Source organism: Mus caroli, unplaced genomic scaffold (assembly GCF_978045245.1).
Source record: "Mus caroli unplaced genomic scaffold, Mus_caroli_1 scaffold_6, whole genome shotgun sequence".
NCBI lineage: Eukaryota > Metazoa > Chordata > Mammalia > Rodentia > Muridae > Mus > Mus caroli.
This window is the reverse complement of record NW_028227261.1, coordinates 19089083-19232793: the sequence shown is the minus strand read 5'-3', so window position 1 is coordinate 19232793 and position 143711 is coordinate 19089083. Positions and strand designations below refer to the sequence as shown.

General features: G+C 49.1%; 1 protein-coding gene and 1 non-coding gene across 3 annotated transcripts; both read right to left on the bottom strand.

Annotated features, from left to right (window-relative positions):
* Positions 1 to 60698: 60698 nt before the first annotated feature.
* Positions 60699 to 122770, bottom strand: Vwa5b1 (von Willebrand factor A domain containing 5B1). Of its 2 annotated transcripts, none has more exons than XM_021161535.3 (22): positions 122680 to 122770; positions 111675 to 111836; positions 109629 to 109772; positions 107771 to 108026; positions 105428 to 105573; positions 104993 to 105124; positions 104281 to 104405; positions 99583 to 99759; positions 92925 to 93035; positions 90597 to 90799; positions 90032 to 90146; positions 89520 to 89705; positions 87206 to 87377; positions 85214 to 85404; positions 73968 to 74169; positions 73302 to 73622; positions 70973 to 71110; positions 67137 to 67262; positions 64417 to 64491; positions 63728 to 63797; positions 62833 to 62950; positions 60699 to 61425 (listed from the first exon to the last, which is right to left on the bottom strand). In XM_021161535.3, exons 2-22 carry the CDS (start codon positions 111811 to 111813, stop codon positions 60925 to 60927), a joined length of 3648 nt encoding a protein of 1215 aa, XP_021017194.1. In that variant the 5' UTR covers positions 111814 to 111836; positions 122680 to 122770; the 3' UTR covers positions 60699 to 60924. The 2 variants fall into 2 exon arrangements, with proteins under 2 accessions (XP_021017194.1, XP_029331709.1); XM_029475849.2 differs by lacking the exon at positions 122680 to 122770 and adding an exon at positions 114610 to 114663.
* Positions 86267 to 86372, bottom strand: LOC147004187 (U6 spliceosomal RNA). The gene has a single exon (XR_015047470.1). It is a non-coding gene; the product is annotated as a U6 spliceosomal RNA (small nuclear RNA).
* Positions 122771 to 143711: the final 20941 nt, after the last annotated feature.

Below are 143711 nucleotides of genomic sequence, written 5' to 3'. Positions count from 1 at the left end.
GAACCTTCACATAGGTAAAACATGGTGTCCTGGATGTCATCCTGAGACCTGGACCCTGGTCTCAGCTCTGCCACCAGTCTTAGACCTTGAGTAACCCTAGGATGCACTGGACCACAGTTCTTCTGCAAAGTGCCAGTAATAGGCTAGGCAAGTGGATTCTCTCTCTCTCTCTCTCTCTTTCTCTTTCTCTCTCTCTCTCTCTCTCTCTCTCATGTATCTATTATCTGTCTTCTACCTATTATTTATCTATAATCTATGTATAATCTATAATCTGTCTATAGTCTATCTATAATCTATCACCTATTTATCATCTATCTATCTATCTATCTATCTATCTATCTATCTATCTATCTATCATCTATCTGTCTATCATCTATTTATCTATCTATCTATCATCTATCTGTCTATCATCTATCTATCATCTATCTATTTATCTATCTATCTTCATTATCAATCATCATCTATCTCACATCTGTAAGGAGCCGCCCTCACATTGGCCATTACAAGATGGCGCTGATGGCACTGGCACCTGTGTAAACAAACCATCTGCACATGCGCTGGGGTAGTTTCCCACCCCATGTGCTCTGCCTTCCCCGTGACGACAACTCCGGCCGATGGGCTGCAGCCAATCAGGGAGCGACACGTCCGAGGCGGAGGACAGTCCTCCATAAAAGGGACGGGTTTTCGCCATTCAGGGGATCTCTCTATCTCTCTCTCTCTGGCGCTCTCTTCTCCACTGGCTCCTGAAGGGGTAAGCAATAAAGCTTGTGCCGCAGAAGATTCCGGTTGCCCTGAGTGTGTTCTTACCAGGGGACACAAAAGCTCGCAATACACATCCACCATCTGTCTAGCCCCACCCACCTGTTTAGCATAAAGACCAGCTTTCCCAATCAAGGTTGGCTGTAGAAGTCTCACCTATGTAGCTTCCCTCTTTTAAAAATTTATCAATTAATTCATTAATTAACAGAGATAGGCCCGACCATATAATCCAGGCTAGTCTTGAAATCTTAGGCTTGAGTGATTCTCCTGCCTCAGTCTCTCCAGGAGCTTGGATTACAGATGCATACCCCCCCCCCCCCGCCCCCATGCTTGGCCCTTCTCTATGGTTTAAGATAGCAGGTCTGCTTCTGCCTCAGGGCCCTTGCATGGCCCCTTCTTTTGCCTGAATATCCTTTCCCTAGAATGCCCTGTGCTCTCATCCTTTAGTAGTGGTTTGGTCCTTCAATACAGTTCCTCATGTTGTGGTGACCCCCAACCATAAAATTATATTTGTTGCTACTTCATAACTGTAATTTTGCTACTATTATGAATTGTAATGTTTAATCATGGTCTTGGGTGACTACTGTGAAAGAGTTAAATCCCCAAAGGGGTTGCAGCCCACAGGCTGCTTCAGGGACTGATTAAGAAAACCTCCCTGGCCCTGGCTTCTCTCTCTTTTTTTTTCTCTTTCTCTCTTTCTCTTTTTCTCTTCTTTCTTCTTTCCTTCCTTCCTTCCTTCCTTCCTTCCTTCCTTCCTTCCTTCCTTCCTTCCTTCCTTTCTTTCTTTCTTTCTTTCTTTCTTTCTTTCTTTCTTTCTTTCTTTCTTTCTTTCTTTCTTTCCATTTTTCAAAACAGGGTTTCTCTGTATAGCTCTGGCTGTCCTGGAACTCACTCTGTAGACCAGGCTGGCCTCAAACTCAGGGATCCACCTGCCTCTGCCTCCCAAGTGCTGGGATTAAAGGCATGCACCACCACTGCCCGGAAGCCCTATTTTCTAATAGGACCTGCACCCTGAGCCCAGGTTCTCAACCCCATCCCATGCTCTGTCCCCCTGCTCCCACCCCTCCACTCTGGGTCGTCTTCTGTGTGCTCACTGGCAGTGTCTGTCTTTATTCACTAAAGTGTTTCTTGCCTTACAAATTTTGAGAGAGGGTTTCCCCCAGCGGATTCTGGGAAGGGGCTCCTGCACAACTGCATATCTGATGGGTCTTCGAACAAATGGATGACTCTGCAAAACAGACTCCTGTGTGGCTTCTTGGGTTGGTGCTTTTGAAAGGGGAAGGATTGTGATCTAGGGCTGGGCCACCACTCCGGGTTGTGCGTCTGCATCCTCAAGCCCCTCCCCCGGCCCCGCCTCCACCCTTGCCAACCATGAGAATGTCCCAAAACCCACTCTGAAAGCTACTTGAACTTGAACACCCACAGGGTTCCCTGCAATTCTGATGGTCCATAGATGATATCTCAAAAAGTCCATGGCTTTGTTCATCTTCAAGGAATTGGTACTTACACTGGTGTGGAGATTTAGAGATGATGTTCAGAGCCCTTGGGGAGAAAGAAGAGCAGAAAAAGAAGAGGGGAGGAATTTGGGGTCTTTTCCAGATAGCTGGGAACTAACGGAGCCTCCATGCTGGTAGTGGCCGGAGGAGGTAACATGGAAAAAGACAAGGATGGATATTCAGGGGCCTTGGATGCTCAAGGGCAGTGACTGGTTTTGATTTGGGGGAGGCCACTGATGCTTTCTGCAGGTCAGTGATGCCATTGGGGCCTGGCATCCAGGCAGTGAAGTGGAGAGGGTAGGTCTGAGCAGGACAGGCTGGGAAGGTGTGGACGAGGCAGCGCAGGCTAATATGGTAAGGATGGAGTGTGGAAGGGGACCCAGGAGAGGCAGAAAGTAAGGAGCTGACGTAGGAGAGATGGATTATAAGCTGGTGCTAACACAGCATGGGGATGATGCCAGTGTCGGGGATTGTTCGAGATCACGCTGGATGGGATGGTCTGGGAGAGTGGAGGGATGGGACTTGAGACAGGAAGAACCCACTTCCCCAGCTGTACATGTCAGCTGCCTCCTCCACCTCACCCCCTACCTGCAAGCAGCCTGGGCTGGTGAGATCTTTGGTGGCCACATTCCATAGACCTCAGAATTAATGTGTTACTAGTCCCCAGGGACCTTGGCAGAGAGTAGGGCTGACTCCTTGTCAATACAATCCCCCATGCAGAGGTGTGGCCCAGTGCAATGACCTGGGAATGTCAGGGCCTGCATCTAACCATGAGTGGTAGGATCACATGGCTGGGCACACCTAAGCTGTTCTGTATTTCCTACAGTATTGAGACATGGTTGTACCTGGGGTTCCCTGCAGGTGATCCCTTCTGACTTTTATTTTTTTTAAAGCACAGGTCAGAGTTCTCCATTATCCTTGGAGGTCTAAAATATTGTCTCTAGGAAGAATCCACTTAAGAAGAGGGCCTGGATTTAAGGGCTAGATGGTGCTAGCAAGGGGCATGGTTTAGAGACTGAGGTGGGCACCTACCTAGAATTATGAGGAGTCTGCAGGAAGTGGAGGGTACTCTTTATACTTGGGGTTAAGTGTTCTAGAGCCTGGATCTCAAGGATGGATTCTAAAATCCCCATTTTGTCCCAGGACTCTGGGTTGTTCCAGAATTTTCAAGGATGCTTGGGGGTGGGGGGAGCCTAGGCTATATTCTGGCATTCTTGGGGCACTGCTCAAAACTCAGGAAGCCTGCTGGAATCCTGGGATGATTCCCCATCATTTACCTCATGGGCTTATTGGCTGTGATCTGCTGGTATGCATGGTGATAGGGAGGCAGTTGCTATGGCAACAGTAACTAGGAGGTGTATCAACTACCAGAATTGACTCTGGAGTCAGTGACATTTTAGCCGGCAGAGAGTCACAGTTTGCCCCTGCAAGGCTGAAGAACAGGGAATCCTGCCAACTCTGTTTTGGAGCCTCCCTCCCCTCTAACCTTAAATAACTCCCCCCCTCCAGGCCCATAGATCTAGCTGTCCAATTCTCTTCCCTGGGCACATGAATATTCAAAGGCAGCCCAAAAGCATATTCCAATCTCATAAACTCCCTCTCACTGAACTCCATTTAAATGCAGCTGCTTTGCCCCATTTGTCTGCCAGGAAAGTGGATTCCAGGAGTGAGAGTGAGTGCTTTGCCCAAGTCGCTTCTTTAAGTGGGGTTAGAGAGAGGCGAGGGGGAGCTGCTGTTCTTTTCTTTCAAGTCAGGCCTTCAGACAAACCTCGCAGAATCCTAAAGTGCTGGGAATTTGTGTCCAGGGACAGGGAGGGACTTGGGTCTCAGCCCAGGTCCTGCAGACTCATACTTGCCTTTCTCCTATGTGGGCACTTTTTAAAACCAGCCAGGCATAGCCCCTCTTCTGCCCATAAATCCCACAGGTTAGAAAGGCCTGAAGAGTCTCCTGGTAGGGCAGTGGGGCCAGGTGATCTTCAGCTCCGTCCTCCGACTACAATCCCTGCTGCCCCTCCCACTGACCTCTCCTATCCTGTTCTGTCCATGTATACACACATCCATTTTCCGTCTGTCCTTGCATCTATCCATGAGTCCATCCATACTCATGCAAGCTTGCTTCCTTGGTGGGTTCCTAGTTTTGAATCCCCGCTCTAGCCCCCCCCCCCCCCCCCCGCCTCCAACACACATTTCAAAAGATAGACCAAGGAGAGAAAAACCTGGGCGATGTCCAGGGAGCTATCATTTTTGAAGTCCAGGCTATGTTGTGTTTTCCACAAAGAGCAGACTATTTTTAGGGGACTGACAGGCAACAGAGAAGGACTTGAGTCTCTAGGGGCGGTGGTCTGGGGAAGATGAAGGATAGCTAGTTATGTCTGCATGTACAGGTAGGTAGGTGTCTCTGACTTGTCTCTAGGTCAGAAGGGTCCAAAGTTGTCATCAGGAATAGGAGGGGAATAGGGCATCTTCCTGTTTGGAAATTTAGAACCTACTTATATTTTCTTTTACTCTAAAATGTAATATTTGTTTAGAGTCATTGATGAAACCCAGGGCTTCACACACACTAGGCAAGTGCACTGCCACTGAGCCTTGTGCCCAACCCCATGAGCAAATAGGAAGGCAGAGAGTGTTTTGGCCCTGGATGAGAGGCTATGGACAGCCCCTCCTTTTCTCCTTTCTTCCTGCTTCTCTTCTGCCTCTACCTCCCTCCTCTTTCTCCTCCCTCTCCTCCCATGCATCTGTGTGTGGCATGCGTGCATGTGTGCCCATGGAGGCCTGAGACTGATATCACGAATATTTCTCCATCACTCTCTCCTGATACATCAGTTGAACCCAGAGCTAGTCTTGTTCCATCAGGGATTCCCCTGTCCCCACCTTTTGAGGTACCACATTTGCAGGAAGGCCTCTGTGCCCAGCTGACATGCACATTCTGCAGATCTGAGTCTGGCGTCTCAAGTATAAGCAGCGAGCGCTTTCTCCAGGGAGTCATCTCTGCAGCCTCTTGACCAGCTTCTTAACTGCTCTCCGCTCAGTGGCTCTTAATATTTTGAGGTAGCATATTCTGGTATGTTTGGGTGTGGCTATGATATGAAGCCAATAACTGTGTTGAGGGAGAACTGGGAGGGGTGGGATGTGGGGGTGGGGAAATGTCAGGCTTTAGGGGTGAAGCAGGGACCTCACCTGGCTGGACCGCAGAGCTATATGTACGTAAGGCCAGGCTATGCCTTTGGAAGCTCAGAGAGCTTCCTAGGTGAGCAGGAGGGGCTTGCCAAACCAGGGAAGTCCTTACATCTCTGCGGCTCTGACTTTATCTTGGTGTGTGTCTCTTTCCTAAAGGTGGCATTGTCTCCCCAGGGGCCCATCATGGTAGAGCTTTAAGCTTTAAGCTCGATTTTCCCTGCCAATCGACCTTTGTTTCCCAGAGCTGAGATTTCGTTACATCACAAGGAGAAAAACTGGATTTTCTTCACAGCAGTCAGTGTGTGAAAATGCATGTGCCGTGTGTCATCCTCAAACCCTAAGATCACGTATGCGTGATGAGCACACGGAGCGTGGTTCCCTGGGCTTTGGTGCTCCGTAGCATCTCCCTGTGACTTCCCATAGCTATGGCATTGATTGGAGCCTCTTGGAGGAGGCTGGTATATGGCAGCTCACTATATGCACAGTACCGCACATCTGTGTGGACATGTGTATCTGGGTGTGTCCATGCTGTGAACCTTGGGCAATACACCTAGCCCTCAAGACACTGTGCTATACACAGCAGTGTATCAATATCCTCTTTTAAGAATGTGGAATTTGCCGGGCCACTGTGGCGCATACCTTTAGTCCCAGCACTTGGGAGGCAGAGGCAGGAGGATTTCTGAGTTCGAGGCCAGCCTGGTCTACAGAGTGAGTTCCAGAATAGCCAGGGCTACACAGAGAAACCCTGTCTTGAAAAACAAAACAAAACAGACAACTTGAGAGCTGGGGAAATCACTCAGTTGGTAAAGTGCTTGCTTTGCAAGCATGAGGGCCCACATTCCATTCCCCAGAATCCATGGCAACTATAATCTCAGTGAGAGGAGGGTGGACAAGGCTGGATCTGGGGGCTCAACCTGGACTACTTGGGGAGTTACAGGCTAAGAAGACTGTTTTAATAAACAAGATGGGTGGTGTCTGGGGAATAACAGCCTAGGTTGGCCCCTGTGTGCTAGGTGCACATGTATGTACACACAAGTACACACATACCAACATGAACATGCACATGTGCACATATGTACACACACACACACACACACATGGAGAGAGAGAGAGAGAGAGAGAGAGAGAGAGAGAGAGAGAGAGAGAGAGAGAGAGAGAGAGAGAGAGAGAGAGAGAACGCTCAGGGATATTACATAATTCTATAATTTGGATCTTGAATGTCTCCCAAAGGCTCCTGGGTTGAAGACTTGGTCACATGCCTGTGGGGCTATTTGGAGGTTGTGAGATTTTAAGAGGCAGTGGAAAGAAATCAGGTCTCTGGGGGACATGCCCTTGACGGAGTTTCCTCTCTCCTTAATTTTTATCCAGCTATCACAAGGGAAGAATTGTGTCCCCTAACTCACCCCTGCCATGACATATAGCCGTCACAGGTCTAAAGTGGCAGATATAAATGTCATGAGCTGAAACTCCTCAGGCTGTGCCTAAGAAACCTTCCCTCTGGTTGACGGTCTCGGAAATTTTGTCACGGTGATGAAAGCCGATAAGCTCCCATAGCTTGTCCAGGGTTTCACCATGAGGAAGTTGGAGTACTGGGATTTGAACTCGGGCAGTGGCTCTGTAATTCACATCCCCAAGCCCTAGGAAAGCTGGGAAATGAAAGCATTTCCATGCAAGCCCAGCAAGGGTTAAGCTAGAGCCTGGCCTGGGTCTTTTCCTCCATCCAAGTGGGTGACAATTGGGACAGGCTGGTGGCTCAGTGTGTATGCACCTGCCCCAAGCTGTCCCCTGCGGGGGGGGGGGGCTGCCTGGAGCGCTTTGGCTTTCCCAGGGGGTGACACCCTGTGGTCACTGCACCTGCCTGTCCAGCACTGACCACCATGATCGTAGGTCCTAGCTGAGTCCCTGTTCGACTTGCCCCCTCCCTTGATTACTCTGGTCCAACAGAAACCTGTCACCTCTGGGACAAATATGTCCCCCAGGGACTCATTTGAATCAGCCAGTAGTGGCTAAAGCTCTCACTGTGTGCCTTAGAGTTCCTTGTATCCAGCTTCTGGCTTGCTGATTCTTGGTTGGGTGACATTAAGCAAGTTTCCCCCTCCCCCACCTCTTCCCCTCCCTCCCAATCCCCTTCTCTCTCCTCCCTTTCCCTCCTCCTCTTCTTCCCTCTCCTCCTCTTCTTCCTTCTCCTCCTCTTCTTCTCTCTTCTCTTCTCTTCTCTTCTCTTCTCTTCTCTTCTCTTCTCTTCTCTTCTCTTCTCTTCTCTTCTCTTCTCTTCTCTTCTCTTCTCTTCTCTTCTCTTCTCGCCTTGCCTTCCCTTGCCTTCCCTTGCCTTCCCTTGCCTTCCCTTCCCTTCCCCTCTTCGTTATTATTTATTTATTTATTTACTTATTTATTTATTTATTTATTTATTTATTTATTTATTTTTGAGACATTAGCTCAGACCTCACCAGCTAGGCTAGGCTGATTGGCCAGCCTTTCCCCCTCTGCTCACTGCTGGAATTCTGAGAGTATGCAACCAACCACACCCCTCGTTTTCTTGGGAGTTCAGGGGCTTGAACTCATGTCCTCACGCTTGCAAGGTAACTCTTTACTGACCACCTCCCCAGCCCATGGGCAAGTTTCTTAATGTCTCTGAGCCTCTGTGTCCTCATCTCTAAAATGGGGATGATCCAGGGACCTCCATAAGATGAATGGAAGGCTTCTAGGACTCCGTACATGGAAAGGACTGAGAGAGGTACCTGCTACTTGGTCCCTCTCCTCACTGTTCATGCACAGAGAGTCCTGGCAGGCAAGTTTAGTTATTTGTCTGCTCCCCTTACAAGGGCATGGACCAGCTAGTTCTCCTTTGCTAGGGCCTGACTCGGCCCGGGAGTGTTGCTGAGGTTGGTCAAGGTTGACCAGCATTCGAATGAGGGAGTTTTAATTTTCCCCGGGTCAGAGAGAGCTGTGCTTCCAGGGAGTGGACTCTAGTTCCTTGGTCTCAGGGGTGGGCTCAGGCTGACTGCCCTAAGCCAGGGATGCAAAGTAGGGCAGCGGTCCCCAGGGGGGTTGCCGTGGCAACAAGGAAGTTCTAATCAGCTGAGACTCCCAGGGTTGACTGGATGCTTGCTTCGGGTGGGGGACACAGCCTGGTGTGTCTAAGGCGTTGGGGACCTCAGTGATCTCTCTGTAAAGCCAGGGCTGGGCTCTCAGTTCCCTGACCTAGGTAAAAGGGCTTTTGGGTGGGACAGCTGATTGCAGCTGCAGAGGGGTCACGTGATGAGGCTGTATTGTGGCTATCTTCCCACAAACATTGCGGTGACATAGGACAAGGGCTGTAGGGGGTAAAATGTACACAGGTTTCTAAGCCCCTCCCAGGCTCTGTCTACCATATCAACCCCTCCCAGGGGTGTGGCCAGGCATCTGAGGTTTTAGGAAGAACACCAGGGTTCTGGTGATTGGCCAAGCTTGGGGACTTATGGGTCCATCACTTAGTGTAACCCCTGGGGTCTGTCACGAAAGCCCCCTGGGAGTTGAGTCTGAAGAAGGATGCACTCTGATTTCTTTTCTTTTTTTTTTTTTAAGATTTATTTATTTATTATATGTAAGTACACTGTAGCTGTCTTCAGACACTCCAGAAGAGGGCGCCAGATCTCGTTACAGATGGTTGTGAGCCACCATGTGGTTGCTGGGAATTGAACTCTGGACCTTCGGAAGAGCAGTCGGGTGCTCTTACCCACTGAGCCATCTCACCAGCCCGCACTCTGATTTCTTGAGCCACTTCTCTGTCATCAGCTTCTCCATGTTAGCTCATGGTGTCACTGGCTGGCTTCTCCTGGGGGCTGAAGGTCTCAGCCCTCACTTCTGGGTCCTAGCCGAGATCTGGGTAGCAGGTGATGAGCAAGGGCTACCCTGGGTTTGCAGTTTGGCCCAGGTCTTAGGACCTCTCAGAGAAGTACCTTCACTTCAAAAACAGTCAGCTGGGTGTGGGGACCTTTAATCCCAGCACTCAGGAGGCAGAGGTAGGCAGATCTCTGAGTTCCAGGACAGCCTGGTCTACAGAGTGAGTTTCAGGCCAGCCTGGTCTACAGAGGGTTCTCTGGTTCATTTTCCTCCCCACTCTCTCCTTCCCTCCCTCCCTTCTTCCACCCTCTCTCTCTCTTCCTTTCTCCCTCCCCCCTTTTCTTCCCTCCCTCTCCCCCATCCCTCCCTCCCCACTTTTCTTTCTTAGTGTGTGTACATGTGCCATGACATTCACGAGGAGATCAGAAGGCAGCCGTGGGAGCTGCTTTTCTCCTTTCACCAAGTGTATGGGGCGTCTCAGGATTAAACTCATGTCCTCAGGCTTCGTGGCAGAAACCTTCACCGGCCGAGTCATCTTTCTGAGCACCAACTGTCTCCATAGAAAGGTCCCAAGGCCCCATTTCATGGAGGCACGGGTTTGTAAGACCATAGAGCAGTAGAGCCAACTTGAATTCCAGCTCTGCTTGGTAGAGCTGTGTAGCGCTAGGCTCGTGACATAACCTCTCTGTACTTTGGCTTCCTCATATGCAATACCAGGGAGATGGATCCTAGTTGCCTGGGGTAGCCATGAAGTCTGAGTATGAGGACGGTCACAAACCACAGAGTGGGCTCTGTGCTGTGCTGAAGGCAGGCAGGGGGCCTGAGAGGCGGGCATCCCGAGCCTCAGCACTGTGGAGAAGATGACAGACAGTTCAGCCTTCATATCCTGAAGCAGCCTCACACTGCAGGAGGAGCTGAGAGGCCTCTGGTGTTTGGTTGCCTGGTTTCTGCTGAGTCGGAGGGAGCTGGGAGCTGGGAAGTGACGGTCTGCAGCAGCCAGGGGCCGTGTGGGACACATTCTTTGCTGAAAGCCAGTTTCCATCTTGTTATCTTAATGCCTCCTTACAACAGCTCTGGTAATTGTCAGCTCGCCGTTCAGATAGATGGGAGCCCCGAGACTGAGTTAACTGCTCAAGGTCACTCAGCATAGCAGCTTCGACAGGGAGGCCTGGCCAGACACCAGGCCAGGTGTCTGTGTCTCTAACAGACGGTGACAAGCCTTCCCAGAATCTGCCCACCTTTGTCTACCTTAACTTCTGCCTGCTGCAGTCTCAGTCTCTTGGTCCTGAAGAGCTCCGACTCTGAGCCAGATGTCTAGGTTCAAATCCTTCCCAAGTCTGTGAGCTTAACGTGCCTGGGTTCTCCGTTGGTCAAATGGGGGAGGCGATCCTTGCGTCTACTCTGAAGTAATTTTTGGGAGATTCATGCAGCCCTGACCGTGTATGCCCCGACCTGGGCCTCAGTTGTTCCATACGATAAATCGGTGTTGTTGACTGAGCCCATATTTGGAGTGGCTTAGAGTTTGGTTTACTATCCATAGCAGCCAATGAGCTTGGGGTTTTTAGTCCCATTCTCCAGATGAAGAAACTGAGACCAGAGAAGTGAATTGACATACCAAAAGCATCCTGGCTATACCGGGCAGGATGGTGCAGTCCATACTCAGCTCTGACTTTCCCTTGCAACCCATGACTTCCATCTCCTCCCCTCCCACCTTTGAGTGACATTCCAGGGACTCCACTGGGGACATTCCATTAGCCTGGGACATTGGAGTCCCTGCCCTATACAGACGAAGTAGACCCCGTGCCTACTTGTAGGCTCCAGTCCTATCTGGGGTTCTTTTTGTTCTCAGACTGTGGCAGGCCCTAACTGGTCCCAGACTCTGAGAGCTGAAGGAGAAGTGTGTTTCCTCTGCGAGGCCTCTCTCCAGCCTCACTCTGTTCCTGGGCTGCCGCTTTAGCCAGCAGCAGCAGTGGGTTACGTAATGAGCAGCAGGTTACATAAGGGTGAACTAGGCCCTGGTGGGGACTGGGAACAAAGTGGTCCTCACCATCCAGCAGAAACCCAGCAGAACGCCAGGCTCCCACACCCACGGTGCTCAACTGTCCACCCGGGCCCAGAACTGGGGCTGGGCCTGGTGTGATTACAGAACATAAACGCTGCTTGCCTGGTGTGGCATAGCCCGGTCAGGGCCAAGAGCCCCACTGTGGTCCTTGTTCTTCATTTCTTAATGAATCCCGTTCATTTCTGGACCTATTTCCCTTTCTAGAAATCAAAGGCTAGTCTGGAGCTGTCCAGCACCCCTCCCAGCTCCAGGGACATAGGGCTTTTGTTTTGGAGAGGAGACTCACATCTCTAGGTTCTGGCTCACTCTCTGGACATTGTCCTCTGTGGGTCCACTTACCCAGGACGGAATCCAGTGTCAACCCCACTGGTACAGGAGGAGGTTAGGGGGTTCTGGAGGTTGGCAGGAAAGAGGATTGGGACTTCTCATTTCCTCAACTCCAGTGGCACCTGGATATGCTTAGCGGACATTCATCATCTTAATATTCATGACACTGAGGCTGCCACCGGCTGAGCACTTCCTCCAGCCGGGTGCTGCAGGCTCCGTTCCAACTCCCAAGAAAACCCTATGAAACCCGTACTGTCCCTGTCCCCATTTTACAAATAGGCACTAATGCTCAGAGAGGGCAAGTGGCCTACCCAAACTCACATAGCCAATTCCTAGCCGGGCACTAGATTTCAGGCTTGTCATGCTCTGGGGACAGGAGAAATGGGGATAGCCAGATGGTCTCAACACTGTGTTGTGGTCTGAGCTCTGAGGAGTGTCCGTCCCCCTCACTAGCCGCCCCCGGGCCCACTCTGGACTCACCCCCCCCCAGTGTGTTCCCTTTGTGCCACCCACAGTGGCCATGGAAGCATCTGCAGGGTGGGCAGCACAGCCTGTGGGTTGAGTGGGCAGCTGGCACAGAGGGTCCTCAGGCACTCGTATTGTATTTTTAAACCCCAGCTCTGGCCAGCCCCTGCAGTTGGCTCAGGCAAGCTGAGGCTTCTCCTTTGGGCCTCTGAGGAGGAAGCTGGGCCACTGCTGCTGATGCTGGAGTCTCCCATCATGTCAGCATTTGTATGTGGGGTTTTGGGGGGTGGTGCTCAGCCCTGGACTGAAGTGATGTCTGGAGGTATCTGGGGCCCTAGCAGTCCAAGCCACTCATGGAAGAAGCCTCGGGCAGGTCTTGGGCTACAACTCAGGCAGAGAAAAGCAGGATGTGATTAGCATTGGGTGGGAGAGGAGAGGGAAGGAGGGCTGGGCAGAAGCAGAGGTGTCCTGGGAGAGGTGGGAGGCCCTGAGGGAGCATAAAAGCCATTCTTAGATGGGAGAGAGGAGGTGAGTTAGCAGCAGAATGAGGACTCAAACTCAGAGCTCCTGGTGCCCAAGAGCTATTGTGGACCAACTTCGTTTCCATCCTGGCCCCAGGGCAGTGTTATTCTTGGGGGTTCTATCCTTGGGTAGGGGCTTTACCTGCACTGTTGGAAGGTTGAGAATGAGGAAGAGGAGGAGGAGGAAGAAGGAGGATTCAGTAGAGGAGGAGCAGTGAGGGGAGGAGGGAGTGGAAGAGGTAAGGGAAACCACAGGAGGTGGAGGAGGGGGAGGTAGGGCCCTGTGTCCTTTGCCACCACAGGAGTCTTCAAGAAGGAACTGGATCAGGTTTCATTGCAAAGGCCACCTAATAGTGGAGGAGAAACTGGAGTCTTGGGGTAAGAGTGGTAGTGTTCCCTTCTAAACTGGGAGTGCTCCCTTCTAAACTGGGAGTGCTCCCTTCTAGACTGGGAGTGCTCCCTTCTAAACTGGGAGTGCTCCCTTCTAGACTGGGAGTGTTCCCTTCTAGACTGTGAGTGCTCCCTTCTAAACTGTGAGTGCTCCCTTCTAGACTGTGAGTGCTCCCTTCTAGACTGTGAGTGCTCCCTTCTAGACTGTGAGTGCTCCCTTCTAGACTGGGAGTGCTCCCTTCTAGACTGGGAGTGCTCCCTTCTAGACTGGGAGTGCTCCCTTCTAGACTGGGAGTGCTCCCTTCTAAACTGGGAGTGCTCCCTTCTAAACTGGGAGTGCTCCCTTCTAGACTGGGAGTGCTCCCTTCTAAACTGGGAGTGCTCCCTTCTAGACTGGGAGTGCTCCCCTCTAAACCAGGAACATCTGCCAATCCCCCTGCTCAGTCCAGAGTGGTGATGGTGCTGAAAATTAAAGGGCTGGGAAATGTGTGCAGGAGAAACACCATGAAATGAAAGTCGGGTACAGTGTGTGGGATCCCTGGCCTTCACCCCAAGATGGATGCTGTCAGGGGGTGTGACTGTCTTTACTTACCACACTGTGGAAATCATTAGCACTTAGTACTCATTTTAAGCCTCGAGCAGGGAGCGGCACACCCTTTCTGCTAACTTTACAATGACCTGTTTTGTTTTGTTTTTGTTTTTAAAGAAGTTCTTTTATTTCTAATCATATAAACCTAATTTAGAATTATTTTTAACAACCTTGCCTATGCGTGTATCTGTGTATGGGTATGTTGTGTGAGTGCAGATGCCTATGGATTCCAGTACTGGTCATCTGATGCCCTGGATCTAGAATTACAGGTGGCGTGAGCAACCTGATCTGGCGGCTGGCAATGCAGCTCTTCTGCTAGAGTCTTCACCTGACCGCTGAGCTATTTCTCCAGCCCCACAAGGACCCATTTTTCTGGTGAGGCTGTGGAGACTCAGAGAGATTAAATGTGATACAGATAAGTGGCTGAACCTGGGTGTCTTCAGAGCTCAGCACTTAGGCTTCTCCTGGCGGCTCCACCCACGGTGACAGGAGCTTGATGGACACTGAGTAGGAAGACAGTCGAGTGGGAGCTGTGCACAGCCAGGCTGTCAGTCTCCTTCTCTGGTCTCTCCCAGGACTTGCCTGAGGGAGCTCCAGAACCTTCCAGGCCCCTCATTTCCACTTGTCCTAGCCTTCAGCATGAGAGACATAATAATCTCGTTCTCGACTTTGAGATTCTTCCACTGCATCTACTGCCTTTGGGCCAAGTCCAAGCGTCACAGCTTATCCTGAGGGTCTTTCCCCAATGCATCCCTTCCTCTATGCCTCCATCCCTCCATCTCCTCATCTCTCCATCTCTCTGTCCCTCCACATCTCCATCCCTCCATCCCTCCATCCCTCCATCTCTCCTTCCCTCCCCATAGCACAGCACTCCCAAAAAAGGGGGAGAGGGGAGGAGCGGGGAGGAGAGAGAGAGTCAAAGGAGGTCCAAAGATGACTTGAGAGCAGAAAAAAGGAGATTTAAAAACAGATGGATGGACCTAACAGTATGGCAGTGTGGAGCTTTTGCTTGGATAAATATTTGGTTCTACTTTATTGTTGAGTAGTATTCCATTGGGTAGATGCACAATTTATTAAACCACCTGCCTATTAGAAAATACTTGGATGATTTTCAGTTTGGATTACCTCACCCTCCTATACTCCTTTAACATTGGCACCCCACTTCCTTTTGATAAGTATAGTTATATATTTTCTTCAATGTTTTCTCTCATTATGCCTCCTCTGTCACTCATCACCATATTGATTTGTTTTGCTTTGCAGAACTGAGGATTAAACTCAAGACCGAGCACATGCTAGGTCAGGCCACACACCCTTGCTTACTGGGTAGCTATGGTGACCTGCACAAGACCCTTACAAAATCAAGCCAACATGAACAACCAACATTCCATCAGGCTGCATGGACTGCACTCAGTCTGTTAACAACAAAACCAAAACCAAAACAAAACAAAAAAATAAAAAGAAAGAAGAAGAGGCTGTGGGTGTGGGGGAGGAACACGGTGTGTGTGTGTGTGTGTGTGTGTGTGTGTGCGCGCGCGCCTGTATGTGAGTGTGAGGGGAGTGGAGGAGGGAGCTGGGATGCATATGATCAAGATACAGCATGTACATCTATAAAAGTGTCGAAGACTGAATAAAAGATATTCTAAGTATTTTCCTATGTCTTTTTTGAGACTCTGATTTCTCCCCCCCAGTCTGTCTCAGGTGTGTGACATGTGACATAGTCTGTGAAAGGATTTCTACGATGGCCACTTTTAGAATTTTTCAGCTGATCCCAGCTTCTCCGTTGGCTCTGCTTTGTTGGGTTCGGCTGAGTGCCCTTCTCACGGATGCCGAGCCTCCGATTCGCAGGAAGCTCAGTGACTTTCATCTGTATCCTGGACACGTGAGTATCATACAGTTTTGGATCTTGCTTCAGCTTTCTGACACTGTGCCAATGGGAGAAGGTGAGAGACAACCACATTTGGGGAGGTGGTGTATGTGAGAGCCCATTTCCCCACCCACCCCCCCCTTAGACACTCCAGGGAAGGGACATGGCTACTCTTACCTGGGGCTCTCCATTGGGTGTCCAGTGACACCACTGTAGCTGGATGGGGACAGTGGAGTTAGAGGCTTCAGGACCATGATGCTTGTGACAAGCTTGGTCTTTAGTCCTTTATCTCCACTAAAGCTGGGAGGGGAGGGACACCTCATCTTCATTGGGGGTGGGTAGAAGTCTGTGATCCCCATGTAGCTTCCGTAGCTGACTCTGTGATGGGCTGGGGAGGCAAGAAGGGGTATCCCTGTCTTAGCCTTACATTGCGTGATAAAACCACAGACAACCAAAGGGTGTGGGGGAGACTGACTTAAGTTCATGGCTTTGGGCATTTCAGTCAACATGGTAGGGAGCTCACATCATGAGAGAGAAAGAGGGTGAGGGGGAGAGGGAGGGGGAGGGGAGAGAGGAGAGGGGTGAGGGGAGAGAGGAGAGGGAGAGGGGGAGGGAGAGGGGAGAGGGGGAGGGGGAGGGGGAGGGAGAGGGAGAGAGTCTTGGAACAAGATATAGGCTCCTTTGAATTATTTCTGAACTTCAGTTAGGCCCAGTATCCTAAAGTTTCTAGAAAGACACCATTTAGGGGAATAAGCCTTTCCTGGGTCAATAATCGAACTGTAACAGGGTGTGAAGTCTGGGATGTCTATTGTTTCCTTTGATACTGTGAAAAGGGGTAAGTGGAACTCCCTCCTCGGAGCCTGGCAAGGGTGGGGTGCCAGGCACCCTGCTTGGCCTCTCCTTGGTGTTAGGCTGATATGGGTAATTAGAATCCAGAAGTTTCCCATGTCTGAGGTTCCTGTCCTTTCTTGGTCCAGACACAGCAAGATTCTCTTGGAGATATCTTAAAAATTCTTGTCTTGTTGCTACTACCAGTGTGCAAGGTGTCCCCAGCTCCTAGCCCAAGACATTCAAGACAAAGAAAAACAACTGGCCACAGGCCACCACTTAGTCGCTGAGGTCCCTGCAAGCTTGCCTAGAGGAGAGGTCTTTTAGACTACGCTTCTTCTAGACATCTAGACATCACATCATGTCCAAGCTCCCTAAGTGTACTCAGTAGTAAGAAGAGGGGAAAGTCTGTCTACTCTGCCTTGGTTCAGAATTGGATGGGTCTGAAATGTGTCTTGATTTAGAACCAAAGCCTCTAGGTTCTGGGAGTATTTTTAAAAGGCAGCTCTAAGCCAGGGGAAAGAAGCTGCAGAAGGCGAATGGAGACGGATCAGTTGCCTTTAATTTGGCTTCTGCAGGATGAAACAGAAAGCAATGTCTGCTAGTTTGTAGGGTTTGGGTAGAGCCACACAGTACAGTTGGCACAGCAATGGGATTAGGTTGTCACTGAGAGTGCAAAGCCACCCGCACAGCCCCACGGCACTCCGACGGGCATGCTGTGGAAAGGAGAGTGAAGATGCCTAATTTAGACATGGAAGAAAACTGCCTTGGGGTTTTGCCCAGGAGGTTCACAGTCAGCCTCAGGAAGATACCCTCACCGGAGTCCAGCTGAGTGGGGGAACAGGACTGGGGGAGCAGTGTTTTCTAGGAATATGTCAATCAAATATTGGTATGAGGATGCTTAGAGATGCAGGCTTTGTGTTACTCCAGCTGGTCCAGTTCCAACTTTACTCCACTAGCTGTTGTCGGCAGGTAGTCTGCATGGATGGTGAGTCTGGGGTTGGTCCGTCCTCCTGAGGCTTTTAGTGAGCAGCCCACGGGGAACCTCCCAGGCACTGTGCCAGGAGTTTTTATATTCAGATGGGTGAGTCCACCAAGACAGGAGAAGACAGCCAAGTGCCGATCATTTATCTATTCACCCATTGACTCAAACAGACATATACTACTGATTCATGGGTTTACCCACCTGCCACCCATCTGTGAACCCACCCAAGGCTGATTTTTTCAGGTCTCCAGAAGAAGGAATAATAATAATAATAATAATAAATACATGAGAAAGGGATAGATAGATAAATAGAGGGATTGGGAAATGTAGAGAAAGTCAACAGCTCATTCAACAATCTGGCCATCTACCCACCTGTTGTGTCCGGCCAGCAGATCACAGCCTGGGTTCTAGCCTGGAAAGGCATTTTGGAAACCTGGAAGAGAAGAGGGGCTAGGCGGCGAGAGAAAAGAATGAAGCCAGGACAAACAGATTCTGATCGAGGCTCAATTTAATATTTCCAGACACCCAGTTTATAAAGGAAGGGGGAGGGAACCCAATTTCCCGCCAAGTAACTCAGGGTCCAGTAGCAGGACGAACACTTGTGTGCCTCCAGACGGCAAAGGCAGGTTCCAGCAGTAGGTAGGCGTGGCAGGACGAATGAGCCGGTAGCTCCACCCTAGAGCAGGCAGGTTCCAGGCTGGGGGGAAGGGAGACCACATTTCCCCCCATTAGATAACAAAACAAAAATAAAAAGGGGGTGGCCTGTGGCAGAAAAATTATCTATGTTCAATAGTTTTGTCTGAGTTTTTAGGGTTAAAGAAAAAACTTGTATCCGTGGGATTTCCTAACTTTTCTAATGGTAAACTGTATCTGGCTGAGACTGTCTTAAAAGCACTGACTGACTAGCAGCCTACTGGGCTGTAGGCTCTGACTTTATAATGTTAATTAGTGCTGAATAGGTAGCTACCTGTTTACATTTTAAGTAGGGCGTTGGAACCCTGGCTGGGTTTAACTAAACGATTTTGGGAATAACACTGAGCTGATAATTATTCACAATTTTGGGTGAAAGGCAGGGGAACAGTGAGAAGGGGTTAAGACCAGCTCTTTAGTATAAGGCCAATTGGCTTTTTTATTATTTGGGTGGGAGGCAGTGAAGGGCCTGCTCTTACAACAGCAAGGTCTCCAATCTCTCTCCCCCCTATTAATTAAGTTTAAATAGGCAATGCTTAACAGAGGTGATCAAATGATTTTTTTATCCGTAGATGAGTGGGCCTTTAACCTTGACTTGGGTGGACATTGACCTGATTTTTCCCTGAGTATTGTAACAACTCACATTTGTGGCTCTTGGTATCTTTTGGGGAGGGGAGGCAGAGCCGTAAGTATTTTTGGTTTTTAGCTGGAGTCAGATACCAACCTCTTTTAAATCAGGTGTGTCGCACAGGGAACTCAGAAACGGTCAAACTGGACCTTCCCTCCGCAGTAATCTCCTGCGCCAAGCGGTACCCATACCGTATTTATATGATTATGAATCAGTATCGCAATTCTGAGTTATTGCGAGGCCTCTGAGACTTGTCAACCTCAGATTTAGCAAGGCCTAGACAAGAATTACGTTAGTATTAACACCGTTAATTTTGGTTAAAATAGGAGCTGAAAGTCTTTTTTCTTCATCTCTGTTATTCTCAGTAGCCTGAGGAACTAAGGACACCTTGCAGTAACAGCAAGGGTGAAAAGCCAGAGGCCAGTTAAGGGACTAAGCCTATCTCTATCAAAATAAGAACTAATCTTTGTAAATATATATGAAATTTTTACTTTTCTAGCTCTCTTGTTAAATCCAAATCTTATCTTAGACTGAAAAGCCACATGCTGGGATGTCCCTGGAAGGGAGATTAGCAGAACCACCTGTTTGCTCGTAGGGGCGGAGAACCGGAGAATGTAGATTGACCTGCTTGAGAGAAGGAAGAATTTTAAGCAATGAGAGTGTAGTAATGTAAATTTTTTGTTCGGAGAAGTCAAGGTACTTTATTTAGATGCAAATTGTAAAGCTAAAATTTATCTCTGGCCTCCTGTAGGGGAATTGGCTCAGAGGAAACAGTGTTTTTTGAGAGCTTCCACTCCCAGCTCAAGAGGAATTTTAGTCTTTAGAATGATACTTACGAGGAGAGACAGAATCTGTGTTTACCTGACGAATTAATCTCTCTGGTAGCCACCGTGCTTCATCTTCATCTCGTGAAAAAAAACACAAACCGAGCCTCTTCTCCAGATTAGAACTGGATCTGGACCCTTTCATTTATTAGTCAGGGCGTTCTTCCATTTTACCAATGCATAAGAATTAGAAGTAACTGGGTGTCAGTGGCGTTTCGCTGCAGACTGACCTTTAATGTCAGTTTGCAAAAAGTTTAGGACAAATAAGGTAAAGGCAAGATGAGCCTTTGGTGACTTTGGGGGAAACGCTCTGAATTAACTTTGCTAGGTAATTTAGAATATAGGAATCTCTAATAATTGAACTGAATATTAGACCAGTTTAAGATTGAGTTAGAATGGCTGGTCACACTGAAGAAGAGTGAAAAATCATTATGACTCTATTAAATGACTAATTTTACTAAGTTTGAATATACAGTCTCTGATGTACTATTGCCATAAAGTTAAAAGGCTAGAAGCTAGTCTAAACTGGAAAAATGACAAGCAAGGATGGATCTAAAACATGAATTTAATCTTTTAGTCCTTTTAATTAGGACACTGAGTTAACTTACCTGTCAGCTCAGCACACGAATTACCAATATGCTTTTGTAGAGTTCTGTGGAGAGAACTTGTTTTTTCCTTTCCTAATAAGGTAGCTGTTTTAGGATCAATTTATAAGCCAATAAGTAGATCCTTTTAAGATACTAAAAAGCATTTATTAAATTTGACATTTTAATCTCAAATTTTGAAAATAAAGGTATGTTTTAAATAGTGTGCATGGAAATGCACTAAATAGTATATATAGGGATACAATTTCTTTCTTTTGTCTTTTAAGAGGTTAAAGTTTAAAATTTTACAATATTTAACCTTTTGAATTAATAACTTTTTGGACAAAACATTTTAAATATTTGGCTGTAAAGGGGCAGTGACTAATTGCACTTTTAATTATTTTTCTTAAGGAACGGTTGTAACTAGAAAGCTAGAAAAGTTATTAAGAGTCACACGTGCATAATTTATTTATTTATTAACTAGAAATATGTATAAGCAATTGTAAATTTGAGAATTAATAGTATCTGAGGGACGAACAATTTTAAGTAATTATGAGCTCAGAGATATAGCATTGACTATTAATATATAAATTAAGGTTTGATTGTTCAGCATTTTAAAACACCATCTACAGCACACAACCAGATTATTTGTGCTGGAATAGGGGCAACTGTGTGTCTTAAGACTCTGCTCCACAGCAGCTAGTTGGGCCCACGTGGCCAACGATCGGCTGGGAGGATGAGAAAAATGACTTTACAATAATGTTTTTTTTGGCCAAAGAATTGTCTCGGGCACAACTAATTTTTAATTACCAATTAACAATAATTATAAAAGCTTTTTTTATTTTTTGTAAAACCTTTTGTAGTAAACTAAAACACTAAATAATAAAAGGATACTGTCTCTGAATCTTTTGGGTGAGAGCAAGGATTTAAGGTAAACTTCTCTTGAGAAGCATTAGTTAATAAAATACTTTTCACTTAGGAAACAATATATACTGAAAGATTAAAACTTTTGGCTTCTTGTAAAGAAGCAGAAACAATAAACATTTTTTTTACATAATGTAAAGCTATATTAGCCATACGTAGAGGCAAAATTTTCTAGTGATTACCAGTTTACTAGAAGCAAAAATCTTTGAATTTAAGCATTATTTTAAACATCTGAATAGATCTGTAACACTGTAAAAAGGAAACTTTTTTGAACACAGGGAAAAACTTTTTTAGGCATTGTTTGCAAAACAAAAGAAAAGGCCACAAGCCGCTCTGGGACTGCCCAGAGCCCTGTATTGACTCAAAGGTAAAATACTTTGTAATCTGAGCATTAATCTTAAATTTGCAATCAAACTGCAAGCTGCAGTCAATGGAACAATGGCAGTTTTAACCATAATTTTTAAGTTTTTGTGTAAGGTTAGGATAATACCTACAACTTTGGGAAAGCAAAACCTATGTTTAAAACAATTTATCACTGTTAAAATCAATATTAGAAGCATTACTATCATATTACGAAGTTTGGATATCAATTAATACCTATGAATATCTATTAAGGCAAGCTTTAACGCTTTAATAAAGAGGCATTGCTTTATATCTTATCTTAAATTTTACTTTTTAGGATAGGAACTACATTAATCATTATCTAAACTAGAAATATCTTTAGAGACCCAGCCTCTAGGGCTGCCTTAGGCCACGTGTCGGAAGGACTCTAAACTTGAGTTATCAAATTTAACATTAACCATCTGTAGCAATGTAACAATTATTAATCTTAACCAACAACTTATGAGCTGAATGCGAAAACATGCAGAACACATTTTCAATAAAAAAGAAACCAAATGAGTTAATTTTAGACCAATCAGAGAATATTAATTTTTTGTAGCTACAATTATAGAATAAAAAAGCACTTTACCATTGTCAAACACATTAATTATGAACCATTTATCAGATTTGAAACTAAGAGGCTGTGCACTCGCTGCTTTTTCTTAAAACAAATAGTTTTTTTATCAGGGGCCCTCCTGCCACGTGTCTGGTTTTTGGCTGAAACACGTGGCAGCTCTCGGCCTTGCAGATAAAGTTTTTTATACCATTTTTATTATCCAACATAAAACATAGAACATTCATTCATACAGACTGGACACGAACATACATGAATTGAACATGAGAACAGATTGGTGCACCAGACATAAACAAGACACAAAATGGGGCAGAGTACTCCTGCTATTTGGGACAATTTCCTCTCTCATGATGCAGTTTTTATAACTGCGGCAATCCGCCTGTATTAATTTCCTTTTAATAAACCCTTTCCTTTCTCACACCTAACAATGTAGCTTTTTTCCAGCCACGGCCTACCGCCTGTGCCTAGCTCCTCTTAAGCTTCACTGCTGAACCTAAGTGAACCAGCGCTCGGGCTTAACGCTGTCTCAGCTTAGCCCATACCTTCTCCGGTATGAATTTCCTTTATCCTTTAACTATTCCATGGAGCTCCAAACCAGCAGTGTCTCTTCCAAAAATCCTTTGCCGTTTCTCAGCCCCATGTTGGGCGCCAAATGTTGTGTCCGGCCAGCAGATCACAGCCTGGGTTCTAGCCTGGAAAGGCATTTTGGAAACCTGGAAGAGAAGAGGGGCTAGGCGGCGAGAGAAAAGAATGAAGCCAGGACAAACAGATTCTGATCGAGGCTCAATTTAATATTTCCAGACACCCAGTTTATAAAGGAAGGGGGAGGGAACCCAATTTCCCGCCAAGTAACTCAGGGTCCAGTAGCAAGACGAACACTTGTGTGCCTCCAGACGGCAAAGGCAGGTTCCAGCAGTAGGTAGGCGTGGCAGGACGAATGAGCCGGTAGCTCCACCCTAGAGCAGGCAGGTTCCAGGCTGGGGGGAAGGGAGACCACACCCACCCAGACACTTAATCCCACATCCTGCCCACTCACATACCCACTTGTTCAGTTCTTCTACCTACCATTATTGCTTCATTTCCTATCCCCTGCCATCCATGCATCCATGCATCCATGCATCCATGCATCCATCCATCCATGCATCCATCCATCCATTCATACATCCATGCATGCATGCATCCATCCATTCAGTTCGTCCTTCCATCCATCCATGCATCCATCCATCCCTCCATGCATCCAGTCCATCTACCTATCCATCCATCCATCCATCCATCCATCCATCCATCCATCCATCCATCCATCTGTCCACGCAGATCAGATTGATACAAGACTGATTGTTGTCTTTTGAGATAGCTGCCTATGCAGAAAGCCTCATGCACATGGACGGTTTGAGTATATGCGGAAACTGCTGAAGTATAGGAAGGTATGGTCTGCACATCCCAGAGGAAGGGGAACTTAGGCACTCTAAGAATGGGAGTCTATATTTTCATGCCAGCTTTAAAGAGCTGGGTAGCAGATGGTACTGTCGCGGACAGTGGATTGTGAACTTAGTTACCCAAGTTGTACTAACTCCGGAGTACAGGTGTTGTGTGAATTCTTTGGGAGACATAGAAATACACGTATTCATTCCAGATAGAGAGGGCACAATGGACCAGGGAAAGGATCCCATTCAAGTCTAGCTTTGCAAGACAATGAGTTGACTGGGGTTACTTATGGAATCATAGGTCACTTCTGGACAAATGTGTCACCAAACAGTGTCACCCCTAGTCTGTGTAACCCCAGAACAGTAGCTGTGCTAGAGTCATCTGGGGCAGCTACCCCACCATTAAGTCCCATCCACTTGGTTATTTGCTTCTTATATAAAGGCAACAGGAATCTCAGGAAGGGGAGGGGCTAAGGAAAGGGAAGTGACCTCAGAGAGGGAGGGGCCTCACGAGGATCTCCTGAAGGCCTTGTGAATCTCCTGACCCTTCCTCCTCAAGAAAATATTTAAGAGCCCATCTCAAAATGGTCCCAGGAAGGTGATTACAGCTGCTTTGCTTCAGGATGGTGGTTGTTATGTCCAACCTGGGACAACAGCCTCAGCAAGCAGCACATAAAATGGTCTGGATCACCAATTCTCAAGAACTACTGGGGGGTGGGGGAAGGAGGGAAGGTAGCGTCTATTCTAGCTCTCTGAATCTCTATAGGGTTCAGGGCTAAACGGGAAGTCCTTCCTGAAGGAACAATTTCTGTGGGAGAAGTGGCTTTCAAGTGCTTGTGTGTATGTACGTGTTTGTGTGTGCTTGTGCTCACCCCTGTGCACACATGTATGTGTTGGGGTATGTGCACATGTGTGCCAGAGGTCGACATCAGCTGACGTTCTGGATCCCTATGCATTTTGCCTTTCCAGACACCGTCTTTCATTGAACCTGGAGCCCCCCCCGCTTCAGCTAACAAGCAGGTGTCAGGGACCCTCCGTCTTCACCTCCTCAGCAATGAGATTATAGACACACGTCTGGATTTTTTTTACGTGGGCGCTGGGGATCCGATCTCAGACCCTCATACTTGCAAGGCAAATGCATTTCTGACTGAGCCCCTTCCCAGACCCTGCTCTCTTGTCTTTGAGTGGAGCCTTCTCATTGATCTTCAAGACTACAGTCATGCCTGGGACCGTGGTGTTGTCAGACTTTCTGGGAGAGCCACCCTAATCCCGCCTCTCCCTGGCTCCGTGACTCCACATTCCTTAGGAGAGATTCCTCTTTGTGATCGGTGGTACCTATCCAGTGAACGAGTGGGTGGATTCCATTGGTCAGTACGTACTTACTGAGGGCCTGCTGTTTGTTAGGGACCATTCTGGCAGCTTCACGCACTACTGTAGATGAGATCAGTCCTCCATCAATAGAGCTTGATTTAGTATTTAGTGTGTTTAGAAACACACCAGCGAGTCAGGATTCCCACCGCACGCACACTGTTGGTTTTGAGGGCGCTGGTGTCTTTGGAATAAGGGTGAAGAGAAAACCTTACTTAATAGCGGTGCTGACCGCCGCGAAGAGTTCTCACTTCCGATTATTAAGCCCTTGTCACCAGCCAGTGTATTATGATCAGACCTCCTTCTCTACAGACCTTATGTCTGAGGATTCAACCAAAATCATGTGAAAGGTATTTGGAAAAATACGTGCCAGTGTTTAGCAAGTGTGTGTAGTAGTAAATTATTAAAATTTCATCCTGGGGCTTCTACCCCGCCTTAGGTTACTGAGTTCCTGGATGATAGATGCACTCAGCCTTTATATTTACAATCAGCCTTGGGCAGCCGCCTACCTCTCCATGCTGATAGCCTCTGCTTTCATCGATAACCCTGAGTTATTACTTACTATTTACTGTGCTACATCTGGGCTGCTCTTAGCTCCAGTTGGGCGACCCTCAAGGCCACCCTTTATAAACCCTTAACTCATGGCGGCTTCATTTTTTCCTCTCTTGCCCCTTCTTCTCCTCCTGTCCCTCTCAAAGCCCACAAAACCCTAAACCCCACCTTTGTCTCGTCTGCCCAGCTGTTAGCTGTTGGCATCTTTAATTTGCCAATCACAATGAACTGGGGGCAGGGTCACTAGTGCCTTCGTGCAGACTCATCTCTGGGGTAACCAGTCTTGGGGGGGGGCAAATTAGCATTGGAATACAGGCAACTTTAGGCCAATCCACTACAAACGTGGACTTCTGTCTTCTCACGATTCACTAAGCAAGACAGTATAGCAACTGTTTGCATAGCTTTCACCTTGTACCAGGTATTATACGTAGCCGAGGCAACCAAAGTACACAGCGGGATGCACTCAGGTTGTAAGCAAATGCTGCACCATTTTGTATGTAAACTCAGACCCTGCAAATTTGGGGGTCTTTACTGACCCTGGAACCATCACCAGATATCCAGGCATAAATGTGCGCCCCAAGCACCCTACGATGTAGTTTTATTTTAAAAAGATTCTGTTTTGAGTTTGTGTATATGTGTATCTATGTTTGAGTGTATGCACGTGAGTGCAGTACCCAAAGGAGGCCAGAAGAGGGAGTCAGATTCCCTGAGTCTGGAAAGTTAAAGACTTCCTTCCCAGCCACCTACAGAGATACTGGGCAATGGAACTTGGGTTCTCTGCGAGAGCAGTAGACACTCTTAATTGCTGATCCATCTCTCCAGCCCCTGACATGGGCTTTGCATTGGTTAAGTTCCACAGAAGATATACAGAGGCTCCAGGAGCTGGACTCAAGACTCATGAACCGTCGTACAGGGAGAAGATAATGGAGATAGGATTTGACTATGGAACACTTGGTCCCATGGCTGGTAGAGGAGAGAGAAAGTAGCATGAGGGGTCTGCAGGAGCTGCCCCTATGGCCGTCTTGTCTCTAATACCCCTTGTCCCTGAGTGTGGGTCTGTCATGGTTGACTTTAGAGAGAAGTGCCAAGCCAGGCCCCTTCTGCCCTTTTCCCCAGAAGGAGACCGAGCAGTGTGAATTACAGCTGCCCATACCCAGTATGGATCCTATGAGTTTATACAACCCCCTAAATGAAAATTACATATCACTACAATTTATAATCAGCAGCCCACCATTTGTAGCTGCAGGGGGAGGCGCTGAGTGTTCTCCGATGCTGTCAACAGTGCTGGGCCTGCTGGGCTCTGGAACAGAGGCAGTCAGTCAGACTTGACACTGCCACAGCCACAGTGGCGGGAGGGAGACCTGGGTCTGTGGTGGATTAAACATTGATTCAGCCCTGAATATGTGACAAACACGCACATCTATCTGGAGTCCCCTCCAGAAGCAGAATCCTGTGACGATGGCCGGCAGGAAGCCCTCGTCACAGCTGTCTCCCACACAGCCCTTCCTGCCGTCAGAAGCGAGGCTGCAGGCTTCAAAACCTTCCTTCTCATAGCTACTCTGAGATGTAGGTACCGTGTTCCCCTCATTTTCTGAAGGTGGAAACAGGCTCAGAGAGGTTAAGTGACTCACTTAAGGCCACCTCACAAAGGAATTAGTGGAGATTGTCCCCTAAGAAATTGGATCGCTTTAAATGTCAGGCTGGAGCCACAGTGCTGCCCTGCCTGGACCTGCCTCCTCCCTCCCAGACTCTTGAAGGGAAAGACCATTCGTAGACTCCTGCAGAATCACCAAGAACACACTCAGGAAACCAAAGGTGGGAAAAACCCTTTAGAACACAGAGCCAATGTTGCTTTTGTTGGATGTCTGTACATGCATGTACCATGTGTTCTGCATGCTTACACACTCACCGGTATGTGTGCAATGGGCTTTTGCATTCTTGCTATTAACAATAAGCACACATAATACTTAATGTGTGCTCACATTAAGTGTGTGTCAGATTTTTTTTTGTTGGGTTCTTCCTATGTTCTGGATGCAATCGCCAGAAGGGTTGTTTGTGTGGCTTTATGCCCTCCTTTCACCTCTATCCCTTACCTATGGTGTACCTTACACTTAACGGGAGCACACACATGCTTATGGTTAATAGCAAGAATACAAAAGCCCACTGCACACACATAGAGGATGCAAGCATGCAGAACACATGGTACATGCATCTTCACTTATGCCCTCTCCGTGTCTCTTTTTTTGGTCCATGTGGTTCAGGGATCATCAGTTCTATGGCTCTGTCACACCAGGGTTAGCCGTGGGACATAGGCTCGGCAGATCAGCGTCGCCATGGTTGGTCCCAGCAGTTGACGATAATTCAGTGTCATTCAAAGCATGGTGGAGTCCCGGCACTGGCTCCACTCCAGATCTCAGAAGCAGAGTCTGGTGCTGAGAGCCCAGAATCTGTGCCTCCATGGGCCGCTGCAGACCTTTGTGCATATAAGAACCTGAATCCTGACGCTATGCTACCTGGGAGAGGGCCGGAAATCTGGCACCTCCGTTCACCAGCTGTGGGTGACTTCCATCTGCCATGCCCCTCCATTTCCAGGCTTCTGAAGTGCAATAATGGCAGTCCTGGGTTAATTCCCATTAAATGCCTAGAGCAGCCCCTGAGACTGCCACTGTCCTTATGCAGGGATAGACATGTGACCCACTCCTATCCAGTGACTATAAGCCCTGGGACTTCTACTGGTACCAGTTGGAAATAAGGGTGCCTCTCTTCCATGGGCAGGATGTGTGTCCCCAGTGGCTGATGACCTATGCCACTTCAGGGAGTGACTTTGCCTGAGCTTAAAGCTATAAGAAAGAAGCCAAGAGGGACATGTTTGGTTTGGTTTGGTTTGAACCAGGGTTATGCATGTCCCAAGCTGGCTTTGAACTTGCTAGAGAGCTAAGGGTAACCTTGACCTTCTGGTTCTCCTATATCTACTTTCTGAATGCTAGGGTTACAGGTGTACTCCACCATACCTGTATTTACTCAGTGCAGGAGGATTGGACGCAGAGCTTTGTGCATGACAGACAAGCACTCAACCATCCGAACTATAGCCCCAGCTCCTATGTAGACATTTTTTGGAGCAGTTGGATCCAAGCCTGAGGCCAGCAGACTTGTTCAAACATGAGTAAGCACATCTCATGTGGGTGGGCTCATTTCACTGACAGAGAAGCGTTAAGCTGAAGGTTCAGTCTGACCCTGTCTATTATAAGGGTTACCATCTGGGAGTCCAAGACTAGCCAATGACTTGGGACAGTGCTCCAACTCCTCAATGCTAGACTGTCACCCTTTCTTGCCGCCATGTGCTGACGAGGTGCCTTGGGATCTCAGAGCCTTGTGAATGGCCCTGTTCCATTCTCATTGCTGCAAAGTGGCAGTGGTCGGCACCACGTAACCTCAACATGGATGGAGATCCTTGGCCATGTGAGAACTCTCTGAAGAAGCCCCTGGATCGCTCAAACATCAAATGAATCTGCCCTCACAAGGTTCCTGTAGCTGTAGTGGGTTCCACCACCGACCAGTCCAAGGCCTCAGCTGTCAGCAAGGGATGATGGGAGATCAGAAGTTGAGACCCTCGGGGGAAGTGGTATGTCTTCTTTCTTATTAAATTAAGGTGTGTGCTAGCGTGAAGTAGAATTACTTTCTTCCTCAGTTTCCCTAGACTATACTCTCTGGCTTCCTGGTTCTTTACCCCCAGGGCTTGCCCCATTTCTCCTCTGACTCCTCGCCACTCTCCACACCCTCCCTCCTTGCCTGGCCTCCCCATTTCCAAGTCTCACCCCCTTCAATCCCCATCCTTACCCCATCTGCCTTTCTCTCTGGCTCACAGCTTACCTCACACCCCTGTGCCTTTCTTTCCCCAGGTCTTTAGGTTTAGCCCCAACAGTCCTGCCCCAGGCAGCCACCTCGCACCTGTCTCTGTTTCTCCCTCCCTCTCCTGCAGGTGGCCCACTGCCAGTCGGGTACCAGCCGGGTTGCCATGGGAACCGCTGAGCAGCTTAGGAAGCTGCCATAGATCTAATCACAGGCTGTGAAGCTTCAAGGAACAGCTCCCTTTCTGTATGAAACACCACTGACAGCCAATTAGGTGGGGTTGTGGAGGAGGAGGCTGGGAGAGGGACAGGAGCCATAGAAGATGTCTAAGGCAGGGCCTGGCCTCCTGGTCACCCAGGGCAGAAGGTCATATCTACCCAGCCCACACTATGTTTCAAATCCTTTGAGAAGATATTCTCAATGTCTTCAGGACTTTTACTCTTGTTTCTCTTGTCATGCCTTCAATCCACTGATTTTCTCATTCAGCCATTTATATACCAGACATCCCTAAGGGTCCTGAGACTGGCCAGACAGTGGGGAAGACAGATCCTTATGTGGAAGGCTGCCCCTAGTGGACCAAGGATCACTGGTTGGAGGCCTATATAGGCATGGGGAAGATCTGAAGTGGGCAGTAGACCATTGCTGGCTGGGCAGTGTGGAGAGAATAAGAGATCTGGGAGTGGCTTCACGGGGGGGCGGGAGGGGGTTGGATGAGTCGTGTCTCTAGGGGAGAAACAGGGTGGCATAAGCCAAACCACAGGAAGCCTAGACTTTGTTCTGTAGATGGGTGTGGCATGCCTTTGAGAGTGCATCCCAGGAGATTTAGGCAAAGCAGGGTGAGGCCAAAAGAAGCCACTGTGGGTAGAGACTCTTTATAGCACCCAGGTTCCCTGGAGTCAGGAGGGCAAGAGTGGGGAATGGGGCGGGGGTCCCCACCTGTGATCACTCTCCACACTGTACACCCATGGTGGTGGTTAGCTTCAGAAGGGGCTTCAGTTCTGTCGCCTCTCAGAGGGCTCTCCCAGACACCAGGCTTTTGGTTTCTCTTATCCCAACCAGAGAATGTGTTTGCATATCATTTGCATACATTTGCATGTTCTGTGACATGGCTCAGCATTCTGTGTGGAAGCCACATTTTTCTCACCAGGGTGCTTTTGTCCTGAATCAGAGCTCAGGTGCAAAGAGAGCAAGGTTCTCCACTCTTTCCTGGCCTAGCCAACTGCTCCCAAATTCCTCCTCTCACCTCAGAGCCTTGACCTTATCTTCTGATCAGCAGTTAACAAGATAGAAACCAAGTAGCCAGGCTCCCTATGGCCTGGAAACTTGGTATCTCAGTGTGATTTGAGCATGTTGTTTTTCTTCCCCCCATGCCTGCACCTGTCCTTGAGTGAGTGTGGCGCTTATCACTGGTTGGAGGGTGGGCATCATCTGAGTCTGTTCACCCTATGGGTACAGCATCCCAGGCCCTAGCATTTCAAGGAGACCTGGCCCTTATCAAATGGCCACCCAAGTTGAAGCACAGTTGCAACCAGATCATTTCTACAGAGAGGCCTTCGTGACACGGGGGAGCTCAAGTGAGCCTAGGAGGTCAAGGAAGACTTCCTGGAGAAAGTGCCTTTTGGCTAGATATCATCTAAGTACAGAGGGCCTGGAAAAGCCGTCCAAGTAGCAGAGTAATGTGCAAAGGCCCTGGGGCAGGAAGAGCAGGCAGCCACAGAAGAGAGTGTGGCTGAATAGAGAGGGGTGTAGGAGAGAGCAGATCGGAGAGCTGCCATCCTCGGGACCTTTCTGGACCAGTGTACGTCTTCTTTCCTTCCCCTGACCTTTCCTCTCCCCTTTCATTCCATTTCAGAGACAGGGTCTTTCTCTGTAGCCCCGCCTGGCTATGAACCTCCTGCTCCAGCCTCCTGAGTGCTGGGACTGTAGACGCGCGGCCACTGTACCTGGTCCTTGGAAGGTGTTTTAAACCCAGAGGAGCCTTTGTTCTGGGAGCAATGGGAGCTATTAAGTGAGGGAGTGATTAAAAGCGTGTGAAAAATGGGTGGTGAACACCAGAGGGGCTGTCAGGAGGGAGGAGGCAAGGGCTTGCTTGACAGGCCTCGTGGAGCTAGAGAGACAGGAGGAAGTGAAATTTAGGGGTGACCTACTTAGACAGTGTGTGGCAGGGTATGGTGTGTGTATGTGTGTGAGTGCGTGTTCACGTGTGTTCATTTGTGTGGGTGTGGGTGTGCATATGTGTGCATACATGTATTGTGTGTTTGTGTGTGCATGAAATAGAGGTGTGTGTGCACGCATGTGCTTGTGTGTGTGTGTCTGTGTCTATGTCTGTGTGTGTGTCTATGTGTGTGTGTGAGCGAGCGTGTGTATGGGCATGAAATGGCAGTGTGCTTGCATGTGTGGTGTGTGTGTTTCTGTGTGTATGTGTGTGCGCATGTGTGTGTGTGTGTGCATATGTGTGCATACAGACTCGGGGAAGAAGAGCTGAGACTGAATTATGACTCTGCTGGGTTTGCACAGCCTCAGAGACAGCCTGGTGGCTTGGGGAGCAGGAGTCTGGAAGACAAGAAAGGGCAGATACAGTGTTGGGTTCTACTGACCACCACCATCACCCCTACCACCACTGCTATTGCTGTCACTGCCATTGCCACCGCAACCATCACTATCAACAAAGTACCACTATCATCATCACCACTGCCACCACCACCATCACCACCATCACCACCATCGTCACCACCACGATCACTGTCATTATCACCATCAGCATCACCATCATCATCATCGTCATCATCACCACCACCGCCCCCAGGAATAGCATTTCCGTATCACTACCATTGCCATTATTACAGTGACTGCCCCCACCACTGCTGCTGCCAATCACTCCCCACTTAAAACTGTCAGCACCAGCAACCTCGGAAAACATTCTCAACTTTTACTTTCTAGAAATAACCTGGCCTTGCATGCAAGTAGTTAGGCTCTGAGGCTTATTTCTAACTCCAGGGGAGGCAGGACCTTGGTAAATGCCACCATTCCTCAGGGAGTTTAAACACCTCTCTCTGCACCAGGCTGCAAGGCCCCACATGACTGAGTCTCAGTGTCCTCAATGCTGACCGCAAGCCGAATAAACACTAGCTTAGGACGGGGTTTGTTGAGCGGGCGGCTAAGTGCCAGCATTTTGTGTTAAGCATTTTGCTTTCTCACCCCCATGCTACATTTGGCTTGGGTTTCCGGCCCACCTGTGGCCTTCGCAGAGCCTGGCTTGCATACATGGTGACTAATGTATGTCTGCAGTTGGTTCCTGTACACAGCCCCGTCTCAAACAGCAAGAATCCAGGCTTGGATGTCTGCGTGTGACTGCTGGCCTCTCTTGGTGTAATGGATACATAATTCTTGCTGCCCACGTGTCTTCCCTTCCCTGCTGAGCACCGTGTTAAATGGCTGTTCGGCAGCTTGAGTGCACACAGATTCCTTTCAAAATTAGCACATTCACCTTTTGTTGGCAGAACATGCCACATAAAACATTCCAACCCCTTATTGAGTGTGGGTGTCTGCTTCCCTCTGCTGCCTCCATCACTGTGCTAAGGCCCAGAAGCCCTGTCAGGGTTCCAAGTGGCTGTTAGGGAATGGACCCAGAAGCCAGTGAGGGAATTGACGGAATAACCGGAGCTAACCCAGGCAGATAAGTCATCACTGTTACAACATCGTTGTCTCCACCATTGCCACCAACACCAGTATCACCACCATAGCCACTACGGTCATACCATGATTATCACACCACCACCATGACTACTGCCATCCACACCAGCAACATCAGCACCCCATCACTTGTTGGGTTTTCTCTCTAGATGAGAACCTTCCATCTTAGAGGGAAGCTCCTTCAGACACAGGGTATTCAGGAGAGGTGGAACACTCCATCCTTTGAGGAAGTTCCCTAAGCTCAGGAAGGAAACACCTCAATGACTTCAGGAAGTCCCTGAAACCAATCAGATATACTAGGCAGTAAAGACTGAGGAGAGATGCTCTCAGACAAGCTGAACTGTCAGAAAGCAACTCAGACAAACGCAGCTACCTGGGAAGGACATTCTCCAGCTTGTTGAGCTGCCCGCAGGCTGTGCACACAGTGTGCTCCAGGTTTTTAGCTTCATGGGCTGTCACCCATGTGGGGGTGGGCTTTGGTGATGCAGCTGTCCTTGAGTCATTTCTGCTCCTGTAGGTGACCTCTCACTCATATTCCTGTAAGTGACCCCAATAAAACTCTGGCCCACCAAGTGGGACCTGGGTGGTATCCTTGCTTTGGTCTATTGTCAATTCCCTGTATGACATAAGTAGACATTTTTTCATGTCTCTCCAGGAAGAGAGTCATACTCCTACTGTCATCAATATCACCCCCTCCAACTCATCACTACCACCAACTTGGCCATCCAGATCGTCACTGTTATCTCTATGCCATTATTGCCACCATTCTTATTGTCATCATGACCTCCTCCTCCTCCTCCTTCCTCCTCCTCCTCCTCCTCCTCCTCCTCCTCCTCCTCCTCCTCCTCCTCCTCCTCCTCCTCCTCCTCCTCCTCCTCTCTTCTTCTTCTTCTTCTTCTTCTTCTTCTTCTTCTTCTTCTTCTTCTTCTTCTTCTTCTTCTTCTTCTTCTTCTTCTTCTTCTTCTTCAGCATGCTGTGCCGTAGATTCCTGAATACTGGAGTTACATGAAAACTGCGGTCACAGGCATGCACCACACACCCAGACATTCTTGTTCTTATTTTACCTGTGAGAACGATACTTCCAAGTATGGGTTAAGGTTAGTCTGAAAACAAAGCAAAGCAAAACAAAACCCAAAACACTCAAAGCTACCACTACCAACCATAAGAAAACTTCATGCCAGCAGACACTGTTTAATCTCTTAAGCTATAGTGCCTCCCATTCCTAGGAGCACAGAAATGAGTATGTCTCCTGGCTATAAGAATCCTGACTGCTCTCTGAGGGAGATCAGACACACCCACCATCAACTGAACAGCCTAAAGAGGTAAAACTTCACGCCTGTGACCGCAGTTTTCATGTAACCCCAGTATTCAGAAATCTAAGGCACAGCATGCTGAAGAAGAAGAAGAAGAAGAAGAAGAAGAAGAAGAAGAAGAAGAAGAAGAAGAAGAAGAAGAAGAAGAAGAAGAAAGAAGAAGAAGAAGATATATGGCCCATGTTTTATAAGAGATATAAAGTGAGGTACCTCAAGGGCCAGGAGAAAGGCATCATTTGTGATGGAGGCTCTGTACACATAATTTTGAAAAAAAAAAAAAACAAAAACCAAAAACCATCCCCCAACTTATGGGACCTAAAAGTCTTCTTGTCTTTGATTGTCCAGAGTCCACTTAGCGTAAGGGAAGCCACGGTAGCTTCACACTCCCGGAACCAGGTGGTCTTGGGGCATGTACTTCCTGGGCTGACCCATATTGGTTTCTTTTGGGAAAGGGAAACAAGGTGGCTGGATTCTGTGAGGGGAAGATCAGTTGCAGGCAGAGCTGAGTTTTCTTTAGGGTCCTGACAGGCTTGCTGCATTTGCCAAGAGTGGTGGAGGAGGCCCTTGTACTCAAGACCCTCTTTCCTCATTGGCTGGATTATGTAATAAACTGTGCAGTGCCGGAAGCCTGTTGTCACCCTTCCCTGCTGCTTCTCAAGGGAGTCTCAGGGCATCTGTGTGGGCTATGGAAGAGGCAAGATTGTCACCAGTCCATCAGGAGTGCACACAATTCCTGGCTGGCCGGATGATCCTTCCCTTCGCCGCGTGAGGGTTCCAAGCACACATCTGGGCCTCCAGGTCAGAAAAAAAAAAAAAAAAAAAAAAAACGGGCCAGCAGTTTCAGCCTGGCCTCTTGCCGAGAGCAGCAGCTGGCCTCCTTCCCCCGAGCCTGCGGCAGGCAAGAGGGGGAGCCGAAGGATTGGAAGCTGTTTGGTCTGAGTGTAACTCCCACCTTCTGGCAGGCTCTCAAGAGACTGCAGCACAGCAGCAAGTGTGCCTTTTGAAGGTTTCTGTGATAGGAGACTTAGGTTCTTTGGCTGGGTGACTCACGGCTCAGGTTGTCTTCCAGGAGGCGGCTACATGGCCTAGCTCCAAGAGCTTACACTTGACTGGCGGCTTCTTTGCTCATTTTGACAAATACTTTTTTTGACCTCCTCTGGAAGGATCAGGGCCCTGTGCTGGGAAGGGACCCCTTGGGAGAGGACCACACAGGTGTGGATTCTGCCGTCATGGCAGCGAAGGGCAGATCGACTGCACTCCCATGACCACTGGAGGAAATGTAATTATAGAAAAATTGGGGCCCTCCTCCAAAGAAGCAAGAGCTACAGGAAGACTGAAGTGACTTGGGGTGTCTCAATGGTAGTGTTTTTGGACAGTTACCTGGTGTCGGAGGGGCTAAGCTCTATCCTGAGAACGGCTTGCAAGCTTGGTCATTGGTACCCATGTTTTCTCAGTCATTCCTATTGGATGGCTTCCAGGGCCACGCCCCTTCTGTTTACCGACACCCATTTCACCCTTACCCTGGCAAGGAGTGGCTGGGGAAATCATTATTTTATGGGTTGGGAAACTGAGGCACAGAAAGGCTGGGCGAGCATTCTGATGATATATCGTTAGTAAAGGGCTTGAAGTGAGGTGAGGGCTTGAACCCAGATGCGTTGCGAAGGGATGAGAGTTCCCAGTGGATGAAACAGAGGTCACGGAAAATGCGTAGGGACTGGAAGTGGGCAGAGGGTTCACAGAGCCAGACTACGTATGCGGCTGGGCATGGAGCTCTAGGAGCGCAGGATTGCAGTAGGCCATAAGCAGGCGATGTAGAATGTGCATTGAGATTTTCCTTGGGTTAGGATCTTGCCTAAAGGAGCGCTGTAGGGCCAGATCCTGGTTCCATTCTTCCACCTGTGTATACCCAGCTTAGTGTACATGACCTGGCACAGATAGCATAGGGGCTGTCTAGCTGTCATCTGGTAAATGACTGACTAGGGAAGGCCAGCATTGGCCTGCTGACTTCCTCCATTCCCACTGCCACTCAGTTCCCAGGGCAGGTGTTGACTCTGTCCCTGGAAGTCCAGCCTGGCCACTCTTGGTGGAGCTGGAACCCTACCTTTCTATTATGCTTCCTGGATGAGTCTGGTTTTGGTCAGCTGCCTCTGGGCACCCTGGGAAGCCAGTGGCAGTGGCAGCAGTGGGTTAGGGTTCTGTCCTTCAGGCACTTCTGGGGGCACAGCTGGAGCTCATTGCCTCTGGTAGTCTCGTTAATATCTCTTGGAAGAAAACAAGGCTGGGCTGGTTCACTGGTTCCGCTCCTGACTTAGGGCTGTAGGCATCAGCTCCTGGGCAGAGTCTTGGCTGTTCTAAACACAGACTGGATCATAGTCAACTTTGAGTTTTGCGTGTTCTCCTGGAAATCTGTTGAGAATCAATAATCAATAATCCATCCATCAATCAGTCATTACTTAACCAACCAATTAGCTAACCCAGAGAAGAGCTGGAGAAGCAGTGTGGGGAATGATGGGAGGAGATGAATCAGGAGAATCCATGGAGGGAGACTGACAGTTCAGCTGTGGTTTAGTGTGTGTGTGTGTGTGTGTGTGTGTGTGTGTGTGTGTGTGTGTGTGTGTGTGTGTGTGTGTGAGAGAGAGAGAGAGAGAGAGAGAGAGAGAGAGAGAGAATGGTACTAGGTAGAGGCTGAGGGAGAAAATGAGGCCCACAGAAGGGATGAGAGAGTCCTCCTCCGGTCAGCTCTGAGAAGCAACAGCACTGAGAGTCTGACTGTGGCTCGCACAAAAAATTCAGAATTTGAGTATAGTCTGGTGAGACTGTCTCAAAAAAGAGAGAAGGAAGGAAAGAAAGAAGGAAGGAAGGAAGGACAGGGAGTCAGGCGGGCAGGCCCTATACTGGCTATTCTTGACAAGTTACAAGAACAATGCAGCCTGTAGCTGCTGAGGGAGGGGGCAGCAAGCTTCCCACTTCTCCCCCATGGTTCAGGGGTTCAGTTGCTCTGAGAACCCCTGAGCTGTTTCTCACCATCAAGGGGCACAATCGATCATGGCTACGAGAGCCACTTGTGTCTAGTTTTGACTCCTGTTATTGCCGTGTACGGGTGGGGTGGTGCTAGGCAGGTGACACATCTCCTCGAGCCTTTGGTCCGCCATTGGTAAAGGTGAAGCACGAGGCTTCCGACATGATAGGACTGCGCGTTCCACTTGAGAGGCTCCAGGCTAACACCTGCTCAACACTTGGTTTCTGCCTGGATGCCTGGTGCCCTCATCTGTCAGAAGGAGGCTGGGCTTGATTCTGCTGGCCTCTGTGAGGTTAGAGAGATGGGATGAGTTTTGTCGTGGTGGGAATACAGACCAGTGTCCTGGTACTCATCACGGGGCTCAGCAAGGAACAAGAGCAAAAGGAAAACCACTTGAGAGAGTAGGTTGAAAAAAAAAAGGATAACAGGAATGAATTAGTGAGGAGAGATAAAGGGAGAAGGGAGGGAGCAGGGAGGAGAAAGGAAAAGTGGAAGAAAAGAGAAAGGAAAGACAGAGAGGCAACAGGTGAGGTAAGAAGATGAGGGAGGGAACCTCAGCTTATGCCTTCACAGTGCCCCCTACTTTACAGTACTGACACTCCTCAAGTCTGCCTCCTCTCCCCTTCCTGCTCTCGCTCTCTCTCCAGGCACCATGGGGACTGACTCATCGCAGGATGCTCTTTTCCCCCATGCTGGGATGCAGGAGCTGGCTTCACTGGCTGGGCTGAGTGTGCCCACATGCTCCTGGCTTTTGGCAGAGGGTGGTGGTAGTCCAACCCAGAGGCTCTGACTGCAGCAGAGGCTACATTGGTTTGGAATATGTAGTGACAGCAGGGGATCAGAGAAGCCTTGGCTGAGGTGGAGGGGACAGAGCTTCTGGATGCTGAGGGAGGTGAGAGGTGGGGCAGCTGGCAGAGCTCTGGCTCCATTGGGAATTCTGGAACCACCTATGGGCGGGTCCTCAGGCAAGGTCCAGGGGGTCTGGGGTGGGGAGGATCAATACAGCTGTTGGGGAGGGAGAGGCAGACATTCCAGGGGAGTCAAGGCTGGCCAGGAAAGATACACAGAGACAGAGACATAGACATAGAGACAGAGGCATAGAGACAGAGACATAGAGACAGAGGCATGACAGAAACATACAGACAGATGCACAGAGACAGAGACATAGAGACAAACGCATAGACAGATACACCCATAGACAGACATAGACACATAGGGAGACACAGAGACATACAGAGTGAGACAGACAGACAGACACCCCCCCCCACAGAAGCACACATACGAGGGGGGGGGGTTGGGAACTTTTGTAGACTGAAAGGTAGATGCCAATCTCCAAGGAATCAACCAACTGCTTTTTACTGCACACCTACTGTGTGCCAGGTCCCTAGGGACCTCAGCGTATTCTGTTCTCACACTAGCCTTCTGCTGGAGACAGTACCATCTCCATATGAGCAGAGTGCAGGGTGGAGAGGCCGAGGGAATCCTAAAGTCTGTGGCTGGAGAATCAAAGTCAAGAGCCTGCCTCTCTGTAGCCTCTGGGGGCCTTCTGTGCTGGCCTTACTGACTAATGTGAAATATAATGCCTGCTGCCTTAAACTGTTAAACGGGAGCTTAACGGAAAGAGGCCTCAGTCTCTAAGAGTCCCAGCTGCTCTTCCAGAGGACCTGGGTTTAGTTCCCAGGACCCACACAGTGGCTTATAAACAGCTGTAATTACAGTGATGAGAAGATGCAGCGCCCCCTTCTGGCCTCCATAGGTACTAGCTACACATGTGGCGCACATGTAGCAAAACATCCAAGCTCATACAAATAAATAAAAATCTTAAACGTTCGTTAGAAAGCAGAGTTCAGGGAGGAAAAGTAGTGTTTAAGTCATATATTTTTTTTCCCCAGACAAACATTTATGTTCAGATTTAATTTTCTATAGTTTTGGGATTCCTGGGCATAGATACAGGCTAGGTCAGAGCAGAGCTGCATTGAGGAGGTGGTGGGTGCACAGAGGACTTGGGGTCCTGCCAGTGCATTCCACGGAGGATGGCAGCCCTCACAAAAGGCTGGCTGATGTTCCTGGCTTCTGGCAAAGGGTCATGATCTAAACCGGAATTTCTGAGATGCCCTGTTGACCCCTTACCCCATGCTCAGAAGGGAGGTAGTTTTGTTGACTCCGCCCCCGCCCCATGCTTAGAAGGGAAGTAGTTCTGTTGACCCCGCCCCATGCTGAGAAGGATGGTAGTTTCCAGAGAGGTTCTCACTGCTTGCACCCGGAGGCATCACTGACTCTAAGAACCTGCCTGGCAGTCAGGTCATCTAGTTCCCCCAAATCTCAGCAGGTGTGCCATTTATCAGGTAGGGCCTGCTGAGGCCCAGCAAAGGCGCTGGACCTGCTTTCTGAGTTCCTCTGTTTTGAAGGCCACTCCGCTCTTTGCATGATGTCAGTCGCTTTGCACATTTTTTTTTTTTTTTTTTTTGGTTCCAGGTCATATAATTCTATCCCCTGAGCATAAATAATGAACAGCGATTGCTGGTACCGCGGTCTCCATGGCAACATCATCCCAAATTTCATCCTAGAGGGGCTAAGAGAGGCCTGTGGTGAGGGTGGGGGCTGGCCTGGATGGGAGTCCACTAGGCTTAGGACATTAGGATTATATTATCCGGATGCCCTTAAGGAAGCCCCGGGGCTCAGCTCAGAGCTGAACTGTCACCAGTGACTCTCGGCTCTGTTGCTGGGCTGGTGCTCCCATATGAAGAGAGGCAGGATCCAGGCTGCTGCTGCTCCTATTTTAACCTGAAGATATGAGGCAGAGCTGAGTCCTGTGCAGACTGAGCCACCTGACAGGGGGAGAGCGGCTGCAGAGAAATTGTGTCAGGCTCGTTTGAAGTTCCAGGCAGGGAGCAGAAGAGTGGAGGCTGCAAGCAGTAATGGACGGGCTTGTTCCCAGCCAATGGCACAGAAAAGTATCTGGCAAGGAGCTGGACTAGAATGGGGGCCAGAGGTGGGAGGGGCTAAGACTCCTGTGCTCCTAGGCAGGACCAATCTCTGACCCTGCCCCAGGCATCTCGGAAGAGCCCTGTGCTAACAGGGTCTCACCTGTTGCTAGGAAGGACACCCGTTAGCTGCTGTGTCCTGTATGCAGGATGCTGGGGGTGGGTGGGAGGGGGCAGAGGCCCTTTCTATTTTTTTCTCTCCGTTTTTTAGAGAGGACTCTGTGAATCAGCATGTCTTCTCTTTTGCGTTTTTGTCTCTTCTTTCTCTCCTCATGCTCCATCTTGATTCTTCCTACCCATGAATGTCTCCCTTCTTCTCCCTCCACTCTTCCTGTGGCCTCCCTCTCTCCTCTCCTTTCTCTTGCCCCCATCAGCTGACCAGATAGATGCACAGCAGTTCTCCCTGTCACATGCCACAAAGCCAATCTTAATTAAAATTAATTAATTAGTTAAAAAAACCCACAGGGCTCCTTCTACCTCCCAGCCACCATCTGGGCCTACCCTGATTTGTCCATAATCTAAACATCAACCCAAGGGAAAATTACAGGAAAAAAAACCCCATTTGCTCAAAATACCCAGAGCTAAGCAGACACGCATTTAGGCCAACGCTTCCCACACTAGCTACTGTTCTCCAAGGCCTGAGTTGGGAGAGGCCACTGAGCTGAGCTGCCGGAGGCACAGACACCGGAACCTGCCTGAGAAGGTTCATATCTCTGTTTTGTAGCACACTGGACATGTGACTCTGGTCAAGTCTTTTGTTATCCTGTGCCTCAGTTTTCCTTTCTGCAAAATGGGAACGGTGATAGTACCTACTTTTTAGGAGAGTGACGGTGCCTAGCCCTTAAGGAAGGTTCACTACATGTTATATATTCCTACAAATGGTCCATGGGAGGAAGATTAGGAACAGTGAATACTTCCTACCCTTATTTATTTATTTATTCGTTTGTTTGTTTATTTGTTTGTTTGTTTGTTTGTTTTTGTCGAGACAGGGTTTCTCTGTATAGCCCTGGCTGTCCTGGAACTCACTTTGTAGACCAGGCTGGCCTCGAACTCAGAAATTCGCTTGCCTCTGCATCCCAAGTGCTGGGATTAAAGGCATGTGCCACCACCACCCAGCCGCTTCCTACCCATTTCTTAGAAATGATAAACACACACAGCAGCACATCAGAGGGCTCAGAGGTCCTATGGGCAAAGATCCATTTGACTAAGTTTACCTCGATAATCCTAAGACTTACTTTGGCTGCAGATACCCCTGTTTCTTCTTTGTTCACACCTGTCGCAGGGCATTCCTGTTGTGGAGGTCATGGTTTGAGATATAGTTCATTTGTTTGAGAACCTGGTGCATGAGACCAATGGAGAAAGCAGCTTTGACTCACTAGACTTACTTGGGACCAAATAGACTCTGTGCCAGATTTCCCCTTTCTGACCACAGAGCGCTCACGGAGGTCATGGCTAGGCTCAGAGAAAGGAAACAGGTGTTCTAAAGGTCACACTGTCACCTAGAGGGAGACTCAGGAGTGTTCTGTAGGATTTCCAGGCCAAAGCTAACCCACCTTATCCCTCTTCTCTCCTTTGTTATTAAATAAACACAGTTCTACCTCCCTTCCTTCAAGACTTGGGCCCAGAAAGAGATATGAGAAACCCCTGCCTTTCCTTGCCTGTTGGTTTACTTTCTAAATAATTGAATTAATTAATTTTTTTCTGAGATAAGGTCCCATGTCTGCCAGATGGCCTCCAATGCACTGTATAGCTGAAGATGATTTTGAATTCCTGTCTCTTCCTCTTCAGTACTAGAGTGACAGTGTGTGCCACCATGCCCAGTTTACGTGGTTCCGGGGATCAAGTCTGACACCTCTTGTGCATACTAGGCAACCACTGTACCAACAGATCTATGTGCCCCGTCCTATTTTTATTTTTTTAAGGGCCCCCCCCTAAGTTGCCAGTGATGGATCGCCCCCTACAGCCAAGGCCTTCCCTCTGTCCGTGGTGCTGAAACACCACAGTTCCCTAGGTAGGGGCCTCCAACCCAAGATCTCACTGAAACCATTGTGATAGAATATTCAGGAAAGGCTGGGTCTTTGGAGGAGGGGCATTCCACTTAATAATATGTCTCCAAGACTTCTAATCTCACACTATGATCAGAATCCTTGGGGTTCAGTGCTTGTCTCTGTATGTTGAAAGATCTTTTAGGGGTTGTGGTTTAAAACTCCACTACCTTGATGGGTGTCTGTGCTGCCCATCTCCACCGCCATGGATCACGGTTTGCCAGTGACATTTATTTCATATGAGTGGCTAAAAGCACAGATCTGTGGGCTGTTCCCTTAGTTTTACAATCGCAGCGCCTTATTCACATCCTGGGAACGCTTGGTACCATGAGTGTGGTTCTCTGAGGCCCGCAGGAGCTAAGGGAGGCAGCCTTGCTCCATTGCTCTCCTTGGCCTCCAGGCCTAGCGATTGGCAGCTGGAATGTCCTAATTTTTCTCATGCGTTCCTGGTCCCCATTGTGCACCGTGTGTGTACTAGAAGGTGCTAGGTTGGTATTGATCGTATGCTCTTCTTCCCCCTGGGACAAGAGGGAAATACGCTTCCATGGAGAAATCTATAGTGAGTAGTCTACTACTAAGGATACCATAAGATGGGGCCAACCGGATTCAAGGCCTGGGAGGAATCTCTCCATCTCTAATGCTGCAGAGAGCAGTGGATTTCTTTCACCCATCGGTCCTGTCTCAGCCTATGATTTGATATCCCAGCACAGATACCTTTGAGACCATGAGGAAGTATAGAGAAATGGTTACAGATCCAAGCGTTGGAACCAGGCTGGGTTCAAACTGTGTCTCCTGCCTTTTGCTAGCCCTGTGCGGTGGATGGAATAGGAATGGCCCCTACAGTTTCAAGTTTTGAATGCTTTATCCATAACTGGTGGAGCTGTTTGGGGAAGGATTAGGAGGTGTTTTGGGAGTAGGTGTGCCACTAAGGTTCTAAAAAATCCACATCAGGCTCAGGCTTTCTTTTTCTGACTCAGACTTTTGGATGATGTATAAGCTCCCAGCTGCTGCCCCGGCACCGTGCCTGCCCGTGTGCTGCCATGCCCCCACGTTGTGAAACTATAAGATGAAATAAATGAAATGCTTTCTTTTTCAAGTTGTCTCTGACATGGTGTCTCTTGGCAGCAATAGAAAAGTCACCAAGATTCTCTGTGAGCTTGGAGAAAGAACCGTGTCCACTTTCTGTGCCCCAGTTGTCTGATGCATTCAACGAAGACAGCACTTTTTATGACCCAAAAGGTTGATGTATAAGAAAAGTTATGGGGAGAAGCGGTGTCTAAGGGGCTCAGGGCGCAGAAGCTTAGGGTTGGTCGTAGTTTTTGATGGGAGTTTGACTCTGTTCCCTAACACAGCTAGGAGCTTTGCTCCCCTATAGCCTCAGAAACCAAGTAAGAAAGGTGACAGACAATGTTAAGCCACCAACCATCATAGCTGATAGGATCATCTAAGTAAACTTGTTCATGAAACTCCTGGAGTCCTGCAAACTTTCACTGCATTTGGTGAGAACGAAAACTGGGTTCTAAGAATGAGCTGAAAACGGGCGACTGATAGAGGGAGGGCAGGGCTGGACCAGAAAAGGGCATTGCTCACTGCCCTATTTATGGCACCTCCCCTGGAGACCTCTATAGTGTAGCTCAGTAAAGAAGGCCAGGAAGCTATCCTAGGGCCAGAGAAGGTGTCCACATCTGAGTCTCTCTGGTCTCTGATATAGGGACATGGTCCAACATGGATCTTGGAGTTGGCCTGAAAGAGTTGAAATGCCTTAGATAGGAAGACGGAGGCCCAGAGTGGTCAAAGACTTTCCTCAAGGCCACAGGGTGCATTGGCTGCACAACTAGGGTGTGCTTTTCATTGCATCGTAGAGCTTGCTAGGTGCTTGCTACCAGTCCTTCACTGGTATTAAAAAAAAAAAAAGACAAGGGGAGAGCAGGGTGACTGGGAAATGGATTGGATGGATTCTGAGGGGCTCAGGGTGCAGATGCTCCGGGGTGACCATAAATAACAATGGAATTTTAACCCTGCCCCCTTTCACTGTTATGCCCCCTAGAGCCTCAGTTTCCCCATCATGCAGTGAGGCGAATAAGAAACCCCATTTCTGTCAGACAGTCATGGCGATATCTACAGTGACAAGACTCCAGTGCTGGGTCCCTTCCCAGGCCTAAGCTGCTGAGTGAGAAAGTGCAGGGGTCACAGGGAGGCGGGCAGATGAGATGCAGAACTGGAATGTAGGCTTCCAGTGGTGGTGGTGGGTGCTCCTGTAGGGCAGTGAGTTCCCCGTCACTGGAGGTAAACAAGTCCCTCATGAGGGTATTGCTCAGAGGATGTGAGGATCTGCAGGAGAAACAGGCCAGCACCTGGATGTCCAACAATGGCCACCCTTCCTGTTTCAATACCCTGGCACCAGCTCACTGGGGGCCTCTGTTTTCCAAAGAAGTAGGCAGCCTGCCTAGTAATTACTTTTGGACTTATTAAGCATAATTATCCCCTAATCACACACAACCAGTAATTACTGTGGCTGTTACCAGGGGCCTACCCATGCAATGCTGCCTGTAGCATCGGGGTCCAAGTCCCAGCTGGGGCCTGAGGTAGAGTTGGGGCTCCATGCCTTGAGGTTGAGGGGTATCAACAGAGATGCTTCGTTTCAGATCTCCAATCTAGCCCTCTGCAGCCAAGGCACCAGGCTGGTGAAGGAATGGCTCACACGCAGCCTCAGAATTATCTCTAGCTCCAACCAGTCCGAATCTGTGCCTGCCCTGCTCACACTGGGCACTTGCCCATGCCACCTGGCCCTTGCCCAGTATGATTCCCCCCACCCCCGCCGGGGAGTCTTTCTCTCTCATTACCCCCTCTCTCCAACCTCATTCTTCCTCTCTCTCTTTCCTTCAAATTTGCAAAATGGGGCTATACTGTGATGCCATCTGGGGAATGTTCCAGAGAGAGGGAACACCCAGTTCTGGAGTGCTCGTGTGGGAACCAGTTTGGCATGTTTGAGGAACAGGGAGGATGCTAGGGGGGACTGGAGCTGGAGAGGGAGGTCAGGGTTAGAGGGAGGAGGGGCTGGATTTCCGGGGCCTGGCAGGCCATTCTAAGGACAGTGGCTCTCCCACTGCACTGACCCTCTGAGAGGAGGTGTGGGCTCCAGGCCTCTTGTTTTTATAGCTTCACAGAGTGCTTAGGAAGGGTCAAGGTGGGAGCAGGGAGTCCAGGAAGAGCTGTTGTGACCAAAAGCGCTTGGCTAACACCAGGTGACAGAGAAGGAGAGGGGTAGATTCTGGAAGCTTCTCCAAGGCAGAGACGGCCAGGTGATCTGATGGGCTATGGACATGGCGGAAGTTATCAGGAATGATTCTAAGTTGGACATCAGGGGTAGGAAGTGAAAGCTGCCCATTCACTGAACCCAGAAGTCCCGGGAGGAGGGAAGGGTGTGTGTGTGTGGGAGGGGGCAGGAGCTGTTCATAGCTTGCAAGGGAGGTGCTCCTCCTCATGTCAGAGGAGGTAGATCTGGCTGGAGGGGTCTATGGGAGTCTCTCAAGCCATGGCATTTAAAGCAAGGAAACCTTTGATAGCAATCTGTCGAGCAAGAGATGTGAGCAGCCAAAAGCCCTGAAGGCTGAGCCCTAAGCCTCGTTGTGTGGACACTGCCTGGGCAGATGTCAGTCTATAGAGAGGAGGAAGGGGAGGAAGGGGAGGAGGGGGAGGGGGAGGGGGAGGGGGAAGGGAGATGGGGATGCACAGGCTAGTCAAGAAGGGAGATTCATCCTTGTCTCCTCCACATCTTCCTTCCACACTCCCTTGCATCAGTTCATTCTATCTCCCCACCCCCACCCCCTCCCACAATCCCCGAGACAAGGTCTCACTATGTAGCTCTGGCTGTCATGAAACTTACTATGTAGACCAGGCCTGCCTTTGCCTCCTGAATAGCGAGATTAAAGGCATGAACCACTACGCCCGATACGCCCGACCCATTCCATACATATTTTCTTCTTTAGCTCTGTTTTTCTCTCTTGGCGTCAGTGTCCATCTCTGCTTAACCCCCAGCTTTAGGTCTCAGGCTTCCAGGGTTTGGGGATCCCCACGGGTCTGTGCCATTCTCTGGGAAGTGGAGGCGTCACCACTGGCCTGCGGGTCCTCGTGCCTCCTGCCTGCATAATGCGCTCTAATATTTATTTACATGCCTTTCTGACTATTATTTATTAAGGTGTCGCTGCCAACTGTGCAGCAGGCTAATTGCTCTTAATGTGCCCCCTTCTGGTTCCCACAGCGACGAAGTCTTCCTGGCTGCAGAGCCAGCGCTGTTCCGAGCTGGGAAGCCAAGGCAAAGAATCAGAATGATGTCCTGTAGGGTTGGGGGGAAGGGACTTAGGGAGTCAGGAAGAAATGTGGGGGAACCAGGGCTGGGGACCTCAGCACCTTGGGGGTGACACTAGGGGGATATCGTGGGGATGTGGAGGGTTCCCCCCTTGTTAGCTCAAAGCTGGAGGGAATAAGGTTCAGACAGCAGTGCTTGGGTCTGTGGGCGGACAGAGGGACAGCAACGCATCGCATCGCATCCCCATCCTTCATCCCAGGGGCAGGCGGCTGTGCCTCCCTGCTCCACCCCCTCCACCCACGTAGGTGGATGCCTCTGCGTTAGTTCATTTCTCCTCTGCTTTTCTTTCTCCCAGCGTCAGCAGTGGCGCTGGAGCCGGAAGGAACTATTTAATTGGCAGGATTCTGAGTTAAAGACAGCTGTGGGTTCTCTGGGTTTCGAGAGCGCACCGGGGTGGGGACAGGAGGAGGGGGAAAGAGATTGAGAAAGAAACCCCTGGCTTGCAGAGTCTTTAGAAGAATGGTTCCCAACTTTCCTGACACTGCGACCCTTTACTGCAGCTCCTCGTGTTGGGGTGACCCCCAGTCATCAAATCGTTTTTCGTTACCACTTCAAAACTATCGTTTTGCTGCTGTTAGGAATCGTAATGTGCATATTTGTGTTTTCCGATGGTTTTAGGCGACTCCTGTGAAGGGGTTGTTCAACCCCCGAAAGGGTCACCATCTATATGTTGAGAACCACTGCTCTAGAGAGAGGAGAAAGAATAGGGATGGGTGACCAACTGGGAGAGAGGAGCAGATGAAGAGGGCAGCATGGATTGATGGAGGCAGCCGGAGACTCTGGAGTGACAGGCTTGGCCAGGCTGGCCCCTGCCCAGATCTTGTCCCTCTGGGTGGAGGCCTTCATGTGTCTTCTTTGCTACGGCCACCTGTCTCCCTACAGGTCCCTACCTTGGTTAGAAGAGGACATAGCCTGGGAGTATCTATCCATTTAGTTAAATTACCAGGCCTTATCTGTTTTACGATGAAGTCTCTGCCTGAGCTGGGACCTACATATTTATAACACCCAGCGAACTGTGTCCCCATTCCACTCAATAAAGACTGGCTGAAAGGTTTCTGTGCAGGGCCTCTGGGACCTTCTCCTCACCATCCCAGGTCAAGTCCTGGCCAGGGAGGTTTGGTTTTTTAGGATGGACCGACAAACGCCCTGTGAAGGATCTGTCTGGTTAGAGTCAGATGCTGGCTGACCTAGAAGCCTTTATATTCTTCCCTCCAGGGCAAACCTCTGGAGAATGGTGGTTGAATTCCATTCAGCTTCTTGCCTAAGGTGAGGATGCCAAGAACCCAGCTCCTAGCTGCACTCCAAGCTTTCTGGAATGAAAGCTGCTTGGTTAGCAGTTGCCAGAACACATGAACGCCATTTGCTTTCCACGACCTGGTTCCTTGGAGCACAGTTCTTCATCCCTAGCCCAGATGCATTCAGGTTGGACTCCGGATCCTTAAAGCTGGGGACGTTGGTCCAAGGAGGGAAGGCCTGTCCTCAGGAGAGGTGACACAACCTTGGGAAGGGGTGAGGTGAGGTTGGGACAGTATTCATTACCCGCTCAATGAGAGCTCAAGGGTCTGGGATCAGGACGTTGAACTCAAGTCAGAGGGCAGGCTTGAGTCCGTCTTCTTCTTTTAAAACATGGGGAAACTGAGGCTCAGAGAGAGGAAGGGACCTGACTTGGGGCATGAAGTCTGTGTCCCTGAAATGCTTCATACAATGACCCCAATGACCGTTGACAGGTTAGAACTGCACTTCATATCTTACTGTGGCATTGTAAGGATTTCAGGGTCAAATTCCTGGTTCCAGCAGCTCCAACAGACAGGGCTCAGCCACGATACACCAGCCAACAAGGAGAGGTGAGAAACAGAGATTTAGTCAATGCCTATTGAGAAGAGGGGCCGGTAAAGGAAGAGATAAAGGAACCCAGGGATCCCAAGTTCACCGTAAAGGCACCGATGAGAACTCTGAGTTCAAATAGAGGAAGACTTGGGGCAAGGTTAAGAGGTATGCATAATTAAACACACAATTAAGTGGCCATGGCCAAGGTGTGGTCTTACCCATGATTCTTTGAGTCCTGTAAGGAGGTCTGAGGAGATGTTGTCACACCTTGGTCGTAGAAGAGAGGCCTAGGGTTTAGGTTTTTAAGCTGATCTGCTCCGGGGTGTAGTCTCTCCATTACAGAGGCTTGGTCTTAACTTGGGGTGGTGGGCTGTATCCTGCTTGAAAGACATTGCTGTTTCTTACAGGCTCGAGCAAGGAGTCAATGCTTTTGGACCAAACCAGTTTTGAAGTGTCTGTTATCATATTGGGGGTGGGGTTGGGGCTTTCCACAATTTCGGGACTGACAAGATGTCTCTGTGTACCCCAGCCTTTCTTCCACCAACTACCAGTTCTTGATTCCCCCCTGGATCTTTCCACCCCGAGCATCTAGCTTCTGCTGTGGCTCCTCTGAAACACCACACTTGTCTGCGTGCGTGCACACCCTCCCTGACCCTCCAACAGTGTCACCAGAGGGTATCCTTGGTTTTTGGACTCCATGGGGATAGTTGTTTGAGAGGACTTGAGTACCTTTGGTCCAGCCTCATCCTTCCTTGGGGCCTGTCTTAGTCAGGGTTTCTATTCCTGCACAAACATCATGACACAAAGCAAGTTGGGGAGGAAAGTGTCTATTAAGCTTACACTTCCACATTGTTGTTCATCACCAAAGGACGTCAGGACTGGAACTCAAGCAGGTCAGGAAGCAGGAGCTGATGCAGAGGCCACGGAGGGATGTTCTTTACTGGCCTGCTTTCCCTAGCTTGCTCAGTTTCCTCTCTTATAGAACCCAAGACTATCAGCCCAGGGATGGCACCACCCACCATGGGTCCTCCCACCTTGATTGAGAAAATGCCCCACAGCCAGATCTCATGGAGGCATTTCCCCAACTGAAGCTCCTTTCTCTGTGATAAACTCCAGCTGTGTCAAGTTGACACAAAACCAGTCAGTACAGGGCCTCAGTGTCTCCAGCTCTAAAGTGCAGTGGCGTGGGCACCTGCACATCTCCTCCAATGCTGGCAGCTTAAGGCTGCCCCGGTGGGAGCAGCTAGGTGCCAAGTTCCCCGGGCCAGGGCCTGCCTGCTGCTTCCTTTGCTTGGGAGTTTCAATGGGAGCAAGTACTGAGCCCCAGGAAGCAGTCTGGCTAAAGCCAAGAGGAAGATCTGCTCCGGATTCTTCTGTGTCCTGAGCTTCCTGGTCCCAGATGCCTCTATCTTAGGGGCTAGGAAATTGTTGGGCTCGGTTTGCCTTCCAGGGACAGTGTAGGGAACAGGCTACTTGTGACTGTGCCTGCCGTCCCAGTAGCTGATCAGGAGCAGATTTCCTCTAATTAAACTTGGGAGGAAACAAAAAGCTCAAGCTGAGTACAAAAGATGCCTTTTCTAAAAATCCCCGCAACCTCGGCTCATGTTGCTGAGCGGAGGAGTGGATGCTGTGGGGCCTTGGAGGATGAGCAAGCTCGGGTCATTTAACTGAGCCACCAACACACAGGAGCCAAGGAACGAACATATTGAAGGACACGAGGACCCAGGGTTGGGCAGACTGGGGTTTGAATCCTTCCCACACAGATTTCTAGCTGGGTGACCCCTGGACATCTTTAAACTTCAGAGTCCTTATGCGTAATGCCAAAATGATACTTCCCAGGGTCCCAGAGGAGCAAAGGGGATGAGAGTGGGGCCGTGCCTGCCCTTCTGACATTTACAGTCCTCCAAAGCTTGATTATTGTTCTTTTTATTTATTTATTTTATTTTATTTTTACTGAAGAAAAAGATGATTTGGTTGACCTTGCACTTGGTCATTAAACAGCTCTGCCTTAGCATCCTGCCCCCTGGTTCTTCCTTCTCAGCACCTCACTGAGATGCCCCATCGCCTTTGTGCTGCGCTCTGGTTTGCTGTGAGAAACACTAGGACCAAAAACACCTTGAGGAGGGAGGGTTTATCTGGCTCACAGGTTGCAGTCTATAGTCAGGGGAAGACAGGGCAGGAGCTCAAGGCAAAAATCTCTCTGAAGCCAGGAGCTGAAGCAGAGATCAGGGCGGAGCTCTGCCCACTGACATTCCCACATGGCTTGCTCAGTTTGCTTTCTTAATCAAGAAAATGCTCTACAGGCTGGGCTGATGGGGCATTTTCTTAACTGAGGGTCCCTTTCTCAGATGACACTTGCTTTTGTCACGTTGACACACAAAACGAGACACATACTTAACTAGGATACATCGGTGTATATTGACTTGATTTTGTGTTGTTTGTTCATCTCTCTTTCCTAGAATATCTGCCCCACCGGAGACAGTGGACAGGTTCAAGACTGCTCTCCTCAGTTCCTACGCTAACACCATCTCTTTTTTTCTTTTTTTTTGGGGGGGGGAGGGAGGGGTTCATGTATGTAGTATATATGCACACACACATTCACACACACACTCACATGCACACACATTCACACATACACTCACACTCACATACTCTCACATGCACAGAATTCACATACACATGCACACACACTCACATGCACACACACTCACATACAATGCAGACACTCACACTCACACACACATGCTCACATACTCACACATGCACACACACTCACATGCACACACACTCACATACAATGCAGACACTCACACTCACACACACATGCTCACATACTCACACATGCACACACACTCACATACAATGCACACACTCACACTCACATACACATGCACACACACTCACATGCACACACACTCACATACAATGCAGACACTCACACTCACACACACATGCTCACATACTCACACATGCACACACACTCACATACAATGCACACACTCACACTCACATACACATGCACACACACTCACATGCACACACACTCACATACAATGCAGACACTCACACTCACACACACATGCTCACATACACTCACATGCACACACACTCACATACAATGCAGACACTCACACTCACATACACGTGCTCACACACTCACACTCACTCACACTCATGCACACACATGCACCCACTCACACACACGCTTATAAAATAATAATATTAACACATTTAAAAGGGGGCAACTTAGCTAAAGTGAAGTCATCTGGCTGGGCCCTGAGTCAGAGTCTTTGTAAAAAAAGCGTGCTGGAGATAGGAACCTCTGGGGAGGCTGCACAGCAGCTGCCTGTACTGAACACTCATGCGTGGTGCTTTGCCGTGACAGCCTAGCATGGCAGTGCAGGCAGGGACTTTGTTTTGCTTCTAGGTTTAGTAGGTGACATGGCTTGTCAATAGAGGGAAAGGTCTTGGGTATGACAGGTAAGAAGTGACCAGAAAGCGGGACCCCTAGTCCAGGTGAGAGATCTTGCCTGTCAGGTTGAGTTCACTTTCCCTCTAGAGGTGGAGGGAGCCTAGAGGATGCTTGAGCCTTCCCTGGTTGCAGTGTGGAGGCTGGATATGAAGTCATCATCTGCAGGCAGGGAGAACAGCTGGCATAGCACAGCAGGGTTCTGAGCAGAGTCTGGGGTGACGGTGTGGATATGTCAGGGAAGAGTGAAGGGTGGTACGCACGAGAAGCCAAGGTCTCTATTCTCCTTCATTCACTCATTCATTTACTCATTCTCTCATTCGCTTTATATCCCGATTGCAGCCTCTCCTCCGATCCCACACTCTCACCTCCATCCTCACTTGCCTGGCACATCAAGGTGCATCAGGACTCAACTCATCTTCCTGCACTAAGTCCAGCTAGAGGAAAGGGATCCAAAGACAGGCAACAGAGTCCGCGTCAGGCTTCATCCAACAGCGGATGGAAACAGATGCAAAGATGCACAGCACAGCCAGACAATTAGGCCGAGTTCAGAGAGTCCCGTGGAAGAGTCGGGAGAAGGATTGAGAGCCTGCGGGCTTAAGGACAACACAAGACCTACAGGGACAACTAACCTGGCCCACGGGGGCTCACAGAGACTGAGACACCAAGCAAAGGTCTCCACCCTTAAGATTCCATCTGTCCCTTCCGTTTCTCGCCCTGAATTTGGTGATGTTTGGTATATCTAACTTTTTATACTCAGTGTGCAAAGATCATGGGGCTTGAGTCACTTCAGGTCCCTTCTGGAGTGAATGACAGAAAGGATGTTCCTAACCTGATCACTGACTGAAGCCAGTGCTTACACAGGTGCTATGGGAGTGGCAGAAGCTTTGCCTTGAAGGATGTCCTAGCCAATGAAGGGGACAGAGAGCTCCATTTGAGAACCCCTGTCTGATGGAGGACATAAATCCCTGCCCTTGGAAGGTCTCCAATCTGATGGGGGCAGGGTGGTATGCAGCAGTGGGCAGGTACACTTGTTCTGAAGCAGCTCTCTGAACACACACACACACACACACACACACACGTGCGGGGGGGGGGGAGAGAGTTGGGAGCTCCTAGTCTAATGGAAGAGATAGACCATTCCCCCTCACCACCAATAAAATAGGAATTTACTATTGAGAGGACATCTGGGCAGTTTGTCTGAAAGAAATAGGCATTGCCTGAGGTTGTGGGGAGTGGTGCAAATATTTTGGAGGAGAGGAGGAGGAGTGGGCCAAGCAGGCAAGGACCACATGGTTACTTTCTCCCGCAAAGGTCAGCCAGCCTGGGGTCTGAACACACAGCTCTGTACATGGTGCCTGTCATGGTTCTGGGCTGCTACAAAGTGCTTGTTTTTAGCAGAGAAGAGAGAGGCGGTTGGCAGGAACAGCCTGGGTCGTAGGGCTCCATCCTTATGCTTGCTCCTCAGTTCCTATACCCAGGCTGTGTACAGCCCTGGTCTGGGAAGGCAGTGCACACCCACAGCGCCCTCTGCTGGATGTCAGGATGACACTGCCAACTTGAGTGCAGAAGAGATCTGGAAACAGCAACTCCTGCTTTCCAGAAGGGAGTCCCAGCTTCAGAAGTCACCCAGGCAGGGGACACAGGGAAGGTGTCACGCCTGGCAGAACGCGTATCTGCTCTCTGGATCTGAGGTCTGAGGCTTTCCTGGGACCAGTTTGTCTTAGGATGGCTGAGAAAGCTATAGCAAACAGCTTCCCTTTGCATCACATATCACTAAGATGATCCAAGGCTCATTGTGCACTAGAGCATGTGTGTCCCCTTCTTCTTCCAAGACCCTAGACCTGGGCTGGACGTTGGGTGTGCTTGGGCTGGATGCTCCCAGGGTCACAGTGAGTGAGTGCAGCTGGGGCTTCCAGCAGAATGATGGAGCTTGACAGGGTGGGGCTGGAGTCCTCTTGGTAGACCAGGATGAGGGGGACCTGAGAGCTCACGGGGTGCTCAGGCTATGGTGTGATAGGCAACAGTGCCCCTCAGGGTACAGGCTGTTATCAGGCCCAGAATCCTGGGTGTGGTCACTTCCTGTCTTACAGAGATGCTGGAGTTAGCCCAGGAGTCCCTGTTAATCTTTAGTGCATCCTTACCAGTGTGAGGGACAGCGAGGTCCTCATCGCCATCCTGTCCTGGCCTTTACAGGAGGGTCAGTAGGACATGAGGGTGAAGTGCCATCAGGGTGTCACTGTCTACTTTAGCTCAGCCTGCTGGCATTCCTGTGGGAACTGATAGTGTTTCATTGCGATGTTTGGGGGCTGGTGGGAAATTCCTATTTTAGTCAACCGCTTCCCCTGCAGTCTGCAAAGGGCTTGTATTGATCACGTTTCCTGTTGCTGTGACCAAAATCCCTGACAAGAAGCAGCTTAAGGGGGTGGGGTTCTTTCTGTCTTACAGTTCAAGGGAGTGCAATTGAACATGGCAGGGGAGTTGTCAGCGGGTCACATGACATTACATCTGTAACCAGGAAGCAGAGGCTCATGGAAGGTGGTACTTAACTTACTCACTGTCTTTCATGCAGCCTGGGACATCAGTCCGTGGGGTGTCCTACCTGAAGTGAAGGCGAGTCTCATACTTAAGCTAAGCCAATCTAGAGAACCCCTCATAGACATGCTCAGAGATGCATTTCCTAGGTGGTTCCAGTTCAGGTCACATTTGACAATCAATACTGACCACTGTGGGGGTGACCACTGTGGGGTGACCAGTGTGGGGGAAAAGGTGAGTTGCTTTGTCATGTCCAAACGAGCCTCATACTTGTTTCAGGGGGACAAGTTTGGAAGCTGTGGCCTGTTGAATAAACACATTTTATGGATGCTGTTTAATTAAACAAAGTTCAGCATCCTAATTTTAAACGATGTCCCATAGGACGAGAAGGTCTTCTATCCTTTGTAAGTTAGAAAGTCTCAGTTGTGAACATCCTTCCTGGTCACTCTCTGTTACAGAAGGCTTGGGATAGCATGCAACACAGATGGACTCTGCTAGGAAACCATGCGCACATCTGGCTCTGGTCCTCCACTGCATAGTGCCAACATCTGTGTTGGTTTGACTGGCGGCTTTCTCAGGCTGTCGGGCCTGCTCCACTGGTGCACTTGTGATGGCCTGGATGGAATCGGTACCCCGGGGTGGGCCCTAGCTAATGCCTGAGTGGCGCTGGTACTCATGTGACCTGTTTCTGTTAAACTTGAGGTTTTCATCACTCTGGCTCCCAGAATTCCTGGTAGGACAAGGTACGTGTCCACAGTAGTAACCTGAGCAGCAACATCCTTAACATCCAGTGGTTCTGCTGTGTGGCTGTGTCCTTTGGGCTGGATGTTGCTGGAGTCTTGAAACCATAGCAAAAGTGACCATCCTGGGGGTGGGTTAACGCTCTCTCACGAGGGAGGTATAGAAGGCTTGGGAGCTTTATGCTAAGGTCCTTCCTTCCCTGGGGTTATATAAAAGGCAAATAGTTGCCTAGGGACCGTTTAGAAGGTCAGACTTTTTATGAGCTTTCTGGGTGCAGGTTGCGCTCCTAGGTGGATTAGCCCCCCTCCCATAAATCAGCCATTTCTCTGTCTTCGAGTCACCCACACTCCCGTAAGTACCTCCAATACATTCATTGGTGCACTAAGCTAGAGTTATGAAATTTTTTTTCTCCCCTATCTGGGGTGAATAGATGTTTCTGTACATCTATCTAGGAAATAGAGCACAATACCCCATTTCACTTTAGACTTCTTCCAGTGTTTCCTGGGCTTTCCCAACTAAACCTTCTATGTCCATATCTTTATCTCAGACTCTGCTTCTGGGGACGCAACTGTGACCAACTTCTCAGGTTTAAAACATCCCCACGACCTCTCGGTCCCCAGCAAACCAAGACCGTCGGTCACCTTAGGAGAAAGCCTTGCCAAGTCAGGGGCAGCTTACTAAGGAAGGTGAATTGGTCCCTGTCCTGCTAGTTTGGCCTCTGAGAACAAAAGGACCGGACACAAGTCAAATCTTGTCACACCAACAGTTTTATGAGCCGAAAGCCTGGAGAAGAACAGAGCTACCATGACAAAGCAGCTACCCTTTGAAAATATATCCACACACAATTCCGTGGTAGGCAGAGCTAGGTGATGGAATCAGACAGCCGGGCCCCAGGACTTCTGCAACATCAACGTCACTGACTACACCAGGCAAGGCGCTAATGTATTTTCCAAGAAGCAGGAAGTGTCTAGGCACTGTGAGGTCATGGGGGCGAGCAGAGAAAGACACAGGGCATCACGTGATAGGTAGGCACTTGAGGCTCTGTCTGACAAGGACAAGCACCGGCCATGCCACTTGAGTCAAAGCCATCTGGGCAAATAGTTGGGACTACACCGGGTGTTACCGCATGGACGCATGGAGACAGCAACTTTGCCTTAGAAGCGGCTGTAAGCCCAGGAGAGCTGGCCCAGGGTCTGAGAGGATTGCAGTGCCCACAGGGGACATCACACACAGGCGTTGCTGCATGGGGAGGCAGTGCTGGTGTGAGGAGAGAGTTACTAGGCCAGGGCAGAGGTGGACACAGGGGTCAGGACACTCCCCAGTCATGAACTGGATTGGTTGGGCACCAAGTCCCTGGCCTGGGGACAGATCTCTGTGAATCAGCTTGCCCAGCTGCAGGATGCTGGACATGTCCTGTCCCAAGTGTATTCAGCCCCAAGTATCTTCAGTGGCACTGTAGAGAGAGCGGTGTTAGAATGCAGGCCTCTTCCTTGCTGTTGCTGTTCCCAGTTCCTGCTGGGTGGAGGGTTGAGGAGTGGAATAAAATCTTCTCCCTAGGGCAGTAGCAATGAACCAATGCCCCCCTCTCCCACCTCAGGGCACCGAAGATTTAGAATGCACTGTTGCCTGGATTACTGTGAGATGTTACAGTATGTTAGAGCTGAAACAGGACTTAGAACCCCACATGACAAGTGTGGGGGTGTTGTCAGGCAGATTCCAGCCAGGCAGGAGAAGGGGGTAGGCAATCTCTAGGGAGAGGGCCACTGCGGTCAGATGAATCAGGCCCTTTCCCATACTCTCTCCTAGTATAAGGGGTCCTGCCAAGGGCAGTGACCAGCAGAGAAATTTTGTCTTTCAAAGATATCAGTGGGGTGCAAGCAAGATTTAGAGGAAACTTCTAGAAACCTTTATTGGTGGGTGAACCAGCAAACGGGATGGTGGTGGGGTGGTGGCTTGTCTTCTCACTCATCTGAGTGAGCAGACGAAAATCACCAGGAGTTGGTTGGTATTGGGTGTGGCTGATCCACTCCTCAGCCATAACCAGGCAGCTCGGGTCACGGAGGACACTCATTTGGCTTCAGACTTGGGATTGACTGGAAGCCAAGGCCGCATATCTACAAGTGCAGTGTGAGCCAAGGCTGGGCCTTACAGACGGGGTTCACCTATGGCAGGAGGCAGAGCCAGAGAGCATCCTGTTGTAGGCATTCCCTTGCTCCACAGGAAACAGAACCCATGGTCGGCAGGCATTCCACTTTGGCTGATACTGTAGCCAGCTCTCCTTACACCATCAAGAATGTGTCAGAAATCTGCAGATCAGTGCCTACAAAACTCAGAGGATGTTAGCCTGAGGCAATGCCCATGGAAGGCCAGACCATGGGGCTGGAGAATGGTCAGTCAAGATAAACCCAGCCCTGGATGAAGGAGTGTCAGAGGGAGTCACGGAAACTCTTCCATGACTGCTCACTAAACTCCAAAGGGACGGGGACAGTCACCGGTGTGCTCACAGGGACTACTTCACAGGCTTTACATACAAGCACCCCATAAAGGCTATCTAGATGTTAGTGCTAACTCAGGGAAATGCCCAAAGACAAGCAGTTTTTAACTGGATACCTTTAAGAGAGCTGCATACTGGTGACCTCCTTGGAAACTGGTGATACCATTAACTGGTTAGCATTCTGATCGGCATACATCTGTTTTCTGGGAGGTGTGGGGTGGGGGGGGGGGCGATGTTCCCAGTATGTTTATCACACTGAAGTTTCTGTGGGTGAGCAACAGGCTTGAAGTACACACCTAAAAGAATCCTACCATTCTACAAAGGTAAGAGGGCCTTGGAGGAAGACAGCAATTTTCTGGAAGTCACAGAGTACAAGGGTGGCTGGGTTGGAACCACCCCATAGGCTCCTTAATCTTGATTCATGTTTTTACTATTGAAGGCAGTGAAGATGCTGGCCAGACAGTCTCAGTGGTCATTTCTTCACACAATGGGGACATTGCTGTCCCTTTGACATGGCCTTGAAAGTAAAGCTAGCTTATTGAACTAAATGGGATGGATTCAAGTTTGCCTAGATCACAGGGTTAACAGTACACCCTCGAAGACCTTTGTACCGGTTTCGTTTCTATACATGTGCTCACTACCTATGGCTCCTGTGTTTTCCTTAAGGCCCAACCTTTTGGTTGTCTGCTTGGTGAGCCAGGCAGTAAGTTACCGAAGCTGCAAGTCATCCCAACACCACTGGAACAGTTCTACAAATGTTTCTTGTCCGGACACTCCCACTCCCAGTCCTACGGTTACTGAAAACCAAGGGATGTATTTCTTGATACTATGTTGCTTGGGCAGGGGGGTGAGTCCAGGGCTACAGGGATCAACAATCACTTATGCATCAAACACACTGCTGAGCTCTGGCAGCTGATGCGTGGGCAGATCTTTCTAGGGTTTGCATAGTGCTAACTCTGCAGTGGGCGAGAGATAGACTGCCCTGAGCCATGACCATTGTCCTGTCCAGGATCAAGTTCATGGGCAGGTGCTGTTTAGACAGTCCAACTTGCTCAGTAACAGAGGAAGAGAGGGGGCTGGGATACAAACACAACATGCTCAAAACCACACAGCACAGAAGTACAGTGAATCCATGCTTACCAAGAGACATGTTAAGCAGAAGGATTCTCACTAACTCTAGAACGCTGGGAGAAGGGAACCCCTCACTGCTCGAGGGAACATCAAGACAGCGGCCCAAATCCTTATGTTCTGATTCCTGGCCTGGCCATTTTTCCACTCCTAATGACCAGGCATAGACACTACCCTTGCCACCCCGAGGAAGCTTGGGCTGTTGGCTGGGTAGCGAAAGTAGTGGGGGATTTGATGGAGCAGAGGAGTTAGCAAGTCTTTCCCTTTATCTCCTTGGGACCTTGGGCAAGACAATCTAAATCCCTGTCTCATCTTGGTGACACTGATATTAAGCCAATACCCACGAATTCTATCCCATTTGATGTCAGGGTCTGCAGGGTGTTTTCTTCCCAGAGGGTGAATGGAAGCAGAGGCATTAAGTGAAGTAGGGAAGGGACTTTGCCTCTTTAAAAGGGACCCTCTGGGGAGTTGCTGCGGTGTAGTTGGAGGGCCCAGGGCAGAACACCAGGGCTGGGAGTAGAGCATCCCTATCCTGTTAGGTCTGCTTCTTGTCTCTTCCCTTAGCTGGTGTTTTGGGGGAAGCACCCACCTCCCACCATCCTACTCCAGCTCCTAGGACAGACTGCCTATCCCTTAGAATCTCTGTAGAGAGGTGCACTGACGCAGAGCCCGGAAGACTCCCATGGGTTGCTTTAACCAAGATTTGTCTCACCAGAAAGGAAATGCTGTAGGGTTTCATATCAGGGTCTCAGGGACTACTTTTGGGAATAAAATATGAGAAGCTAAGATCTTAGGTGTTAGGGGTTTATGGGGTCCATAGCTTCTGTCTAAGGATCCGGGCTAGTGTCCTTGGTGAGTTCCAGACACACTTTGGGGGGAAGTGTGAGGGGAGAGGGGCAATGCCTAGGCAGTTTGACACTAGTCTGGGGGTATCATAAAGAGGAGCTTTTAGATTGGGGGGCGCCTCCCCCACCCTCAGCTCCTACTTTGAAATTTCAAGATTCTTTTATTCCCTTCCATGTCTGGACACACTGCAGCCAAACCTGTTTTTCTGCTGTAGAGAAGTTTTCTGTCTGCCAGACAATGTGGTGTGGTCACCTGGTGCTAGAGACTCCACTATCCCAGAATGCAATGCACACAGATGTGCCCCTCTAGCCCCTCAGTACAAATGGAGGGAGTCACTTTATCCAACAACAGAAGGTGTGTAAGTTATTTACGTCTGGCATTGACTCCTGTGAGCTTGTCCATTCTGGACTAATTCTGCAGACTATAGCTACCATCTTCTGTTTTGGCTGGAAGGGAATCTCTCCCCTGTGGTCCTGCTTACATCTTAGACAGGAAGCCAGACTTCATATCATGCATGTGTTCTCAACTACTGGGAGGGATCTCTTGCAAAGTCTTGGGAACGATGGTTCTCTGATTGGCTTGCTAGTGGGATTTGGAGCCTCTAGGCTGTTACCATGGAGATGCAAGTCTATCCCACAATGCATAGACAGAGGAGGTCTCTTGGTGCCTGGAGCAAGCTTGTGGTTCTTGTCTTTTATGGGTTTTCTTGTCTACCTTTTTTCCCCCCTGGACTGGGACATTGCTGTCCCTAGTACATGCTGACATGGTCTTTCTCCAGGGAAACACTCCTCTCTCTCTCTCTCTCCTTCTCTCTCTCTCTCTCTCTCTCCTTCTCTCTCTCTCTCTCTCTCTCTCTCTCTCTCTCTCTCTCTCTCTCTCTCTCCTCTCTCTCTCTCCTCTCTCTCTCTCCTTCTCTCTCTCTCTCCTCTCTCTCTCTCTCTCTCCTCTCTCTCTCTCCTTCTCTCTCTCCTCTCTCTCCTTCTCTCTCTCTCCTCTCTCTCTCCTCTCTCTCTCTCTCCTCTCTCTCTCTCTCTCTCTCTCTCTCTCTCTCTCTCTCTCTCTCTCTCTCTCTCTCTCTCTCTCTGTTTCTCTGACTCATGCCCCAGGAGCAGCAAGACCTGGAGCTTCTTGAAGACCTGGCTGGGAAGAATATTAGGTCTATTAAAAAAAATCTACCTCATCCTCTTGTTTTGAAGAAGGGGAAATTGAGGCCCTGATGGGGCAGTGATTGATCTAAAGTTAGTAGGTGGTAGCAAGGCTGGGATTAAATTTAGGCCCACCCACTGCCAGTCCAAGGCGCTTTCTAGCAATACCCTATTGGCTACGGCTTTCAAAAAGTTCCCCTAGCAACTCAAGCAGCCCATCATCCCCTCCCCATCCCTTACACATAATTGGGGTTGTAACAGAGCATATTGAACTCTAATTTCTCATCCCAGTGTCGCAGAAGCACAAAGAGCTGGCGAGCGGTGTTCTTGAGAGTGCTCAAGGTGCGGCCCTCAGGAACCTTCTGCTTCTCCACCCAGGAGCTGGCCTTGGCAGCCACCAGCTCCCACTCGATGATGTAGTTAGCTGAGCTGTGTTCCAGCCACGCCAGCGCCACCACCGTGGCCCACAGCTTTCCCATGTGCTCCAGCATTGCATTGGACTCCTGGTCTGAGCTCTCTTCAGACTTTAGGGAGATGCCGTCACAGGATGGGGGTGAAGAGGAGAGACTGGTGCAGTCCTGTGGACTCTGGGTCTTCAGATCCTGTCGGCGGGTGACGAGGGACATTCGGAGGCAGGAGAAGGGTGAGGTCCACTTGAGTTTCTCCATGGGGATTTGGATGGTCTGGCAGAAGGCTTCATTGAGCAAAAAGGCTCCCGAGGCCAGCTGCAGAGACACCTGAGGGCAGGGAAACATCTTAGTGAACCTCAAACTTCTCCGCCCGTGGAGTGTGGGGCCACACGAGATTCAGGTCCACATAGTGTGCTCATTCATCTCATCCTGCCCGCTCTGCCCATCTGGGGCATTTCAGGATACCCCAAGTCAATGGGGCATGCCCTCACTTTATCCTCCAGTGTCGAGAGGGATAATCACTCTCTAAGTCAAATGCACTCACTACCCTGCCTCTAACCTGCCTCTTCCCCTGTGCAGGCCCTGCTTGGCCACTGGGATTTTTCAGGCCTGTCTATCAGACTCTGGTCTGCTCACCCCTGTCTCTGCCTGACCTCCTCACACACCCCCTGTCCCCTCTCTCTTTCCTCTTCTGCACCTTTTCCTCTACCTCGCACGCACTCAGAGGAAACTCCCTCCACAAAGCCCAGATTCCACGTGCTCTGAAGGACCAGGTCAGTTTCCCAGTCCAGCGTGTGATTCATAAAGCCTTTCACCACCTGGCCCCAATTTCCTGTGCTCTCACCCCCTGACCCCTTTTCTCCAGACACCAAGCTGCGTCCTCTCTAGGCCTTTGGCCATGACGCCTGAAGATTCAGGTCTTGGCTCAGCCTCTGCCTTCTTCCGGAAGTCATATACCATTCTGTCAACACTCAGGCCTCAGGGTCACGCCACCAAAGCAAGCCTCTCCTCTCACTGTTCCCAAGGGGTAGAATTGCCGGGTGCCTTGTCTGGCTTCTATTGGATGCTTTATCCGAAGAAAGACGTTTATCTAATTCAAGGTCATCTCCTCTGCACTGAGCCTGACTCATTCAACCCTGGTGGAGAGACTCTAAGTCTAAGTGCTTGGCTGCCCTGGATAGCTGGGGATTCCAAATGACGTCACTCACCTACCGGGGTCTGAGTGGATAGAGATAATGAGGGGATGTACCCAGACAGCGCCTCTCTTTCATGGTCCTATGAAACCCAATCTCAGGAACCCCCTAGGTTTGGCAGGACCTGCCTGCCTTGGTCCTTGGCTCCAAGCAGTGGGCTTCTGTTCCCACCATAGCATACTGGGTCACCTACAGAGCTGCTTATGAAACCAGGGCATGTCCTTGGGATATTACTCTAACTTACCTGTGAAGCACATCACGGCTTGCTTTTATGTACTGAAAACAAACGCATGGGTATTGTAAGACAGTTCCAAGGCAAGGATAGCGAGTGTAGAGGAGTTTCTTGTGGCTAATACCCACACTGCAAGTGGGGACACCTGGTAGCTCTCTCTGCCTTGGTGGCCACTTGGGTGGGGTAGGGGAGTTCTAGAAAGCTCAGGAGTGTTTTGGGTGCTGAGACAAGAGATCCTTCCCTGGGAAGAGGAGGGGGCATGGGCAGGGGCTGAGCTGGGTGGGAGCGGGGCTGAGTTCTGGCGCTCACCAGTGGTATGTAGTCAGAGCTCTGGCTGCCTGGGGTTGCCTCTGAAGCCTTGGGCAACGATTTGCTGAGAAAGCCTTTGGTAGCTCGGGTCAGCAGCCTGGATTTGTTGAGATTCAACCTGTGCATATAGAAACAGGTTCTCTGGTTATCCCAGCCCTCTTGGGCCTTCTCAGAAGTCACTGAAAGGTGGGCCCAGCAGATGGTGTTCTTCAATCTCCTCCCTTGACAGACAGGGAAATGGAGGCCTGGAGACAGCTTGAGGTAGCCATCCCTAACTCGTCTCTTAGCAACAATGGGGCAATGAATGGGTCAGCGTTTTCCTGAGCTGTCTATGGATACCATGTCCTTCTGAGTCCAGTGATGGAAAGACTCCTGAGATAGTTGTGACCGTTAGTACTGTCGGCTTGTCAGGATCTAGCATCAACGAAGAGACAACTCTCTGGGCTGACCAAGGAGAGATCTACCCTGAACGTGGGTGGTACCATCCCATGGACTGGAGCCCTGGACCAAATGGAAGAAGAAAGATGAGCACCAGCATCCATCTCTCTCTGCTTCCTGGCTGCAGGTGCCGTGTGACTAGCTGCCTCATGTGTCTGCCTTCAGGCCTTCCTGCTGTGACAGACTACACCCTCAAACCAAATAAACCCTCTGTAAGTTGCTTTTTAACAGAAAAGAAAAAAGGGAAAAGTAACTATTTATTGGCTTTCCCAGGGGTGTTTATGTTTAAAGAGACCTTGGAAAATGTGGGGGCATAGTTAGGCTGCTTGAGACCCGTCACACTATGGTATCTCTAGGCCACAGGGCTTTTTAGCATCCTCGAGGTGAGACTGGCCCTGTCTCTGACATCAGGAAAAGGAAAGAAACTATCTTGTTCTCAGAGGGAAGCTCTACTTACTTAGATCCAAAGAGAGTCTCAGTGGGCTTCATGGAGGATGGAGCGCTGGTGGACAGGTTTTGAGGGGGACCTGGAGAGTCACAGAATGACAGAGTGAGAGACTGGATAGGGGCTCTGTCCACTGAGTCACCTCCCAGCTGGGAAAGCTGGATCTGAGTGGGGCGGGAGCTTCACTATGTACAGAAGGCACCGGGATGTGAACTGGTTGCTAAGCAGCTACATCCCAGGTACAGTGGGTCAGGTGACACAGGTAAGGGGCAGGCGAGCCTCTAAGGTTCTTTCAGGGGGCCCTGGCATCTTCTGGGAGGTGACTGAAGGGGCTGTGACAGTTTCACATCAACCACCCCATTTCCAGATTCGACACTGAGTTAACAACCCTGCTAGAGGATTCCATGCTAAGAATGATGGGGCGGTGCCCCTCCCCCCACTAGAAATAGGGGGCCAGCTCTATAAAAACCCGCTAAGTGGACCTTGGAAAAAAGCTCCCTCTTTTAGGCCTCAACTTCTTCATCTATAAACTGGGGACAGTCCTTGCCATCTCTTGCTAGCTGTTCTGAGACATTAGTGAAGGTCTGGGCACTGATGTCTCTGTTGGTACTGAGACACCTACACCCCCCATGCCCTCCCTCCCCCCCCCCGGTATCACATTCTACTATCATAATAAGAGTCAGCCCCAGCAGGCTGCTTACCTTCTGCCGTGGTTTGCTTCTCATGGCCGGGGGATGGGGTTTTATTGAAGGTTGAAGTAGGGCTGTCTTGTAGGGCTGTAACAGAGGATGCCAGTGGGGCCTGGGCACCCCTTACCCTTCCCGGCATGCTACCATGCTGGGTTCAAAGTCCTAACACCTCTACTCACTAAGCCATGGGTCCTTGGTAATGTTACCTACCAGTCTCTAGTGTAAATTGGAGTTAAAGACACATGCCTTACAGAGTCAGCGGAAGGAGTCAGTGAGACACTACTCAGATAATGCTTAGTGCTTCACCAAGTACTCACCAAGTACTTAAAGCAAGTGCTAAGTGAGACTTCCAACTGCAGACCCCACAGGGAATATGAGGCAAATGAGGGACAGCTTTGGGATGGGAGTCAGGGTCTGGGTACGGTGGGCACCTCCTCCTCTGGTCTGTGCTCCCTGGGATGTTCATTCTAGGCTTTCAGGAGGCTCCAGTACATGGCCCCAACTCGTTAGAAAGCTTTGAGTCTCAGTATTCCAGTCTGTAAAATAGACTTAATAAGCATGGTTCCCAACCATGATCGTAGTTTGAATGAGATGGGTCCCCAGAGACTCGTGGGGCTGAACACTGGGTCCCAGACTGTGGGACAGTTTAGGGGAGATTTTGGAACCTTTAGGCATCAAGTCTATTGGAGAAGCTATGTCACTGGGGGGCGGGGCTTGAGGCTTTGTATTCTCACCCTACTTCCTGTTCTCTTTCTTTCTGCATCCTGTGTGTGGATGAAAGTGTGACCACCCAGCTTCCTGTGCCCACCATGAGAATACCTGGAAAACCCTGCTCTTGTCTCCATGATGGATGCCATCCATCTGGAACCACCAACCACAACGAATCCTGTCCTCCCTAAGTGGCTATCCTCAGGCTATTTTATCACAGGAACAGACATGTAACCAAGGCAAGGCTGCATCAAGATGGTGACCATTGGGATTGTCAGTCTGGCGGCAGGACGGTGTGACATAAGGGAGGGTCTAAGTTACAGTAAGGAGGCTCAAATACAAACACATTCAGCAAAGCCTTTTTCTCGCCAAGCGAGGGGACTGGGCTCATTGCCACAGTCCTCAGCATGAGGACGAACTAGAGACAGCGAGACTGAACGAGGTAACCAGGGCATAAACACAGGCTAAGTTAACCTCACAGTTCACGGCCAGACTCCGAGTTCATCGTATGCTGGCTGCATGATCTTGTGTGAGTCACTTGACTTCTCTAGGACTGGCTCCTCTTTTTTATTTTATTTTATTTTTGGCCAATGTACTGGCTGGTTTTGTGTGTCAGCTTGACACAAGCTGGCGGTCATCACAGAGAAAGGAGCCTCCACTGAGGAAACACCTCCATGAGATCCAGCTGTAAGTCATTTCCTCAATTAGTGATCAGTGGGGGGAGGCCCCAGCCCATGGTGGGTGGTGCCATCCCTAGGCTGGTAGTCCTGAGTTCTATGAGAAAGCAGGCTGAGCAAGCCAAGGGAAGCAAGCTAGTAAGCAGCACCCGTCCATGGCCTCTGCATCAGTCCCTGCCTCCAAGTTCCTGCCCTGTGTGAGTTCCTGTCCTGACTTCCTTTGGTGATGAACAGCAACGTGGAAGAGTAAGCTGAATAAACCCTTTCCTCCCCAACTTGCTTCTTGGTCACGATGTTTTGTGCAGGAATAGAAACCCTGTCTAAGACAGTTAAAGAAAAGTCTCCTAAGATGCAAGTGACGGATTCTGAGTAGTGAGGAAAGAGCTGAGCACAGGGACACCTCTCAGCACGGGCCACTGGCAGCCTTTGCTAGGGAACAGAGAGGAGTACAGTAAGAGCTGAGGAGCCAAAGGTGTGGGGCATGAAGAGAGCATGATAGGAAGTCGGGGGCTCGTGATTGCAGTGGAAGCGACAGCCTGCCAAGGGCTGAGTCCCAGAGAAGGAACAGTTAGGCTGGAAAGTTCCTGTAAACTCAGTGGCTGGGCTCAGCAGGTCCCCCCTGTGGCATGGGGCACAGAGAGACCAAGACATTGTCCTTAATTATGAAGAGCGGCTCTGGGCATCCAGTATTCTCATCTATTTTTTTTTTTTTTACTAACTCTCCCCTCTGAGGAAGCGTTCTGACAGTGTGGGTGGCTGACTAGGATCAGGGCATGGCCTCTGGTGTCCTCCCCATGTTCAGTAGAGGGCAGGAGGGTTGTAAGGAAGGGGTTGGGATGACTACAGGCGATCTATGGAGAGCCAGAACAACTGGCATGGATGAAAGATGCAGAACGGCCAGCACTGCATGTCAATCAGCTCAAGGTCACACAAAGGTCATGCCACAGTTCTCTGAGCACCAGGCAGTCAGGTGCAGGCTGGAAGGGCGGGACTGGGAAACACAGAAAGCAGCAGATGGCGGGACCCCGGGCAGCTGGAATGGCTTCCTTGGTCATCACTTTCTCCTGCTCACTAGGTTTCTCAGAACTTGGTGTCTGGGAGAAGCCAGAGGCTGGAGGGCAGGCAGCTGAGTGTGACGTGTGTGTGTGTGTGTGTGTGTGTGTGTGTGCTGCAAAGCCAGGCAGAGAGGCTCTGCACAAAGCCATGTGCTGGAGTTATGCCAGTCCCAGACGCCTGCCCTTGCCCTCCCCTTGCTTAGGGGTCTAAGACTGCAGACTCAGAGAGCAGCCCCGAGGCCTCAGATGCAGGGGTGCCCGGGCTCCTGAGCCACCATGAGATGGCATTTACCTAGAGTCTGGAATTTGCTGTCTCCTGCGGCTGAGGAGTGTTCTCTGAGCATAGACTGGGGCCTTCCCAAGCCAGCCGAAGAGCCCCCCCACTGTCGAGTCAGGTTCCGGAAGCTGAGCATGGCACCTTCGTGGAGGACAAGGAAGGACAGGGGATCAGGTGGGTGTGAACCTGTTGGCTCCTGCCCTTTTCCCAATGCCATCAGCCATGAAGGAATGGCTATTCTGTCTTTCAATTAACCCAAGGCAGCCAAGCAGGGCATAACATAAAGACTATGAAGTTTCGGGCCAGGAGGAGCTGAGTTTGAGCTCTGGCCCCATTCTTCACTAGGTGGATGGGATGTGAAATCACTCCCCCCCCCCCGCCTCAGTTTCCCAATCTGGAGAATGAGGATACTAGTAAAAATAACTGCTGACATACGGTGAAGTGTCCCATGTTCCAGCCCCCTCCTCCTACACAGGTCTGTGAAGCCCCAGACATTGCCAATGGAAGGCAGAGAAATGAAGCTAACTCCCCAAAGAGGGTTGAGGAGGCTTCATTCTCAGAGGACACTAGTCTCTGAGTTGTTCCTGAAATATAAGAGCAGTGTTGTTGGGAAGATGGTGCAGTCAGTGAAGTGTGTAAGGATTTGAGTTTGACTCCTAGAGTCCACATGAAAAGGCTTGGTGTGGTGACACACTTTTTTTTTTTTAAAAGATTTATTTATTTCAGGTATATGAGTGCACTATTGCTGCATTCAGGCGCACCAGAAGAGGGCATCAGACCCCATTACAGATGGTTGTGAGCCACCATGTGGTTGCTGGGAATTGAACTCAGGACCTCTGGAAGAGCAGTCAGTGCTCTTAACCACTGAGCTATCTCTCCAGTCCGGTGACATACTTATAATCCTAGTGCAGGGAGGCAGAGGCAGGAGGATGCCTGGGACTCACCATCCATCCATCCAGTCAGCCTACCCACTGAGCTTCCAGCCAACAAGCCTGCCTCAAACAGACTGCACTTGAGAAACGGCACCTGAGGTTGATCTCTGGCCTCTATACGTGGCCACATACACATGTATGTTACACACACACACACACACACACACACACACACACACACACACCTACAAATCCACAAATAAAATCAAAATAATTGCCTCACTGGGGAATACATCTGGAAAAGCCACAGTCCAGAGTCCCTTCTCCCAGCCTCTTGATGTGAATTAACACTTTAAGGGCTCTGAGACCTTCTGCATTGGGGAAAACATCTAGCTTTATTTAACTGAGGGTCCTTGAATGCACTTCCTGACTTGATAGTTTCTATTTTTTGCACTAGACAGCTATTTACAGGCTAAAAAATGAGTGGTTTGTTCCCCAGCACACACACCAGGAGTGCTGGAGCTTTAGAATTTGGAGTAAGAAGTGGTCCGGGGTCCTCGGTCTCTCATTCTGCACTATACATGCCAGCCAGATGGTTAGAGATGGGTGAAGGGAGATGGAAATGGAGAGGGAGATAGAAAGGGAGAGGGGGAGGGGGAGGGAGAAGGAAAGGGGGAAGGGGAGCGGGAGGGGGAGAGGGAGAGAACAGCTTCCATGAAACAGGAGTGAGGTCACAGCAGGGCCATGGCCTCTGGTCCAGTGCTACTGGTCTGAACTGGAAATGGATGTGGGAATGAGGGATTATTTTGGTAACATGGACAAGGAGACTGGAAGGGTGAGGACAGGCATGCCTGGCTTGTAAACATTTTCCTGGAGGTTTGGTGAGAAAGAAGGAGAAGGAGGAGGAGGAGGAGGAGGAGGAGGAGGAGGAGGAGGAGGAAGAGGGGGAGGGGGAGGGGGAGATTTGAGGATGTAGCTTAGCGGTAGAATGCCCAGCAAGCCAAGGCCCTGGGCACTAGCAAACAAACAAAACAAAACAAACCACCAGCCAACCAAGGACAACGTCTTGTAAGTGGCAAGAAAGTATAATTCAGAAAAGAAAAACCTGGGCTGGTGAGATGGCTCAGTGGGTAAGAGCACCCGACTGCTCTTCCAAAGGTCCAGAGTTCAAATCCCAGCAACCACATGGTGGCTCACAACCATCCGTAACGAGATCTGGCGCCCTCTTCTGGAGTGTCTGAAGACAGCTACATGTACTTACATATAATAAATAAATAAATCTTAAAAAAAGAAAAGAAAAGAAAAGAAAAACCTTAGACTTAAAGACAAAACCAAAAACCATGAAAAGTGTGCCCTAGATCTGTGGTTCTCAACCTGTGGGTTGTGACCCCTTGGGGTTGAATGACCTTTTCCCAGGGGCTGACTAGCAGATATCTTGCTATCCGATATTTACATTACAGTCCATAACAGTAGCAAAATCACAATTGTGAAGTAAAAATATATATATATAATTTTGTGATTAGGGTCGCCACACCATGAGGAACTGTATTAAAGAGCCACAGCATTAGGAAGGTTGCTGTCCTACACGGATACACACAGGCACCACAGAGAGACACATGGACATCACAGATGACACACATGGACATAGACACTATACACACACAGCTTGCCCCTGGGCCGATGTGGAAGTCAGAGAACACAAGAGTCGCTTCTCTCCTAAACCAAGTGGGCTCCAGGGATCAAACTGAGCCCCTCAGGCTTGCCAGCAGGCGCCTTTACCTGCTGTGCCATCTTGCCAGTCCCAGGTTGCAATAGATATAAATACAAATACAAATATAAATAGTATGGAAGAGTGAGTGAGAACGCAGGGTTTGGACCAGGCTCCTGGGATTAAAAGCTTAGCTCCTCCAGTCCTGCTGTGTGACCTCAAGCCTCATCACGAAACATCCTCTGCCTTTGTTTCCCATCTGTAAAATGGGGCAGTAACGAAGTTACGTGGCAGAACTGTTTCGAGGGTTGGATGATCTAAAAAAAAGCTTTAGATGTGAACAGAGCATAAAACACAAGAGGCAAAGCCAGTTCTTCTTCTTTTTTCCCCCCCCCCCCTTTTTTTTTTTTTGGTTTTTCGAGACAGGGTTTCTCTGTATAGCCCTGGCTGTCCTGGAGCTCACTTTGTAGACCAGGCTGGCCTCGAACTCAGAAATCCGCCTGCCTCTGCCTCCCCAGTGCTGGGATTAAAGGCGTGCGCCACCACGCCCGGCTCAAGCCAGTTCTAGGGACTGGTCCTGGGCTTCCCACACACCAGGCGAGTACTCCACTGTTATATCCCTGACTCTCCTATTAACTTTTATTTTTGAGACAAGGCCTTGCTAAGTTGCCCAGGCTAGTCTTGAAAAATGGAGGATGTAGCTTAGGTAGCCCTGGACTGGCAACCCATGTACCTCCATCGTCTGAGTAGCCAGGGTGACAGGCCTGTGCCACCAGGCTGGGCCTGGTGGATGATGGGATATTCCTGCCCCTGCAGTGGAATACAGTATGTTATCAAAAGGGGCGTTTTAGTATTTCTTCAGGAATAGACTATTTTTCACAGCTTTAATTTGAAAACCATAGTATGTATCGGTATGTTCCAGCTGAGGTAACTGCCCGTGTCACATGATTTCCCTCCTTGTAGACAACCCATCCAAGAGAAGTCAGGATGGGTACAGCAGGGAGGGACAAGCTCTCCTCCCGCATGACTGTCACTCTGCCGCATCTGTCCTAGGTTGCATCATTCTAGACATTTTGGGGCTCTTTACAAGGAACTGGATCGTTTATCGTCCCTCGGGAGGAGAACAAAATACAGTGAAGGCATCTTGCTCCCCTCTTCCTCTGTGGCTGAGCCACCCGCCCGTTGGGAGCCTGCGCTTTCCTGTATCTCACCTCCTCCCCAAGCCCACGGGCTGGACTGCGCAGCTCCCTACACCCACGCATGCGCCTTACCAGAGTTGGGGTACTTGACGACGGTGGGCAGGTACTGCCTCTTATTTATGTCCACAGGCACAAAGGCCGTGTATTTGCTGATCACACTGCAGGCCTTGCTGGTGTGCACGGCATTCACCTGGTATCGGCGATTGGACCCTGTGGGAGGAAGAGCAAAGGTCACGGTCTGGGATCAGAAAGTCTTGCTTGGCGTGGAGACCCCGGAAGCTGAAAGGAGAGCTGGATTAGCAGTCCATCTTTAGGGTCAAGTAGGTCTTGAAATTGATGGCCTGCCAATGGTCTAATTAAAGACAAAACAAAACAAAACACCACCACCAACAACAACAAAACAAAAAACACCATTTCACAGGATAAAAGTTATGCTAACATAAAAACTTAACTCATTATCTTAGAGTAAAAGATAGCTAATTCCTTTAAATAGCATGTTTATTTAAACGGCATTCTATGTTGTCCATATTGTGTATTTGAATCTTGCAGGTGACTGACGGGAACCTTGTGACAGGGTTTCCTGAGTTCCCTGACTCATGGGACCTTCCACACGGCTGAGAAGATTGGAAAGCCGTGGTCTGGGAGATGGCTTCGTGGGCAAGAGCACTTGCTAAGAAAGCACTGAGTTGTGTCCCCAGCATACAGAGAAGGAGCTGAGCATGGCTGTGGCCACCTGGAATCCAGGGCTGGAGATGCAGGGAACTGGGAGACAGGAGGACCCAGGGTGCTTGCCGGCCAGCCAGCCTCGTCAAAAAGCCCCAGGCTTCAGGCTCAGTGAGAGACTCTTTCCCCAAGGGAACAAGTTAGAGAATGAGAGGGACACACCCTGAATCTTCCTCCGGCTTCTCTGTACACCTATCTACTCCCACCTCCACAACTGGCACAACCCACCCAAAACACACACACACACAATGTACGCACACAGATACACACAGAGACATACACACACAGACACATTCACACACAGACACAGACACATAGACAGTCAGACAGACAAGCATAGACAGATTCTCTCTCTCTCTCTCTCTCTCTCTCTCTCTCTCTCTCTCTCTCTCTCTCTCTCTCTCTCTCTCTCTCTCCTCCCTTTCAGATTGAACACTAGGGAAAGGACTCGGTCACACAGCAAGTTAGTCAGAACCTGAGATTAGGACTCAGGATGACCTGACCTGTAAGTTCACGCCCTTTCTACCAAATAGTGAGCCCTCATGATGGCTTGCTGCCTTCTGAGGGCTGTTCAGGGAATCAGGGCAATGAAAGGGGGAGGAGTATTCATGGAAGAAAAGAGGATCATGCGTTAGCCCCCCCCCCCAATACAAATAAAATATGGACCACATAGTATGCAAATTAAGCATAAACTTAGAACAAAGGAATCCCGTACTTATTGCCACTTATCTCTGTTCTCCAAGTGTGTCCTATTGAGATTTCACTAGTCCCGTTCTGGGAAAGGCTGCCCCAGTTCCTGAACTAAATTAGCTCACGACCCATCCCTGCTATACAGGGCTTGCAATTCAAGTGTTTCTGAACAGGGCTTATTTAATTAGCTGTGTAATTGTTTGATTAATGCTGGCCTCTCTTAGCCAGTGTCAGGTGCCCCTGGGAAAGGATGCGCTCACTTTATTCTATGCTAACCAACCCTCTGAGGCGTCTGTGGGGCCAAACACCTAGCCTGCCCCCCCCCTGCTGACTGTGGGGGAGTCATTGGGGCTGATGAGAATGGGCAGGATCTAGGCTAGGTCTAGGGGCCCTCTGGGAAGGTTCAACCTCAGAGGATCTCCTACCATTGTTGACCCTCCAGAACCAGACATGGGTCACCCAGAGAAATGCTGGGTATGAGGGAGCATGGGGGTGGGCAAGTGTGGTAGGAGAGGAGGAGGTAAGAAGAGAGGAGGATGGGTCATCTGAAGAGTGGGAGAGATGGACAAATCCAGGGCCGAGGAAGGGAGGGCACCTCAGGTTGAGGATTCAGGCCCAAGCTCCATTTAATATGGGGTGAGACACAGTGGAGTGTAGGCTCAGGAAACAGCTAGTGGTACAGAGATAGAGACTTGACTTCAGCAGAGGTGTAGTAAGGAGGCGAGCTGTGCATAGTGTGGAGCTAGTTGGTGAGGCTAACCTAGGGCTAACCTTAGGTTACTGAGACAGAGCAAGGACTTTGAGGGCTTTGGGTGTGGGTGGGAGTCTGAAAATTAGGGAAGGGATCTTGGGCAGTAGGTGTGGCACTAGGTCTCTGGAGGGCGGGTCTTAGGGTGTGGGTGGGGCTTTGGAATGGGCTGGCCTTGGTCAGTGAGAAGGGAACTGTGCTGCCAAAGGGAATCCTGCCACCCCGATCCTGGTGGCTCACCCAGCTCGATCTCGTCCTCGCGCTCTGCCAGATGCTCGAATTCTCGGATGATGGCGCGGGCAGCCAGGTGGTGGAAAGTCTCACTCCACATGTCAGCGTTCTGTGTGTCCCCCCTCTTCAGGGCTGGAGGCTCCAGCTCAAAGCTCACTTCCCACTGCATGCGTTGGTTGGCGCACAAGCCTTTGACCAAAGCCTTGCCCAGCACAGGGCTTGGAGTGGCAGTCCTGCAGGGATTGGCTTGCTCCTCGGACTCAGCCATGGGCTCCAAGTCTAAGGATGTCTCCCGTTCGAAGGTTGAGGGACAATGGGCTGGCTCTATGGCTGGAAGGACAAGAGAGCTGAACCTGAGCCCAAACAGGCAGCCATTTGTAGAGAATGTCATCCCTCCCCTGGGGGCAGTCATTTCTAGAAAACACAAAGGCCATCCAGCTTTAAGGACCGATCCTTCCTAATGCACAGGTGGCTTGGGCTTGTCCCAGAGAGGGACAGATCTACCTTTCTGGAAGCCTGTCCCTGAGGGGATGAACAGATGGGGTGGGCCCAGGAAGGTTCTCAGAGCAAGAGTTTCACAAAGACACAGAGACAGGCACTGGTACTCTGTCTCTGTCATCTGAAATTGGACCACAGCCTTCCTGTCCCCTTGGATCGTGGGCCTTGGTCACTTACCCAGGTCTTCAGAGCTTTGGCTGTTAGGGGCAGATGTCCGGCTGGAACCATAATCCAGCTCTCTCACAGGGCCCCAGGCCTGGGGCTTCTGGTCAAAGAAGCGCATGAGCTGGCAGCCTTGAGGCAGTAGGGAAGGCCTGCGGGCTCCTGGGCCATGAAGTTTGGGGCCCTGGATCAGGTTATGGCCATCGTTGAGTAGGGTCTATGGAGGAAAGCAAAGGGCAGGGGAAGGGAGGGAGGAGGGAGAATGTAAGAGGAGGAGGGATGCATGAGGGGTAGAGAGAGGAGGAAGAGGAGGAGGGGGAGGATGGCAAGGAAGGGATAGGGGGATGAGGATGGAGATGAAGAGGAAGAAGGGAGAATGGGGGAGGGGATAAGTAGGATGGGAATGAAGAGGAAGGGAAGAGGAGAGGAGGCAGGGAGGAGAAGAGGAGGGGAAGGGAGGAGGGAGGAGGAAAAAGAGAAGGAGGGAAGAAGAAGAGAATTAGGAGGATGGAATAAGGGGGAGGGGGAAACAAAGGGGGAGGTGAAGCTCATGATGGCAAGAGCCTCCTTCTGCTCCCCCCACAGCTCCCCCCTCTCTCGCCTCTTTCTTTGTCTCTCTCTGTCTCTGTCTCTCTGTCTCTCTCTCTCTGTCTCTCTTTCTCTGTCTCTGTCTCTCTGTCTCTCTCTCTCTGTCTCTCTGTCTCTCTCTCTCTCTCTCTCTGTCTCTCTCTGTCTCTCTGTCTTTCTCTCCTTCACAGCACTTTCCAAGTCAGGCCTCTCAGGGACCCAGGGACCCATGACTTAGTCCCCACCACCCTTGAGAAACAGAAACCAGAAAAATTCCAGGCCACGGGTCAACTGCAAGGCACAGAGAACCATGTACCTTGGATAATTCCAGACCTACTTTCTTTTCTGGCAGAAAGCTTAAACCCTTTTTTGTGTGCAGTTAAAATTACCAGCCCTTCCCCTTATGTCTCCCCATATGGTGTGCTTAAAAGGTCTTTCCCACCCCCAAGAAAATCTTCTAGAAGTTTTGTTATTTTTGTTTGTGTGTTTTAAGGCTTTGATTCATATGCAATCTATTTTCCTGTGAGGAGATAGGAACCAGCTTTAACTTTGATTTCCCAAATGCCACAGACCTCAGTGCTGTTTATGGAATGCAGCGGGGCTCCCTGTAGCTTATCGGTTCGATACACGATCCTTACAGAGCTAGCATGTGTGTTTGGCTTTGTTTGTGGACTTTACAGTCTGTTTTGATAATTTCATCTATCTGTTCTTGGGCTTGTTATAAACAAACATCCGAAAGCCAAGGGGTAGATGGGAAATATCCTTACAACATGTATGATGGAGTTTTTTTTTTTTTTTTTAAAGAAAATGCTCTTGGAATTCAGGATCCTCTGAGTCCTACTCAACTACTGATTTCTGCAAAAACACATGCTTTAGATGTTTTTAAATTTTTTTTACCATGTGTGTTTGTGGGCAATGCAGTGCACAGAGGACTCACACGGAAGGAGTTCTTCCACATCGTGTGATTCGGCGATTGTGATGGAGCACCAGGCCAGGCTCCTTAGATGCCACACAACTGCATCCCAGGGCTGGGTAACAGACCATGACTGCCCTGATTTGCATGGCAGAAGCCCCAAGACTGGGTGGTACTACCATGCAGACTCACACAAAGATCTAGCATTGTTTACCTGCCTACCCAGACTGCCTTCCTCCTCATGACACAAACTACATCCCCAGAGCTACACACAGGGGATATTTCTTCCGAGCACAGAAAGACATCCCATTCCCCTGTCTTATGTGACTCACTGCCCTAAGCTGCAGGTGGTACCCTAGGTACTGCCCAGCTCACTAGCACTCTCCAGGTGTAGCCAATAAACAATTGTTCTTCTTCTGGCCTTGAAAAGAATTCTCTCGCATGTAATTGGAGGGAAAAGACAAAATTAGAATAGTGGGGGCCTTCATCCACAAGCAGTTTGTATTGAACATATCAATTAGCCAAGTGGAAATGTTCAGAGCCATGGTAGTTAAGACAAGTCACATTTTTTTTTTCCGTATTAGAGACAGGTAAATATCTAAATGCGTGACGAGGCTCAGTGTGTCCGGGTCTCTTATGTCGGCACAGACTGGGGCAGTGGGCTGTGTATCACAGATTGAAGTCCATGAACTGAGATAATGATCGTACTCTTACAAATTTAACCCTGGGGGAACCACAGGGTTACAGGGTCTGTGTTGTGTCTGTTACAGAGTGTAGTGGCTATTCCTGGTTGTCAACTTGACTATATTTGGAATGAACTACAATCCAGAATTAGAAGGCTCACCAGTGACCCTTATCTGGATCTTGGTATGGAGATCTTGAGCCATAGTGGCTATGGATTCCAGAAGATTAAATCTCCGAGTTTAAGGAGATTTAATCTGGGCTACACCTTTCATCTGGGATTAAAGGTGTGGTGGAACACACCTTTAATCTGGGCTACACCTTCTGCTGGAGACAATATAAGGACATTGGAAGAAGGGAGTCTAGCTCTTGCTCCTTCGCCTGCTTGCCGTGTGAGACTGAGTAACTGCTAGATCCTTGGACTTCCATTCACAGCTGTGACTGAACCATTGTTGGGAATTGGGCTGCCGACTGTAAGCCATCAATAAATTCTTTTACTATATAGAGACTATCCATAAGTTCTGTGACTCTAGAGAACCCTGACTAATACAGAATTTGGTACCAGGAGTGGTTCTAGAGTAACAGAAGTACAAGGATGAATCTTTTAAAATACTGGAATTGGCTTGTTGAGCCACCAGCACTTTCAACTACTGAAACCTCTCTAGATTCTCTCCCTCCTGGGAGCTCAGAGAATTTTGAAGACCCATGGTTGAAACTATATTTCAAACTTAAAGAAGCTAATGCCCTTGATTTTCTTAATGAATTAGGTGATTCAGTGCACAAAGCTTTCTACAAGATGGGGAAAAAATCAGAAAATGATTTTACTGGCTGGCTGCTCTTAGTATCTGGGGAAAAAATGATGAATGAAAGGAAGGAGTTGTGTGATAAAATCGAAAGGCTCCAGACACAAGTAAACGATCTAAAAGTTGCTAAGTGTGTCCTTGAAGAGAATCTTCTCTCTTGCAGCAATAGAGCTCAAGTTGCAGAAAATCAAACTGAAACCCTCATTGTAAGGTTGGCTGAACTACAGCGAAAATTTAAGTCTCAGCCTCAGAATGTGTCGACAGTTAAAGTAAGGGCACTAATTGGCAAAGAATGGGATCCTATAACTTGGGACGGGGATGTGTGGGAAGACCATGTTGAAGCTGAGAATTTTGAATCTTCAGATTCTCAAGGGTTTGCCCCACCTGAGGAAGTAGTACCCTCAGCCCCACCCCTTGAAATAATGCCTTCCCCACATGAGGAAATTAATTTTGCAGAGTCTGATAAACCAGCAATGACTTTCACTACTGATGTTTCTCAAGGCCCACCAATAGTTTCTTCTAGACCTGTAACCAGACTCAAAGCAAAACAGGCTCCTAGAGGGGAGGTAGAAAGTGTAGTCCATGAGGAAATTCGCTACACTACTAAGGAGCTTAATGAGTTTGCTAATTCATTCAAACAGCAACCTGGTGAATATGTGTGGGAATGGATTTTAAGGGTGTGGGATAAGGGTGGAAGGAACATAAAACTAGAGCAGGCTGAGTTTATTGACATGGGCCCTCTGAGTAGAGATTCTAGGTTTAATATGGAAGCTCGCATGGTTAAAAAAGGTGTCAAAAGTTTGTTTGAATGGTTGGCTGAGGTGTTTATCCAAAGATGGCCTACTGGAAATGACTTGGAGATGCCTGATATTCCATGGCTTAGTGTTGATGAAGGGATTTTAAGACTTAGGGAAATTGCAATGCTAGAGTGGATATATTGTGTAAAGCCTAATTGTCCACAATGGGAAGGTCCAGAAGATATGCCCTTCACCAGCTCTATAAGACGCAAATTGGTGAGAGGGGCACCAGCACATTTGAAGGGTTTTGTTCTTTCCCTTTTCCTTGTGCCAGATCTTAGCATTGGAGATGCTTCTGCTCAATTAGATGAATTAAATTCACTGGGTTTAGTTGGATTCCGAGGTAACAAGGGCCAGGTGGCAGCATTGAATCGCCGGAGACAAGGTGATCCTAGTTATTATAATGGACAGCGTAGGCAAAAGAATGTTTATAATGACAGACCCAGTAACGGTCAGCACAGGAAAGGTGAAATTTATAATGGCATGACTCGCTTGGACCTTTGGTACTGGCTAGTCAATCATGGTGTTTCCAGGAATGAAATACATAAGAAGCCTACTGCATATTTGTTTGATTTGTATAAGCAAAAAAATTCTCAAACAAATGAAAGAAAGGCTACATTAGATCGTGGTAAACAGCAATCTCGGCCAGTGAATCAATTTCCAGACTTGAGCCAGTTTGCAGATCCGGAACCCCTTGAATGAAGGGGTGGCCAGGTTCCCCTGAGGAAGGATCCTGATAAGACACCCAAAGGTTTTGCTGTTACCCTTTCTCCAGTTCTTCCCCAGAGGGACCTACGGCCTTTTACAAGGGTAACTGTACACTGGGGAAAAGGAAATAATCAGACTTTTCGGGGTCTGCTGGATACTGGTTCTGAGTTGACACTGATCCCAGGAGATCCCAAGAAACATTGTGGCCCTCCAGTTAAAGTAGGGGCCTATGGAGGGCAGGTGATTAATGGAGTTTTGACTGATGTCCGACTTACAGTAGGTCCAGTAGGTCCCCGGACACATCCTGTGGTGATTTCCCCAGTTCCAGAATGTATAATTGGGATAGATATACTCAGAAACTGGCAGAATTCTCATATTGGTTCCCTGAACTGTAGAGTGAGGGCTATTATGGTTGGAAAGGCAAAATGGAAGCCTTTAGAGTTGCCTCTGCCAAAGAAAATAGTGAATCAAAAACAGTATCGTATTCCTGGAGGCATTGCAGAAATTACTGCCACTATCAAGGACTTGAAAGATGCAGGGGTGGTGGTTCCCACCACATCTCCATTTAACTCTCCTATCTGGCCAGTGCAGAAAACAGATGGATCATGGAGAATGACAGTTGATTATCGAAAACTAAATCAGGTAGTAACTCCAATTGCAGCTGCTGTACCAGATGTAGTTTCGTTACTTGAGCAAATTAACACATCTCCTGGCACCTGGTATGCGGCTATTGATCTGGCAAATGCCTTCTTCTCAGTACCTGTCCATAAGGACCACCGGAAGCAATTTGCTTTCAGTTGGCAAGGCCAACAGTATACCTTCACAGTTTTGCCTCAAGGATATATTAACTCTCCTGCCCTGTGTCATAATTTAGTTAGAAGGGATCTTGATCGTTTGGATATTCCACAAAATATCACATTGGTGCACTATATTGATGACATTATGCTGATTGGACCAAGTGAGCGGGAAGTAGCAACCACTTTGAACTCATTGGTAACACATATGCGTATCAGAGGATGGGAAATAAATCCAACCAAAATTCAAGGACCATCTACCTCAGTGAAATTCTTAGGAGTCCAGTGGTGTGGGGCATGCAGAGATATTCCTTCTAAGGTGAAAGATAAGTTATTGCACCTGGCCCCTCCTACAACCAAGAAAGAAGCACAACGTTTAGTGGGTCTATTTGGATTCTGGAGACAACACATCCCTCACTTGGGTGTGTTACTTAGGCCTATTTACCAAGTGACTCGGAAAGCTGCTAGCTTTGTGTGGGGCTTGGAACAGGAGAAGGCCCTTCAACAGGTCCAGGCTGCTGTGCAGGCTGCTCTACCACTTGGACCATATGACCCAGCAGACCCGATGGTACTTGAGGTGTCTGTGGCTGATAGAGATGCTGTTTGGAGCCTCTGGCAGGCCCCTGTAGGTGAATCACAGAAAAGACCTTTGGGATTTTGGAGCAAAGCTCTACCATCATCTGCAGACAACTATTCTCCCTTTGAAAAACAGCTCTTGGCCTGCTATTGGGCCTTAGTGGAAACTGAACGTTTGACAATAGGACACCAAGTTACTATGCGACCTGAATTACCCATTATGAGCTGGGTACTATCAGACCCTGCAAGTCATAAAGTGGGACGCGCACAGCAGCAGTCTATTATCAAATGGAAGTGGTATATACGTGATCGGGCCAGAGCAGGTCCTGAAGGCACAAGCAAGTTACATGAAGAAGTTGCTCAAATGCCTATGGTTTCTACTCCTGTTACAATGCCATCTGCTGCCAAGCATGCGCCTATAGCCTCATGGGGTGTTCCCTATGATCAACTGACCGAAGAGGAAAAGACTAGGGCCTGGTTTACTGATGGCTCTGCACGTTATGCAGGCACCACCCAGAAGTGGACAGCTGCAGCATTACAACCCCTTTCTGGGACAACTCTGAAAGACACAGGTGAAGGGAAATCTTCACAGTGGGCAGAACTTCGGGCAGTACACATGGTATTACAGTTTGTTTGCAAGAAGAAATGGCCAGATGTACGATTATTCACTGACTCATGGGCTGTAGCCAATGGATTGGCTGGATGGTCAGGGACTTGGAAAGATCACAATTGGAAAATTGGTGAAAAAGACATCTGGGGAAGAAGTATGTGGATAGATCTCTCCAAATGGGCAAAGGATGTGAAGATATTTGTGTCCCATGTAAATGCTCACCAAAAGGTGACTTCAGCCGAGGAGGAGTTCAATAATCAAGTGGATAAGATGACCCGTTCTGTGGACAGTCAGCCTCTCTCCCCAGCCATCCCTGTCATTGCTCAATGGGCACATGAACAAAGTGGCCATGGTGGTCGAGATGGAGGTTATGCTTGGGCTCAGCAACACGGGCTTCCACTCACCAAGGCTGACCTGGCTACAGCTGCTGCTGATTGCCAGATCTGCCAACAGCAGAAACCAACACTGAGCCCCAGATATGGCACCATTCCTCGAGGTGACCAGCCAGCAACCTGGTGGCAGGTTGACTACATTGGACCACTTCCTTCGTGGAAAGGACAGCGTTTTGTTCTTACTGGAGTAGATACTTATTCTGGTTATGGATTTGCCTTTCCTGCACGTAAGGCCTCTGCTAAAACCACCATTCACGGACTGACAGAATGCCTTATCTATCGTCATGGTATTCCACACAGTATTGCTTCTGACCAAGGAACTCATTTCACAGCCAGAGAAGTACGACAGTGGGCCCACGATCATGGAATTCACTGGTCTTACCACATTCCCCATCATCCTGAAGCAGCTGGCCTGATAGAAAGATGGAATGGCCTTTTGAAGACGCAGTTACAGCGCCAATTAGGTGGTAACAGCTTGGAAGGCTGGGGTAGAGTTCTTCAGAAGGCAGTATATGCTTTGAATCAGCGCTCGATATATGGTACAGTTTCACCCATAGCCAGGATTCATGGGTCCAGGAATCAAGGGGTGGAAAAGGGAATAGTTCCACTTACTATCACTCCTAGTGACCCTCTAGGAAAATTTTTGCTTCCTGTCCCCATAACTCTAGGTTCTGCTGGCCTAGAAGTTTTGGCTCCAGAGAGGGGAGTGCTCCTACCAGGAGCTACAACAAACATTCCATTGAATTGGAAGCTCAGACTTCCCCCTGTTCATTTTGGGCTTCTAATGCCCTTAAACCAACAGGCTAAAAAAGGAATAACCGTGTTAGGAGGAGTGATAGATCCAGATTACCATGGGGAAATTGGATTACCTCTTCACAATGGAGGTAAGCAAGATTATGTCTGGAGTGTAGGAGATCCCTTAGGGCGTCTCCTAGTACTACCATGTCCTGTGATTAAAGTCAATGGGAAACTACAACAGCCTAATCCAAGCAGGATGACAAAGGACGCAGACCCATCAGGAATGAAGGTATGGGTCAATCCTCCAGGAAAAGAGCCAAGACCTGCTGAGGTGCTGGCCGAAGGTGAAGGAAATACAGAATGGGTAGTAGAGGAAGGTAGTTATAAATACCAATTAAGGCCACGTAACCAGTTGCAGAAACGAGGATTATAAAGTAATATGAATGCCCCATTGTAAATTTACAAATGCGTTTGCGATTGTACGAGGGATAGTTATATCATGTTAGGCGTATTCACAACATTGTTATTGTTTCATGTGAACATGAGATATTATTTGTGTCAAGTTGACAAGGGGTGGATTGTAGTGGCTATTCCTGGTTGTCAACTTGACTATATTTGGAATGAACTACAATCCAGAATTAGAAGGCTCACCAGTGACCCTTATCTGGATCTTGGTATGGAGATCTTGAGCCATAGTGGCTATGGATTCCAGAAGATTAAATCTCCGAGTTTAAGGAGATTTAATCTGGGCTACACCTTTCATCTGGGATTAAAGGTGTGGTGGAACACACCTTTAATCTGGGCTACACCTTCTGCTGGAGACAATATAAGGACATTGGAAGAAGGGAGTCTAGCTCTTGCTCCTTCGCCTGCTTGCCGTGTGAGACTGAGTAACTGCTAGATCCTTGGACTTCCATTCACAGCTGTGACTGAACCATTGTTGGGAATTGGGCTGCCGACTGTAAGCCATCAATAAATTCTTTTACTATATAGAGACTATCCATAAGTTCTGTGACTCTAGAGAACCCTGACTAATACACAGAGTAACACATGCAAGCTGTGCGTATTTGTCACGATATGGATAATCAGAGTAGAAATCTGGAAACAGTGTGGTGACGTGGCACATGCCTTTAGTCCCGGCACTTAGGATCAAGGGAAGCAGATCTCTGTGAGTTGGAAGCCAGTTTGGTCTATGCATCAGGTTCCAGGCCAGCCAGGGATGCACAGAGAGAGCCTGATGTTAAATAAAAGATCTGGAACCTACATCTCCATCAATAGGAGAGAGTGAAGAGGTTGCGGTCTATCCATGTAATGGAGTATTACACAACACCGAAAAGAAGGATCTCCTCATACCACTGTGGGAAGATACTTGAGAAAAAAAAATCACCTTAAATGTATGACAGATCTCAATGTCAGCCACAGACAACTGTTCATCAGGAACAGACTGTGATTTCACTGTATATAAAACTGAATTCAAAAGGCATTAAGAGGGCCAGTGAGATGTCCCAGTTAGTAAAGGGGCTTGGCGCCAACCCTGACATTGCGAGTTTGGTTCCTTGGACCCACATGGTGGAAAGAGAGAACTGACTCCCAGGGATTGTCCTTGAACCTCCGCTTGCACGCCTACTTGCTCACCCAGTCATATACACAGAGGAAACAAACGAGATAAAAATGTATTTTAAAAAAACATTAAGATGGTATGCTGGAGGATAATTTGCATAAGCAGCTATTAAAATATGCGAGTGTTCTGTGTATACGTGCATACGCATGGTATTTCTAGAAAGATGTCCTCAGAATTAGGTGGGCGTTGGTGTAGCGGAGGGAGACTTCATTTGTACTTTATACCCAACTGAACTTTTTGAAGGATTTAATTCCAAATGCCAAGTATGTATTACTTTTGTGATGGACCATTAAGCTAAAATGAATTTCCTGTTTCTTAGACCGCACACATGTCCTGGTAGGGAATGATGTAACCGCTTACCAGGTGGAATGAAATTTGGGGATATCAGTAAACCTTGGGGGCCTTTTTATGCTATTAGGTATGTATTAGTATGTATTGGGGGTATGCCTCTTCATAAAAGGGATAGTATCTTCCTGTCTCTAGGTCAAGGACTCAGGGCATGGAAGAAGGGAGACTGGCCACTTTTAAAGGTGCCTTTGAGGGGGCAGGTGCCCAGCTCCAACTCCCTGACCCCTCCACCCACAAGAGACTGAGATATTCTCTACTGACATCACCATCACCCACACGGGGTCAGAGAGAAATAGACTCTGCTACAGTTTCCATGGCAACAGAGGCATCTACACACTAGCCTTTCACCCAACCATTCTCTGGGGAATCTACACACACACACACACACACACACACACACACACACACACACACACACACACACACACAGAGAGAGAGAGAGAGAGAGAGAGAGAGAACTGATGGGGGCAGGAGAGGAGGAAGAGCTAAGGAGGGAGCTTGAAAGAAAAGCAGCTAGCCTGCCTGTGGCACTCAGCGGGCTCAGCTGCCATTGAGGAGCCTTTGCTACAGCCAGACATTGGGCCGGGACTGCATCCCACACCCACTGATGCCTCCTCCCACCTGAAGTCAGTTATCTGCTGGTGGATGGTGGCTCACCCATCTACATACAATTCTCCTCATTTTGTAGATGAGGCAGTTGAGGTTTAAAGAGGTTCTGAAATGAGGAAGAGTAGACTTGATGCCAAGGCTAACATGTCTTAAGTACACCAGGGGTCCCTGGAAAAGCCCAGTGGAGAGCCCCCAGGGGCCAGGTGGTATGTGGGCTCATTTATACGTGGAGAATGGGAGGCATAACGAGGTGGTGGGAAGTGGGCAGGCACACTGGAGAACATGGAAAAGCTGTTTTGACCCACATACTCAGGACAAATCTACATGGTTTCTGTCATTTAGCACAGTGATGTGGTTTAACATAGTGGTCTCAACTGGGTGGTGTTTATTTCCCGACCCTGGAGACATTCTATCATGCCTGAGACCAACCCCCATGGCAGTGCCTTGATAGCATCAATCCTGAGGTTATGGAGGGCTGACCTAACAGGACACTGCTGACCTTTCCTATGGTGGCTCTGACTCCTGTTTCCTTGGCCTTGAGTGACTGTCCAGCCATGGAAGGAGCATCCGTGTGGTGGAGAAAAAGTAAGGTCCCAGAGGGTAAGGGCTTCTGGGTCAAATCCACAGGCTAGCTGTGTGATTCTGGGTAAGTTCTTTGACCTTCAGTTGGTATATCTGTAACAAGTGAGGGTGGCTGGTCTCCAATCATCCTCCTCTCCCAGGGACCACGAAGCCTAATGACAAGGGACTATACAGGTACCCTGTCCCAAGGGGGAAGTGCTGTGTGCAGGGACCGGGCAAGCTCGGTGCCCAGCGAGCATCATGACTGGGAAAGCATCATTAGGAGTTGGCAGAAGAAGGTGCAGCTAAGGATAGAGGGGTGTGTTACTAAGCCAGCGATGATGCAGCCTGAGGGGTCATCAATAAACATGCTTCAAATGAAAACTAACACCACCCGGAGGCTTGACATCAGACGAAGCTGTACGCTGCGTTCTACCTGATTCTCAGTGCTCTCATGTGACAAACACCTGCCCTTGTCATTGTGTGTGGTCATAGTCAAGCGGAGCTCCTCCCAGCTCCCCTGACCCTACCCTTCCTAGGTACCTGCAGATCAGTCTGCCACTGCTGGCTCTCCCAGCCACTCTCACTGGCAAGGTCTTGCACCTTGGCTTTTCGCAGTGGGTATCTCCTGGCAGTCCCAGTGGGGTCGCTGGCTGTGGTAGCCCTTGGGCAAGTCTTGTGGCTGGAGATCTGGTTAGTGCTGTATGCTCTCCGCCGCTGGGAGACATCCAGACCTGGGCAAGGGTAGTGAGGAGGGAGTTGTTAGGGTCGAGGGTAGTGGGGAATGAAAGGGACTTAAATGCCCTCTTCCTGCTTTGAGGTGTCTTTTTTTCTCTCTCCTTTATTTTTTTAAAACTAGATATTTTCTTCATTTACATGCTATCCTGAAAGTCCCCTATACCCTCCCCCTACACTGCTCCACAACCCACCCACTCCTGCTTCCTGGCCCTGGCATTCCCCTGTACTGGGGCATATGTTCTTCGCAAAACCAAGGGCCTCTCCTCCCATTGATGGCCAGCTAGGCCATCCTCTGCTACATATGCAACTAGATACACAGTTCTGGGGGGGGGGTACTGGTTAGTTCATATTGTTGTTCCTCCTATAGGGTTGCAGACCCTTTTAGCTCCTTGGGTACTTTCTCTAGCTTCTTCATTAGGGGCCCTGTGTTCCATCCAATAGATGACTGTGAGCATCCACTTCTGTATTTGCCAGGCTGCTTTGAGATGTCTTACATTCCTGTTTTCTTAAAGAAATGTGTGCAGATGCCTCCCTTAGCATCCAAAGCCTTGCCAGGTCTGGCCATAGTTTATCTTCTCAGGAACTGTTCTTCCTATCCTCACCAGTGTGTGTGTCTGTGTGTGTGTGTCTCTGTGTGTGTGTGTGTGTGTGTAGATAGGACCTAAAGTTGACATCAGGGATCTTCCTCAATTGTTTTCCACTCAACTACTTTTAAATGGGTTCTGGGGATTGGAACTCTGATCAGTCCTCTTGCCTGTGTGGTGAGCAATTGATTTGTGGTGAGCAATTGATTCATGGAGCCACTCCCTAAGGCCCAATTGTTGTTGTTGTTGTTGTTATTTCATGTTGAATCTATTCAACATGACAGAATGCTTCATGGATTCGCCTGTCACCTCTATGCAGGGGCTGTGCTAATCTCTTTCGAATCATTCCAACTTTATATGTGTGCTGCTGAATCGAGGCAGGATCTCTCACTGACGGAAGCTCACTCATAAGCTAGATCAGCTTGACGGGCAAGCACTTGGCATCTCCCTGTCTCTGTCTCTCAGCACTGGGCGGTGTGTGTGTGTGTGTGTGTGTGTGTGTGTGTGTGTGTGTGCTAAGGAGCCAAACTCAGATTCTCGTGCTTTCTCAACAAGCACTTTACCCACTGACCAGCCCCTCCCACCCCCTTTTAGAGTCACAGTGTGATCGGAGGACACTGGAATTAGGTAAGTAGCAGATAACCAGTGCCTTCTATGTGCCACACCTTCACGACTTTGCCTGAGTGCTTCTGTTACCAGGAACACCTTCTCCCTTCCCACAACCTCAGACCATCCTCAGTTGCCTATGGATCTTGAGCAGATATATTTTTTTCGACTGAAGGGGTCCCTGCTGTGGTCTCTGTTGCTCTGCTCTATCAGAGTTAAGACCAGTTGTGCCTCTGTGACTAAAGCAAGCTTTTTTTTTGGGGGGGGGGAGGAGCTGTCCTAACTCCCCCCGCCACACACACACATACTATGATCCTTGTCAAACAGCCAGTACATGTTCTCTGAGAATAGCACCGCACTCCACAAAAGGCAGCTAGGTCTAGGCTGATCAAGTCATTAGCATCCAGGATCTTAGTCAGTTGCTGAGATCCCAGTCTCTGTCTCCTTGTCTGTACAGTGGGCACCATCACATCCACACCCACAGCTGTTAACTGGTCCCAGAGATTGTTTTCATCAAGTGCTTAGTGCACAGTCAGTGCGCAGTATAAAGCAGCAATCATTATGGCCTCCGTGGCAAAGGGGACAGAACAGGAAGCAGAGGACCAACCGTGATGGGTGGGGGAGTCTCCATTGCATGGATGGGCATCTTTGGTCTGCCCCTGGTTGACTTTCTTGGCACAGTTTCCACTGCCTGGACTGAGTCCCTCGTCCTGTGAGGGGTAGAAGACAGAGCTGCTGGACTCCTGAGTTTGCAGCATGCCATACTTTCGCCTTTTGTCCTGGCAAGGGGAGAAGGAAGAGAGAGAAGTTAGACTCAGCAAGGACTTCTATGGACAGCAAAGGGCGTGCAGTGAGGCTGGGGTATGAGGCCACCTCTGGGAGTCCATCAGAGTAAAGACAGAGTGCCTCCTTGTTTATTTAGAGAATTGAGGCTGACTTCTGAGCAAGAGATGGTGAACATGGAGCTGGACATTGTGGTTCACATCTGTGATCCCAGAACTATGCAACTGTGGTACAAGGCTAGCCTGGGCTACACAGCAAGTTCTGGGACAGCCTGGGCTACAAAGTACAGTTCTGTCTCAACAACACAACTCGAAAGCAAAAGTGGGGGGGGGGAGAGGGGGAGAGGGAGAGAGAATCCCTTCTTATATATTACAGTGCTATTTAAAAACACTGACTTCATTCACTGCAAATTTCTAGAAATGTATCTCTAAATGACATTCTTGTCTCCTAATAGATAACCTATGTGTCCTTTGATTCTATTCTTCATCACACACACACACACACACACACACACACACACACACACGGCACACCTTTGGAGGGCATGATTTATTTTATAAAGAAATCAGATCATGCACACTTGTTAGCATCTTGAATTTTGTACTTAAAACATTCTGCCCGCTGACCTCTTCCACATCTGGCTTTCTAACATTCCACTTTTGTGCCATGGCTTTTTGTCTTTATTGCCATAAAATCTGTGGTCGTAAATCCATTACACTGCTATTACATCTCCGGGGCAGCATCCCAGGAGGGACATTTCTGGATCGAAAGATCTGAGTATTTCTAATTTCACAAGATATTTCTAGATGGCCTCCCAGGCAGGTGATGGCAAGTCCCTCTGCCACTAACGGCACAGGAAGGTGCTGCTTACCCAACACCTGCCAGTAGCAGGAGAAAACATGGCCAGTCTCACGGGTGAAGAAAATGGAACTTTGAAGAAAATGGTGCATGCATGTGTGCACATGTTTGTATGTCTGTTCACATACACGAGGATGCACACGTGTCGGGGTGAGTGTGTGGAAGCGGGGGCCGACCTTGGGGCCATCCTCAGCAACACTCGACACTGTCTGTCCCTTTGAGACAAGGTCTCTCAGTGTCCTAGTCTGTCAGTAGGCTCAAGTGCCTGATCAGCAAGCCTCAGTGTCAGATCCTTCACCTCCCCAGTGCTGGGATTAAAAGTAGGTGCCACCATGCTTCCTCAATATGTGGGTTCTGGGGCAGAAAGTTTCCACATACTTGTGAGGCAGGCACTTCTCCTGCCTGAACTATTTCACCAGCCCGAGAGAACGAACTGATGACCTCCTTGGGTCCTTCCTATGGGAATGTGTGTTTTCCGGGGAATCCAAGTACATTTAAAAATTAAATAAAACATGAACATTAAAAAGGTGGCCAGTATTTTGTTCAGAAATTTCTCTGCATAGTTGAATAGCCCACTTTCCACAAAACATTTGTATTAACAGTTAAAAATCCTGGACACCTGGTATAGCATTCCAATTATTCTTAGAAACCTGTTCAATGCATGGGCCTGGCCTGTGTTCCAGTACAGAAATGTTTCAGTGTGATGAAGGGAAGCTGTCCGGTCCAGTCAAGAAACCCCAGGCCGCTGGATATACTCCCCTGTGCTCCTTTTGACTTAACTAGGAGTTCAGTCATGGTTGCTCTCATTCATGGCTTCCCTTTTTCATTTCATTTTAATTTTTTAATGCCTGTTTGTTATTACAAGCAAGAGGGTATGTATGTTCCTGTGTGTGGGGGTGCACATAGCAGGTGACGCATGCACATGTGCACACATGCATGAGAAGGCTCAGAAGACAAGTGCATGCCATTGTACCTGGCATTTCTACCCTGGGATAGAACTCAGGTCCTCATGCTAGCTTCATAAGCACTCTACTAACTGGGCCACGCCCCTGACTCCTAGGCCACGCCCCCGGCTCCTGGGCCACGCCCCCAGCTCCTGTCTTTTGATGTACTAAATTCATTTTAACTTAGTCACTTTAGGCATTGAGTTTGTAACTCCTTAAAAACCGGACCATAAAGAGTGAGCGCTTCCTAAAGAGGGACTGAAAGGATGTGCTGAGGGTGTAAGTGGGGTGAGGAGACAGCTCTCCAGACAATTCTCATGTATCCAGGGTACTCACAGATCTGGAATTGGAAATGTACAAGGAGGCATCACACACAATGCCATATCCCATCAGCCGTTCCCCAGGGAAAAGGGAGCTGGTGCTGACGGGAGAGATCAGGGCCTCCGTGGTCTCGGGAAAGACCCACTCCACAGTCACGTCGCTCAGCACTGGCGCCATGGCCTTTTTCAAGGATTTGACCATCTGTTGGAGAGGGTCAAACAGAACACAGAGTAGATAGATATGTGAGGAAAATGTGGACAGATGAGGAGATAAAGGATAAGCTTGAGAGGAGGAAGGCACAGCAGGCTTGGGGTAGCTGATCCAGCAGTAGATACCCCTCCTTAGACTCTTGGACTGGATCTTCTCCATTGTCTCTGAGCTTTTATAAAGGAGAAAAGCATTTTATAAAGGCTCAATGGCCCAGCACAGAGCTCAGATCCAGGGTGAGTGACACTTCAATCACCTTCTGGCCTATATGAGCTGCTGCTTCTGCAGTACTGGGGGACACTGGAGGCCCTTCTATGTACCTTCGGTTGCAGCCGTTCCCCCTCCATCAGGAACTCTGCGCTGCCCTTGGATACAGACGCCAGCCCTTTGACCAGTCGGTAGCAGACCGTGGATCCAATTCCAAAGCTATAGCACCTGAGGGACAGGGACAGAGGTGACTCTGTATTATTGTCCCCAGTGGGATAAGAGACAGAGCATGGTCCAGCAGAGGCAGCTTGAAGATGGCCCTGCTTTCAGGCAAAAGGCTAGGGAGGAGGAACTATCATGGGGACAGGGACACACACACACACACACACACACACACACACAAGTACACACACTACAATCAACTCCCAGGGAGCACTATCAGCAGGTTTCCCAAAGCTGCATTTGGACACGCATGCAGAGCTGTGGACAGCTCCTCCTCATCCTGTGAGAGGTAAAAAATACAAACTTGGGGAGCATCCTGGAAACAGGGCATTCTGGGAACTGTAGGTGTTATCCTCTCCCTCTGGGACAGTGCACAGTTTGTTCTGGTTGGGATTCCCTTAACCTCAGGTAGCCTAGGAGAACTGGACCCGAGACAGACCTGCAGGCTGGGCTGACCTGGTAGAAGAGGCGTGATTCCGTACCAGCTCCAGAACCTTCCCCGTGTTGTTCACGGACCCATCCGTGATCAGGAAGAGGAGCCGTGGGTGACCCCGGCGCAGTGGCTGCCGCAGGACCCACTTGAGGGGGGAGAGCATGTTGGTGCCTCCCATGTCAGCCTGCATTCTCTGGATGCAGTCACATGCCATGGTCAAGTTCTCCTGTAGGAAAGAACCACAGTAGGGCAGACAGGTCCTAGGTGGGCATGGTGTCTCTAAGTGCCTCCACTCCACCCCACCCCAAGGTGAACTCTGATCTCTGGCTTGTAGTTCAGCCACACCCCTGTCCACCCAAGGGGAGAAGATTCAGTCACTTGCTGTAACTTATCCCCTACCAATGTCTAAAATGTCACCATTTGCAGAATAATGATAATAATATCCTTTCTGGATTCTTCTTCAGAAACATAAGCACCTCCAAAAAAGGTGGGATTTTGAGCTCTTAACTCCCCAGCACAAATAAGCAGGCGACAGGGAGGGGAAAACACAGTTCTGGGCACCCTCAGACATGAACAGTGAGTCTGACTGTGGAACGGACGCCCGTGGCACTTTGAGAAGCAGCTTGCTTTCCCAGCTTGTGCTGTAGACCCTCTCCCTCCTAGGCTGGCCTGTGGTGCCTGGCTCCCCGAGGATTCCTGGCACCAGGTAGATGACATTGCAGTAGGAATTGATTTCCTCTGGACACAATCTCCTGTCCCTGGCTCAGGAGGACTTTCTTTCTATATCAGTGCTTGGAGGGGACTTGGAAGGGATGGTCAGTCCTGAGGGTGGGGGCGTGGCTTAGTGTGGTGGAGTAACTCACCTAGCAGAAAGGAGAGCCCTAGGCTCCATTCCCACACAAACCGGGTGTGGTGGAGTACACCTGCCATCCACTCTGGAGGAGGAGGCTAAAGGATTAGTACTTCAAGCTCATTAGTACTTCACTCAAGAGAGTGTGAGTCAGTCTAGGCTACACAAGACCATATCTTAAAAAAAAAATAGCAATCAATGATAACATTGATAGCAGTTGATAATAATCAATGTTGTCAACATCCAGTCTTATGATGAATAAGTCGCTTTGAATGCATGCCCAGGAGACAGGCAAAGATGCATGGGAAATCTATAAGCAAAAAATGACCAATTAGAAAAACATGGGGAAGGGGCTGGAGAGATGGCTCAGAAGTTAAGAGCACTAACTGCTCTTCCGAAGGTCCTGAGTTCAGTTCTCAGCAACCACATGGTGGCTCACAACCATCTGTAATGGGATCTGATGCCCTCTTCTGGTGTGTCTGAAGACAGCTACAGTGTACTTACATATAATAATAAATAAATCTTTAAAAAGAAAGACATGGGGACCATGGAAAGGCCAGTCTCCAGGCTTCTTAAATAAATCCCACTCTGTCGTGGGCGAGGCAGTCATTAAAATGATGTCACAGATGGACATTTTCCATCATGAAAACATCTTCAAGAAAGACTAGCAAAGTAAGTCACGTACAGTATGGAAGACCTAATCTCAACCTGAAATGTGTGTAAATGCACAGAAGATGAGCAGAAAAAGATTTAAGGTTTTTTTTCCTTTTGATTATCTAGATCTAAAAATTAACAATCAACGGTCAACAATCTTATTCTTACTTGTTTGAGACAGGGCGTCATATAGCCCAGGCTGGCCTTGAACTCCTGCTTCTCCTGCTTGCACCTTCCCAGTGCGGGGATTGCAGACATGTGCTGCCACCCCTGGCTTAATGTGGATTTCTCTTTTGTTTTAAAAACCCATCCAATTGCTTTTAGTAGTAAGTAGCCAATTATGTCCCTCCTTCCCTCCCACTCTCCTGCCCTCTCTTCTGTTTCTCCTTTCCTCTCTTCTCAGCTCTGGGTAGAATGGCCCAGGTTGGTTGCTTTTGTTCTTAATAGCAGCTAAGCCTTAGCCTTGTAAGTACCCCACAGTCATTCGCAGCCACTTGGTCACTTAAGTGTTCTGTCTGTCACCATCCACTTCTGTAACTTGGCCTTGCATGAACCCACAGTCTTCAAGAGATAGAGGCTGTGGTGTGGGTGGCAGGTCATGGGCATGTGTCCTCTATCCTCCGTCCCTGCTCTCCATCCCCCACGTCCTTACAGACTCTACTGTAAGGGGCAGAGGATTTCCGAGGGCCTCAGTAACCTCAGTCTTGCTTTAGTTTGCTGCCCCAGCTGTGATTCCGGTTCTCCCTGGGTAGGCGGCATCTGAGGATCCCCAGGATAACCTCAGATGCTGTGCCTGCCTCCTTCCTCTGTCCGACACTGCCCGTCACCCACCCAGGCCCAGACTTACCTCATTGTAGATCCGACTGGAAGCAAAGACTGCCTTAAATGTGGATCCAAAACCAATGATGTTGAAGAAGCACGCTGGCATGAGGCTCTTGAGGGCCACCAGCATGGCCTCCTGCCAGGCAAGAGAGGGATGGATTCTCAGGACTCAGACAGGGGCTCTGTCACTCTGTCACCACGCACCAGTGCCAGCATGGAGCCACCTATCTGCCACCCTATGTGCCCCTAGCATTCCTTCCTCATGTATCATAAAGTCTGCCATCCCAGAGGCTGACCCATCAAAGCGATGAGCACAGGCCTCTTTATTCAGCTACTCTGCAATGGCCTCAGAGTTCCGTCACCTCTTGCACTTCTTTCAGAGGTGAGGAGCACAGAGTCTGCCCATTCCTCTCTGCCAAAGCAAACTTGACATTGAAGGGAGATCACATGGTTGACCCAGTGGTATCTGGCTCTCACCCAAGGCCCCTGCATTAGCATCACCCTGCCTTTAACCAGTGATGGATCCCATGGAGATCTTTTTGGCTCATTTTTATTTGATGCAAATGATGTACTTCAAGTGTGTTGCCTTCCTAATTGCCCCCCAGCAAGCAGGTCCATTGGTATGCCCATTCTACAGATGGGAAGATGGACACACAGAGTAGGCAAATGATTGGTGGAAGAGCATCCAGTTAGTAAACGTGGTATCCAGGGTTCAATCATGCCTCTTGGCCTCCTGAGTCTGTGAGATCTTTGTCATCTGTAGCTATGCACTATCAGAAGAACTTGATACAAGTGCTAAGAGACAGTTGTGGGGCTGGAAAGGGTGTTTTATCTGCATGCGAGGGCCAGAGTTCAAATCCAAACAACAATCCGAGCATGGCTGTGGGTACCTGCCACCCTAGCATTGGTGGGTGGAGAGAGGTGGATCATGAGAAATGGCTGGCTGGAGAGCCTAGCTGAAAAGGTGAGCTTCCAGTTCAGGGAGAGATGCTGTATTAAAGGCGTCAGTCGAGAATGGATAGAGGGAGGCACCCAGGATCCTGCTCTGGTGTCTCCATGCATGAGAATAGGTGCATGAGCTTGCATTTCACATAAATGCAATACACACACACATACACACACACACACACAGACACACACACACAGATGCACACACACATACACACACACAGACACACACACATACACACACACAGACACACAGACACACACACAGACATACACACACAAACACAGACACACACACACAAACAAGACACACACAGACACACACACACAAACACAGACACACACAGACACATACACACAGACACACACACAGACACGCACACACACAGACACACACACACACAGACACACACAGACACATACACACAGACACGCACACACACAGACACACACACAGACACACACACAGACACACACACATAAACACAGACACACACACAGACACATGCACACACACATGCACACACACAGACACACACACAGACACACACACACAAACACAGACACACACACAAACAAGACACACACACACAGACACACACACACAAACACAGACACACACAGACACATACACACAGACACACACACAGACACACACACACACAGACACACACACACACAGACACACACAGACACATACACACAGACACGCACACACACAGACACACACACAGACACACACACAGACACACACACATAAACACAGACACACACACAGACACATGCACACACACATGCACACACACAGACACACACACAGACACACACACACAAACACAGACACACACACAAACAAGACACACACACACAGACACACACACACAAACACAGACACACACAGACACATACACACAGACACACACACAGACACACACACACACAGACACACACACACACAGACACACACACACACAGACACACACAGACACATACACACAGACACACACACAGACACGCACACACACAGACACACACACACAGACACACACACATAAACACAGACACACACACAGACACATGCACACACACATGCACACACACAGACACACACACAGATACACACACAGACACACACACACAGACACAGACATGCACACACACAGACACACACACACACAGACACTCACACATAGACACACAGACACAGACACACAGACACAGACACACACACATGAAAAAAGAAAGAGGAAGAGAAAGAGAGAGAGAGAGAAAGAGAGAGAGAGCTCAGCACTGGGGAGTTGAAGGCAGGGTAATTTCTAGCTCATGCCCAGGTTGGGCTATACAGAGACTCTCATGCCAGCCTGGGCTGTGTATCTCAACTCTATACCAAAATACAAAGGAAGCAAGCGAGCAAGGGAAGCTGTGGAGGTGGTGGGCAGGAAAGCGACAGTGACGATGACCACTATGGTGATCAGTGCCCAGAAGCTTGGATGTGCTCACCATAGTGTTAAGTCCCTCCAATTAATAGTCACATTCGACCTAGAGCATGCCGTCTAGCACAGTGATACCCAGTGATAAGTCTGTCTGAGTAGAAACCCACCTTCCCATTCTTCACTTGACATTGGGTCTGCCTGAGCCTCAGCCTGGCACAGAGGAAACAGTGGATCGTTGCTATTATCAGCCCAGTGACTCTGGAGTAGCACTAATGTGCCTGTCTTGAAGAGAAGGGGATGGAGGCCCAGGGAAGCTGAGGTATTATTCAGGGTCATCAAACCTGGATGTCTCAGTTTGGCTTTCACGAAGACAGCTTTGGGTCTGGCTGGTTGGCACCTGAGACCAATCCCCTAGGTCCTACATGGTGGAAGGAGAGAACTGACCCCCATAAGCTGTCCTCTAACATCCATACACACCCCAGGGTGACCACAAAAAATATAAATAAAATATAATAAAAAGAAAAAAAAAACCCCTAATACATCTCTTTGTTTGCTTTGGCTATGCCTTGGTGCAGAGGCAGAGATGAAAGGTCGCCCCTTAACCCCCATATGGTATATCCATCTTCCCCATCTTCTGGCATCTCAGCATGGCTCCATGGAAACAGGCCATAATACTCTAGGATATAGATGCGAACAGTTGTCAGTTGGTTTTAGCAGTTGCTACACCACACAGATACCATAGCCCTGCAGCACTGTTCCTCTTCTGTCTCCCTCTGCAAACACCCACATTAAATGCTTCCACTAATGTCCCATGGCCTCTCTGCACTGCCTGTGTCAATGCATTTTGTGTCTCTACAGTGGCAGTCAATATCTGCTTTTTTTATTAGCCACTAATGTATATTCCTGCTGGCAGGAGACTCTGCTGATCTGGACAGATTGTCTCGACTCTCACCTATTAGAATCTGAAAGCCCTGCTTTTGGCAGCAAGCGGTGGCTGAAGAATGGGACCAGCTGCCGGAAATTAAATTGCCTGACCTTTCCCCTTTGGCGTGGGCTGTTTGCATTTCCCTCCCCCCTAAGACTTGCTTTCCCCAAAACTTCTACCCACTGGACCATAATGAATGACTCAAACATCCCGTGCCCAACCACCCTTGGCAAGGCTTTCCCGGAGTAATTTCTGTGCCTTCCTCTGAAAGGGTCATGCTTAGCCGAATGGATTGCGCCAGCCTTGAGACGTTTGTGAAGGGATGACCTTGAGCCCAGTGAGTAGAGCTAGGAAAAAGCAAGGGGAGATGCCACAGGGAAAGGGGTCTGAAGGATGGGACAGACAGACGCACGGTCAGAGAATTCTGAAGCTCTGACGGTGGGGGAGGGCTGCCGTCCACAAAGGAGATTTTTTATTTATTTATTTATTTATTTGCTCCTAAACAATTTCATTTTAATGATGATAACTTCCTGGAGTGCTTGCATGAGGAGGATACAGAGACATAGTCCAGGCTTAGCTGGAGTGGGGTGGGGGTGTTGGGAAATAGACAGGATCAGTTATTGATGTCCACCTGGGCTAAGGAGAAGGGAGCAGAGGGCCATGTAACATACAACACGTGACACACATCACATGACATACATTTAGCCTCCCCGAATCAATCCTTTCTTCTCTCTTCATAGAAAAGATGAATGAAGTCCAGCATTGAGAATCGGTTCGTCCAAAGCCACATAGCAATTGTGACAGAATCGATTCCCGACCCTCGGATTGCTCCTTCAACAATGGCATGTAGTAGAAATGACATACTCCAACAAGAGAGCTTTTTAAAACCAGAGGGCATGTCCCGCTTCTCAGAAGCCGTGCATGCGAACTGAGCAGAGATCTGGAAGGCTCAGGGGCCCCTCAGCCAGCCCTGTGAACCTGGGACAAGCATTTCACCTCTTAAGGACTCAATTTCTTTAGCCCAGAAAGGAGGGGCAGGGTATGAAATCTCTCCCAAAGTGTTTTAGGTTTATAATGCTGGGCCACTCTTAGGTGACCATGAGGGTATCTCAGTGTGGCTGCAGAACAGAATACAGAGAGCCAGAGGATCAGGAAGGATACTGCGCCAGCACTCCAGCACCATGGACAGCTCCCCACCCGCCTCCGCCTCTGGCAGCCCACAGGGTAGGAGAAGGTAACCACCCTTATGTCTCACATCCATATGTGTCAAATGCTTTCAGAAGGATACTGAGGGACTAAAAGACTGGCCTCCTTGATTCCACTCAAGTCCCGCCCCCTTGCTGAGTCTGTTGCCCTGGAAACAAGAGCCTGCTTCATGGGTACAATAAAGGGGAAGGAAAGCCTCAGGTGACAGGAGAGCCCACTCTTTTCTTGTCCCCCTCCCCCATCTCCCTCAGCTACAGTCTATTACTCAGTCCAATAAATAGAATGAGGAGTTTTATGCAGAAGTACAGAGATAGGCCACATGAGGACAGATGACAACAAGACAGTCCTCTCTCTTAATGAGTTCATAACTCCAGATGGGGAGACAGACACCCGCAGAATCAACAATAAAAGGGAACACTGCATAATTCCATAACAAGATTAGTGATTTCCTGATAGGGAAGAGGGGTTTCATGGGCTTTGGGGTGGGTGAGGAGGGCTCTACCATTCTTCTGCAGTTTTATTTAATTTAATTAATTTATTTATACAGACATGCACAGACACACACAGACACAGACAGACAGACACAGACACAGACAGACAGACACAGACACAGACAGACAGACAGACAGACAGACACACACACACACACACACACACACACACACACACACTTTTTTTGGTGGAGCTTCCAACACAGTGAGAACAAACCAAACTCTCTGACTGGTTATCACGTTGGTATGCCACACTAGACTGTGAAGTTTGTGAGTCTAGTGTCACTGGACTGTGAATATGTTAGTATCTTGGTTTGTTTTTTGTTTTTATTTTTATTTTTTCTTTTTCTAAGAAGACTGCATTCAGGGCTCTGCTCCACCATTAGTCATTTGGGAAAAAGAATAACTAAATTAAAAAAAATGTAATGTGTGTGTGTGCGCGTGTGCGCACACGTGCTCATGTGTGCATATGTGTGATATGTGTGTATGTGTGTGAATCTGTCTGTGTGTGTATGTATATATGTATGTATGTGAATCTCTGTGTGTATTTATGTGTGTGAGTATGTATGTATGTATATATGGATGTATTACGTGTGGTCTGTGTGTATGTGTGTGTGTGAATCTGTTTGTGTATGTATGTATGTATGTATTTATGTATGTATATGTGTGAATCTGTGTGTATTTATGTGTGTACATATGTATGTATGTATGGATGGATGGATGAATGTATTATGTGTGGTCTGTGTGTATGTATGTGTGTGTGATGTGTGTGTGAATGTGTGTATATGTGTACATGCACATGTGTGCAAACGCTTGTGAAAGGCAGATGTTCTTGGGCCCTGCTCTCTGGCACTCCCAATCTTAGTTTTTGAGACAAGGTTTATCATTGAACTGAAGTTGGCTTACCAGACTGACTGGCCAGTGGGTCACACAGGTCCACCAGCCTCTGCCTCCCAATGCAGAGATGACAAGTGGGCACCACCACACCTGGAAATTACTTTTTAAACATGAATTCTGGGAATCTAATTTATGTCCTTGCAAGCACTGACTTAGCTACCTCCCCAGAGCAAGCTTAATCATTTCTATTGGGTTCTATTAACATGTGGCAGAGGCTACATCTAGTGACTCTATGATGTCAGATGAGAGAATGGGTCAGGCAACCACCGGTTTGATTGCAGATTATGTGTGACCTTGGGTAGGTTACTACAAGTCTGGAGAACCATTTCCTCACGTGGAAACAGTGACAACAGGAATGATTGTTTAGAATAACTGGATTAAACACCAAGCCACACTTTGAGGGTCTAGCCCAGTAGCCTGCGTGTTCTAGGCTCACAGAACATGGATGACCCCTCCCCCCTGCCCCTGTCCTCCTCCCCACTCAGCCTTAGGAGAGGGCTTCTTCTAGAACAGGTTTGCAGTACAAGTTTGCAGAGAATGAAGGACCTCATGCCTTGTAAACATGCAGCATCTCTGCCTCTGCTCTCATCACTTCAAGGGGTTTATTTTTGGGAGCAAATTGAGTTTAGGTGTCTCTGCTTAAACTGATTTTGAACAAGTGGCCTTTTGGAACAGAAAGTTCTCTGGAAGCCAGGCAGAGGAAAGCACAGCTGAGGTACTTAAGCCCTGACTCCGGGGGGCGAGGGGGGGCAGGGAGCAGGGGTAGAGTCCCACACACAGTACCTTAATGCACTGGATGTTGGTCTTGCTCATGCTGCTGCTCCTATCAATGAGGAAGATAAACTCCCCGTGGGCTTTCCTCGGGTTGGGCTGCACAGACTGGAGGTCAGGACAGAAGTTGAGCATGATGACTGAGTGGTGGGGAATGTCTTTGTGGAGACGCTTCCGGATGACTTCTGTCTGGAGGAGAAGGGAACACTCTTGGATTTGGTGTAGTATAACTTTCCTCCTAACTAAAACATTTCTTTCTATGGGAGGAGGGAGGCTCCTCAAGACTCAGGATGCAAATTAAGCTTACAAGGTTCGGGAAGTCAACACAAGTTACAAGTCTCAGGGAACTCCTGAAACCTACAGGATTCACAAGGCCTCTGCCTGGGGGTTTTAGAAGAAGTATTAACTGCTGGGGAGAGGAGACTCTTCAACATGCCCAAGTTGTATAGGGATCTCCCAGGACGCAGCTTGTGTGAGTCATTGTGCACGCTCAGTTGGGCTGTTCAGGGAGGCAGCTTGCCTTTGAGTCAACCATGCTCCTGTAACTCAGTAGTTTATTAGTTGACACTTGAGGTTGAATTACTTCTTTAGTTCATTGTTGGTGGCCTATCTAGGGTGCACAGACACGAATTCACTTCACCCTGGCAAAGGTCATACAACACTTGGCCAATTAAAGGTTCCTTGGATTCATGCTAGCCCTTGACCCCCCCCCCCACCACCACTCACCAAGCACCACGCACTCACAAAGCTAGATCCAACTTACAGTCTATGCCAAAACCTTCCAGGCTGGCTGTCCCTGGCTCCCGTCACAGGTTGCAACAGTAAGCATAGCTTTTGCACATTTCTGAGTTTGAACCCCATTTCTGATGCCATCCAACTGTGTGATATCAGGTAAGTGTTTCCTCTGGGTATCCCCAAACATGCACAGTGGGGTGAAAACATTCACCTCTTACCGTGGTTGTGAGGATGAGCTATATATTAGCGCATAAGAGGGGGGAACCCGCTAACAGAATAATGATCTTTCAAGCTCACACTGGGATGTAAGCCCCGTCTCTGGTTCACCTTGGTTGAGAGCTCGGCTGTCCCTGCTTTCTGGATCTCTCCCATGGATAAATTCCTTCTTCTCCTTCATATTTTTTATGTTTGGAAAGCTTTCCCCATCCAGGATATACTTGCTTGATTTCCTTATCCATGAAATGAGGACATGACACCTTGTGGAATCGCCATGAAGATGGACCACCACCGCTGTGACTCTGGCTGCCTGGCAGACAGAATGCCATTGCTGTTGCCATGACTGCCGTGGCTGCCGTGGCTGCCATGGGGGATTCAGGCACCTCGCATGCTGAATACAGCATATGCTGTGATTTTATCCAGCACACTAGCTACTGCACTGCACCCCATCTTCTTGCATATCCAAGGATCTCTGTGGTGCTCAGTTAGGACATGGATCAGTAAAGGAGGCACAGGAGCTTCAGTCTATCTGTTTGGATTTATCTTTGTGTGTGTCTCCTTGTGTGTGTGAATGAGGAGGCCAGAGGTCAGCTTTGGGTGTCTTCTGCAACTCACCTCCACCTTAGATTTTGAGACAGAGTCTCTCAACTTGGATATCACCAGCCTGATAGGTGATATCCTATCACACACACACACACACACACACACACACACACACACACACACACACATATATATATATATCCCATACCTATCAGATACATACATACACACATTACACACATGCATATATCATATATCAATATATATAATATATGTGCCCATACCTATCAGACACACACACATGTGTGTGTCCATACCTATCAGATATGGGCATATCTAGGATCACAAGCCTGTGACCTCTGTGTGCCTGGTTTTTATGTCAGTGCTGGTGATGGGACGTACACATCAGACACTTCACTGGACCCTTCGTTAGCCCAGTCTCTACTCTTATTAACCTTTAAATTGATGCGTCATTATTATCGTTGTGTGTGCATATGCACACAAGGTTGTGCTTGTGGAGGTTGGAGGCTAGCTTGTAGAAATCAGCTTTCACCTTCCATCATGTTGGCTTGGGAGATTACTCTCAGCTTGTCCAGCAAAAGCCCTTACCCTTTGGCCTTCTTTATTTTTATGCTTGGGGTTGGTGGTCTGCCCTGAGGCCCTGAGACCACAGGCCGCTACAGGCTCCTCTCTCTGACTCTCCACTCAGCCCACGCTGAATTGGATCAATTTCCTTCATCCCCACTCCCTCCACCCAAGGCTGTATCCACACAGATGTGTCTGTTTCTCAATCTCACATCCCCCTTCTCCATCCCGACAGTGGGCATCAGCTTTCACCACCCGCCATAGTCCCAGCAGTTGTCTACAATGTTTCTCTCTTCCAGACCCCTCCCAGCCCATTCTTCAGCACAGACTCCCCTTACCTGACAGACGTTTGCTGTCTCTGTGGAACTACCCAAGTTGGGGGCAGGGTCTTCTCTTACCACACCTCCACAGTCACCTCTGGCTGGCCTCACTTTTCTTTCCTGTGGCCCATGTATACACAGCAGCCGGCAACAGCTGCCCTGGGCCCCACGCTCTAAGCTGTACTTTATGAAGCCCTGGGAGTCTGTGCACCACTGGGCTCTGCTCACACTTCCTCTGGCACCTGTGTTCTCTCTGCCCACTCTTCTCCCTGGGGGACTTCTGCCACCTGGGTCTTGTTCTCAGATGAGCATTTGCCTGGCACCTGTCTAAAGAGCACCCTGCCGACATGTTACTGGGTCCTGTTTCTCCTATGGTACCAACCCCTCTCCCAGCCAATGTGTTCACTTGTTGGTCTTCCTGTTCTGAGGGATAAAAGTCCAGGGCTGTTCCTCTAGTACTGGGAAAGAGCCTGATATCTGTTGGGCAATTAGTGTTTGTTAAATGAATAAAGGAAACACTGGATCGCTCCTTCTCCCTCTCTCTGTGTCTCTGTCTCCATCTCCAGCCCCCCTCCCCTCCCCCCTCTCCAACCCCTGCCCCGCACTGTGTGTGTGCCTTGTCTGCTTCTGATCTCTGAGCCAATCAGTTTGGTTAGTTTGTTTCAGTCTCTGTCTCTCTTTAGACTTCCACTTCCTCCACACCTTTCTTTGCTAAATAAGCTATGGACAGCTCATTGCCCGTCCTTTCTGGGTGCCCTGGGCACCCTCTGGATGCCCTTCCCTGACTTCTTTCTCACCTGTGGATCCTCCACTCCCTCTCACTCAGGGCTCCTTTGCCAAAAGGCCACTGCCCAGCTTGGCTTTTTGAATGACAGAGCCCAAAGCAGGACCAGCCACTTCTGTCAGCTGCGGGAGCTTCTTCCAGCAACCTGATTTTGCCTTTTAGGGGGAACGGAGTGGGTTCTTGTCTCTGGATTCCCTGACAGCTCCTCAAGCTGCCATTATCCAATTACAATGAACTCATCAGTCCTGAGCAGCTGCCTCTTGATCACGGCCCTTCTCAGAACTCTGGAGAATACGGGCTGTCTGCATAACTAACCCAAGGTGGTAAATTAATTCTCATTTGCCACAGCGGTCCCAGAGCTAATTGATTTAAGGTCTGGCAGCTAGGACAGCCATCTCCAGGCCTTGGGGGTGAGGGTGGGGGGCTTACCCTCTCTACACCATCATTTGTTCTGGGAACTTGATGGCACCTCTGGCATGCTGTGCCTGTCCTTATCCTTGAAACCTAACTCAGCTTCCCTTTCTAGCAAATTCATCTGGATGACAAGTGCCTTGCCTTGCCTTGTCTTCTCTCTCTGCTCTGTCCTTCTCTATGTCTGTCTGTCTGTCTGTCTGTCTGTCTGTCTGTCTCTCATCTTAATGACTACACCAAGTCCCCTACGTCTCCGCCAGCAGGGATTTCCACTGGGGTCCCACAGTGGGGTTGATGCAAGCAGTCAGGTCACCTGTTTCCCTGTCCACTTCCCTTCTCCATCCCTTGTACCGTCGAGGGCATCCAGAAGGCGAGGATCAGCTAAGCACAGTTGCACCACGGCACCCCGTTCCAGGAGTGTTATGAGTCCTCTAGCCCCAGAAGTCCCAGTGTTAACTCTAGAAGCAACACTGGGCACTAGACCTCAGACTCCTCATCAGAAAATGAGTCAGTAGAGAGAGAAGTACTGCCATGGCATTCAGGATATGTACCATGTGTGGGGAGAGATCACAGGGCTCAGTGTGTGGTTGTGGGTTCAGCACTGTCCTTCCCTCCTGCAGCCAGTGAGTGCCTCCTTACCCTTCTGTGCAGGACTTGGGGAATGTAGGGGGAATAAACCTTTCACTCAATTTCCTGCCCCTTCCTTTATCCATTTTGTAAGAGACACCCAAATGTAGTGAGGTCCCCAGACAGAGAAAGAACAAGGAGCATACTTAGCAGAGGGAGAGGCTGTAGGGACAGAGTGACCTGGAGAAAGGCCAAGGCGGCATCTGTAGTTAGCTCAAACCCCACCGGGCCCACGGATATTGGGGGATACCAGCAGAAGCTGATCCAGCAGGGGAACAAGTGAGGTGACTGCAGCATCAAATCTACTCCCTCCCCCATGTGGTGTCCAGGACCCCAGAAGGAAACACTTCTCACTCCTTCTCTAGGCTCTGCCACCAGTTTAGGATGTGACCTCAGGGGAGTCATGTCCTCCACTTTGGGCTAAGTGCCCTCAATGGTTCAGTGAGACTAAGTTCCCGTTGCCACCCTGCTCTGCCACCCGTGACTCACCTTCCGCTCCGCGCTGTTGTCCTTCTTTGTCCCCCGAATGAAATCTGCTTTTCCCTTCAAGTGCTGGTCATATTCCCCCAGGGTCATGTCCCCTTTCTCCACCAGGACGTGTGGCATGTGAGGTTCTGCACAGATGAAATCAATGCTCAGCACTTGAGTATTGATTATCTCAATACCCAATCGTATCTGGGTGTGAGGGGCATAGCAGGGGCTGCAGTCTAGGGGTGCTTTCTTCACGGGTGGGGGTGGGTTCCTAATTGGAGAAGAGGGTGACATCCCTGAATGTGAAGCAGCAGGGGTCAGGGGATGACTCCTTAGCTGAGGGAGCCTAGCGCCACCTTCTTTGCATAGGCCTCAGTTTACCCTTATGGAATGGGTACGTTATATAAATGGACTGGGGCTGAGCCAAATGCCTGAGGAATCTTTCCAGGGCCAGACATTCTGTGAGTTTTTGAGGAGGCAACAGATGACTCCCTGAGGGTGAACTGTTATGAAGCTTCACAGCTTCTCCTCAGGCAGCCTAGGGGTTCAAGGTCTCCCAGACAGTTGACACCCGGGACTAGGAATTTGGCTCTGCCAAATAGATACAGTTTCCCTGAGGGCAAGTCTCTGATCCCTTCCTGCCCTCCCCCATCTCCCACATGCCCCCAACTCTTACACTGACTAAGAAATCTTCCAGAAGGGCAGGGGAACCCCACGTGGGATACAGTACCGCTAGGGTGGAGAAGGATCTCCACTGGCCGGTCAAAGGTATGTTTTTTGGCCAACGTGATGATGATGCTCTTGGCGGAGTGTGCCGATGGGGCTGCGTCTGCTCGGATTTCATGAGTGGGACTCTCCACCCCTGAGTGGTGCAAAAGACGGGACAGAGGAGGAACAGACTTAGGAGTGCAGGAGAGAAAGGAGATCAGAGCAGACACATGAGATTTAGCCTGGGGATGATTGACAGGTCAGTCCTAACATGAACTTCTGTGCCCAGCCAGCTGAGTGGTTCAGCTTGACCTCTGACTTCTATCTGGTTAGGTGGTCTTCCTACGCTCTGCCCCCTCCCACATCTTTCAGGTGACTTTGGGCCCGAAGCCCTGTCTCTCTCTCTTCTGGCCTTTTTTTCCTCTCTGTGTGTGTGCCTGGGGCATCTCCCTCTTACCTGCGAGCAGACATGGCCCACGGATTTCCAGCTGAAATTTAAATTCATATTCCATTGGGTTGGTCACCTTTGTGTCCAGGAGAGTGGCCAGACACAGCCTGTTATAGGAGTCCTTGGTCTGGGTGCCGAAGCAGTGTGGGTCTTTGCTAGAAAGGGTATGGAGGAGAAGGGGGAGGAAGAGTGAGGAGGAGGAAGAGAAGGGAGGAAGAGGAAGCCCAGATAGAGGCAAGCCAGCATGAGAAGACCTCAACTCTCAAACTGCTCTGTCTCCTCCCATCCCAGGGCCTCTGCCATCTTATTCATCTGGGGAGGACCTGGATACAGAAAGAAGCTATAACTACCTCCAAGGAGTACCTGGGATGGGTCAAGATGCAGGCATGGGTTCACACCCAGTGCCTCAACCGTTCTCACCACAGACCCAAGAGGAGGACACCAGTGCCCAACACCCCCCTCCCACCCCGCCCCAGCTTCCCGAGAGGACCTGAGGCCCAGCAGGCAGAAATGACTCGCCCAAGGGCCTTGGGCTAGAATTTGGCAGAGCTGGCAGCTTGCCTGGTTTGCCTGGTTCTGGTACCAATGACTTGTAGTGTCACACTGCCTTGTGTCGGTGGTCTGTCACGCACCTCAGTGACCTGGTCCCCCCCCCCCCATTCTGCCTGCATGGCTGTCACTCAGGGAGTTCTTGCTGTTAACACCATGGCAGACAGGGCCATCCACTGGTCTGTGCTCACTTCCCCTACACTCACAAACACCACCGCTAATGTAAAATGTACATGCTGTGTCTTCTTTGGCCCGTGATGAGCAGAGTCAAACTGCTTTCCTGGCCTGTCCAGTTCCCTTTTCCCTGGCAGAGAACAGGAATCCTTTCCCTCCTATGGCCTAGCAAACACTGTATCAGCTGGCTTTCTAATTTTCCCTGTGTCAGATTTAGGCATCTGAGAGGGTCATGGGCAGAGGGGTGGTACAGATGGTCAAGAACATACCCATCATTTTTGCCAGCTGAAGTGAGGGGCTAGTTCACCAGGGCTCTCTGGTCTGTTACAGTCCAGAATGTCCCAGTGAGGTTCTGCCTTTTAAAATCACACTGTAGCCCCATGGGCAGTGCTTGCAAACCGACACATGGGCTGGTGATACCTGCCCAGTCTGGCTTTGCCACCTGCTTCTTGGTGGCATTTTCGTAGCTTCCCCAGAAGCAGAGCATTTATATAGTCAGTGTAAGAGTCTGGGCTCTGTCCCTAGAAGTTCAGGAGGAAGAGTGGGAGGAGGAAAGGGAATGTGGAAGAGGGAGGAGGAAGGAAAATGGAGAAAGAATGAGGAGGGAGGGGAAGAGGGAGAGGAAGGGGAAGAGAGGATGAAAAAGAAGAGGGGAAGAGGAGGAGGAAGAAGAGGAAGAGGAGGGGAAAAAGAAGGAAGAGGAGGAAGAAGGAAAAGGAGAAAGGATGAGGAAGAAGAGAAGAAGAGAAAGGAGGAGGGGGAAGAGGATGAAAAAGAGGAGGAGAGAGAAGAGGAGGAAGGGGAAGAGGAGGAGAAAGAGGAGGAGGAGGAAAGGAGGAGGAGGAGGAAGGAGGAGGCAGAAAGAGGGAGAAGAACATAACTAATGCTACCCTAGTCTCTTCTAGATAAAACAGCTGCCCCATGCATTCCGCCTTGCTATCCTAGCCTTGTAGTCTGTCACCTGCTGCCAGTCAGGTCCTCCCTAGGGACCCCATCCTCACTGTCAAGCTGTCAGTGAGGCCTGGCCTGGTCTCTGGATCCCAGGTTGGGAGCCCTTCCTCATCCTTTTAGCATAAAGGAGTTCTCCCCAACCACAACGCTTACCCCAGTAGTTATGTATTTACACACATGCAAAAAAAATCACAGGACTGTTGCATGGCAATAATGATCTCTTCAATTTTTGTTGTTGGCTTTGAGGCAGGGTGTCAACCTATGTAGTTCTGGCTTTTGGTGAACTCACAGTGCAGACCAAGCTGGCCTTGAACTCACAAAGACCCATCTGTCTGCCTCTGTCTCCTGAGTACTGAGATTGAAGGTGAATGCCACCAAGCTTGACTCCCCTCCAAGTTTCTAAACAGCAAGAATCAAGTTGTTTTGTCTCTTCTCTCCCTAACACTTGGTCGTAGGTCTTACCACATAGTAAGTCAGAAAAATCCCTCTTAAATGCATTGAAAATTAACCCTTGGGAAGTATAAAGCCTTGCACTTTCTGCCAGAACCAAGATGGGGCTTTTCCAGGGAGATTTTTCTGGAACTCTGAAAGTAAGAAGGCCCAAAATCCTCCCCTGCCCCTCTCTGTCACCTTCTTGCTGCCCCTGACCAGGTCCCAGTCTGGGTAGAGCCTCCTTACCCTTGTGGCTGTGGGCTGGAGGAGCCAAACCTGTGGGTACAGGATGGAGGCACGGTCGGGGCGCAGATGGCCGGCAGAAGAACCCTCACAGCCCCGCTGGGCAGCGTGGGGAGTTCAGAGGAGGTGCTGATGAAGACGGTGACATTCTCCATGGGGGCAATGGTCCCCAGGTTAACCACGAACAGAACCCGCTCCAGATCCTCATCCAAGGTCACCTTTCCCGGTGTGATGGGACTCTCCTCTTCCGGAAAGTTCCCTAAGTGCCAAGTTGGCTTTAGGTGCTGTTCAGACCTCATCTCTGACCCCCTCTAAACTTGACATGGGGTAGCTTTGGGCAGCCTCCTTTTGCTGATGGGGAAATTGAGGCCCAACATGGAGGGTTGCCTTGCCTAAGCTGCTCAGCCAGGTATTAGCTCACTGGCATGGATCTGTGCCCCCATGCTTCTGATTGGCTCATTTCTCTAAGTTCCACTGGGCTAGTCCTACCCATTCATCAACCACCTCCCTCCATCCATTAACACCACCCCCCCAACCTGGTTCCCAGTCAGACTCCCTTCCCATCCTCTGACATCATCAGGACCTTTCACAACAGACACATCAGAAGGCACTATCCTTGTGTACATCTGGATGCTCAGGTTAACATCTTCAGCTTCCTCTGGATCCACAACAGCCAATGACCTGATTGCATCCTGTGCTTTACACCACAGCCTATTTGGCATGGGCCAAGCCACTAACATGCTGTGTGGCCTTGAGTCTTCTACTGTCTCTCTCTGAGCTTCAGTTTCCTCACTAGCAGGAATCATTAGCTATGCTTCCAGAACTTACGATGGCTTAAGTTCTTGGTATGCAACTTTTTAGCTCTGTGTGGGTTTGATTGTTTATTGCATTTTACAGATGTGTGTGTGTGTGTGTGTGTGTGTGTATGTGTGTGTGTGTGTGTGTGTGTGTGTGTGTGAGAGAGAGAGAGAGAGAGAGAGAGAGAGAGAGAGAGAGAGAGAGAGCATGTGCATCTGTACACAGGTGCATGTACCTGGGAGTGCAAGGCCAGAAGGATGCTGGGTGACTTTCTGTGATATTCTCTATATATATTCTCCTCCCTCTCTGTCTCTGTCTCTGTCTCTGTCTCTGTCTCTGTCTCTGTCTCTGTCTCTGTCTCTGTCTCTGTCTCTGTCTCTGTCTCTCTCTCCAGGCTTTCTGGCTGTGTCCTGGAACTCAATCTAAAGACCAAGCTTTCCCCAAACTCAGAGATCCACCTGCCTCTTCCTCTCAGGTCCTGGGATCAAAGGTGTGTGCCATCACACCTGGCTCTCCACTATTCTCTTGAGACCGGGTCTCTCACTGAACTTGGAGCCTGATGATTTTTGCCTAAACTGGTTAATCAGCAAACCCTCAGGGAGACTCTGTCTCTGCTGCATCCAGTGCTGGGGTCTTAAGTGCAGACAACCACACACAACTTTTAATTTGGGCTCTGGGGATCATGCTATGCAAAAGCCTTCTTACTGGTGGGCCATGTCCCCAGTCCTCAGATAAGCTGTGCTTCTTATCCAAGCTCACGCGACCTGTGAAAAACAGGATCGGAGCCAGCCCCTGGTGTGACCCATTTCATACAGCCTCTTAATCCTCATCACGTGCCCTGAAGAACAGCAGGCTGCTTTAGAGACCATGAAGCTGAGGTACAAAGAAGTTCATGATTGATCCATCAATCGGCTCAATGTCATACAATTCTATCTCAGGATCTCTGGCTGTAGTTCAGCACTCTCTAACATGCCCCAGGCTGCCTTGCTACTTGCCTGAGGCTCTCTGGCTCAGGTGGCCTCTAACTAGGCCCCCCCTCGCCATGGTCCTGGGGTCTTCTTACCTGTGACAGTGGCGGGTTGGATATCCAAGTGGCTTCTGTCCAGCTTGGCTTTGTCTCTGAGCTGTATGGTCACAACACGGTCAGCAATGACTGCTTCAAAGCCAACCACTGTGCTATACTCGTCTATTGGATACACGAAGAGACCTGGTGGAGAAGGGACCCAGCATCATGTGGTGTTTAGCAGCATCCTACAGGCCTTGGGCCTGCCAGGTGCCCCTGAGGAGACAGAGCAGAGCTGGGAAAGGGAGAGGCTGGTGGGGGCAGCAGCAGGCACTGCTGAAGGGTAGCTGTGTCCAGTCCCTACCAGCTCTCGGGCATGTGAGCTGCTAGGGCCAGAAAGTCTGGTTTTCAAGGAAAATAAAAGCCAGAGCTGTCACATAGGCTGTGACAGTATACATCTGGGTGGTGAATTTGGTTCACAGCCACTGGTTTGCCACTGGGACCAACAAAGGGTGGGGCTGTGGGAAAGCTAGAGAAGGGCTCAAATCCAGGCCTTTCTTGTTCCCCGACTTTGCTACATTGGACAGGGCACTCATCTCTAAACCTTTAGTAACCCCATCTCCAGACAAGGCAAACAGAGCAAGTCTCATGCTGCCGTTTATTAAGCTATGCCCCACATACTGGCACCACACATTTTGTGTCCGATTTGTCCTCTGTGGTGCTAAGGGTTGAACCCAGGGTCTTTCACAGGCTAAGCAAGTGATCTACCACCGGCTTACAATCTCACCCCTCTGCTTAGTTTTTATTTTGAGACAGGCTCTTGCTAAGTTGCCCAGGCTAGCCTTGAACTTGCTACATAGCCCAGCTAGACCTTGAATTTTCAATTCTATCTTAGCCTCTGGAGTATCTGGGATTACCAGCTTGCACCAACAGACCTGGCTATCTTTTCTTTTCTTTTTTCTTTTTTTTAATAGAGCTGAACTTCTTCAGCATGGAGAATGTGCTAGCCACTTGGAGGTCTTGCTGGCGTTTGTATTTGAGCTCATTTGGGACAGAGCCTGGGATTCTGCATTTCTCTTCAGCTTCTAAGGGTTGCTGAGCTTGGCTGTCTTGCATCATCTCCCTCTACTATGGAAACTGCACAGTGCTGGGACAGTGGTGAGACCTCCACAAACCCTGACTTCTTGTCCTCCAGAGACTCAGTTTCCTTATCTGTAAAATGGGCACACTTGGCCCTTCTGAGGAAAGCTGAGGGGTTTTCTGAAAGCTTCTCAGTAACTTGTCCCCAGGGTCCCTAGGTGGGCCCTGTTTGCAGTCTCCAACTCTAGTCTCCCTCACACAGAAGAGGGAGGCCAACTGTTCACCCAAATCCTTGAGGAGGATAAAGTTCCCATGTGGGTTCCTATCAGGTAGTGTTGGCCCCCAGGGCAGCAGTGAAGTGGTGGCGGAGATTGGGGACAGGGACAGGGAGAATGGGTTAGCCATTAGGAGACTCCATTGCTTCCGATAAGAAGGGATCCTGGTGGGATGTGGTGGCATATGTCTGTAATCCCAGCACTTAGGAGGTGAGGCAGGAGGATTGCTGAGGGTTTGTGGTCAGCTAATACCAGAGCTATAGAGCTATATAGTAATATACTGTCTACAAAACAAAACCAACCAACCAACCAACAAACAAAACCCCCCTCCAACCAACCAATCAAATAAGCAAGCAAGCAAGCAAGCAAGAAAAGGTTTGAGAGAGTTAACCCCTGGCTGACCTCTGTCAGTCTTTGCTTAGGGAAGGAGAGGTGTGCAGTGGCCATCCCTGTCTTTACCCTGACAACCCCCGCAGTGAGGAGTCTTATCTACACTCCCCACCCATGCAGCTCATCCTCAAGCGCGGCTATTCCTCTACCCCGACCCCACAGAACCTGCATCTGCTCTCAAATCTCAGTTCTCCTTGCTTTCATCTCTCCTTCACTTTCAGACCTGTGGGTCAGACCTGGAAATCCCACTTTTGGGGCAAGGAAGCAGACACAGAGAGCCCCGTGTTAGCCAGCTAGTGAGGCATAGGAGGAGGCTCAGCGTACAGGGGAATTACCCAGGAAATCCACACAGGGGTCTTACCTTGGAAGGGCTGGGCCTCCAGGTTGCCGTAGGTGAGGGAGGCTGTCAGGCCCAGGGCATAGCCACTGACATAGGAGGTGACATCTGATTCCATGAGAGGCAGGGCTGCCCCTGTGAGGCAGTTCAGCAGGCCAGGCATTCTGGGACTTCTCTGCTCAGAGTCTACAAGAGACAGGACAGGTGCTGAGGGGAGACCCATGGCCTCCCAAGCCTAATTTTCCCATTTGAACGCCTTAAAAACTGGTGTTCCATGCTCTTCATCACCTTGGGACTTTAGAGTTAGTATCTTGAGAGAAGGGGACGTGGTCACCTGACATTTCATGTCATAGGTAGTAAGGCCATGAAGCCTTCTGGCATTCACCGACAGTCAGGGCCAGTGTGGAAGGGTCTGATCAAACAATGGAGACTTTCTTGTCCCCCTCCCCCCTCATGGTCTGTGCTTGGGTGGGAATGAGAGACTCAGTTCTCACCCCATCCCTGTAAATCCTTTGATCTCTGAGCGTCACATTTCTCTTCAAATGAAGGTACTGGGACAGGTCCCCAGGTCCCCTTCCTCTGGCTGCAGAGGACCAGCTCACTACAGCCAACACTTGTTTTGTGAGGGGTCTAAGTCACCAAAGAAACCAAAAAGACATCAGGAGGCTGCTGTTCTTCTGGGTGTGACTTTCTTGTCATGGCTAGGGCTGGGACTTCTCTGGGGAGAGCCCTTGAGTCTCTCCACCCACTTCCTTCTCTATCACCAGCTCCTAGGTCCCAAGGTACCATGTCCTTTTGTATCTTAGCTCTTCCTGGAGTCAAATACACTCTTCCTAGCTGAAGCCAGTGGCCAGCAGGCTAGCCCAGGGCCCCTGCCTAAGCCCCACCCCTCAGCAGTGCAGTTCAAACCTGCTTGGTGGGGCCTGCAGCTCCCCCTCCTCATCTCTGCCTTTGCCACACTGCCCGGAAGTCTGGCCCCACTCCCATCTATTAAGAACTATTTATTACATGTATATGAGTACACTGTCGCTGTCATCAGACACACCAGAAGAGGTCATCGGACCTCATTACAGATGGTTGTGAGCCACCATGTGGTTGCTGGGAACTGAACTCAGGACCTCTGGAAGAACTGAGCCATCTCTCCAGGCCCCACTCCCTTCTTTTATCTAGGAACTTTCTTCTCTTCCTTCTGAATTGTAGAGGTCAGACTATCTGTGGCCAGCATCCTTGAGCAGTCTCATCTCTCATACCCCCATCTTCTCTCCGATGTGATGTTTCTACCAGGTCAGCAAAGAGCGTGTTAAGTCCTGTGAGGTTGTTTTTAAACCTGGGCTCTGTACTTGTGTATGGGTAGGACCTAATTTATTCTCACTTGGTTTTTCAGAGCCAATGGAGAGAAAAGAGTAGCCAATTGTTTCATCCTTTCCACACACAGGCTTTCCGAGCGCCGTGGCTCTGAGGACCTCCCATGGAGCCAGGTGGGAAGCAGAGTGGGATACGTGTTGGAGTCAGGGGTCTCTCTGAGTTTTCCTCTCTCTGTCTGAGCCAGGCAAGGTTTCTACGGCTGGTGACCTTTTGCCCTCTGTTTGCCAGGTTATTTGATGAGAGCTGATTACTTGGCCCTTTCTTAGGGAAGGCTTTCTTGGTCTTGTCTGTGTCCGCAGTGAGATTGTCAGGTGCTCCATTCTTCCACCCGGCTACCCCCTCTCTGCCCAGTCCAGCATCATCTTTTTAATTATGTTCTCCCTTGTGGCTGGAGCCCAGACAGCTCTCAACTGGGCTTATCTCCTGACAGGCTGACTGATAACGGGAGCTGCGAGCGCACTGACGACTCCAGTGTTTTGTCTTCTGCCTTGGTGGCCAGAGCAGAGGCTGGCCTCTTGCAGAAGGCAAACAAAGATGGCGGACTTCATTTCCTGAGTGAGATACATTCCTCCCCACCCCACCCCCCACCTCCACCCCCACCCCCTGCCCTGCTCTCTGTGGCTCTCTTTCCTCATTCTCTCCCAGTTTCAATACTGTCCAGAATGTCTCTGGGGGAAATGCAGGCAGCACCAGATGTGCAGGGAACTTAGACTTGAGTCCATTCTGGGGTAGAGTGTAGCGAGGGCATCTTGTCCAGCCTACTGCCTCGCACCCAGAGAGTGGGTGTGGATGAGAGATCCTGCTAACAGGGGCCAGACTGACTCTAAAAAAACCCTGTCAATGCTGGCCCACAGTAAGGCCAACAGTTGGCAGCTGGGATGCCGGGAGATTAAAAGACTTCTGAACAGCAAAGGAAACTATTGTGTGAAGGAATGATCAAGAAAAGGAGGAGGGGAGAGAAAAATCTATCCATCCAATAGAGAGGGCTAGACTATGCACAATTCAAACCTAAACCACCAGAAATAAAAGGACCCAGTTGACAAGTGGGTGAAAGAAATAAACAGTTCTCAAAAGGCGAAATACAAACGGCCAAAAGAAGTTTTTAAAACGTTCAACTCCACCAGAAAAATGCAAGGCAAAACAACACGGTGTTTATCCCTCCTGTCTGTCAGAGTGGCTGTCATCTGGAATGTGTGTGTGTGTGTGTGTGTGTGTGTGTGTGTGTGTGTGTGTAGCATAGTGGGTCATTTAAAATTCATCAAGAAGGATCAAGTCACTCGACGGAAAATGGAGGCAGCCTGAGCTAGTGACATTAAATAAATTAAGCCAGTCACAGAAAGACAGATGCCATGTCTTCTCCTACCTGGGGTCCCCAGGTTTTATGTGGCTGTGTACAATCCTCTGTGTGTGTACTTATGTACCAAGAAAGGGGGAGCAAAATTGTCAACGGAGGACTCGGAGGCCCAGTGAGAGGAAGAGAGATAACAGGGTGCTTAATAGTGCACACATGTGCGAGAACTTGAAAGTAATAGTTATGTTTGAAAAAGAACCTCCCGGGAGAGGGAGACATTAAACCTTATAGGCCCTTACTCACATGCATTTCCCAGCACTGATAAACACCTACTGTGTTCCAGGTCCTCTATCAGCCTCTGAGGATATGAAGACAAGACAGAGATCGATCTCAGGGGTTTATAATCTTGTAACAGAGAAATCCAGAAGGCAAGAAGACACACACAGCGAGAGTTTATTAGGCACTGACGACGCGCCAAGCACATATATGGTCTGAATCATTCTTTGCAGCACTCAGAAGGTGTTGGTCTTTTGCTGACTGGACACTGAAGCTGGGAGAGAAACATATTTGGTCCTCGGTGGCATTAGAAGGTGCCATGATAGATGCCATGTCTGAGGTTCTTTTGGAAGGAGCCAGGGACCATTGGGATTTGATGTCTTTTCCTGGCTCCTTCCTCAACCTTGGCAACCAGTGGGCAGCAGGCTGCAGGAAATGCTGAGAGTCAGGGACCAAGCCATCCACACATCCCCAGGTCCATGTGTGAGAGACTGTGGCCTGCTCTGAGGATGGGATCTAGGACAGGCTGGGATTTCAGTACGTCAGGGTGTGTTAGTCCGTTTGAGAGATTATCTTGACTAGGTTAATTTTTGGTGGGAGAAAACCCACCCCCAAAGGGGGCAGTGTCATTTCTCAAGCACTGGTCCTGACCAAAATGGAAAGGAGGAAGCTGGCTTTATATGAGTACTCATGGTTTCTGTGAGGTCAAGGCTAGCCTGACCAACACAGAACATTCTAGGCTAGGCAGAACAAGCTAGGGCTTGTGAGACCTTGTCTCAAGGCAAACAAACAACCAAATGACATTTTTTTTTTCATTTAAAAAAAAAAAGAACAGGCTCTTACAGCATCTGCAGAAGCCAGGGAAGGCAGGAAGGAGAGAGAGATGTAATGACCAACCGGCCTGGGGTGCTAGGCCAGCTGTCTCTGGTGAAACGCTGGATGAGATCTCTACTTCAATTCTGTGTGGTTTTCCTTCTAGGGCATCAACACTGGCCTCTGGTAGCTTAGAAATTCTGAATCTCAAACGACGACCTTCTGCCTGGCCGGAGCATTGTTTGTATTTATGCATGGCTCAATAAATATTTATGAAGGAAAAGGGATGAATAAATATTAGCTGCCCATTAGCACATTAAAGGACACTTGGTACTGGGTTTCTGTGGGGAAACAGGCAGGTGTGACTATAGCTAATAGTGCAAGAGACAGATGGTAAGACGGAACATCTGGAGTCTGACCCCAGTCTTGTCACCTCCACAGCTGGTACCCCATGTTTCCCTGGAGTCGATTTTCAAGGGAGCAGTCGGAATAATTCATTGAAGGTAAGGATCCAGTCATGTGACTACCATGGATCAAATCTCCTGATGTGCTCAGAGGATCCTCAGGCCCTGCTGACTGCTTTTCTTGTGACTCCCCTGTGGTTTCTTCTCTCTGGCTATCCTGTGTCTCAGGTCTTCTGTACTGTCTGTTCCCACACCTAGACATATTCTTCCCTTAGACATCCACACAGCTTCCTCCCACTTTGGGCCTTTGCTTAGGCAGGCATATGTTTAGAGAGGCCCCCTTTGCGTGCTTCATTCAGTCTTGCAAACCCTTCCCCCACCTTTCTCTCCAGGACTTTCTCTTTGTGCTTTCTGGAGCAGTCTCATCAGCGTATACAGATGAATGTTTATTCTGTCTATCTCTTGGTATCTATTTCTCCTTTATAGAGCAGAGGCAGAGCCCAATTGTCCCATCACCAAATCCCAAGCCCCTTGAACCAGCCTTGCCCAGATAAGACATCGAGGAAACATTCATTATGCATTCGTTCAGAATCACAGCCCCAAGCTGCCACCAGTCTTCCTGAGGGAGAGAAGTAGCCACCAGATTCCTCCGTGACTTCTCTGAGGAACTCTTGAGGCTGAAGTCATTAGGTTCCATTCTCACGTGTGTCACTGAGTCCCTACACTCTGTAGCAAGGCCCAACTCTCTGGCAACAGATCATCATTTCTTAGAGGATGCTTGGTCAGTTTAGGTAAGTCTAAGTCCCCGGACCTGGCCATGATTCATCCCACTGAGTCTCCCACAGAGCCACCACCATGCCCTGCATCCCTTTCAGTTCCCCGGACTCTGCATCCTGGGTTAGACTGTACATAACCTGTACTCTCGGCAGGGAGGAGCCACTGAGTGGCTCCTCAGTGGCAGGGGGGACACAGATGTCTTTCCTGGTCCCTCTTACTGCTCTGGGAACACCATTCTTGTGCCCTGAAAAACCTCTCCTAGGGACCCCTGGTACCTTTTGGCTATCCCTTCCTAATGCTTGCTGTGTCCGAGGTCCCAGTCACGCATTCTGTGGCCCCTGACTCACAGCCTCTCTTTCCCAAGTCCTGCGTCATCCTGGCTCCGTTAGCATCTCTGGGGGACAAGAACAGGGCATCTGGCTCCTGAATTCTGTCTCGGCCCAGCATCCTTTGCTTCTTTCTTGCTTTGTCTCCCTTTCTGCCCTCACACCTTCAGCTGCAGACCCCACTGGTGACTGCTTGGCCCGTTCCTGCTCACAGCTTTCCAGACTCCCTTGCTGTGCTTCATTCTTAATTCACACACCTGTTCAAATACGTTGCTTTGTTTATCTTGCTTAATGTGTCTCTGCCCTCCTCTCTGTTTAATGTGGCTCTGCGTTCTCCTCCAGTATGATTCTAGAGGGTGGGATTTTGTTTTAGCTTGTTTAGACGGGATCTGTTACCTAGAGAAACATGTCGGCACACAGCAGATGCTTGGTGAATGGATGAAACCTACTCCGGGGGCCTTGAACATATAATTTGGCAGCATATTTTCAAAGCAGCTACTCTATCTTTCCTTAAAGTTGTTTATGATGTTTTAATTAGCATGCATGTGCACATGCACGCCCACAGAAGTCAGAGGACAACTTGAGAGGGTTGATTCTCTCCTTCCACCATGTGAGCACCAGGGATCAGACTCAGGTGGTCAGGTTTGGCAGCAAGCACCTTTCGCTCTCTAAGACACATTGTCAGCCCCTTCTATCCCTCTTACAGACAAAATACCAAAGCCCAGAGAGGTGAGAGGCGTGTTCAAGACCCCACAGCTGGGAAGTGATGGGGCCTGGAGTTGAACCCAAGCAGGTGGATCGTGGAGTCTGCATCCTTCACTCCGAGGACGCCGCTTTCTGCATTAAGCTTTCCTCTGAGCCTGAGTGGTCTCTTGTCTCTACCCCTACCTAAACCTGTTACTTTATTGTGCTCTCTGGATCACCTCCATCTCCTTCTAAGTCAGCAGTTCTCAACTCTCCCAATGCTTGTGTCTCTTTGATGCAGATCCAGACGTTGCGGTGACCTCCAACCATCAAATTATTTCTGTTACTACTTCATAACTGTAACTTTGCTACTGTACATATCTGATATGCAGGATCACTGATATATGACCCCTGTAAAAGTCATTTAACTCCCAAAGGGGTCTTGACCCACAGGTTGAGGACCACTGTCCTAAGTGGTCCTTCAACCCAAGCCTGGTTTCTTTTCAATCCTCTTTCATCAGCATACACGTTGAGTGTGTGCGTGCACACACATGCACACACCTCCATTTTGCCTCAATTGGCTTCCATTGTCTTTGTTCAATGGGGCAAGCCAAAAGCCCTGCACATTCTTCAAGGCTTTCTCCACTGGGTCATCACCTCTGACCAGTGTCACCTCCTGTACATCCACCTTCCTCTAGGCACTCTGATCTCCTCACTGAAGCCCCCAAAGGCTGATTTTTTGCCACCCTGGAACCATATTCTGGAATGATGGCTGCCACCTTCTCTGCCCTTCTCTGTTCACCATGCAAGCCCTACCTATCCTGTCCCGTCCTCCTTCATGAAGCCTGCATGTCGGTGTGTGTGAGGTGTGCGTATAGGTGTAGGTTTGTATGTGTGTGTGTGTTTGTGTGTATCTGTATGGCGTTTGTGTGCATGTGTGTGTATATCTGTATGGAATATGTGTATATATATGGACTGTGCATGTGTATGTGTATGCCTGTCTGTTTGCATTTCTGTGTGTATCTGTATGGAATGTGTGTGTGTTATATGAAGTATATGAATCTATATAGAGTATATGTGTGTGTGTGTGAAATGTGTGTATCTGTAAGGAGTGTGTATGTGTATTATATGGAGTGTGTATATCTGTATGGGATGTGTGTATATGTGTCTGTATTCATAAGAAGTGTATGTGTATGTGTATATCAGTATGGAGTATGTGTGTATATGTTTGTGTGTATATCTGTATGGAGTGTGTGTTTGTGTGTGTCTATATGGAATGTGGTTGGCCAGAGACAACCACAGGAATTGTTCCTGAAGATACCTCTTCTACCTAATTTTTTGAGACAAGGGCTCTCACAGTTACCTGGAACTTATCAGTTTGACTAGGCCAGCTGGCCAGCAAACCCCAGGGTCTTGCCTGTCTGTACTCCCTAAATACTGAGACCGTAAATACAAATCATGATGTTTGAACATTGTCTTACATGGTCTTCTAGTTAGGGTTTCATTGCTGTAAGGAGATCCCATGTCCAAGACAACTCTTATAAGGAACACATGACTCTGTGGGGTCATACCTAGCCATAGCGTAATGTAAAATACATTTAGTCCAACTTCAAAAGTCTCCATGGTCTATAACGTCTCAACAATGTTAAAAGTCTTAAGTGCAACATCTCTTCTGAGATTCATGCCATCTCTTAGCTGTAATCCCCTATAAAATAAAAAGGCAGATCACATACCTCCAACATCACAGGATATATATATATATATATATATATATATATATATATATATATATATTACCCTTCCAAAGATGTAATAGTGAGGAAATACTGGGCCAAAGCAAGACCAAAAGCTGGCTGCATAGACGCCAAACTCTGCATCTCCATGTCTGATGTTCAACTCCTTTCAGCTTTGTTGGCTGCAATACAATTCTTTCTTTTGGGCTGTTTCTAATTCCTGTTGGCAGCTTTCCTCAGCAGGTATTTCATGACTCTGGAATCTCTAATATATGGTATCCAAGGCAACTTCAATTTTACAGCTTCCTGTTCCAGTGTCTGGTAGCCACACAGGATCTCCTGGGCTCCACCAAAGGGCTGGCGTCACTTCTCCAGCTCTACTCTTTGTAGCACTCTAAGCTCAGGTAGATCCACTTCACTGCCACTGCTGTTCTTGGTGATCATCCCATGGTACTGGCATCTCCAATACCTTGGGGTCTTCCACTGCAACTAGGCTTCACCAATAGACTCTCATAAGCTCTCTTCATGGTGCCAACCCTCAACTTTTTTTCATGGTCCCTTCAGCCCTGAGCTGTCAACTGCAACTGAGGCTGCACCTTCACCAACGGCCTTTCCTGGCCTCTTATAGTACCAAGCCTCAGCTGCTCTCCATGACCCCTTCATGCCTTCAAAACCAGTACTACCTGGTGATTCTTACACATTACCAAGTCCAGCTGCCAGAACAATGTCTATCTCTGGAAGACAGCTTCTCTGTGCTTATCAGAAAACACTTCCCAGATTTCACCTCAGCCATGCTGGTCTCTTCTTAATCACTGCGATTTCTTAACTTCAACTAACCAGCATCAATTGTCCCAGTAGTCCCTTCTACTCTTTACTCTAAAGCCAGAACCACATGGCTGAAGCTGCTGAATCCTGCTTGGTGGGGAGGGAATACGCCCCACCCCCCACCCCTTGGTCTATTACATCCTTCACTGTCTAGGCTTGGGTGTCCTAGAACTTGCTCTGTAACCTGACCTTGAACTCAGATCTGCATGCCTCTGTGTCTTGAGGGCTGGGATTAAAGCCATGTATGCCATTCCTGGATCTAAGCCTTTCTTTACCTTTTCACAAGATCTTTATATGTTCTGGGTTGTAGTTTACTTCAGATATAGTCAAGTTGACAGATGACAATAGCCTTCGCAATCTGTCCGTTGTCAGTTTGACACATAATCATATCTCCTTATGTCTAAATGGAAACAATAGCCAGGTCATAACACCACCTAACATGATATAGCTGTCCCTTGTTCTCCTGCAAACACATAAACAATAAGCTTGGCTGGGTGGGGTCTTTCCCTGAGGTCACCAGTCCATTAATTCCATGTAATATCCTTGAACACAAGATTTACCTTCATTCTACTTCCTGGAGCCTCATTATTCTTTGAACCATACGTTTTGTATTTTTCCTTTCTAAGCTTGCTATACTTGATCAAAACATTCCTCATAAGAGTAAACTACAGGCTAATGTCTAAACTAGGCATTTTTGAGATTTCCTTTGCCAATGCAACTAATCTAAATCTCTTTACCCAATACTCAGACAGACTCTTCAGACAAGGACAAAAGACAGCCACATTCTTTATCAAAATATCACAAGAAAGCTCTACAGGCAACATACTGAAATTCTCTTCTGAAACCTTTTGAGCCAGGCACCCAGAGTTCAAATGATCCTCAGCATCAATGTCTTCCATATGCCTACCAGGATGTCCTATTAAGTCCCACTTAAAGCATCACATCGCTTTCCAAATTTAAAGTCCTCAAGTCTACATTTCTCCAAACAAAAATACAGTCAGGTCTATCACAGCAATACTCCATCTTGGTATCAGCTTCTTAGTTAGGGTTTCATTGCTATAAAGAGACAGCACGACCAAGGCAACTCTTATAAAGACAAATATTTAGTTGAAGCTGGCTTACAGTTTCAGAGGTTCAGTCCATTATCATCATGGCAGTGTGAAGGTAGACATGGCACTGGAGGAGTTGAGAGTTCTACATCTTGATCTGCAGGCAGCCAGAAGAGGACAATCTCCTGCAGGCATCCAGGAGGATGGTCTCTCCCACACTGGGTGGAGCTTGAGCACTAGAAGCTCTCAGCCTGCCTACACAGTGACACACTTCCTCCAATGAGGCCACACCTCTTAACAGTGCCACTTCCCATGGGCCAAGTATATTCAAATCACCACTCATGGGTTCCAGTAATCAAAACCAGGTCTTTTTGATTGCATGACAAACACTCTACTGGCTGTGCCATCTCTCCAGCCCCATGAAGTCTTTCTGGGCACTCTTGTCCTTCTGATGTTCTCTCTCCATGGCATCCACATTCCATGTCCCCTTGTCTGTCACATCCCACATTCCAAGGCACTGTAATCATTTATCATTTACAAGCTGATGACTTCTCTGAGAGCATTGGCTGTGACTTCTTTGTCTCTATCCCACTGTCCTCTGTCAGACTTGGTTCAGAAAAGGATCTCTCAGATTAGGGTTCACTTTACAAGTTCAGTCCTAGTATGTCACAGCTCACCAGAGGCCAACCTTGATGGGCCTCAGCTCTCTTTTCACAGTCCATTGTCCTGTCCTGGGCTGCTTCTCAGTCTATGCTGAGTATGGGAGAAGCAACGGGAACAGAATGGAGCAGGCAGAAGACTCCTGGAGCTTGCATCTCCAGTTGCGACAGGCAGGATGGTGAGCACTTACATCAGGGTTCCTGAGGCTCAAGGGTATCCACACTCACTTGCTAGGGGGAGTTTGGCATTTTAAAAAGAGATTTAGAAAAGACTGGGGATATAGCACATTGGTAGAGCACTTGCCCAACAGGCCCCTTTGTGCTGTTCCTACCACTGCCCCCAAAGGAAAAATAGCAAGCACAAAGACAGGAATTTGCCCTGGATGTGGCTAGGCCCTGTGTTCAGAACAATGCTGGACCTGTTAGAGGTTATAGCCCAGAGAGTCACTAGCAGAGTAATAAATGGCTCTGCTGTTCTGGTGCTGTGTGCCTTGAGTATCTAAGTTAATTCTCTGAGCCTTAGCTCAGAGTAGAGAAGTTCCCATGGATCTCTGCTGAAATATAGGCCTCCAATCAGTATCTCTGTTGGAAATGAAATCTGTTCAACTGCTATCAGCTTCACCCACTACTGTCCCAGACACGCCAGTTTGTCTCTGTCCTGGCATCCTGGAAGCCTGTTCTCCCCCCCCCCCAACCTGGCCAGATTCTCCCACCCTACACCATGCCTTAAAAGGCTGGCATCCCTTGGTTAAATTGGCTTAGCTTTGCTTATACCAGACAGACCATAAACTCATCACATGAATCAGAGCTCAAACCTACCCTCTTACCTCAGTTTTGGGGTTCCATTCCTCTTGTTATCCCTAGAAATCCCTTTCATTTCTTTAGGGAGGCTCAAGCCCAAACCACAGACTGGCAGCCAAATCCTTCCATCAAAGTGGGTCACAATTGATATGTTCTTAGAGTCTAAGTCAATTGTACCAAGCTTCTAGAACTCAAGGGTTCTCACATTCTGACTTCCACCCTTGAACTGTCCCTCTTCCAGGGTCACACATTCATATGCTGAACTCCCCGGTGTTGCTGGCTTACCCCAGGCACCTGGAGGAAATCTTTTTTTCCCCTCCAAGACAGAGTTTCTCTTTTGTAGCCCTGGCTGTCCTAAAACTCACTCTGTAGACCATGCTGGCCTCAAACTCAGAAATCTGCCTGCCTCTGCCTCCCAAGTGCTGGGATTAAAGGCACGAGCCACCACTGAAAGGTCCTGGAGGAAATCTTAGCTGCTCTTAAGGCCCCGCTCAAAGGCTCCCATTTCCTCAGAGCCCTCTGAGTCCTTTCTGCAGAGAGAGCCAGCTGGTTTCATGTCACATGTTTCCTTTGGATGTGTTGTTTCTTGTCAGAAGATGCACAAGGCATGCTTACTGCATGCGGAAGTCTGTCCCAGGCCTAGTGGACAGACAGAGGACAAGACAGACATGGCTCTTGTTCCCATACTTCATGTCCATCCAGGACACATTACCCTAGAAAACTAGGGGCAGGGGCTCTGCTGACAGGCATAGGCAGGGCTATTCTAGAAAGGATCCCAATAGCACAAGAAATAATTGCAAGCGCTGGCCAGTAGAATTACACAGAACAATTAACAAAGCGAAGAGACAATGTACAGGGAGGGGAAAATATCTTTGCCAATTACACAGCAGACAGGAGAATTAATATGTAGGATATATAAAGAACTGAAGAAATAAACACTAAAAACTAAATGAGCCAACCAGTACACAGACTAATGAACTGAACAGACACTCCTCATGAGAAGAAACATAAGTGGCCAATAGACAGTTGAAAAAAGCGTATTCGATATCCTTGGTTACCAGAGAAATGCAAATTAAAACTGCATTGAGACAGTCTCACCCTAGTCTGAATGGCTACTATCAAGGGAACAAATGACAGCAGACACTGAGGGGCGGGGGGGGGGGGGAGGGGGCTGTGGGGAGAGAAGAACCCTTCATTGCTCTTGGGAGTATAAACCTGCATAGCTGTTCTAGAAATCAATACAGAGCATCCTCAAAGACATCCATTTGGCATCTTGGAGACATCCATGCCATTCTTGGAGATTTCCCTGAAGGACTCCAGGGTAACACACCACAGGGACACTTGCACACCCATGCTGAGACACATGCACAACCATGCTCATCGCTGCTCTATTCGCACGAGCTGGGAAATGGAACCAACCTGAACATCCATCAGCAGATGGGTGGGTAAAGAAAAGGTGGTATGGAGCCATTATGGAATGTTATGCAGCTGTAAAGGGCAGTCCCGGCGTTTGCAGGAAAAAATCAGTGGAGTAGGAAATCATGATGTCAAGTGAAATAAGCCAGACTTGGAAAGACAGACAAACAAACGCCTTAACTTCTCACATAGGCACAACCTGGATTTAAAGTTACAGGTGGGTGTCATGAAGCCAGAAAGTATTAAGAGAGGTAGAGATGGAGGTGGGAAATAGAGTGTAATGGAGTATCCACGGGATAGGAAAGCATCAAGAAGCTGGGTACGGGAGAGTGCAGGGAGCCAATGGAATAGGGGAACAATGAGGGTGTAATACAGCAACACATCTGCGTGAAGATACCCAGATGCAGCCCATGACTTTGTATGCGAACCCATTGAATCAATTAGATAATAAAAAGATCCCTGTCTTCCCCGTCACGGCGGGACCCATAGTTGATACTGAACAGTGGATGGGTTAGATGTGGTATCACGTATCTGTAATTGCAATCCTTTGGAGACAGGGGAGGAAAGATCAAAGTTTGAGGCTAGCCTGAACTACATACCAAGACCCCCATAGCGAACGGAGTGAATGGATGCCACAAGCGGGGCAGGCTATGTTGTCAAGAGGTTAGACCAAGCGAGGCCTTGGCTGTAGGCTCATGTAAACAGATGATTGGTAAAGAAAAATGTTCTCTTTCAGCCAAAAGCTCATAGGACTCCCTCTCAGAGGCATCTGTAATCTTCCTTGGAGAAAGAGTCAAAAGACAGAAAATACCCGCCTCTGTCCTTGCTGTCCTCCCCTTGCCTGGGAGCACGGAGTCCAGTCAGTACTGATGTCCAGGACAGTCAGCTAAGGAGGCAGGGCCCCGGCCTATCCATACTTTCTGAAGTTACCAGGTAATAGGGAATGACTGACCTGCTGGAGAAGAAGGGACAAATGGTGGCACCTGGAAACTCCAGAAGAAAGAGGCCCGCGGCAGAGTCTCCATCAAGTCTGAGCTATTCGGAGGTACTGGCTTAAGAGCACACAGATGTTGCTGGCTGGCAGGTGGCCTGTTCCCTGGGGCCCCCTCTGGAGCGTGCAGTGCTGAAGTCTGCCTATGAAGGCTTCTCAAACAAGGAGGACACACGTTGCTAGGAAAATTGGATTCTGTCTCCACCAATTCAGTTTAAGTTACCCTTCTGCGGTGCCTTTAAAGGTGAACTTGCCCACTGAGCTGCCTGCCTCCCCAGAGCCCTGGGAAGAGGGGCTAAAAGGGGTAAATGGATTCTTACAGGGCTCTCAACCTGGTTCCTGTCCCCAGATCATGCATTCCTGCCTTCGGAGGCACACAGGGTGATGGACTACTTTGAAACTGCTCTTCAGAGGAGGTCATTTGCACGGGTGTGCTAAAGAAAGTAGAGCTACCACTGACCTGTGTTCTCTCCAAATACCTCTGCATGACGTTAAAAAAAAACACACAGAGAAGTGGGGGGGCGGGGGAAGGGGATTTTCAGAGGGGAAACTAGGAAAGGGGATAACATTTGAAATGTAAATAAAGAAAATATCTAAATAAAAAAAAAAAAAACAGACAGGGGAGCTGGTTTCTGTTCCTAGAATCTTCCCTTGTCTTCCTTGTCTACCTCTCTCCAGCTGGGAGTGTCTCTGAAATTCCGTTTCTCTACTTGGTGCAATAGAAAATGGCAGGGCTGTGGGAAGATGCAGGAGAGAGGCTGTGTGTAGGATGCTCACTTAGCCTTGGTCCTCAGCAACGGCTCATAGCTGCTTTATCATTTGTTTTCTTAGGATGCTATCTAACTCATCCACCCGCTTAGACTCGACCTGGGCCTCTGATCTTCTGGCATTTCCTATGGTGACTCTGATCACCCACAGCCCCTCCCTGCCCACCGCTCTGCATCCAGGCATTCCAGGGCTCATGCCTATGGGTGTGTCGGCATCAGAATACGTTCATCGTCTTGGCTTCCCTCTGAGATCCTAGATCAGTTATTGACAAGCTGTGAGGCCTCTCTCTACCATAGGCTGCCCCGTCAGATGGCACAGTGAGGCCATGGGGTTGGCAGAGAACACTGGACAGGCAGTAAAAGGCACCATGCCTGAATACCAGCTCTGCTACTCACCCACTCAGTATCGGCCCCAGGATGGGACTCCTACCGTCACACAAACTGCAATGCCTAGATCTCATGGGGCCAAACACACCGTAGAGTGTGGAGCCTGGAGATTGATGGGTTGCTGGTTTAGTGTCTGCCTTTGCCTAATATCTCTAGAAGTCTAAGTTGCTAGGGGTAGGAACCAGGGATGTCCTTGTCTTTGTTCTTTTTCCAGCATACAGCATAGAGCCTGAAACAGTTAAAAAAAATGATACACAGGAATGATGCCAGGTATTGCCCTGAACACCTTCCACGAGCAGGTAATCCCCGGGACAGGTCAGGAAAGCAGGCCTGGCCACCGTCCTATCATACCCATTCTGCAGGCAGGAAAACTGAGACATGGAAAGGTTCTATACCCTGCCTAAGGTGACACATCTGTGGGTGGCGGGGCCCTTGCTTGAGTGGTCACTTTCTGACTCACGTCACCCTACAATGCTTGTTTACAGAATGATTGAGTGAGTGGGTTGGATCGGATGATCCCCCCCACCAAGCTGTGCCCAGGCCAAACAACTCCCATACTTTCTTCCTTAGTGGGCTGCCCTGGGTCTCAGGGACTTTTGGAAACCCAGCACAGGTCAGGGCAGGAGCCACTGTCTGTATTGTGCCCCTACTGCTCTGCCCTTTTAAGGAGACCTCTTGTTCACTGCTTAGTCTGATCCTCAGACTGGGGGTGGGCTTCTGGAGGGCCCCCACAATCTCATTTAATTTCTGTAAGGTCAGGTTATGCCTTTACCATGGAGGAAAACAATATCCAGAGAGGTTAAGAAAGCCTCAAGGTCACACCGCCACTTAGTGATAGAGACAGGATTTGAACCCAGGAACCTACTGATTAGACCATGGCCCTCTGCTGCTTGCTGCCTTCAACCAGTCCATGTCTTGTGACCCAGTCAGTGCACCTGTAACCAGCTTGCTGTTACTCAGGTCTCACCTGATTCTGGGGGTGCCCTTAGGATCACCCTGGTACCCGTCCTTCTGCTGGACTTCACTCTAGGGTGGAGTAAAGATTTCTAGCTAACACTCCGTTCAGCCTCATTGCTCTCCCACTGCAGTGGTGCTCAGCACGGGCCACGTGATCTTTATGGGAGAGCAGGTGAATGAAGGGGAGGGAGGCACCTCAGCATAGTTGTTCCCAGGCACCAAGCAGCAGAAGAACCAACCTGGGGCATGGCTCGTGGTGCCCCCTTGGCTTGTGTGAACCCTCAGAAAGTTAGAAAGCACAACTGGGAATCACTGCCCTTGAGATGTGCCTTAGGTCCTAACCAGACATATAGAAACAGGATCTGGGGACTCAGAGCCCCCCCCCCCAAAAAAAAAAACTTCAAAGAGACTATCATGAAGTCAAGCACTGCATTAATTAGCATACCTGGATCATCACCTGATTCATCAGGACCCTCATTGTGCGCATCACTTTGTTTTGATTTACAGATGATTTGAATAAACGCAAGAGAAGTTCAGAAGTCCCCTGGGTCAGAGAGGTGGTAGTAGCCGATGGTGTGGGGAGAGAACCCTGGCTGTGCCGTGTCCCTGTGTTTCCTACAATGCCAGAGCTATGGGGGTCCTTCATCCACATGAGAAGAGGTAGCCTTCTCTTTGAGAGGCCCGGGTACCAACTGGAGGTGTCAGCAATGGAGACTAAGCCAAGCAGAGATGTAGGTGAGAGAGGAGGCAGCTGCCGATGTTCCCACCAAGTCAGCCTGGGAGCCCAAAGCCTTAGATCCCCGAGAGAATTCAGCTTGAACATAGGCTCTGGTGTGTGCGCCACCCAGTGAGGTGACACATTGCTTCACTTGGCTAAACGTCTGTTTTCTGACCTGTGGAAATGGCACAGTACTCCAGCCTGCTGCCCAGTGCCATCAGGAAGTACAACATGCCAAGAATGTATTACACATAGTGACTAGCTCACTTTTATTTTTTTATTTTTTATTTATTTTTTTGAGGTAGGGTTTTTCTGTATAGCCCAGAGTAGCTGGCCTTGAACTCATGACATGATCATCTCCCCTGCCTCATTGTCCTGAATGGTGGGATGAGAGGCGTGCAGCTCCACACCCAGGTTCTGGCATGTGTGTGGCTTCCTGTGTAAGGGGTGATAGGAGAATGGGTCCAAGGTAGCCAGTGAGCTCAGACCTCTAAAAAGACTTCCAAGTGAGCTCTTCGAAACGGGCTATCTCAGAAGTCTTTGGCAACTTGAAAGAATACAAGTGATATGATTAAAAGTTATCCAGGGAGCTTTGAGCCTGTGACCAATTAACATTTTCAAATTCAGTAGTGAGTCATAAAAGCACCGGTGCTCATTCATAACGCATGCAATTTGTAACCAAAGCCCTTCCGTATCCAGCCACAAACGTTAGCGCACTAAGAACCAGGAGAGGGAAAAAACAAGAAACAAAATCCAGCAGCCAGCCCCGCAATTTTCATCTTAAGGACCAGGAGACTGCAGCTCAGGAAGGGGAGCAATGAGGGTTGAGGCTTCTGGGGACAGATGCTAACCTGTTGCCCTGCTAAGCTTAAACCAGCCGGGAGTCTGACTCTGTCACCCACAGTGATTTTCATCTGCTGATTAGAGCTGAGAGCCAGTGACTGGGGTTGCCCTTGGGTGCTAAGACCCTGGAAATGACTACCCCAGGTTAATCTCTACACTCTGCCTCATATTCTGTTTGTAGCGTACAGTAATCTTCATGCTGTTGAGCAGACCTGGGCTCTTCTCTTTGTAGAGACATGGCAGGCTGCATGCCCCAGCCCTCTTTGAAAACCTGAAGTATGCCTTGCTTCAGCCAATGAGCTATGGAAGGAGTTCTCACAACCTCTTTTGGGAGGGGTCACATATCAGATCTCCTGCACATCAGATATTTACATTATGATTCATAACTAGCAAAATTCCAGTTATGAGATTGTAATGAAATGATTTTATGCTTAAAGGACACCATAAAATGAGGAACCATATTAAAGGGTTGCAGCATTAGGAAAGTTGAGAACCACTGAGCTATGCAGTAGTGAAGTCCCTCACTTCTGGCCAGAGGCTTTGAAAGGCAGTGTGTGCTTGGCAGTGTCCCGTTTCCTGCCATAGCAATCTTGGAAACACACATGTGTAGAAGGGAAGGCCTTCCATGATGACATGTGACCTGGCTTGTGTTACTACAGCACAATCAAACTTGGCTATTGAAGCCACGAATGTTCGGGTCTATAAGCTAAGGTGATGCACGGTCAGGGACGGAAGCCACACTACTAGGTAACAAACATGTGGAGAAAGAGGCACTGGACAGTGTGTCCACTGTGATATATACTCCATGAGGAAAGAGCTTTTATTTTCTCAACAGTATTCAGGAAGGTGGCTAGCACCCAGTAGGTGCTCACTAAATGTTGAATAATTGAACTAATTTGAACTAAAGTGTTTATTACATTTGACTTTTCAGACTTCTTTGTAATTAACCCCCCCCCCTCTCCTCTCTCTCTCTCTCTCTCTCTCTCTCTCTCTCTCTCTCTCTCTCTCTCTCTCTCTCGTCAATCACTGGCCTGTCAATGACTTTGTTTGGGACCAATATCCCCTCTATATCTCCTCATTGAGTCTCATGGCTTCAATGAGACTTCAGTTCTGTGGTGTCATTCTTTGGCATTCTATGGCCATTGTTTATCCTACCCAACAGCTTCAGAGACACGAATAGGCATAGGTTCTGACAGTGCATAGGGGTTGCCATGCGGCTTGAGCAAGGGCAGGCACTTATGCAGACCTCTAAGTACTCAACTTGTTAGTACTCTACGCCTGGACTTAGGTAGGGTATGTGGGTGTATGTGTGTGCTAGTTTCATGTCAACTTGTCACAAGCTAGAGTCATTTGGGAAGAGGACCTCTCAATTGGGAAAATGCCTCCATAAGATTGGTCTGTAGACAAATCTGATGGAATTTTCTTATTAATTTGATTGAGGTAAGAGGGCCAAGGCTGCTATGGATGGTTCCACTCCTGGTCTGGGGGGGGGGGTTATACAAAAGCAGGCTGAGCAAGCCATGGGAAACAAGCCAGTAAGCAGCATCCCTCCCTGGCCCCTGGACCAGTTCCTGCCTCCAGGTTCCTGCCTTGGGTTCCTGTCCTGACCTCCCTCAGTGATGAGTTATAAGCTGAAATCAACCCTTTCCTACCCAAGTTGCTTTTGCTAATGTTTTTATCAGTGGAACAGAAACACTAAGGCTTGTGCATGCCTAGCAACTCACTGTCTCAGCGTCTCCAAAGGTGAAATTATGAGCACCTTCCATGACACCTGGCATTTTCATGTGGGTTCTGGGGATCCAGTTTAGGTCCTCATGTTTGTGACCCTTCCTCTCAGACCCTGGTGAGAATGACTTATAAGCCTAGACTCTGGCAAGTGTGCAGTTTCAGGTAACAGCTTAGACAGAGACCTGCATGATGTCTGAACAAAAAGGTGTGGCTACAATGTAAACCTGATAGACCTCCCCTTCCTTGTAGCTATGCCTGACATGGCCCCATTCTAGGCTGTTCTCTAGCTCCCCACTCTAGCCCCATTTCTGCCGGTCGCCAGTAGTCTCATGAGAAGCGCCTCTGAGCAGTCTCCAGGTCAGGATTGTGGTTCCCAGTGTGGTCACTAGAAGATGAAAACTTTACTATAGGTCTCAGATTGGATACAAAACCAAGAGTCTCCTGATTTCTCCAGATGCCATGGAGGATTCAGAGACCTTATCACACAGACTCTTCTGCCAGGTTTTTATATACATATGCTTGTTTCCAGCTCCGCCGTGAGTCCTGATTGTGCCCTGGCCTATGCTCATTCCTCAACCCCAAGACATGCCACCTACATCCAAGTTTCTCTAAAGCATCCTGCCCTTCTGGTCTCTTTTAAGCTCCACCTCCTCCATGATGCCTACTTAGATTCTCCCTCAGAGCTTTTCTGAGCTATATTTAAGAGTTGCCATTCACAAAGTGGTCCAAACATCTCTAGAGATGGCATGAAGACCATTCTTATTGTCAGTTCTCTCTGATACCCAGCCAATATCGCACCTGCTAAAGAGATGCTGGGCCACCTGCCCCATCTCCAGTTTCACGCTAGTATAATGACTTTTCCATTTGCCCTTGACTCTCTAGCTCTTTGAGACTCTCCCAGATGCCTTTTTAACCTCTGCAAAGTGGGGGTGAAATCAGACACCAGAGTAAGAGCACACTAGCCACTGGCCTCCTCTCCAACTGCTCCCTCTCTTGTGTTTGCAAATTCATCTCCAGGACCAGGAAACAGTGAGACAAGGGACTGGAGGTGAACCTTCCTCGAGTTCTTATCTCAAGCTGTTCCCCTTGCCAACTCTCTGCTCCCTCCCAAAGTGACTTGCCCTCTCCCAGGTGCAGATGGGTGAGCAGATGATCTATGAATGTGTACAATGGCTTCTGTGCCCCAGATGGTCTCAGCCCTCCTTCACTTGCTTCTTGACCAGCTCATGGAGCTCAGACTCAAGAGCCCTTCTCATGGGCAGTGGTTGACATAAGCTTAGGAGGGAGATTTCCACCCTCTCCTGCTTGAGCCCTCATTTCCTAGAGAACAGAAACCCCACACTCAGCCCAGTACCTGGCATCAGGTGGCATCCAGGGACTCAGTAGATCTCATTCCTTTCACTTTTCCCAACCCACCCTGATTGATCAAGCAAACTGATGCAACCCTCTTAAAGCAATCCTTTTTGCTGCTTCTCCATCAATGTATGCAGCTTAGCCATATAAAAGACACTTTCTGCTTCTCTTTCCCCACATAGCCATGTGCCTCTGTTGCTTCCTCCACAGCCCTGCGCTAACACCATTTCCTTTAGAAAGCCTTCTTAGTTCCACATTAGGCTCCCTTGACCTCAGTCCCCTTTCCCATAAATAATCTCGTCGTGCAGAGAGTTGCAAGTGTCCGCTCTATCACTAGGTAAATCCCTCAGAGGCTAAAGAGAGAAGCTGGGTTTCCAGGAAGGAGCTAACAAGACCAAAAGACTTGTGTACCCCCTCCATGGATTGGAGCCATATGTGGTCTCCTGGCTCAGCTGGTCCATTTCTAGCCCCCCCAGAATGTCTAACTGACATTGCTTGGCCTTGCCAAAGTCCCATCCCAAGTTTGGCCAAATAAGGGAGCTTATGAAACCAGGAGAGTCTATAGAGCTTGGCCGTTGGGTTCTGGAGCTAAGACCTTGCAAGGGATCATTAGGGAGGCCCTGTGAGAAACAAGAGCACCCAGCAAAAACCTCAACTGAGTAGAATTCCAAAGCCATGATGTTTATCCAGAGACCCCAGGTTCCTCTTTCTCTAACTCTTTCCACAGTGTGTCCATACCTCCTCCAGGCTACAGTCAATAGCACTTGTCTGGCCACAAGAGAACAGCCAGTCGGAGAAGGTGCTCACTGGGAGGATAACAACAATGAGAGGCCCAGAGCGCCAAAGCCCAAAGCTGGCCGGTTACTTAGGTTGGGTATCTTAGTGGAAATCCCAATCCCTCTGACCATGGCATATTGTTGCAATCCAGAGTCATCTCCCAGTAGCCTCATGGCCAGGGGCTGGCCAATGTTCTGAGAGCATCATTTGGCCCAGGTTTTGGGATAGTGGTTACGATGAGAGGCCACAGACCCCCGAGCTTTCCAACTCCTAAGCTATGGTGGAAGGATGCTCACAGCCCAAGCCACCCTCATGCCAGGCATCTGGTATGTCTCAAGCCAGTAAAGTAGTGGGGTCTGCAGGTTCCCCAGGGGGACACAGTTCCCTGACTGCCTTGAGCCACGGACTATCACCTGGGCTATGGCCCAAGCACTGCCCCCCTTGGCGGTAAATGAGTATCCCAAAGCTGAAGGACGTTGCAGTCACATGGCAGGCCTTGCGGGTCCTGTTCAGTCAGGCTTAGCTCACAGTCTTCACAATCTTAGTTCACACACATGCATGTCCACACACTTTTAATTCCCTTCACATCACACACTACATGTGCACCCCTGAAATGTGAGCATGTTTATATACATATATCATGACCCCCTTATCTACCCAGGTGGCTTGTTACATACAGATCATCATGTCACCACTTCCAGGGATAGCTCCCTCCAGAAGTGTGCCTCCACATACCTCCCCAGGACAAAGCCCACATACATCATGGCTCAGCCCCTCCCCTCAACCCCCATCTGATCCCAGTTAACCTAACCACAGGAGCTTTGTGCCTTCAAGGGCTCCTCCTCCAAGTGAGAGAACTGCAGGACACTCTGTGCCCTTTGGCCTCTGCCCAGTTCCCATGACTTGCTTGGTTTAGATGGGTGGATATGGGAAACAGGTTTATGTCCCAGCAGAGTAAGTGAGGAAAGGGAGGGTATTGCCTGCTAAATCAGAGAGAGAAGAGAGAGAGAGAGAGAGAGAGAGAGAGAGAGAGAGAGAGAGAGAGAGAGAAGAGAGAGAGAGAGAGAGAGAGAGAGAGAGAGAGATGCCTGTTGCTCTTCAGAGTGGAGGAGGGGCTACTAAAGGGTTCTGGCCCCCCACCTGGGAAGCCTCTTGTGCTACCGCTAGGAAAGGAACATCAGAATAAAACAAGGACTTCCTGGGACCCTCGGAGCTGCAGCAGGAGATGTGAGGGGACTTACAGTAGGGTCTTGACATATCAGCAGAAATCACTCTTCACAATGCCAGGGCCCCTGACAGCCACCTTCCACTACCCAAAGATCCCCCTCTCTCTGTTCAGAACCTTCTTACCTCCAGGATCCCAGGACGTGAGAGCTCAAAGAAGAACGTTCACTCAGCCAGCGGCTTTGGAGACAGTCACACGCCAGGCACCCAGAGGGCAGCAGGCAGGAGCCTGAAGCTTGGCAGCGGGGGTGGGCAGCCCACAGAGCACTGACTGCCCTGGGTCCCTAGAGGACAGACTTGAAATGATGGGGACAGGGAGATGGTGGAAGGGGGTGGCAGGGATGGGAGGCTGAGACAGAGAGATAAGGAGAGACAAAGAGAAGAGACAGAGACATAGGAAGGAGATGCTGAGAGAATTACACACAGAAAACAGACACTAAGAAAGAGAAGAGACAGGGAGAAGGGAGGGAGAGGGGAGGAAGAGAGAGAGACAGACAGAGAGAGAGAGAGAGAGAGAGAGAGAGAGAGAGAGAGAGAGAGAGCACGCAATAGGAGCAACATGTGGTCACATCACTTCTGATGCTGGAACCTCCCGAGCCCCTCCCCACAGAGCAAGCACACAGCGCAAGTCACTATCACACAAACTCTCCGTGCATGTACATTCAGGCTCACGCTCACCCTCAGCACTTGGAATAAGTCCCCTTGTCCTTGAGCTGCAGGGCATGGGTTGCATCAACCTTTACCTTGTCCCAGGAGCAACATGTGCGAGGGCAAACACTTCCTCTCCACGCAGCTGCCTCCCTGTGCCCAAAGCTACTGGAGAGGACTCCCAGGCTGGGCTCTGGTACCCAAGCCCAGTGCCTGGCTGCCCTGGCAGCTGGCTTGATCAATGCCAACATTGCGATGGCTGTTTAGGTGGCCTGCAGGAAGCAGAGCCATTTGTTTTGTCAGAGCGTAACCATGACAATCACCCCAGGCTCACACGGCTGTGCTGCCTTCCCCCCACCCTGCGCCCTCCCTTCCCCCTTCTCCTGAGCACAGGAGGAAGCAGGAGGCCACTTAGCAGGCTTGGCTAACTCCTGCAGGGGCTGATAGCAAATGTCTGGCTTCCAGGGACATCAGGCTTTTGGGCAGGCCCTCCCAGGGGGAATAAGTCACTTGCCTTGAGGCAATTCAGTGCTGGACAGAGCCTTCAAGGTCCTGACTGGATCTGGCCTCCCCAGATCCCAGTGTTGTTCCTTTGCAAGTCCATTCCGTGAGATAACTAATACAAGCTGTCACAACATTTCCCCCCAAGAGGCCATGATGCAGGCAAGCAGATGGCCCTGGATACTGTGGACCCAGGCAGTGGATCTGCCAGTGTCTTTGGTAAGTCTCTAGGCATCACTGGCAACCCAGGACCAAGCCAGTCATGGGGGGTGGGATTTCTAGGTAGCTCCTGGAAAGTAGCACCTCTAGGGTAGCTAGTTAGGTGGCCTAGAGGCTTACGAGGATTAGGACAGGAAGATCTTGAATCTGCATGGTCAGACAGTCAGAAGAACCAAGTCTACATTTCGAGACCAAAGTTAAAGGTTCCAAAGATGAGACATGGGGTGGAAGCTAATGATAACACAAGGTGTCCAGGGACACAGCTGTGTATCTTAACTCACTTATTCCATAAGGAAAACTCCAAGAAAGAAGCCTTTCTCCCAATAGTATTGGGAAAGCATAGAGTGAAGTGGCTTGCCCAAAGCACCCAGATAAGCATTGAAAGAACAGAGATGTCCAAGCTCACCTTTCAGACTCTGATGGAAACATTCCATTCTAGCCTATTGGCCGTTAACAGATACCACTATGCACCAGGCACTGTACGCAGAGCTGGGGAGCGCTGTGTTCTTATTAACACTGGAAGTGGCTGCTACACTCATTCTGTGAATGGATGCAGAGAGGGCAAGACTCTGGGTTGAAGGTGCAGAAAAGGTGGAGAGCTGGGATTCACACTTAGGTCTGTCTCCGCCTCCATTTCTCTACCCTGCCTCCCCCATCTGACATTTCAATAGACTTAACTTAGGTAGGGTAGGTTCTAGGGGCAACAGGGGTGGAGATTGGGTGCTCTGGTGCAAGGACATAGAGATTTCACTGTTTCCGTCCTAGGTTATGTATGATCTGCTCTTACCCAGAGGCCCTTGCGTCAGTGGTTCCACAATTACACAGCCACATTAGGATTCAGGGGGACTTTAACTAGGCAGGCCACTTGGAGTCTCAGGTCTTGTCTATCCTAATAAGTATGGCCCATCTGAGAGTGACACCCCAGTAGAACAACTTTGGAGAACAGTCTGGGGAGGGGTTTGGCTGACTGCTCGGAAAAGGCAATGGGTGGCTAGGGAAGAAGGAGAGCCTGGGGTGAGACGTACCCTGATCAGAGACCCCTATTCTCCTTAAATGTCCCTGGGGTAGGGAACTGACCTCCTCAGAGAAGGAAGCTGCTGTCATGAGGGAAGGCAAATGGTCCAGAGACTTCCCAGCTTTCCCCAACGTCTGAGGACAGACTGAGGTACAAGACTGAGTTCCTTTCAGCTTCTTATGCTCTCCCACCACAAAGCAGCCTGCACTGGTGTTTGGATAATAAACAATACAGAGAACTCCCAGGACTCAAAGTGACAGGGCACTGGTTCCCCAGAGGGCTTCTGTGCCACTCAGCAGCTTCCTGTAGCCAGCCTGTCAAATCCTTATCTTTATTTGAGTGAGGCGAGTGTGAGAAGCTGAGAGGAGAAATGACTGACCCAGCATCCCAGAAAGAAAGAGAAGATTCAAACTCGGTCCTCAAGACCCCTGCACCCAGTGCCTCAGGCCTCCCGCAGCCTGAAATGCCCATAAACTCTTATTAGTACACGGGTCCTGGTTCCCTGGGATCCAGGGCTTAGGGACATAGGTGCTCAGAACTCTAAGTCTCACCCACCCAAGCCCAAAGATCTCCAAGCCCAGTTCTTAGCCCTCATGAGGGTGGAGATCTCTGTTGCAGTCTCTTCAGTGGTACAGTCAATGGTAAGGTGATGTGCTCCTGTAAACAACCCTAAGGAAACGCATTGGATCGCACACAAAAAAAGGCATGAAAGTAGAAGTGGGGTGGAGGAAGTAGGGGTTGGGGGAGGTGGGGGGGTGGAGAGGAAAGGGTTCAACAGGAAGTAGGAGCAAGATGGGGGTGAATATCATCAAAATTCATTATATGTGTGTATGAAAATGTCATCATGAAATTCATTATTATGGTAATAAAACATTTACAAATGTTATCCAGGCTGGGAAGGTGCCTCAGTGGCAGTTGCTGTGTGTGGTGGTCTGAAGAAGAATGGTCCCAGTGTGCTCATATGTTTGAATGTTTGGTTCCCAGTCTATGGAACTGTTTGGGAAGGATTAGGAGGCGTGGCCCTATTGGAGAAGATGTCAAAGGCCAAAGTCAATTCCAGTTCGATCCCTCTCTGCCTCCTGCTGATGATCAGGATGTGAACTCTGCTACTGATCCAGCACCATGTTTGCCTGCCTACTGCCATGCTCCCTGCTATGAAGCTGGAACTGTGAGCCCTAATAAACTCTCTCTTTTTTTCTCTCTCTCTATAAGTTGCCTTGGTCATATGGCTGATCTCATATCAACTTGACACCCAAACTAGAGTTATCTAAAGAAGGGAACCTCAATTGAGAAAATGTTTCCATAACATCTGGCTGTAGGGCATTTTCTTAATTAGTGTTTGATGGGAGAGGGCCTAGCCCATTGTGGGCAGTTCCATTCCTAGGCTGGTGGTTCTGGGTTCTATAAAAATCAGGTTGAGTAAACCAGTAAGCAACACCCATCCAAGGCGTCTGCATCAGCTCCAGCCTCCAGGTTCCTGACCTGTTTGAGTTCCTATCCTGACTCCCTTCAACAATGAACAGTGCTGTGAAACTATAAGCCAGACACACACTTTTCTTCTCAACTTGCTTTTGGCTACTGTGTTTTGTTGCAGCAATAGAAACCCTAAGACACAGTGTTTTATCACAGCAACAGAAAAGTATCTAACACTGCGTAAGTGTAAGAACGTGGCTTTGGATCTTGTACTGGCTGGTTTTGTGTCAACTTGACACAAGCTGGAGTTATCACAGAGAAAGGAGCACTATGGAAATTCAGAGAGGACGGGAGGCAACCTGATGTCACACACATCAGGTTAAGTGTGGCTTGGTGCTGGGCTGATCAGGTTTAGCTGCTGACACTCACATTTTCTAGCTGTGTGCCTTAGGGAAATGGCCTACCCTCTCTGTGCAGCAATATCCCAGCGGTAAAATGACGATGCTTCGAATCATTGCTCTGATGGTGAAATGAGTTAGTATTTGCAATGCACTTAAGATAGCAGGACACTTAGTATGTACCATATGAATGTTTGTTAAACACCAAATGTTCCTTCCACTAATGCTACTGTTTTATAGGTGTGAAAACTGAGACACCGAAAAGGAAAGAAACTCCTGATTTCCCTCCCTTCTCCCTAGCCTCCTTTCCCAACAAACCACAGTAGGTATCCTCAGTGGGGGTAGCAAAGGATGAGGTAAGTGGAGAATAGAGATGGGGATCCCCAAAGAGCACGCCTGTGAACACACACCTCTTTCCCCACCTACCCTCTCCTTTCTAGAATGGAAGCAGTGCATTTGTCTCTGCCCACACAGAGGAAAGGGAGTCTGGGGAATGTGTGATCAACAGAGGCTCAGTGAGAAAAGCTATTCCCTGGGGAAGCACCTTAGCGGAACAGGGCAAGGCTGTTAGAGGATTCAGGGCAGGCCTTGGTAGGGCACCAGGACCCAGGGTGCATGCATTTGTGTGTGTGTGTGTGTGTGTGTGTGTCTGTCTGTCTGTCTGTCTGTCTGTCTGTCTCTGTCTCTCTGTGTGTCTTTGTCTCTGTCTCTTTCTCTGTCTCTCTGTGTCTGTCTGTCTGTCTGTCTCTGTGTGTGTGTGTGTAGTCCAGGATTCTGGTACGGTTACTGGGGAGTCCATTGGGTGTGACTGTGATGTCTACAGGGGCTGAGGCTCAAACTTGCAGGCAGTTAAATGGATAAAAGTCACTTTGGGGAAGCAGACAGAACTTGTGGATCCACCCCCATTCAAATATCTCATCTGTAGGAAGAAATTGCATAAAAATACTGATTCTTTACCCCTACCTGTATCCATTCTCTTTACTATGTGACATAGTAGTCTTCATCGTAAGGTAGAAGGTTCCTTCTATCCCTTGGTCTCAGCGACAGTGACAGCCAGTGGACCATAGGCACATGTGACATAGCCAAAGCCTCATAGAACACTTGCCTGATAGGGCCCATTCTCTCATGCCTCTGGTCCAGTGGTCATAAGAACATGTCTAAATTGCTCTCCTGGCCCCAGGAGGAGGGTGAGAGCTAAACAAAGTGGGACTAAACCAGACCAACCCTCAGCTGGCTGAAGGCACACTGATCTGTCTAGCCTATCCAGTCCAATCTTGGGGAGTGTAGCCACCCAGCAGAGCCCCTCCAAGACCCACTATGCTTAGCTGGTCTAGAGACTGGTGAAGTCATTGAGTTTGGGAGTTTGGAGCAGTTTGATAGGCAGTCCTTCCTGGCAATAGCTCATTGACACCCTGCCTTTTACAGAGCCTGCCTCCCAATATTGCTTAGTCACATTTTTCCAGTCTCTCCTGGTGGTGACTCCAGCCTAACTGCTCTCTGCCTGGTCTTTCTCTACCTCCAGACTAAAAAACCCCAGTCTAGTCCCCACACTGTAGCCAGATGTGTGTATTGTCTGATGATGGCTGCCTCCAATTGTCACCCTTCTCTCTAGCCTGAAACCATTCAATAGGAATCCCACAGACTTCTTACAAACTTTTTACTTTCTCAAATAAAATTCCAGGTCTTTTGCTATCTGCTTCACCTTTCTCTCTGACCTGGCTCCTGTTCAGTCCTTCATATGAACCCTTTACTCTAGCCATACCAAATGATGGAATTTCTGGACTCTAGTTGTCTTGTGCTCCTGGAATCTCACTCATGATGAATCCTCTGTCTTGTCGGCAACCATCCTTCTCTATATAGCTACCTTCCTTGGGTCATGGCCAATGGAAGTACCACGTCTTCAAGGGAGCTAGGCTGGATCCACAGTATCTCACTGCCAGCCTAGGGCAGCTGAATTCTTGGTTAAAGGGAACCTAGAAGCCCCAGTGTGTATAGCCTGGGCTTACATGCTTGCTGTGATGCTGCCTGGCTGTGTAGTACCACGAAGCCACAGGTGAGACACAGGACACAGCGGGACAAACACAAAGGATCTGGACTCCCAATGGTGGGATGTCTGAATTTACACTGCCCACTTCTCTCAGCTCCCATTTCCAGCTGGCCTTCAAGCTTGCTCTCCTTATGGTTATAACTGGCACCTTTTGACTTTGACGGAAGACATAGCATGGTTGGAGGAAAAGCTGGTGCAGGTGGTAGGGACTAGTCAGGCTGGTCATCAACAGATCAGCCAGAGCCTTAAGATAGAAGCCAGCTCTGGCTAAGTGACACTTCTCACTCACAGCCACTCAGACCTCACTTAAATAATAGCACATGACTTAAATCATTGGTCCTCTGAAATCTGCTTCTCACGGTTGAGTGTGAGTTCTGGTACCATCGCTGGTTACATGTGGGGACTGCTGACCCTTTATGTTCCCGCATTTCTCTGGTAAATAACAGCCTCTCTTTACTGATGTGTGGACAGCCATGTGGATGCTTTCTCAAGTTCTGCCTTCACCACTCCCATTTCTTTTGGGATAGTTCCTATAGTCGGTCACCTGTGTTTTCTCAGGGACCCTGACCTCTCTAAAATAGCCAGAATGAACCCTGCACCATGCTAAGTCATACCTTATAAATACCCCCATAAGGCCTGAGCATGGCTTCCTGCTGCTCAGGAGAAGAACAAGATGCCAACTTGACTTCAGCCAATGGGAACCCACATGTTTTACTCCATAGACGTTTCCAGTCTCTTTCCTTGTCTTGTCACCTATTCCGGACCCTGGAAATAATGGATTCCCTTAGGCTTCTGTGGCCTCTGGCCTTGGTCCTCAACTGGAGCTGCTCCTTGGGCCTAAATGCTCCTTCCGCTGATCTTCAATTAGCACTTCTATTTCTTCAGGTGTCAGCTTGACCATCTATTTCCCATGGGGCCTCAACTCACATCTTCCGTTGCAGATTTCCAGGTCTCTTGGTATCCATCCTTTGTAGATTTTTTTATACCATTAAATACGACTACAAGTTCACATTTTATCATGAAATCACATTTTATTATGATTTTCCCCTACCCCAGTGGAAGCTCACTGAAGATCAACACCTAACTTCTTGAACTGCATGCATCTCCATGCCTAGCTTAAATCCTGGCAGAAGGTGAGCATCCAGCACTACAACTGAATAAATGAAGCCAAATGGACCTGTGATGATGGAGACCTTTCTCAAAAACAAAAGGCAAGCGCTCACTTAGAATTATAATTGTAGCCACACTATAGGGAAGAAATGGAAGGTCAGACGAGTTAAGGGACTTACCCACTCCCTGGTTAGTAGCAGAGCCAAGGCTGGAATGTGGGAACCCTTGCACATCAAAGGGATCATTCCATGCCTACTGAGCTGAAAGGAGTTACTACTAACTCCCATGCCCAGTTACCTGCACCCTACTCCCTCTGCAGGAGGCAGGCTGCCTAGGGTTTGCAGACAGTGGCTGACAGGGATCAGGGCTGGCAGGAGACAGCTTTCTGTCTGTCAGGTGCCTGTTCCTTATTCATGATCTGTTGCTATGAGTTCAAACAAATAGATGGTGACAACTCTAGGCTTCAAAGCCGTCCTGGGGCAGGAACACAGCTGGCCTTGTGTGGGGTGGGAGCTGGCAGCTTCCCAAGGACAAGGGGATGGAGCAGAGTTGGCTGCCTCTGAACGGGTGTCTGCTAGGGAGCAGTTGGAGTGAGGCAGGAGGCTGCCCAGGGTACAGAGAGGGCCAATCTTTGAAGCTGTCCATCTTATACCATGCTCTACCAGCTTTGTAAAAATAGACACACTGCAAAAAGGGTGAGGAGAGAGAGATAGAGAGAGAGAGAGAGAGAGAGAGAGAGAGAGAGAGAGAGAGAGAGAGAGAGAGAGAGAGAGGAAGGGACTCTCAGATGTTGTGTGGGACTTCCTGCTCCTTGTCTCTTGTGTTTCTTCCCTGCAGGGAAGGACAATGCATTTCTAGTCCCTGTAGTCTTCAGGCTGCCCACAGCATGCTGTGCATGTGTGGATGACCTCCAGTGTACCCAGCATGCCTCATGCCAGGTGCTTTGATCCACACCAACTCGTACCATCTTCAGACCAGATCCGGGAAGCCTTTATGTCTGAATTCAATAAACACGGTATGTCCTTCAAAGCAGACTCTGGGTTCCAGCAGCCAAGGAGAAGCCACTGTTCCTTCCCTCATGAGTTCTGTGCCACCAAGAGACGGATAGAGGCTAGAAAGGAAATCACTTGCGTGAAATGCTGTAGTCACTGGAGCATGAAGTGGGTTAGGAAGTCTTCTTGGGAGTGGGAATTGAATGCGTGATTAAATGGGAAGGGTTAGGATCTCAGCTTCTTGAAGACTAAGACAAAGAAGGAGAACCAGGGGCAGCAGGTGCAGAGGATGATGGGAGCTCTGCAGAGCCCAGCAGGGAAGGGAGCTGGTGCAAAACAGAAGGGGTCCACAGAGGACTACCGTGCTGAAGATGGTACAAGTCGGTGTTGCATTCTGGGTACACTGGAGTTCTTCAGCATATGGGCAAGAAGTAGGGAAGGAGCGAAGGGGTCCCTAGGAGACTTGAAATGGATCCTTTTTAGACAATGTTTATGAAAATTACTCATGGATGCTGTAGAGGAGGTTAGAGCGTGGGTTGTGGGGAGGTCAGCAGGGGAGCCACTAGTAAAGAGAAAGAATGGAGGTGTGGGGGGCTGGGGCTGGGGCTGGGTTGGTGCCTGACTGATGGGCTGGGGGAGGGGAAAGGGAAGGGTGGAGATGCTTCCCAGGGTATGGGCTATGCACTAAAGCACCAAAGTAGACGAAGGAGGACCACGTTGTGGGGTGACCGTGGTGGGAATCTGGGCATCGTGAGTTTATGGCAAAGCACGTGTCCAGGTCGACCCTGAAGCTGAATGTGAGTTTGGAGCACAGAGGATGCAGAGTGGATCTAGAGAATTGATTGAACGCCACTCGTAAGCCCTGTGAGGGTAGGAGGCTTAGCATGTGCTGCTCAACGCTTAATCCAGCCCCTAACACATATCTGTTCCGTCATTGTAAACGCCAGTGGAGAGAGGCAAAGGCGGTCCCTTGCTTCGGGGACTCCTTATTAGGAGAGGCCAAATGGAAGCAAACCAGCCACACGGCCAGTCTAGAGTCACGGTGAGATGGAAATGTCATTGTACTCAACCTCTCAACCTTGCAGACCCGACCATGGTGCACACCTCCAGGCTAAAGGAGCATCTGAGGGAAAATGTAGTGAGCCAGAGAAATGCTGTTTTCCAAGCCCTTATGGAATATGTTAACTGGGCAAGATGGTGTTTGCCTTGCAACCTGAGCACTTGGGAAGCTGAAGCAAAAGAATTATGAGTTCAAGGCCATCCTGGTGTATACAGTGAGACCCTGTGATACGCTGTTATTAGACCACCTCTAATGAACTGGGGTGTAGTTTGTTTCCCTGGAGTATGCTGTACCTGCCTGCTATGTTGGCTTCTCTAGGTGTCTTAGGGTTTTCCTGCTGTGAACAGACACCATGAGCAAGGCAGCTCTTATAAGGGCAACATTTAATTGGGGTTGGCTTACAGGCTCAGAGGTTCATTATCATCAAGGCAGGAGCATGGCAGCATCCAGGCAGGCATGGTGTAGGAGAAGCTGAAAGTTCTCCATCTTCATCT

Bases quoted from the DNA above. Each gene is read 5' to 3' on its own strand.
- Vwa5b1 (XM_021161535.3), bottom strand. From the start codon at position 111,813: ATGCCTGGCCTGCTGAACTGCCTCACAGGGGCAGCCCTGCCTCTCATG. The intron at 90,147-90,596 runs GTCAGCCCAGCC...CCTGTCCCTCAG, and splicing joins AATCACGCCTCTTCTACCAG to GTGCTATAGCTTTGGAATTG. The intron at 71,111-73,301 runs GTGAGCCACCAG...TTCCTCCCACAG, and splicing joins CGAGGACGAGATCGAGCTGG to GGTCCAATCGCCGATACCAG.